This window comes from Dysidea avara, chromosome 15, assembly GCF_963678975.1.
Source record: "Dysidea avara chromosome 15, odDysAvar1.4, whole genome shotgun sequence".
In the NCBI taxonomy this organism is placed as follows: Eukaryota; Metazoa; Porifera; class Demospongiae; order Dictyoceratida; family Dysideidae; genus Dysidea; species Dysidea avara.
In genome coordinates this window covers 7838685-7982863 of record NC_089286.1, presented here as the reverse complement: position 1 = coordinate 7982863, position 144179 = coordinate 7838685, and the positions used below count along the sequence as shown (strand labels likewise).

Genomic DNA, 144179 nt, shown 5'->3' with positions numbered 1-144179 from the left:
TTTCAACACAATACCTGATTCTCTCTCTCTTACACACACATGCACGCACGCACGCACGCATGCACGCACGCACGCACGCACACACACACACAAACACACATACAAACACACACACCTACTCATGGAAGCCATGCGAAACACAGCTATTGCCACCCAGCGAACTAGCACTGGGATGCCTGTGCTTTGCTCAGACACTTGAGTCTTATGTAGGCAAATCCTCCTGGGGCAGAACCAGTAACCCACAGGAGGACGGTTCAGGTCTCACGGAGAGAGGTCACAGAACCCGAAGTTCCACAATGACCCCAACCAAGACAAAGATGGTTGGGAATTTGCTTCCCCAGTAAACACCAGATACCCAATGATGTTACAGCTGGGTGGGCTGCTTCACCAGGCCACTAGGTACCCATTATACAGCTGGGTAGACTGGAGCAATGTGACAGACACATACACACAAAATTATGGTGACGTAGTTTGCCGCATCCTTAGGTTGCTAAAGGTTAATACCAGGAGTTTGTGCTTAATGAGCACTTAATTGTGAGTTCCTGCCAGTGCTCAAGCCAGTTTACCACTATATGATCTCTATCATTTGATAAATATACATATGCTATTTACAGTATTACTAAATAAACTCATGCATTATATTACCACAGGATCCCATACTGATGAACAGCAGCTATCACTCTAACTTTATATTGCGGAAAAAAACCAGTAAGTTGAATCACATTCAATTACAGTTGTCCACTTTCAGTTCTGAAAAATAATCATGTATGAGTGTTCTATTAAAGTAGTCAGAAAACTTTAATTTACTTGTAACTGACTTATATGCAACTTCAGAGTTGTGAGCTTTTTGGGTATCTGAAAACCAAGCAGTTCCATGCAGTAAATGAGGTTTCATTGTATGTACAAATACATTAAGTTTGATTAATGATTACAGCAAAGGAGGTCATCTATACCTGCAGATATACTAGTGGACATTTAATCCCTACTTCAGTATATACGCTATAGGGATTAAATGTTCATTAGTATATCTGCAGGTGTAAGCAACCATCCTTGTTTTACCACTTTTTAAATTTTAATTATCCCTAATCGAACTTGCATGTATTTGTTTACTTTGACTGGTGAACTCACGCATACTGCATTAAACAAAAAATGGCACTAGATGCCTTACTATTAATTTTGCATATGGACCAATTGTCAATTTCTGAGAAGTGAAGTGACCATTTTGGTTTGTTTTCAGCTATGTTCAGACTGTTACACAGAGTTTCAAGTGAAGATCAGCATGAGAAACATGTCTGCAATCAATCTAGTCACTATGGAAGAAATAGATGATATTTGTGATAGCTAGCCTACACAGCCACAAAGAAGCCATAATTCCTTATTATGAATCAACACCTTGGGCTGTCAGCATTGATATATGCATTGTATATGTACTACAGTATTCCAAAAGCACCTGTTAGGTTGAAACAATGTCTAGTGTTGAAAAAATCAACTCCTTCTCTATAGCTAGAGTCATTATCGAGTTATGCTTGTCTGAAGATATTAGTAAGTTAATCACTCAGTCATCCACAAAATAGTTTTAGGAACTTATTGGATGCATTTCAGAAAATATTGGCCATTAAAAATTATGGGCAGATTTTATGTGCCCACAAAACCATTTTAGCATATATTATCCTACTGCACATTTCCCTGTGTACTTATAGTGACCTAAATGCTTTCACATAGCACTAGAAGGACATCTGCACTAAACCCAGTCACAGGAACTGGATAGTTAGGCATAGTTCAAATATCACTGACAACATGATATCATGATAGCAAACAAGCTGATGTTGCGCTACATACTTCTGAAAACCAGGAACTCAGCTAATCCTTTTTTACACCATCCAAATGCTTATATAGTACAGTTTTGTTTCTGTTATGTAACAAAGCAATTAATGATTGTAAATGTACATATTTCGTTAATTTTTTCATATTTTATCAATTGCTTTGTTGCTACTCAAACAAACCATAAAAATACATAACGGTATCAGAGTTGGAGGTAACTTAGTTACTGTAGCTAAAGTTATGTAATATTATTTCTTTTCAAAGTAACTAGTAATATAGCAAGTGTAAGAAAAATTAGATATTGTCAGTATGAGTAGGGACTACAACAAGAAAAAAATACTGAAACAAGCTGCTGAGATAAAACACAACTCTCGACAACTGAGTGTATGCATTTTAATCCCTACTTTAGCGGCCATATGTGACCAAATTTTGGAAAACCGTCGATATATGCACAATAGTACTTTTGTAATAAAACACATTTAAAAACTTTGGGTAAAAAATGCAAGCTCCAGAAAAATAATTACACAAGTTTTTATTGCCTCACTGGTGGGCAAATTAATCCTCCAATCGATAAATCCTGGGCATCATCGTGTTTGCCTGTTCATACGGAGTACAAAAGGCTTTGTTTCATCCCTATACACGAAAGAATTTCAAAGTTACAGACGTTTTTTTATGTTGCGGTGACGAAAGAATTTAGTGACAATCGTTTTTCAGTTAACTTGCCTTCCTTCTTGAACACAGAAGCATGCCTGGGGAAAAAACCATACCTTGGTGGATGCACAAATTCATGGCGAACACAATGAGCCAAGATCCAATTTTGTGCACCATTGTATCAGTAAGTTATGATGATTTATGTAAGTGCCTGTAGATTCTTTTCTCGATAACTGCTGTAACTTGTCCGGCTGTCTAGTGCTGTATTTCCAACACTGCTTAACTTATGAAGCTGAAACTTAGCTAGTCCATTCCCGTCCCTGTAGAAAACAAAGAACAAATAAAATGCAATTTGAAAATTGTACGGATATGGACGGTTTTCTAAAATTAGGTCACATATGGTTCATGCATGGCTTAAGTAGGGATTAAAATGCATACACTCAGTTGTTGAGTTACATTTCATCTCAGCGGCTTGTTTCAATGCTTTTTATTGTTGTATCTGGTCCTTATATTTCTTGATAATGTAGAACAGTTCCTGTATCTATCCTGTATAAATTGAACATAAAAATCATGAGTGTATTATGGTGCGATAACATGTGTATTCTAATATGTTGGGGTGCAATGATAGTTGGAAACCCTACTGATAAACAATGGCTATGATAAAGAAAGATCAAACAAAAATCAGTAAGACAATAGCACATACATTGTAGGATATTTAAAATACCAAAGGTTCTTCTCCATGAAAATTGAAGTGTTTTCGTAAAAGAAGTAAGGCTGTAGTTGTAGCCAGTTTTCCGCTACACTTGACTGAATGCATCAGGCCAGTCAGGCAGGAGAAATTTGCTAAAATAAACGTTTCTTAAAAATTTTGTAGCAACTTGTCAAAAACACTTCGGGTCGTTCTGAAGACATATTTGGGCTTGACTTTACCCAACCAATACTGTTAAGTGGCCATGAAGGATTTTTGAAGATGATTTTTGGTTGATCTTTTGTGGACCACACCAAAACCTTGATTGTATCTACTGTACAGTGCTATCGTACTGTATGACAAAGTTAATTTTTCTTATGAGGCTTAGTTACTTTAATATAACAAATGAGAAAAAGGTAGTTATTTTACTTTCTGTGTTTTTCTGTATAACTCCTGTTCAGATATATTTGCATAATTAGAAATGTCAGAAAATAATTTTTGTGACATACAGCATATTTTATTAGGTAAAGAATAGCTACATATTTCTGAATTGAATTAGAGGATTGTTAGCATTGTCACCACTATAAGCAGACCATTAATTTTTATAAACAAAGTTTTTGATTATAGTGAAGTATTATGTATTATGTGACCTGGTCTGACAAAACCGGGCTTATCGCCTATTTACAAGTATCAAGATACACTGGTTTAAAGTATTCAGAGTGTTGTAGCTTGCCAATGGTAGCAGCTATGTGTACAAAAGTTTCACACATTTTGCACCAATTCCTTATCTTTAATACCATCTACTGAACAAGTGGCCAAGAACAAAGTTTCCAGCCATTTCAAGGTTGACCCTGGCTCGACTGTATCAGGCAAGCTCTATGAAGGGTGGTGGTGGGGGCGGTGGGAGGGCAAGGGGTTAATGAAACATAATGAATGGGGAAGGTGTAGGGATGAATTAGACCAAGTTATGGGCCACTCACAGCACTAAAATGAACTAGCACAAGTCTTTATCCAATACCACAAATCTGTACAGCCACACACAGCCATCCACTTGCTGGCTACAGCTCCATTAAGGCCCCAGACCATTCGTATGGCTTGCCACTGGGCCTGGGAAAAGCAGGCAGCAGAAGCAGACTAGCTAGTTCTGACAGTGTCATTTGATAGTGTATTCATGTTACTTTGTGTTTGTGACAAAAATCAAACTTGCTGTCATGGGTGATAAGATCGGTTTTGTCAGACCAGTTCACATATATTACTAGTTGCTTTTTGAGGTTGTATTAAGTACAGTAACTGTAACTAATTATATTGCATAAAAGTATGAGTAATAAGTTAATAGTTACTTAAAAGTAACCACCCCAACACTGAGAGGTATCTTCTCAACTGTTATATAGTTTATCTATTATGTTTTTCACAAAATTCACTGAACAAAGCTACTAGCTGGCTCTTCATTTTTGTACATGTACGAGATGGATTTAACTCATAGGAATACACCTTTTCTGGTAACACAAGGTCTGTTACATTGTTTAGTAGTTATAGAGCTCATAGAGTCCATTAACAAAGGTGTTCAACTCATGCTCAGAAACCACATATAATTCTAACTCACACAATTAAAACTGTTTCAAAGTATATAAAGCTTACCTGCCTAAAAGTCTAGTACAATGCTAATAAAGCTATCATTTCTCAGACATTGGCTGTTTATAGCATAAAACCTTTTGCTCACGTGAGTGCAATGACACAAACACACACATGCACACGTGATTTTTTCCAGTAATCATGTGCAAGCCCACAGCCTCTGGTAGTAAAAATGTCAGAAATGATATCTAAACATCCAAATTGTCCAGCAGGCTAGTTATATGAAAAGATGTGACATTAAAGAGTGGATAGCCTAACATAATTTTTTTGGTCTAGAGAACCATGGTCTATACTCTACAGTGGCTTGCACTGCAGCCAATAAGCTTATTTTGCCTTATCATATTAGGGACGGTAACCATCATATGCATGCATCACTGCTGACCAAATAAATGTATAGCATGGGAGCTGCATATACTATTAGTAAATATTATCCCACTAGGATCTGTAAAGCCTGTGAATGCATACAGGGGGTTTCAAGATAGATTCTCTTGGGATTTGCAGTAGTGATCTTAAGTAGCCTGTATTTAACACAACAACATCAATTAATCTCTGTACATAGTAACTGTACACAGCTGCTAATTCGCAACTGCTGTTTTGTTTGTTACATACATTATTTTCAATTATGATACTTTTAGGTACTACAACTGTTAACAACCAACTCTTCCTTAATCCATATGAAGGTGACAGCTCTTCCACAGGTAATTGTAAAATTAAAAACAATACAAAGAACTTTAAGTTCAATTATCGATCATGGAAATAAAAGTAAAGGAATATCATATACATCTGCAGATATACTAGTAAACATTTAATCCTTAATTCAGTCTAAAGCCATAATTATACCAAATAAGGAATTTAATGTCCACTTAGAAAACCTCTTTACTGTGATCCCTACCCAAGTTCTTAATTTTTCTTTGTTCTTGTTTGTACTTTGTTTACTATTATGTAACATACTGTAATTATGACTGGTGATACCACATCAAAAGGTATAATAGAATTGCATCAAAAATAAAGTGTATCTGAACATGTCCCATCTATCAAATAAATACTGAAAAGTGAAGTGCCATTACACTTTGCTTTCAGCTACGTATATATGTTCAGCCTGTTACACAGCATTACAAAAATGATGAATAGTACGTGAACCACCTCTGCAATTGATCCAGTGATTACAGATGATTTTTCATTATAAACATGATAACTAGTAATAGTAGGAAGCCATAATGCACTACCACCAATCAATACCTTGCACTGTCATCAAAAGAAACAAGGCACAAAGGAGGACAAAGGTAAGTCTATGATGCATGCATTGTACATTGTGATATGTCAAAAGTCACCTATGTACCTGTTGGGCTGAAGTGAGGCCTATCATGGAATAATCAAACTTGCATATAGCTTTGTTGTTACATTTGTCTGAACTCATCAGGCAGGCCACAGGCAGTTTATTATATCAGTCAGTCAGTCAGTAGAAAATTATGTTTGTAGCAATGGTTAAGTTTCAACCATTAAACTCCCCAATTGAGATCTTCTGCTACTGTGGCTCAGTGATGTGTGGACCCTACCAAGCTCCCTACTAGAAGTATTTATATGCAAGATTGAGATATCCTAATAGAACAGTCAAATACTCTAGTACAGCAGTCATAGTATTAAGCCTAAGGTATATACTAGTTACAAGAAATCATACCATGTACTTTATCAGTACTTTATCAGTAATACTTAGTGTGAATGACCCCCTTAGGCAAACATTTATTAATTTCTTAGTTTCTGGTACCCATCTGTGTACCACTCTGCCCTACTGCATTAGTTGTAAATAAGGTTTGAAATTATCAAACACTTTTTAAAAGTTTGAGATACTCTAATAAAGCATCATCCACACTTTAATATAACACTCACTTATTGTGTCATTCAGTGGTGGATCTAGGGTATCTTATTGTGTTTCCCTTATAGTCCAGCGCCTAAGCCATAAAACCATTCACATTTTGATAAAAGCACCAGTTTTTTTATGGGGGTTGTAGCATGTGCACTAGAAGGGGAAGCATGTAAAAAGTCCTTTGGAACCCTATTTTTTTAACGTTGTCAATAAAATTATTTGTTTACAAAGAAAACAATTGATATCCTATTACTTTAGTAGCTGGATCTAGTATTAAAGCGGTACAAAGCCTGTAGCTGGAAAATGATGACCCATTAAAAATCCATATGAAACAAATTGTTTTCTCAACCTGATAGCAAGCGAAATCACTAAAAATACCATTTTCAAGTAGTTATATAGCAGATTTGCATTTCCAATGCACACGGTTCTGTAATATCTTTACAAGGATCATCCTGATGTGTATCGTTTCTTTATTGAAGGTGTATAACAAAATCATGGAGGTCGCAGGTGGACATATAATCAGTGGAATATTAGTGTGTATGTACTAAACTACAAGTTATCTTTGCAATACTGATTAAATTTGATCAACACTGCAAAGATAATTGTCTAATTTGTATGTATACAGCAGTTTTTCAGTGATTTAATGTCCACCTGCAACCAATTAAAACTTCACCATTTAATAACTTTGTTATAATAAAGAAACGATACACATCAGGATGATCCTTGTACAAGATAATACAGAACTGTGTGGAATGGAGATGTAAAATATTCATATAAATGGAATTTTTAGTGATTTTGCTTACTGCAAGGTTGGGAAAACAATTTGTTTCATAATGGGCCATCATGTTCCAGCTGCAGGCTTTGTACTGCTTTAATACTAGACACAGCTATTAAACTAATAGGATACTGAATTACTGATTATTTTCTTTGTAAACAAATACATAGTTTTTTGACGAGGTCCAAAAAATAGGGTTCCAAAGGACTTTTTGCATGCCTACCCTTCTAGTACACCTGCTACTAACCCCACATAATTTTTGGCATTTTCATCAAAAAGTGAACTGTCATCCCAATTATAGGGGCTTAGGCACTGCATTATTAGCCATTGTCAGCAGGCATGTGCAGTTATCTTATGTATGTCTTACTAGTCAAGATGATGCACCACTGCTTAGTAGTGGTGTCACAGTGATATGTGTCTCCCAGGGTAACGTGTTTCCCACACACATATCCCTAGGGATTTGTGTTTCCCTGCACACATATCACTAGGGATCCATGTTCCCCTGGGATTATGTTTCCTCCTGTTCCTTTCTATTATGTATTATCAAGACACACAGTAGTCTGTAATGAGGCGCAAGAAGCCAGTGCACCACACTGAGTATACAGGAAGAACAATGTAGCAATTTTCGTGCAATAAACTTGCTATAAAATCACAGGGTTAACTAATAGAACAGTCAACAGGTAGCAAAAAAGGTACACATAAATGCATGGTTTTATAAAGTGATCAGAGTTCAAACCAGGGACCTCAATACCTAATTGCCAATGCCTCAAACACTGAACCACCGTTGCTTGGTGATCAGCTTCTACTTTATAAATGAAAATTCTAGCATCAATAGTAAAAGTTTATGATTTCTTGCATTAACCAACAGAAATTCTACATTGTTCTAGAACATTCTATGTATAGTGTTCTGTTAGACCACCGCAAGGTGAAATACGCAAATTTCATTGGCTACTTACAGGTATCTAAATCCTGTAGATCCCTTGTTCATGTCTCAGTAGATCCCTGTCTCTGTGGTAATACAAAATACAGCAATTACGTGCCTGTAACATTGGCAACGCATGGGTGTTCTGTTAACGGGTAGCAAGGTGCTGTAACATGCATTACAAGTTACAGGGAGTTGTCAATGCTACATTTCTTGTGTCACAAGAAGCTGTAAAGGTACAACAAGTAGTAGTGATGGTACAACAAGAAGCTGTGGTCTAAATTAGTTAGACATCAAAACACAGGGTTCTACGGAATTTAGAAACCCTCAGGTCCTGTAGTAGTGCCCTCACTTCACTCGCGCACCACAACACAGGGCCTTTCGTGTTTCTAAATTCCATAGAACCCTGTGTTTTGATGTCTAACTATTATTTAGAAGTCCTCAAAAATGTGCATTCTATTAGAGTGGTGCAAAAATTATTAACAAGCGGTCAAATAAACACTGCAACATAGTACTGTTGTAACTTCTGTCTTTCATAAAGGGATTATCAATCATCATTGCTCCTGTAGATAAGAAGAAACTGGACAAAAACAAACCTTCATGGCTGGCTTGGTGTATGAAAAATACAAAAGAAGTGAAATCTAAGACAAAACAGTTAAGCTGTAAAAAAAGAGTGCAGTCTTGAATAACCTGGATGAAAAATTTGCAAAGTCAAAGGTGGCGGCCAAGAAATGGCTGCAATGATGTTAATACCAGTCAAGTTTCATAATAGCTCTGTGCATTATTAAAAGTTACTGGTATTATCATCATTGCAGCTTTATATTTCCTGGCCACCACCTTTGATTTCACACAATTGTTTCACCCAGGCTATTCAAAGCTGCGCCCTTATTTACAGCTTAGCTGTTTTGGCTTAGATAGCTGTATCTCCTTCCTATACTGTACATGCTACTCTGTCTCGGTTGTGGCACTTATCTTACTCTTCATCCGCTTTAACTTGCTTCTGAGCTACTGCAGGGATTACTTACCAACTTTTGGAGCAAAATTCAATTACGTTAATATGATCGAGATGCTCTGTCAGAAATTCTATTAGAACAGTCAAAGGTATAATAAAGCAGTCACAAAGAATGAATACAAACTAAAATACTTTAATATAGCAGCCAGCTAAAAAAAATTATTTAAAGCTGAAACCTACATCCACAACTGAGAGATTCTCTGCATTCCATCTTGCCAACACAAGTTATCAGGATACAGCTCAAACACAAATATTATCATAGCTAGACTTTTATATAGCTGTAAGATTTTGGCAGTAGCCAATTCTGTATTTTTGAGCATGTGCTGATGACATAACAATAAATTATAGGCATAAAATAGGCAATAAATAATTGTTATTATAGTGTTGAAGCAAGAGTCCATAATACCATGAGTGCATCGAATCCTATGGACAAGGGAGCGTGTAACTCCGTACACTATCAGTACTACAGGCGAAATTCAAACATGGCGTCAGGTGTTACTATGTATATAATTGGTTACGTCATTCTTATGCACAACAGAATTGCACTGAATAGGCTGCTACTCCATCGTCTAGTGTGAAGGTAGGAAAGCTGCTATAATAGGAAGGTGAAGCTTAGAATAGTCAAGCAGAGCAATTTTGCATAATTATGGACTGTATAAAGACTGTCCCGCTAAGCCTGTGCTACTATTCCCATTGAACTTTGTTTCCATAGTTTTGCTTCTTCACAGCAGAAATGTGATGTATTCGAGCATGCGCCTCTGCATAATACCCTAATTAGGAAATTTTAAAAGTTACTTATTATAGTACATGGCAGCCATGTTTGAATTTCGCTCTTTATGAAGTTACATGCTCCCTTGTCCATAGGATTCGATGTGCTCCTGACAATACTGAGGAAATAGATTAGAGATGAACAATATGATTTCATGAATTGTTGGTTACTTGGATAGCAGACTTTCTCTATCCGTGCAACTTTATTAGAGTATCTCAATCTTTCGCTAAAATTAGTCCGGCCTATAAGCTCCTCCCCTGCAGTTTCTCCACTCAAGCTACGCTGTGGGACAAGGATTACTTGGATTACAAAAACTATGGTTACTTTAGAACTTGCTTCAGAATGATGGCAACAGATCAACTAAGTAATGGGGATAATACTTAGAATCTTTGTCTGTGTTGCTATCTTTCAAGGTAAGGGAAGTTTCTAAAATTAAAGAATAGATGTTAAATAAACAAAAGTAGATTCTAGAGCTCTGAGGCTGTATTATAGTCTAACTACCTTTAGCCAGCATTTAATATTTGTAGACTGTGAAACAAACTAGCTGTAGGGCAAGAAGTTATAACCTGACTGCTTTATTAGAGTATCTCAATCATTTTCATAGAAATAAAATAAGGGTGATTGCCTACATGTGCAGATATATCAGAGGATTAAATGTTCACTAGCATATATATATATGCAAGTATAGGCAACCGCCCTTGCTTCTTTACTTTATTTCTATGATCCCTAATTGAATGTAAATTACTTTGTGTTAGTTTGTTTACTTCTTTATATCATAATTATGACTGATGAACTTGCACATACTGCCAGGCTAAATACTTTCATCTGAACACACACCCCAAAAATAATTAGTGAAAAGATAATGGACAATTCTGTTTCATTTCAGCTATGTTCAGTACACAGCATTACAAACAAAGAATAGCATGAGAAACACCTTTGCAATTAATCCAATCACTGTAGAAAATATGCACAATTTACTTGTCTGAATGTGCATCCCATCCAACAATTAAAAAGTGAATGGCCATTATACGCTTTGTTTTCAGCTATATTCAGCATGTTACATAGCATTGCAATAGTGTGAAAAGGTCCTCTGCAATCAATTCAGTCAGTACAGAAAATACGAACAATTCACTAGGAAGCTGTGGCTATAACCACCATGAATCAACATCTTACACTGTCAGCAAAAATAAATGGGACAAGGAGGACAATTGTGGGTCTATGATGTGTGCATTGTATGTACTGCAGTATGCGAAAAATCACCAGTTGGGCTAAAGTGATGACTAACAATCAAAGCATCAAGCCCGTAACCTTTCAAGTTACGTTTGTCTGAAGGCATTACTAAGTCAGTCGTTCAGTCAGTTAGTAGAAAAGTCCACTAAACAGAAACTCAAGTTTGTAGCAACTTATTTGAAGCAGTTTGAGTCACACTGTACTACATGTTGTACCTATACTAAATGTAAAAGAGGATTCCTGTTGAAACCACAGAGTCCAATCTGGGTCTGCCATTGCTACTATTAGCAACTAATTTATTAAACCACTAAATATTGAAACCTTATGATCTCAATTTACAAAGACATTAATATAGGTTGTCAAATATCTATTTATATCAAAATGATTCCTGAGCATTGATTAAGTGAATATATGCAGCATTTTGTTCATCAGCAGTTACACACTACAATGTACTTTTACATGTTTAATACTACTCCTAACAGTTTTCACCTTTTATGTGTTATGTTTCAGTGGCTGAAGATTCATTCATGGCAGATAATGATGATAGGATTGCTTTTGTCAATAAGGAACACCTCCCAGATAGTCAATTGTACTAATTTTTATTCTTACTTGCACAGATAGTATAACTTTTAGCTACACACTTTGTGAATTGTACCTATACACAAGCTACTTTAAGCAACTGTTCTTTTCTGCACCTTAAAGCACAATGGACATTTTATAATGCATGTGCTATTAATTTTGTTCCCTCACCTTACTGTATAGAACTAGTCTATGTTGAGGACTTCCGAAGAATGATGATCACCCAAATCACGTGATAATGGTAAGCGCACAAAGTCCCACCACACAATATTAGGCCTTATACTTCACAGATCACCAATCTTTTAGCCTTTAAGGGGAGAAATTAAGGAATAAACTTGGGTGAATGGCTTACTAGGGGAGGTGGCATCCTACGAACCCTGTCCTATCACATTCTCAACTAGTAAGAATGGAGATGAACACTGTGAATGTATATTTCACATCTTCCACAATAATCAATTATAAGCATGTTTTGCACATATGCAATTTATAAGCAAATGATATACATTATCAATCCTTGATGCTGCATAATCATTGATAATCTTCCAAAAAAGATTTTTTTACTCTTCTTGTACTCCTGTAATATGGCTACGTGCTGAACAGTCTTCAGAATAATGTATGAATTGATTACTCTTAAACTCTAACAAACCAGTACAATTTGACAACACTCAGTACACCAGTCCACAAGAGATACAGTAAACTCCAAACTGCATGTTTAACTTGAAAAGAGCCCGCTGAGAACATAGATAGTATATTCTCCATACCTGGGTACAGAGAATATATAAAGTGTATTATGTAGCAGAGTTCCAGAGGTTCTAGCAGTTCCGGTGGTTCCAGGATTCCTGAGATTCCAGGGTTCCAGAGATTCTCGAGTTCTAGAGGTTCCAGCATTCCAGAGGTTCTAGGGTTCCAGAGGTTCTCGGGTTCCAGAGGGTCCAGGACTCCGGAGGTTCTAGTGGTTCCAGGGTTCTAGTGGTTTCAGGGTTCCAGTGGTTCCAGGATTCCTGAGGTTCTAGTGGTTCCAGGGTTCCTGAGGTTTCAGGGTTCCAGAGGTTCTAGTGGTTCCAGGGTTCTAGCGGTTCCAGGGTTGCAGTGGTTCAAGGGTTCCTGAGGTTTCAGGGTTCTAGAGCTAGAGGTTCCAGGATTCCAGAAGTTCCAGAGGTTTTAGGGTTCCTGAGTCCAGAGGTTCCAGGCTTCCTGAGATTCTAGGGTTCCAGAAGTTCCAGGGTTCCAGAGGTTCCACAGTTACAGAGGTTCCAGGGTTCCAGAGGTTCGAAGGTTTTAGTAGTTCCAAAGGTTCCAGGGTACTAGTGGTTCCAGGGTTCCTGAGGTTCTAGGGTTCCAGAAGTTCCAGGGTTCCAGAGGTTCCAGGGTTTTAGTGGTTCCAGAGGTTCTAGCTGTTCCAGGGTTCCTGAGGTTACAGGGTTACTGAGGTTCCAGGGTTCAAGGGTTTTAGTGGTTCCAGGGTTACTGAGGTTCTAGGGTTCAAGGGTTTTAGTGGTTCCAGAGGTTCCAGGGTTTTAGCAGTTGCAGAGGTTCAGGGTTCTAGTGGTTCCAGGGTTCCTGAGGTTCTAGGGTTGCAGAGGTTCCAGGGCTCCAATGGTTGCAGAGGTTCCAGTGGTTCCAGGGTTCTAGAGCTTCCAGGATTCCAGAGTTTCCAGGGTTCCAGATGTTCTAGAGGTTCCAGGATTCTAGAGGTTTCAGGGTTCCCAAGTTCTTTACAGATGTTCCAGATAAAACTGCTGAGATTGCTCTATAGAATTCAACCTCAACTTAAAATAATTTTACCCATAAAGCATACCCCATACACTCTAGATTTACATATACATGGATCTATGTGTTCACATACATGATTTTCAACAGGTATGAACAGCACTGCATTAAGATTTCCATTACATTAGTTCATTTTTAATTTTTTGCATATATGATAAGTTTGCTAGGTATCAATACTAGCATAAATAATTTCAATAAAGTAGATCTAATCTTGTATACAATAATAACAATTTTATGTAAGAGATTTTTAGCATCTATAAAGGTATATAGTTATTATAGAGAACACCTACATAGGGAAGTCAGCATAGTTGGGTCCTTGTTCATGGGCTCCAACAGCATTTACCTGAAACATTCAAACTTTACGCTGACCTTCCTGGTTATCTAGCTAGTTCCAGCCCCCCTAGTACCATCCCAACCAATCTTTCCTCCACCCTCAGCAGGCCTGACTTGGTATTGGTTTCTAATGATTCCATTTGTTTGTTCGAATTGACAGTACCAACTAATACCCAGCAACATCTTCTTGCTGCTAGAGCTAGAAAGGAAGATCGATATAGCTCCTTGCAATATGACCTCCAACTTTCTGGGTTAACTGTCAATCTTGTTCCAATTGAAATTGGTTGTTTAGGCCACTTTTTGCCAGAAACAATTGCTCAAATGGCTACTGCTTGTGAAGTGCCAAAGAAAACCATAAGATCCTTGTTTGAGCAGGCAGCTCGCATTGCTGTGTCCTGTTCTTACAGAATTTTTAATTCTAGAGCCTCCCCGGGCTGGGATCTTTTAGACCACCTTAGGTAAACTTTAAGTATTACATATATGTAGATATAGTTTTTTTTTTTTTTTGTGTATTGTAATTTAATTTACCTTTAGTTAATGTAAGTCTTGCCAGGGCTCCTGTACTGATCCATCAGCACATGGTACCCCTGTGTCTAGGCCCCTGTATGCTTGTAATGTATATTTTGTCTTAATCATTAAGACGTTTATTCTCTCTGGTTATAAGTAGGGACCCGCCGATTATGCTCATAATTTTACCTATTATGCTATGCTGCACTGCTCAAAAATTCACCTATTATGCTTAAATTAATGCTCAATATTTACCTATTATGCTCGATTATGCTCAATGTCCATGCCTTAGTTCATATCAACGTTGAAACCGGGTCACTACTGCTGACCCGGATGACCCACTGACCCGGATGACCCACTGACCCGGATGTGACCCGGATTAATTAAAGCCGAGACGTGTTTCAGCTAGTCTCGAGCGAGCGAACGAGTCTACATTTTGAGCGTTCCATTCGTGTTGAGTAAATATTGCAACTTCAGCCTAGCTGTAGGTTGAAGACCAAAATAAAAAAAAAAGTCTTCACCTACTGACAATAGCTACCCCTCACCATAGATACCCTCAGTTTCGTGCTACATACTACACTTACTAACAAATGGGCGTGGCTGAGCGTATGTTGGTAATGCGATAAGTGGGCGTGGCTCACGAAAGAGCTACGCGATAGCGTTTATAAGTTCCCACGTCGTCAAACGAACAATTTCGTTTCTCACTTTGATCCAATCCGGGTCAGACCCGGATAAATTGTAAACCGGGTCAGACCCGGATGACCCGGAGAAAATGTGACCCGGATGACCCGGATGACCCGACCCGGTTTCAATGCTGTATGCAACCAGTGGCCCTGTGTCTGTGTGGGATGGTAGAGGTTGTCCTGGATTAAACAGTTGCTGTTCATTCATCACTAGCCAGTGATGAGAATCTTGAAGCTATAGGATTCAACTTTAGCCCTGTAGCCCCCCTGTTGCAATACCTATATGTTTATCTGTACACTGTATCTTGTTTATAGAGTCCACTTCTATTGACCTATATAGCTATGTAGCAACCTGCATGCACGTGCAGTGAATATTTACAAATTGCAAAACTTTTTTCGTCACTGCCAGATCACAGTAGTATCACGACTTTGCATATCAGTTCAGCAAAATATAGCCAAATTTATAGCAGGAAGTCACATGTGCCTTATAGTATAAGTAATCTAATCCAAAACAGCCAAGCTGTAAAAAAAGTGTGCGGCCCTCAGAAAGGCTATGGTGAAAAAAGATGTGAAATCCAAGGTGGCGGCCAAGAAATGGCTGTGATGGTAGGTTAGGGGTAAAAATTTTAATAATGACAATTCAGGTGAATTTTTGTGCCGCTTCACAAAAATTCACCTGAATTGTCGTTATTAAAATTTTTACCACTAACCTACCATCACAGCCATTTCTTGGCCGCCACCTTGGATTTCACATCTTTTTTCACCATAGCCTTTCTGAGGGCCGCACACTTTTTTTACAGCTTGGCTGTTTTGGATTAGATTTCATTTCTTTTTGTATTTGTATACCCCAAAGCCGGCCTATGGCCAGCTTTGGGACTTTTTTAACCTATGTTTTTTTCTTTACTACAGGAAGAAGAAAAGATGAAGTAGATGTACTTTAAATATTTTATCAGTAAATGTACAAATTATATATACTGTATAATACATATGTGACCGGATTTGCGAAAAGGGGTCCAATTTGCCAACTTTGACAATTGATAACTTCAGATTGGAAAGAGCTATTGCCTTGATATTTGGGCAGTGGTGAGCACCACTATAGCTGAATACATGGTGAAATGTTCAGGTTAATAATTATGTTACTTGAACACTGAGTTATGGTCTCCAACATTTACGGAATTGGATGTGTGTGGAAGACCCCTTTTCGCAAATCCGGTCACATATATTGATTACAGAAATCTCCATGGTGGTTTCTTTGTAACTGAACACTCTACAAGGTGACTTCTTCTAATTGCTCTCTCTACAGGGTGAATTGTTTGTAGCTGAACGATCTACAAGGTAACTTCTTCTAGCTGATCTCTCTACAGGTGATGTGTTTGTAGCTGAATTTTGTATAGGTGATTTGTTTGCAGCTGAGCTCTTTACAGAATGGTTTCTTTGTAGCTGAACTCTCTAAAAGGTAACTTCTTCTAACTGATCTTTCTACAGGGCAATTTGTTTCTGGCAGAATTTTCTACAGGGTGATTTCTTTGCAGCTGAACTCTCTACATGGTGGTTTCTTTGTAGCTGAACTCTCTACAAGGTAATTTCTTCTAGCTGATCTCTCTACAGGGAGATTTGTTTGTAGCTGAACTATCTACAAGGTAACTTCTTATAGCTGATCTCTACAGGGTGATTTGTTCGTAGTTGAATTCTGTACAGGTGATTTGTTTGCAGCTGAGCTCTTTACAAAATGGTTTCTTTGTAGCTGAACTTTCTCCAAGGTAAGTTCTTCTAACTGATCTTTCTACAGGGTGATTTGTTTGTAGCTGAACTATCTACAAGGTAATTTCTTCTAGCTGATCTCTCTACAGGGCGATTTGTTTGTAGCTGAATTCTGTACAAGTGATTTGTTTGCAGCTGAGCTCTTTACAGAATAGTTTCTTTGTAGCTGAACTCTCTACAGGGTGATTTGTTTGTAGCTGAAATCCCTACAAGGTAACTTCTTCTAGCTGATCTCTCTACAGGGTGATTTGTTTGTAGCTGAACTCTCTACAGGTGATTTGTTTGTAGCTGAACTCTACAAGGTGATACTTCTAGGTGATTTCTCTACAGGATTCCTTGTTTCTAACTGAACTCTCAACAGGGTGATCTGTTCATAGCTGAACTTTCTACTGGGTGATTTGTTTGCAGCTGAACTCTCTAAATGGTGGTTTCTTTGTAGCTGAACTCTCTACAATGTGACTTCTTCTAGCTGAACTCTCTACAAGGTGACTTGTTTCTAGCTGATCTCTCTACAGGGTGACTTGTTTCTAGCTGAACTCTCTACAGGTGATTTGTTTGTAGCTGAACTCTCTACATGGTGGTTTCGTTGTAGCTGAACTCTCTACAAGGTAACTTCTTCTAGCTGATCTTTTTCACTGCATATTTGTTTGTAGCTGAGTTCTCTACAGGGTGATTTGTTTGCAGCTGAACTCTCTACATGGGAGTTTCATTGTAGCTGAACTCTCTACAATGTGACTTCTTCTAGCTGAACTCTCTACAGGGTGACTTGTTTCTAGCTGAACTCTCTACAGGTGATTTGTTTGCAGCTGAACTCTCTACATGGTGGTTTCTTTGTAGCTGAACTCTCTACAAGGTAACTTCTTCTAGCCGATCTTTCTACAAGGTGATTGAGTTTTTTGCAGCTGAACTCTTTACATGGTGGTTGCTTTGTAGCTGAACTCTCTAAAAGGTGACTTCTTCTAGCTGAACTCTCTACAGGATGATTTGTTTGCAGCTGGATTCTCTACGTGGTAGTTTCTTTGTAGCTGAACTCTCTACAATGTGACTTCTTCTAGCTGAACTCTCTACAGGGTGACTTGTTTCTAGCTGATCTCTCTACAGGGTGACTTGTTTCTAGCTGAATTCTCTACAGGTGATTTGTTTGCAGCTGAACTCTCTACATGGTGGTTTCTTTGTAGCTGAACTCTCTACAAGGTAACTTCTTCTAGCTGATCTTTCTACAGGGTGATTTGTTTGTAGCTGAATTCTCTACAGGGTGATTTATTTGCAGCTTAACTCTCTACAAGGTGACTTCTTCTAGCTGAACTCTCTACAGAGTGATTGATTTTTTTTGCAGCTGAACTCTCTACATGGTGGTTTCTTTGTAACTTAACTCTCTACAGGGTGATTTGTTTGTAGCTGAACTCTCTACAGGGTGATCTGTTCATAGCTGAACTCCCTATAAAGTAACTTCTTCTAGCTAATCTTTCTACAGGGCGATTTGTTTGTAGCTGAGTTCTCTACAGGGTGATTTGTTTGCAGCTGAACTCTAGATGGTAGCTTCTTTGTAGCTCTACAATGTTACTTCTTCTAGCTGAACTCTCTACAAGGTGACTTGTTTCTAGCTGATCTCTCTACAGGGTGACTTGTTTCTAGCTGAACTCTCTACAGGTGATTTGTTTGCAGCTGAACTCTCTACATGATTGTTTCTTTGTAGCTGAACTCTCTACAAGGTAATTTCTTCTAGCTGATCTCTCTACAGGCCGATTTGTTTGTAGCTGAACTCTCTACATGATGGTTTCTTTGTAGCTGAACTCTCTACAAGGTGATTTCTTCTATAGCTGATCTTTCTACAGGGTGATTTGTTTGTAGTTAAACTCTCTACACGATAGATTCTTTGTAGCTGAACTCTCTACAAGGTGATTTCTTCTATAGCTGATCTTTCTACAGGGTGATTTGTTTGTACCTGAACTATCTACATGATGGTTTCTTTGTAGCTGAACTCTCTACAAGGTAACTTCTTCTAGCTGATCTCTCTACAGGACAATTTGTTTGTACCTGAACTCTCACATGATTGTTTCTTTGAAGCTGAACTCTCTACGAGGTGATTTCTTCTAGCTGATCTTTCTACAGGGTGATTTGTTTGTAGCAGAACTCTCTACAAGGAAACTTCTTCTAGCTGATCTCTCTACAGGGAGATTTGTTTGTAGCTGAACTCTCTATACATGATTTGTTTGCGGCTGAATTCTCTACATGATGGTTTCTTTGTAGCTGAACTCTCTACAAGGTAACTTCTTCTAGCTGATCTCTTTACAGGGTGAATTGTTTGTAGCAGAACGATCTACAAGGTAACTTCTTCTTACTTATCTCTCTACAGGGTGATTTGTTTGTAGCTGAACTTTTTACAAGGAAACCTCTTTTAACTGAGCTCTGTACAGGGTGAATTGTTTGTAGCTGAACTATCTACAAGGTAACTTCTTCTAGCTGATCTCTCTACAGGATGATTTGTTTGTAGCTGAACTATCTACAAGGTAACTTCTTCTAGCTGATCTCTCTACAGGATGATTTGTTTGTAGCTGAACTATCTACAAGGTAACTTCTTCTAGCTGATCTCTCTACAGGGTGATTTGTTTGTAGCTGAATTCTGTATAGGTGATTTGTTTGCAGCTGAGCTCTTTACAGAATGGTTTCTTTGTAGCTGAACTCTCTACAAGGTAACTTCTTCTAGCTGATGTATCTACAGGGTCACTAGTTTGTAGCTGAATTCTCTACATGGTGGTTTCTTTGTAACTGAACTATCTACAAGGTGACATCTTCTAGCTGATCTTTCAACAGGGTGATTTGTTTGTATTTGAAATCTCTACAAGAAATCTTCTTCTAACTGATGTTTTAACAGGGTGAATTGTTTGTAGCTGAACTCTCTACAGGGTGATTTGTTTGTAGCTGATCTCTATACAGGTTACTTATTTCTAACTGATCTCTTTAATTCTGTTCAGGGTGACTGCTCTATTAGGATGACTGCTCTATTAGAGTATCTCGATCTCGCACTTGCTACACCAAGTTGGATTTCGTGTTATAACTCCGTGGATTTAAGTCTGATTCTTCTACACCATTGAAGAGCCTTTCTAAGATGATAACTCCATCTGTACAGCGATTTTGAAAGCATTACCCCAAGCGGTTTACCTGGTAGGCGTGGCAAGCATAATAATAATAATAATAATAAAATAAAAATATTAAAAATTAGCTAATCTCGATTGCGTAATTGTTACACACTGTTGATTTTTTCGCTGTATCTTCCTGGTTTTTAGCTCGATTTCTTTCAAACCACAAAAGGTTTGAGGTTCAATAGTTAACCTATTCACCCACCGATTTTCAGCTTCTTCCCATACGCGGTTTACCCTGTAGGCGTGACAACATATTGGTGTTATTTTTCGTGCATAATCGCTCATAACTCTTTGTCTGTTTATGGTATTCCAGCCAAAGTTGGTACCGAGATGCGCCTTTATACCCCCCTTCTGTGTGCCGAATTTCAAGGCAATCGGATAACGCGTTCGAGTTTTATAGCAGTTTTTGTAAGTGTGCGACAAGAAAAAGAAAAATAAGAAGAAGAAGAAGAAAAAAAAAACGAAGAAACTCAGCCAATTTTTGAAGTCGCATATCTCGGGAACGCGCGAAGCGATTTAGCTCAAATTTGGAATGTAGAGTGCTGCAGTTGGGGGGCATGTCCACAGCAAAAATCGTCTTGTTTCATCAAGGAAGCACAGAGCTACGGAGGTGCGAAAATTTCGTTTTCTTTCTTCCTGTCAATATACTCACGGGTGTTACGCGCCGGCTTCTTGGGCCGCACGACACACTACCGTGTGTCTTGATCTAATCCAAAACAGCCAAGCTGTAAAAAAAGTGTGCGGCCCTCAGAAAGGCTATGGTGAAAAAGATGTGAAATCCAAGGTGGCGGCCAAGAAATGGCTGTGATGGTAGGTTAATGGTAAAAATTTTAATAAAGACAATTCAGGTGAATTTTTGTGCCGCTTCACAAAATTTACCTAAATTGTCATTATTAAAATTTTTACCATTAACCTACCATCACAGCCATTTCTTGGCCGCCACCTTGGATTTCACATCTTTTTCACCATAGCCTTTCTGAGGGCCGCACACTTTTTTTACAGCTTGGCTGTTTTGGATTAGATTTCATTTCTTTTTGTATTTGTATACCAGCTTTGGGACTTTTTTAACCTACGTTTTTTTCTTTACTACAGGAAGAAGAAGAAAAGATGAAGTAGATGTACTTTAAATATTTTATCAGTAAATGTACAAATTATATATACTGTATAATACATATTTGACCGCATTTGCGAAAAGTGGTCTTCCACACACATCCAATTTGCCAACTTTGACAATTGATAACTTCAGATTGGAAAGAGCTATTGCCTTGATATTTGGACAGTGGTGAGCACCACTATAGCTGAATATATGGTGAAATTTTTAGGTTAATATGTTACTTGAACACTGAGTTGTGGTCTCCAACGTTTACGGAATTGGATGTGTGTGGAAGATCCCTTTTCGCAAATCCGGTCACATATATTGATTACAGAAATCTCCATGGTGGTTTCTTTGTAACTGAACACTCTACAAGGTGACTTCTTCTAATTGCTCTCTCTACAGGGTGAATTGTTTGTAGCTGAACGATCTACAAGGTAACTTCTTCTAGCTGATCTCTCTACAGGGTGATATGTTTGTAGCTGAATTTTGTATAGGTGATTTGTTTGCAGCTGAGCTCTTTACAGAATGGTTTCTTTGTAGCTGAACTCTCTAAAAGGTAACTTCTTCTAACTGATCTTTCTACAGGGCAATTTGTTTCTGGCAGAATTTTCTACAGGGTGATTTCTTTGCAGCTGAACTCTCTACATGGTGGTTTCTTTGTAGCTGAACTCTCTACAAGGTAATTTCTTCTAGCTGATCTCTCTACAGGGAGATTTGTTCGTAGTTGAATTCTGTACAGGTGATTTGTTTGCAGCTGAGCTCTTTGCAGAATGGTTTCTTTGTAGCTGAACTCTCTACATTGTGATTTGTTTGTAGCTGAAATCCCTACAAGGTAACTTCTTCTAGCTGATCTCTCTACAGGGTGATTTGTTTGTAGCTGAACTCTCTACAGGTGATTTGTTTGTAGCTGAACTCTCTACAAGGCGATACTTCTAGGTGATCTCTCTACAGGATTCCTTGTTTCTAACTGAACTCTCAACAGGGTGATCTGTTCATAGCTGAACTTTCTACTGGGTGATTTGTTTGCAGCTGAACTCTCTAAATGGTGGTTTCTTTGTAGCTGAACTCTCTACAATGTGACTTCCTCTAGCTGAACTCTCTACAAGGTGACTTGTTTCTAGCTGATCTCTCTACAGGGTGACTTGTTTCTAGCTGAACTCTCTACAGGTGATTTGTTTGTAGCTGAACTCTCTACATGGTGGTTTCGTTGTAGCTGAACTCTCTACAAGGTAAGTTCTTCTAGCTGATCTTTTTACACTGCATATTTGTTTGTAGCTGAGTTCTCTACAGGGTGATTTGTTTGCAGCTGAACTCTCTACATGGGAGTTTCATTGTAGCTGAACTCTCTACAGTGTGACTTCTTCTAGCTGAACTCTCTACAGGGTGACTTGTTTCTAGCTGAACTCTCTACAGGTGATTTGTTTGCAGCTGAACTCTCTACATGGTGGTTTCTTTGTAGCTGAACTCTCTACAAGGTAACTTCTTCTAGCCGATCTTTCTACAAGGTGATTGAGTTTTTTGCAGCTGAACTCTTTACATGGTGGTTGCTTTGTAGCTGAACTCTCTAAAAGGTGACTTCTTCTAGCTGAACTCTCTACAGGATGATTTGTTTGCAGCTGAACTCTCTACATGGTAGTTTCTTTGTAGCTGAACTCTCTACAATGTGACTTCTTCTAGCTGAACTCTCTACAGGGTGACTTGTTTTTAGCTGATCTCTCTACAGGGTGACTTGTTTCTAGCTGAACTCTCTACAGGTGATTTGTTTGCAGCTGAACTCTCTACATGGTGGTTTCTTTGTAGCTGAACTCTCTACAAGGTAACTTCTTCTAGCTGATCTTTCTACAGGGTGATTTGTTTGTAGCTGAATTCTCTACAGGGTGATTTATTTGCAGCTTAACTCTCTACAAGGTGACTTCTTCTAGCTGAACTCTCTACAGAGTGATTGATTTTTTTTGCAGCTGAACTCTCTACATGGTGGTTTCTTTGTAACTTAACTCTCTACAGGGTGATTTGTTTGCAGCTGAACTCTCTACAGGGTGATCTGTTCATAGCTGAACTCCCTATAAGGTAACTTCTTCTAGCTAATCTTTCTACAGGGCGATTTGTTTGTAGCTGAGTTCTCTACAGGGTGATTTGTTTGCAGCTGAACTCTACATGGTAGTTTCTTTGTAGCTCTACAATGTGACTTCTTCTAGCTGAACTCTCTACAAGGTGACTTGTTTCTAGCTGATCTCTCTACAGGGTGACTTGTTTCTAGCTGAACTCTCTACAGGTGATTTGTTTGCAGCTGAACTCTCTACATGGTTTATTTCTTTGTAACTGAACTCCCTGCAAGGTGACTTCTTCTAGCTGATCTCTCTACAGGAAGATTTGTTTGTAGCTTAACTCTCTACAGGTGATTTGTTTGCAGCTGAACTCTCTACATGATGGTTTCTTTGTAGCTGAACTCTCTACAAGGTAAATTCTTCTAGCTGATCTCTCTACAGGCCGATTTGTTTGTAGCTGAACTCTCTACATGATGGTTTCTTTGTAACTGAACTCTCTACAAAGTGATTTCTTCTATAGCTGATCTTTCTACAGGGTGATTTGTTTGTAGTTGAACTCTCTACATGATAGATTCTTTGTAGCTGAACTCTCTACAAGGTGATTTCTTCTATAGCTGATCTTTCTACAGGGTGATTTGTTTGTAGTTGAACTCTCTACATGATAGATTCTTTGTAGCTGAACTCTCTACAAGGTGATTTCTTCTATAGCTGATCTTTCTACAGGGTGATTTGTTTGTAGCTAAACTATCTACATGATGGTTTCTTTGTAGCTTAACTCTCTACAAGGTAACTTCTTCTAGCTGATCTCTCTACAGGACAATTTGTTTGTACCTGAACTCTCACATGATTGTTTCTTTGAAGTTGAACTCTCTACCAGGTGATTTCTTCTAGCTGATCTTTCTACAGGGTGATTTGTTTGTAGCAGAACTCTCTACAAGGAAACTTCTTCTAGCTGATCTCTCTACAGGGAGATTTGTTTGTAGCTGAACTCTCTATACATGATTTGTTTGCAGCTGAATTCTCTACATGATGGTTTCTTTGTAGCTGAACTCTCTACAAGGTAACTTCTTCTAGCTGATCTCTTTACAGGGTGAATTGTTTGTAGCTGAACGATCTACAAGGTAACTTCTTCTTACTTATCTCTCTACAGGGTGATTTGTTTGTAGCTGAACTTTCTACAAGGAAACCTCTTTTAACTGAGCTCTGTACAGGGTGAATTGTTTGTAGCTGAACTATCTACAAGGTAACTTCTTCTAGCTGATCTCTCTACAGGATGATTTGTTTGTAGCTGAACTATCTACAAGGTAACTTCTTCTAGCTGATCTCTCTACAGGGTGATTTGTTTGTAGCTGAATTCTGTATAGGTGATTTGTTTGCAGCTGAGTTCTTTACAGAATGGTTTCTTTGTAGCTGAACTCTCTACAAGGTAACTTCTTCTAGCTGATGTATCTACAGGGTCACTAGTTTGTAGCTGAATTCTCTACATGGTGGTTTCTTTGTAACTGAACTATCTACAAGGCAGCGTTGAAACCGGGTCGCTACTGCTGACCCGGATGACCCACTGACCCGGATAGCAATCCGGGTCAGACCCGGATTTGACCCGGATGTGACCCGGATTGACCCGGATTAAATTAAGCCGAGGCGCGCGATAAGAGCTATGTTTCGGGTATTCTCGAGCGAGCGAGACTACGTTTTGAGCGTTCGATTCGTGTTGAGTAAACAAGTAGTTATGTGATAACTAAGCCGGTAAGTTCATAATTTAAAATCAGTCAGTGGGTTTGGTTCCACGTAGCTACTGTGAGTTTACAGACAGCAATTGGGTGTGGCTTCATACATACTTAGTATTGCAATTTCCCAATATATTAAAATGGGTGTGGCACACAAAAGTACTTAATATCCTGCTGCAAGACTAGACCTAGACTATATACAACTCATACATTAATCGATTAGTGGGCGTGGCTCCACGTAAGCTTGCAGACTGAAACGGACACAGTTTCATGCTACAGACTGCACTTACTAATAAATGAGCGTGGCTGAGCGTATGTTTGTAACGCGATAAATGGGCGTGGCTCATGAAAGAGCTACGCGACTAGCGTTTATAGGTTCCACGTCGCCAAACGATCAATTTCGTTTCTCACGTGATCCAATCCGGGTCAGACCCGGATAATTTGTAAACCGGGTCAGACCCGGATGACCCGGAGAAAATGTGACCCGGTTGACCCGGATGACCCGGATGACCCGACCCGGTTTCAACGCTGCTACAAGGTGACATCTTCTAGCTGATCTTTCAACAGGGTGATTTGTTTGTAACTGAACTCTCTACAAGAAAACTTCTTCTAACTGATGTCTGAACAGGGTGAATTGTTTGTAGCTGAACTCTCTACAGGGTGATTTGTTTGTAGCTGATCTCTATACAGGTTACTTATTTCTAACTGATCTCTTGAATTCTGTTCAGGGTGACTGCTCTATTAGGATGACTGCTCTATTAGAGTATCTCGATCTCGCACTTGCTACACCAAGTTGGATTTCGTGTTATAACTCCGTGGCTTTACGTCTGATTTTTCTACACCATTGAAGAGCCTTTCTAAGATGATAACTCCATCTGTACAGCGATTTTCAAAGCAATACCCCAAGTGGTTTATCTGGTAGGCGTGGCAAGCATAATAATAATAATAATAAAATTAATAATTAAAAATTAGCTAATCTCGATTGCGTAATTGTTACACACTGTTGATTTTTTCGCTGTATCTTCCTGGTTTTTAGCTCGATTTCTTTCAAACCACAAAAGGTTTGAGGTTCAATAGTTAACCTATTCACCCACCGATTTTCAGCTTCTTCCCATACGCGGTTTACCCTGTAGGCGTGACAACATATTGGTGTTATTTTTCGTGCATAATCGCTCATAACTCTTTGCCTGTTTATGGTATTCCAGCCAAAGTTGGTACCGAGATGCGCCTTTATACCCCCCTTCTGTGTGCCAAATTTCAAGGCAATCGGATAACGCGTTCGCGCTTTATAGCAAAAGAGGAAGAAAAATAAGAAGAAGAAAAAAAAACGAAGAAAACACGAAGAAACTAAGCCAATTTTTGAAGTCGCATATCTCAGGAATGGCTGAAGCGATTTCGCTCAAATTTGGAATATAGAGTGCTGCAGGTGGAGGGAATCTACACAGCAAAATTTGTCTTGTTTCATCAAGGCAGCACAGAGCTACGGAGGTGCAAAAATTGCGTTTTCTTTCTTCCTGTCAATATACTCACGGGGTTGCGCGCCGGCTTCTTGGGCCGCACGACACACTACCGTGTGTCTTGATTTTATCCCATGCCACTGAACTATGTATGTAAACTATGTATGAATATCACCAAAAGGTTATGGATTGAACAGAGGAGTACCGAGTGTACAACTACATGTATAATGCTGCCAAGCATTACATCTGTAATGATTATTTCTGTGCCTTGGCACTCCTCAGTCCTCAGTATAAGTTAAAAACTAAACCTACACTATGGTCCCGTAGTTCTAGTGTGCTACAAGAGGGTTGACGTACTAAACCACAAGAGTTTATATATCTGGCTTCTTAGTGATGTCATGTGAGACTACTTCACATTTTGTATAAAGCACAGTATAGTATTGATATCTTGTGCTTATCAGCTCTGATAAGTGTCCTACTTATTATGGCTATTAATAATTGCTTAGTAGCAGTATTAGTTACCGTTGTTGTTACTATTAACCCAGTTGTGGGTGTTGATGTTGACTACAATGAGTATGGCCTGTGTTCTAAGCTTCCTGGAAAGTCCTGTGGAGATATTTATCTGTTAAATCCAACCAGTCATGGCAAATCTGGCTATTACATAGTACAGGTTGGTGATAGGCCAATGTTTGTACACTGTGATATGGAGCTAGAATGTGGTGGAGAGAAAGGTTGGATGAGGGTGGCTAATATTGATTTATCATTTATCTAAAGGAGATGATTGTCCCCATGGATGGAGTAAGATTGTAGAGCTCCTAGTAATAATGCTGGATGTTATTCTGTTCAATACTCAACTCACCAAGTTCCTTACAGTAGAGTATGTGGAATGTTGATAGGTTACCAGAAAAGTACCCCCAATGCATTTGCTGATTTTTTCCATATGTCAAGATCCATTGATGGCCCATACATGGATGGAGTCTCTATAACATATGGTACTCCAAGAAAACACATTTGGACATACGCTATAGGTCAAAGTGAATTATTTTATGATGCAAATAAGCCCTACAATTGTCCATGTACCAAATATCCAGGTCGTTTGCCACCAGCGTTTGTCCATGAGAACTACTACTGTGAGTCTGCATCACTTCATTATCCAGGTGGGTATCAGTATTTCACAAGTGATCCTTTGTGGGACGGTGAAGGTTGTTCTAATGAAAACAGTTGCTGTTCAGAACCCAACCTGCCATGGTTTTATCGTCAAATACCACTAACCAGTGACAAGAATATTGAAGCTAGGATTTGTTGTGACGAACACTATTCAAATGAAGGTGTATTAGTGAAAGAAATCAAACTATATGTACAGTAGTTGATGCAATTATTTACTCTACACAAGCTGCACATACATAGATTTAGTCTAACTGCAATAGTTGATTCTCTCATTGTAATCTCAATTGTTCGTATGTATTGTCAATAGAAGATGCATAGTGCACACTGTAGATCCTAAAAAAAAAATTAACAACAGTAATTCTGTAGCCACATGTTCTAGTCCTCTTCAGTAGAGCAGCTAATTACCAATATCATACATGAAAAGATTTTGTAAATCCTCATGTGGCTTCTTGCAAGATCAATAAAGTATTTTTAATACAACTTGAACTACAGCATGTATGCACAATTACAAATGTTTGTGCCATAGAAACAACTCTACATATACAAGTGTGAAATAAAGAATTTATATTATCGAGGCAGGCAATAAAAGTAGGTGGTTAACCGTTAACTTTGCTTTAGCTATTGTGTAGAATGCACTTATGATAGCATTCGGTGTAAATTTCACATTGATCACTGAAAAAGATCTAGAACTCTGATGACAAAAGTAGGATTTAAACACTCACAAATTACTGTACTTTGTTACAGTCACCACCAGATCACTGTCACTTCGCAAGTTTTGGTTGATTTTTTCCATATAAATATACTTTTAAACTACAAGGCAGGAGTCCTTGTATGCCATAATCCATATAATACTATTGTGTGTACATGAGAAATAGAAATGACTGGTTTGTGGTTTTAGTCAGATGTTTTAAACACAGTTGTTGCCTAATTTGTAGTATGGTTTAAAGTATGTAATCTGTTGAATGTGGTGATGAAATAGTATGTTGTTCCGTATTTTATTTCATTGTTGAGATAAAAAGCTTGCAAGCTTTGTTATAGTACATTTTGTATTTTAAAATGTGAAAGTTTTACATGGTAACCAAGGGATTACCGGTGGCTCTGTACTGTGGAAGATCAACACACTCCTTGTATATGCACAATAGAGCCTGACTGTACTGCCATGGAAAGGCCATTGCAAGTTGCAAATTTATGTACTACATAATTTAATAGTAGATGGTAAATGTCCCATAAAGCATTTCTCCATATAAAGTACTGCTTTTTGTAACACAAGTCATGAAAGATAGCCAGAAGAACAAGTAGTTAGTAAGAAACCAATGCCATGAAAGTGAGAAGAGTTGTTGTTGTAAGGACACTCTTGATGAGATTTGTATAATGATATTTTTGATCAATTAGCTGATTACATTACTGATAAATTTGAAAGTATTATTAGTCATGGTTGGACGTAGACAGACCCGAAGTCTACTTTACTTGTTCATGAAGATTTATTGTCTTAGCACATACACATTATTTGTCTTTACAGAAGTGCTTATATACGTATGCAGGGAATTGCTATAAAATATGTGAGTGTGTAATGTCAGTGATGTAAGTTTGAATATAATACGTACTTGCCAATTTGAAATACAAATGAAACTGGTTTCTGAATATGGTGTGAACAGCTTTCCTGATAGGTAGTATGATTGTTTAATGATGGTACAATGTCGCAGGCCTTGTACATAGGCTTGGAGAAATTGCATATTTATTCAAGTCAAAATGCATGTACGAAAATTGAGTGGCTTTGTTGCATTAGAAAACAGCATGGACAAAGTATAAAATAGTTACTATGATAGTTCTGAGCATTAATTTTGTGACAATACCTTAGCAATGAGAAAACAATAATGAATTATGAAATGATTAACAAGTTGTGAAATGCACTGAGCTATGGTTAAATGTTGTGTGCATTAGATAGTGCAAAACTGCAAACCAAACAAATTGACTAAATTGAACACTGTATATAATTTTAAACTAAATATTCAATACTTAAAGCAAAGCACAGCCCCAGTGTTTAAGAGTAGCACAATATCAACTTGTTTACGGTACACATGATCATGAATTCTCTAGCAATTGCACACCACATTCATGTGGCTAACGTGTTCCTGCTAAATCAGTAGCTGTTTGTTTTTGTTAACTATTAAGACTAAAAAGATATTGGCAAAATTTTTGTCAACAGATTGTGTTTAGTGAAAGCATATTATGTAAGTATACAGGACACCTGGTCCTATAGCCATTACATATAGTGTGTTTGAAAAGGTGGAGAAATGAGAAAAAAAATCCATGACTGGATCTGGGCAGCCTCGAACCTGCAATCATCCAATTAACACTCAAATGCTTACAGGAGTGGTCAGAATATTTCTCCTTGTCAATTTCATGTATATGTATCCATAGGAACTCTGGAGAGTGACTTATTATCTCAAAGTACCCCATGTGGAACCAAATGGACATTAGTTTATTTATTAAGGACAAGCACTGAAGGTCTGTAGGACACCTGGTATGTATGCTTACGTAGAGAAACAAGTAAATGTGTCTAGTATATACAAGTGTACATATGTTCTAGCCAATAGTATAACTCCACAACATTTTTAAAGCAATTTTATAACTTGTTTGTGGACTACACACTTAGTTAAATAATTGGCTTCTGACTTGCACCCATAATTGTATTACATTTTTTGGCAACTGTTAGCTTCTATAAAAGACTGTTACTGTCAGCATTTGTTATTCTGTTAGTAGTTCTGATATTATTTATGGCTATTAGTCACTGTTTAGTAGCAGTGTTTACTGCTATCATTGCAGTTGGGGCTGTTAATGTTGACTACAATGAGTATGGCTTGTGTGCTAAACTTCCTGGGAAATCTTGTGGAGATATTTACCAGCTAAATCCAACCAGCCATGGAAAATCTGGTTATTATGTTGTACAAGCTGGTGATAGGCCATTGTTTGTATACTGCAATATGGAACTGGAATGTGGTGGAGAGAAAGGTTGGATGAGGATAACTGATATTGATTTATCTAATGGAGATGACTGTCCCAACGGATGGAGAAAGATTACTAGTCCTGTTCCAGCTTGTAGAGGTCCAAGTGATAATGCTGGGTGTTATTCTGCCTAATTCTCAACTCACCGAGTCCTTTACAGTAGAGTATGTGGAATGGTGATAGGTTACCAGAAGGGTAGTACTGATGGGTTTAGGGCTACCTCACATTCTATTAATGGTCCATATGTTGATGGAGTTTCCATAACTTATGGTGTTCCTAGAAAGCACATTTGGTCTTATGGGATAGGTGTTAATGAGGTTGGCCCTTCTAATACTTGTCCATGTGCTCGGAATGGTGGTCCTTTACCACAATCATTTGTTCATGAGAACTACTACTGTGAGTCTGGATCATATAATACTCCTTCAAGTTGGAGCGTTTTATTGACTGATGACCCTGTGTGGGATGGTGAGGGTTGTCGTGACGAAAACAGTTGCTGTTCAGAACCCAACCTGCCATGGTTTTATCGTCAAATACCACTAACCAGTGACAAAAATCTTGAAGCTAGGATTTGTTGTGATCAGGTTTACTCAGATGAAGGTGTCCTAGTTAAAGAAATTAAGCTGTATGTGCAGTAGTTGTTGTGATGACTACATTAACTGACATGAAACTTCAGTTTTGATCATTATTAATGTAAGCATGTAGGATATTTGTCATGTTTGACAGGCTTTTCAGTTCATTATAACACATATGTGCACATATGTACTACAAATTATTTTGTACTCTTTATTGTACAGGATGGAGGGTTTGGGAGTGGAGGGTGGGTGAGTGTGAACATTTGATACCACCAATAATCCTACATGTGCATGGCTGTATGTACATACACTTAGGAGGAGTGTTTATAATTGCAATGAAGTACATATATGCAAAATTGTATTAAGAAGAATACATCTTAATGTACATGAACCGTGAATCTGGGAATGCTGTTAAGGATGACAGTTATTTGCCATGTACATATATCACGAGACTCATAACACAATGTTAATTTATAGAAAACTACATATAGAAGCATCTTGTGTTCAGGTGTGAAGCACAGCACTGGTAATATTTTTATTCTAACTATTTGTTGAGTAAACATGTTACTAGTACTCTAATTCACCATTAGCTGGAGGTATACTACATACTATGTTTACTACCATATCTGTTAGTGTACCATTAATATGACATGATCATCAAAAGAACATTCATCCCCCATTTCTATGGCTACTAATTGAAATACTATTCAGGTTTTAGGCTATGTTGAGCCACAACATATCTCCATAGTGATCTGGTGCACCACCTGTGTGATATCACTAGGAACCTAAACTTTGCTGTACACAGAAGTTAGTGGGTATATGGGTTATTTTATTTTCTGTACAAAAGGAGCATCTTTTATCATTCTCTGGTGTTACTAGCTGTTAGAATGTTGCTGACTGAGAGTAGGTAATGTTGTTTTACTCATTTCACAGAGCCAGCAACACATTAATATTAAGCATTTGTTGCTATAGTTGCATTTTTTCTCACTAGGTCATCACTTTCTGGTGTCATGATATGTTATTATGCTAAAAATGAGAGAGTAGGGAGTACATATGCACAAAAGTTTGCAGTATTGAGTATCTCTATAATTATACACAAGTAGCTACTAGTATCTTACATTGGATGCTAAGAATTTTTATTTTTATGCATACTTGAAAAAATGTACACAATAATAATGCGACCTGAGACTGATGTATGCATCACCTTGCCAGTATAACAATTGCTACCTTTAACTATGACCAGCTCTCCCTACACTTCATCTTTTAGGACACAGTCTAAGAGTTAAGAATAATCCGATACTAGAATTCTAGACCTGTATTTAAGCTGCAGCATGCGGTCATACTACAGTAGGTTGTCCTTTGATCTGCCTTATTATACATTTGTAGCACACAAGATTCTGTTCTGATTGCTACTGTTAACTCATTCATCTTCACTACTATTAGTTGGTCATAAATTATGTTGCAAAAATGTAACTGACAAGTGTAAAGAGAAATTTTATATTTGAGTAAGGATCGCAGAAATAAAAGGCAATGCAACAAGGGAAGTCATCTACACCTGCAGCTATATCATACTAGTGGACATTTATTTAATCACGGCTATATACTCTGTCCACTAGTACAACTGCAGGTGTAGATGACCTCTCTTAATTCACTGCTTTTGATTTCTGTGATCCCTAATATTAAATTTTCTATATTTTCCTTACACAAGACAGGTCGAATATACCAGATTCTTTGCCTCACATTATAGTATTTAGTTCATATATGTCATAACATAATAGACAGACACTCATCCTTGTGGTGTCACCATGTGTACTAATATTAATTTTGTATGTACCATACTGTAAGTGGCTGAATGGATGATGATCAACATCCTTTCCCTGAAGCCTGGAAAAAACATTTGAACTGTGGTCCTTGGGTTGGTGTTGTGTTGGTGTTTACCTAGACTAGGTAGCTGCTAGAGTAGAGTTTACACCAAATTCACCTTTATTGTCGTTATTAAAATTTTGCCATTAACCTACTATCATAGCCGTTTCTTGGCTGCCACCTTGGATTTCACATCTTCTTTCACCATAGCCTTTTTGAGGGTCACACTCTTTTTTACAGCTTGGCTGTTTTGAATTAGATATAATTGTAGTCTTGAATTTGCTATAATATAAATTCAAATTGGAGTATAGTGCATGGGCAGGTCAAAGGCTGCCGCCAGTGTTACAAATCAGTTGTAAACTGGTTTACAAATAATTGTAGCATGGCTAAGTACCTCCTTTTAGTCACACTGTCTGGCCACTATTTAGTTCAATCAAATGAAACTAAAGACCAAACCGACACAGGAAGTCACAATACAAGGCTAATACATCAAGGACTGACAAGGAGGTAAATTGCTCTGGAATGAATGAACATACAACACTGCACTCAATGGGAAGTACTACAACCGCTGGGCTGAGTTAAGTTGTATCTATACGTACCATACCATATGTACCACACTTTGGTTTGCCAAGTAATTAAGCTAACCAAGGCTATTATAGCGCTGCACCTCTCAACAATGAATATCAGACACATGGGTGCCTTTGATCTGAGCACGCCCCATACCATAAATCAGTTAGAATACACCCATTTGGTTTGCATCTGATTTGTAAACAACCCCACCCTCGGGCTTGCAGCCCTCAGGTGTCGTGTTTACAGATCACATACAAACCTCATGGGTGTGTTACATTGTCAAGTATTACATACACTTTACAGTTCCAAAAATACACTCATCAGTTATGGTGGTAAAAGTGAAGTGATTGTTGAAGTGGCATCATAGTTATAGTTAGACTTGAATGTTAGTGCTATGAAGTATGATTGGTGTATAGGTATGCAACTTCACAACTCCAACCTTGTTTCAAATGCGGCATTATTTGGGTCCAGTGATGTTTCTAGTTTCTACATGTTACCACTGGTAGGTATAACATGCCTTGATGTGCTATGGAGGTGTTTTGTAAATAGTTTATGATATTATTGTTTATTGTAAATATGCCAAAGTGTATTGCATATTTGTTTACCAGATAGGCACAGTAGTAATATAATAATTATTCTATGGCTGCTAATTGACCCATTGACAGACTGTATATGTAGCTACTAACTGGCCTATTGATGTCTGTTGTACTTGAAAGCACATCATATCACTAGAGTGTGTTAGGCACAAATGTAAAACATTTATTGTACAATGTGGAGCAGGAGCTATGGAGTGTGTGGACCATTGCAGATTCTTCATATACTGCTGTGGTAAAAATTGTCACATCTAGCTCTGAAGTATCTACTGTATGAGAAATCTTAGGTGTTGCTGATTCAGTGACTCCCAGCTAGTGATATGAATTGTTATTTATTAGTGATAATACATGGCTAACATATATCCTATTATGGGATGGTAGTATTTACAAAATACCAACTGCTGACTCTGGAAATTGTATTTGTGCATTGCTTATATAAAGTTTAAGTTATTAAACACAGTTAATGTTGTGAAGCGCAGGCTGCACAAGTACCCAAAATATTAGCATGCAACAGTGGGCTCCAATAAGAACAACGCATGCGCAACAAAGTGAGCAGAACACGTTGGCAGTAATTCATACCTGTTGTAACAAATCTTCCCACCCTGTCCCTACCCACTGAACAGTTCACAAACTTCACTACACACAGGTACTCTATGTTAATTGGCATAGTATGTTGGCAGTTAAAAATTCTAGTCAATATCCCATTGTCAATAGTGGTACTTACATACATATGTAGTGTAAGCAGTAGGGCTGACCGATACTGCCATTTTGGTATCACGATCGATTCTAAAGCCACTATTCACGATACTGAATAGTTCACGCTACTTACCAATAAGTCAATCATAGCTGGTGCTACATAGCTTATTGCTCAGCATTCCTGCAGGAAGTCCTTATAGGTGATAACAAACTAGCCACCATCATCCTTGTTTACAGTAACAGTTATTGTAACACATGCTTTGAGGTTGGTATGGTGTTCACACCTCTCTGCAGGGGAAACCAGATGGGTGGACTTTATCATTTACAAGAATTCTTAGCCTACTACTGCATAACAAATGGATTTTTAATGACAGTAATGTACAGGCATGGTATCACAATAGTTAATAACAAAATATCGCGATATCGATACTTTCAAAACATCGCGATATATTGCTAAAACGGTAGTATCGCTCAGCCCTGGTAAGCAGTGGAGCAAGCTAAGTAGACACATAATGTTGTTGTTGTTGTTGTTGTACTCTAAACATTTACATGAAAGACTGTACTATCATATGCATTTTGTTGCGAGTTCTTCAGCTGTAGGTCTGACTGGATTCCTTCACTGTGCCAGCCTGGATTCCTTCACCCTGCCAGCTGCTACCACAAGTAGAGATTGCTATTGAGGGACGCTCGCAGTTCAAATCTTTGTCAGGAGAGATGCTCTTTTATCCTGCCTGCAGTCACAGACAAGCCCCTCCAGTTCAGAGTGCCATCAGGAAATTGGGTTGCTAACAGCTGCTTGCCTCTCCCATCCAGATCAGTATCAGGAGACGCTCTCCCAACCAGATTACTAGCTGAAGATGCTCTCCCATCCAGATCATTATTAGGAGACGCTCTCCCATTCAAACTGCCAACTAGAGATGCTCTCCCAACCAGATTGCTAGCCGGAGACGCTCTCCCATCCAGATCACTACCAGGAGACGCTCTCCCAACCAGATCACTAGTTGAAGATGCTCTCCCATCCAGATCATTATTAGGAGACGCTCTCCCATTCAAACTGCCAACTAGAGATGCTCTCCCAACCAGATTGCTAGCCGGAGACGCTCTCCCATCCAGATCACTACCAGGAGACGCTCTCCCAACCAGATCACTAGCACAATCTGGCACCTGCGCACAGGTGTTGATGCTGTCACAATCTGGCTTAAGCCACGTGACACAAATTAGTGGTGACCCGCAGGTCAACACATCACCTACTACTGCTATAAGCAGTTCGTCCATTCTCCTTAGAGGAGTCTGAGACAGCCAGGGGGCCTCACTTAGGATATCTGCCTTATCCACTAGGTTCTCCCGTTTGGCCTCTATTGTAAAGAGTTTAGGACAGAGACGCTTCTCTGCTCTAAACTCTTTCATTACCCAAGCATCAATAAACCAAAAGTACTTCCTACTTTGGCCCCGCTGGAATTACATAACCTTGCCTAGGCCATATACCATGGCAGATGAGTCCCCCTGGCACTTACCAAACCCCCTCCTCAATCAATGGATTGCTGGAGGTGAAGAATGAAGATCCGAGGAACAGAGCACGTAAATAGGTGAGTGGTAGCGTAACTAAACATTAAATTAAGTTATGCTCGTTTTGAATTAAATTTAAATGCAGTCTCAGATTGTTGTGGTAGGGAAGCAGAGTTGAACTCTTTGTGAGCATAGACCAGCAGCTGTGATATGTGGGACCATCAGGCTGCTTACATGGTATGCATGAGGGGTTGAGCTTACCATCTTTTGACAAGTTATACATAGACTGGCTTCTTGGTGTCTTAAAGAAGTTGTATTTTTTTAGTATGAAATTGCAATATGGGTTTGTGTACTTAGTATTTGAGATCAGTTGATGTTTATCAACAAACTACATAGCAATTTTGATTGCAGGTTATTGAGGTGTACAGAGATGTCTGCATGGTTTGAGACATATGGATCTATTATTTAATTCATCCAAGTGAACATGTTGTTAAGGATAAGTTTTATTTAGTAGTTATATTCAGCTATTCACAAAATAATTTCCTGTGGCATAGATGTTTGTCTACTAGGTATAGTAGATTAAATGATTTTAACAGTTGCTGCTGAGCAAATCATATTAAGTAGCCAAAGATATATTCTTGTGGTCTTATGATTTTCTTCTTGTGGCCTAATGATTTTCTTCTTGTGGCCTTGTGACAACATTCCATCTTGCACCAAGATATCTATCCAGATATTAATCCAGATATCCATCCATCAATTTATCCATATCCTTAAGCCACATACTGCAATTACTTTACCAGTCACAATGTACGGTAAATGTTACTGAGAGTCTATAGTACATCATTATACACATTGCAATGACAAATAGTGTGTATCATTGCCTTCTAAGATCAGCATAGGGTTTTATTAGTAGAAGAGTAGTGGAAAGATGCCTTCTTTGTAATAGCTACCTGTAAAATTCAAGCTTCATGGTAACCGCTCCTTTCATAAAACACCTTTAATAAATCACAATTGGTTGTATCATGGATCCAACTGAGCCACTTGGGTCTCTTCATTAAGACTATATAGCACTCTATTTTGTTATCGCTGTCTACCGTTGTAAAGGAGTGCCATGTGAAACAGCAATGCAAGCCATTGATGTACAGCACAAATTCTGTTGCATTTAATTTATATACACTGGTGTAAATTCAATAACCTATCAAGGAGGTAGCAACAAACAAGATATTGTTATATTTCAAGTCTTTATCATGTGGTACAAATGAGAGCCATGTATGTGATAACATTTCATGGCTCTCATTTGAGAGCCATGAAAGTTTTAGCTTGTTAGTCACTGAGCTAAAACTTCTATAATTCAATGTGGAGCAAGAAGCCATGGAGTGTGTGGTCAACTGTGCACTCACAGAGTGCCAGTGGATTCTTTATCCTAGGAGGCGAAGTTCTGTCTACTTGTGAGCATGGACCAGTATGTAGCTGATTGTGTGGGGATGATTGGGAATGCCATTGCTCAGTATCTTCTTTATAGGTATGTTAGGGGAAAAAGTGGCAGTATGAGCTCATGAACTTGGTATTTGAGCATCACTGCATAAATAATACTTTTGTTTGAAACTAGCTTTGAGGTTTAGAATTATTGAGTTTGGATACATCTACTGTATGCAAGGAAATTTTGACGTAAGAATTATTGAGTTTGGATACATCTACTGTACGCAAGGAAATTTTGACGTAAGAAAAATTTGACGAATTCAGACTTCAGCAGATTTGACGAATAAAATGTTGACGAAAATCAAGAAATTGTATGCAAAACCTGTACTTTTAAGGGCTCTTATAAACATTTGACGAATTTAAATTTGACGAATTAAACTGATTTGTCATGTCAAAATTTCCTTGTGTATGGTAAGTCATCAATCACATTAAGGCAGTCATATAAATTTTAAATTTTTGGCTTTTATGTGATTTGTGTGACCATTCCTTGTGAAAGTGTAGCAATTGACTTCAGTAAATATAGTGATAATCTGTAAGAGTGTATTTAGTCTTGTTTATCAGTCATTTAGCTATTCTACAGTGGTGTAGATGTTTGTCTACAGTCCATGCATTAAATATAGTGCTAGCAAATAATCTTGCAGTTATATATGAACTTGATTTTTTTTTTCTTTTTATGGATCATATCAGACCATGAACAATCTAAATGGTTAAACTGCATCTGTTGGTCATCACTTGCAAATCCATGCCGTCCAACATTCTGTGGGCTGATAAAAGCAAACTCTTCCTAAATCTGCAATGATGAAATTGTCACTATCTTGGATGCAGCATTCCTGTGTTGAACATCAATAGTAGTAATTTTCTAAATTAGAAATCTATTGTGAGTATTGTCTCAATGACTGGAGAACCTACTACAAAAATGCACAAGATCCCCAAATACCCAGAGTCTCAATGCAGACAGGAGAGAAATACATAAAAGGAATGAGTTGATGAAGAATACTTCCTAGCTGACCTTTGCAGACTCTGCCAGTCTGCTGGCACCACTATAGAGGAAGTAGACACATTCAGGGGCATCAGAGTAAAAGTGAAAGTGGTAAGGCTCAGTCTGTGGGCATGCCCCCAGGTAATTTTTAAAATTGCACATTTAGAGATGCCATTTGCTCTTTGGTTGTAGTACCGTGCGCAGGCTTTCAATGGAGACTGACCAAAAAGCACCTCTTTATCTCTTAACTGTAGTATCGTGATTAAAGATTCTTAATCATGAACACTGTAATATCATACAGATTACAATAATCACAGCAACAGCAACTACTACAATCATTAAGCAAGTAATTTTATATCCCACGTGAGCCAAGCGCATGCGTATCCACCACACTAACCTTATCATTTGAGTGTATTAATAAGCAGTAAGAAGTGTTTCCAAAGCAGCTACAAAGAGAAACAAAGCCCAAAGCTAGTATAACAGTAATTATTTTTCAGTAGAGGCGCTTAATACGGATGAAGTCAACATGAAGCTGTTCTAAGTGAAAGATAGGTTAGATTAGTGTTGCTTTCGTCCATTATTGCTATTAAAGTGATGCCAAGTATTACACGTTAACCACTTTTAGTTTGGCTTCATCAAGTTAAACTTTTTAAAATTTCACTGAGCCAAAAATGGTGAGGCTCTGGCCTCACTGGTCCCACCTACTCTGACGCCCTTGGACACATTAGATGGGGGCAAGGGTGTCTGAACAAGGAGTAGGGGTTAGCCCTGCCACCAAGGAATCAAGGACATGATATCTGACCTCTTAGCATCATCACGGCAAATACCGACAGGCTCCAAAACAGCAGTTAACCTCCAGACACCAAAACACAATAATGGTTTCATTTACTGCAGCATGCCATGGAATACAACTGCCACTACACCTGCAAGACAAACTGTGAGTACCAAAAAACATCGAGTTTGCTACCACAAACACACATGTTCTACAACTATGGGAAAACACTGAAATTTAGACCAAAAGCAATCCTCAAAAACTAATTATCTAGCTTAGCACTCAAGGAAAGTAGAAAGAAAAGCTGCACACCAGACTTTGAAGAGGCAACTAACAATAAGTGAGTGTTTACTTTAGTATCTAAAGAATAGTTAGTTCTGATATTTTTTTATTGGAAACTATGTCATAAATGTATTGCATTTGTTTACTAGGCAGCCAATTATATCTGTAGTGCAATAATATAATTGATTGAAAAATTATTTTAATTCTATGGTTGCTAATTGCAGTGCCATTCAGTGTTAGGATACACATCAACAGGCTATCTGTTGTATTCGACAGTTCATCATATTGCTGGAGTCAAAGGTAAAGTTTTACTGTACAACATGAAGAAGGAACATGTGTGGACCATTGTGTGCTCACAGTGAATTCCTTATTAATACTGTGGCGATAATTCTTATCCAGCACTGAAGTATATATATTTGTGTTGATTGGATGTCAATGATACAGTGATGTGAATTGTTATTAGCAATAATTATTGTAATTATTGTATGGTATGTATTTACAAGGCGGCAGCTATTACTGTATATTAATGTATATTGTGCAGTGCTTATACTGAGTTATGTTATCTCAGTACATCATCTTGAATTAAACTTTTTGAGGTGTACAGAGATGTCTGGCTTGAGACTTGCTATAAACATGTTGTTAAGGATAACAGTTTTATATAGTGTTATTCAGCTATTCACAAAATATTTCCCTGTGGTGTAGGTGTTTGTCTACTAAGCATAATCTATTAAAATAATCCAGACTAGACTACTGGATTAGTGTTTATGCTCAGTCAATATAAATCATTCTTGTAACCTGTCTATATAAAGTGCACAATATTAATCTGTGCTATAATATTGTCAGTTTGTTCATCTGAGTTGTTGTTATATTCACTTATTTTCAATGGCTGTTAGTTGGTGCTTGGTAGCACTGTTAGCTACTGTTGTTACTGCTGTAGCTGGTGAAGTTGACAAACAATATGGTCTTATTCATACACTACCTGGAGAATCCTGTAGAGATATTTACCAGAAGAATCCAACTAGTCATGGCAAATCTGGTTACTATGCTATCAAAGTTAATAATAGGCCAAGTTTTGTCTACTGTGATATGGAGCTGGAATGTGGTGGAGAGAAAGGTTGGATGAAAGTGACTGGTATTGATGCTGCTAAAACTGACTGTCCCCAGGGTTGGAGTAAGATTACTAGTCCTGTTGCAGCTTGTAGAGCTCCTAGTGATAATGCTGGATGTTATTCTGCTCAATTCTCAACTCAAAGAGTTCCTTACAGTAGAGTATGCGGAATGGTGATAGGTTACCAAAAAGGTGGCACTGATGGGTTTGCTAATTTTCTCTACAGTGCTAGATCTATTAATGGTCCATATGTTGATGGGGTTTCCATAACTTATGGTACACCAAGGATACACATCTGGACGTATGGAATGGGCCATACAAAAAAGACTAGTTATCTGCCAGAATATCCTTCAAATTGTCCATGTTCTCGTTATCCCGGTCGCTTGCCACCTTCTTTTGTCCGTGATGACTACTACTGTGAGGCTGGAGCCTTGAACGGTCCTACTAAAGGACACCAGTATGTTACTAGTGAGCTTGTGTGGGATGGTAAAGGTTGTCCTGATGAAAACAGCTGCTGTTCATTTGCTAACCTCCCTTGGTTCTTCAAACAGATACCACTAATCAGTGACAAAAATCTTGAGGCTAGGATTTGTCGTGATGAGTCATTTTCTAATGAAGGTGTTTTGGTGAAGGAAATCAAATTATATGTGCAGTAGTTGACTGACTTGGAAGAAGACTTGTGTAGTGTAACTGTATTTCCATAGTAGTTTTTACCTTTATGGATACAATACATACGTACATGAATATGTCCAAGCATTGAAAATTTTTGTGTTTTGTAAGCACTACAGTATAGATTATATTGTTTCACCATTGATTCTGTACAGCAGGGGCTAAAAAGGGGGCAAGTTGTGACCATAAATAACTTTTGGCTAGTTGTAAATGATTGGTCTAGTTGTCAGGCAGATGAAAATAGCAAGCTACACCAAAGAAATGTATAGTCAAATCTACGTATGAAGTACATGCATCTTAGCATAGACTATCTAGATGATCTTAGCTCTCTTACAGTCTACTACAGGGATTTGAAAGTACCTCAAGGTTCAGTCATTTTAAAATTGTGGTCCACTATTTGATTAAAATTGCCTCAACCGAACTGTATAGTTATGGTTTTATTTTTCGTTTTTACAGCCCACTGTTGAAATCTACTACAATAATAGCTTATTCTGAAATTTGGCTTGTGCATAATTAACATTAAGTTGTTCCTTCACATTGCCATTTCCATCCAGATTTTGATCATTTCTCAAATTTTTCATGCTTCAAAAAATTTCTGGGAGAGTATGCCCCCAGACCCCCGCCCTCCCTTCTAAAACCATACCCATGAGCCTTTGAAACTTCATTAGTGGATTGCAAAGTCCAAAGGGCATGACATTAAATTGGTACAGACCCTATGTGTGTAAAAGGCAGTCTTTCCCTATCAGCTTTCATCTGCCAATAATCATGCATCATTGCTGGGGATAGGATATGCATCCTTTTGGGTGACTTCATTTACCTTATACAGTCAACACACAGACAAATGGAGTTACCCTTCTTATTTACAACTGGGGAAGCCCATGGACTGTTTGATGGAGAGATAACTTTCTTATCCAAAAATTTTCTGGCAGTTTGTCACTACAAAGGCAGTGGCCACCTAATGCTCTAACAAATGGGGCACTGTGGTCTCAATGCAACGTGTTATAACATTTGCACAGCCCAGGTCACTAGTATTGGTAGCAAAAAGTTGTGCATAATTCACCAACAAGTTAAGGCATTCATTTGTTCCTGTTGGGAGTTACTCAGATCATCTGGGAGAGTTTCCATCAGCTTCTCAACCAAGCTCCGATGTTCCTGTTCAGCATTATGGTCCTCATTTACTATAGACACAGCCTCAATATCATTCTCCAACAGCTCAACTTAGTACCCTTATAGATTGTTAATGGCTCTGCCTTTAAGTTTAATATAATTGGAATTCTCCCTTGCTGTGAAGTTACTACTGTTCTCACTATCAGTACTTAAGCAAGTGGTCTTCCACTAACCAGGTTCCATTACAGATATTATCACATTCCTTATGATCTCCATCTCACTTTTAGCTCCAATTATGAATTTTCCTCTACACAGTTACACCAATTTGGATGGCTGCTTACATACCAGTAGTTTGATCCACCTCCCACACCTTGCTATCGATAAGTGAAACAGCTGCTCCAGTATCAACCAGAAACAATACCTATGTTCCACCAGTCCTTTCACTTGTTGAATAATCGAATACACTTCCCACTGTAATAGTGCGGCTGTCCTCTTGTACTTGATTTTTATTCATTCAATATCCTTGGGCTGACCTGGTTCTCAATACATCCTCTAGGGCTTTGCCTTTGACATTTGCAATGGATTTCTGTACTCTCCACCAGTTTGCAAGACATCAATTAGGCTAACCAGCTAATTAGTTTGTCAATCATATGTTATCCAATCATTTATGGCGGTGGAACTTAGTTTAGCTCAGTCACGGATCACACTGCACCTGGTACACCACCAGGATCACCTACTGGCTACCAAACTTGATACTGTAGCTGGCACGGCATCTGTAACTGAATTGATGTCCAATATTGCCTCACTGCCAATACAATTTGCAGATCTTTCAACTCAACAAGAAACTTGTTAATGTCCTTTACCTCTTCTTTGTCAATCAAGGTCCACATTCAGTAGAGAAGAAAACTTCAGTGAGTGGACTGTATATTTCAATAGTGTATGGTTAACAAATAATTGAATGTGCACATGACCGGAAAAGCTCACATGACACTTGCTGATTACAGATCTAATGCAGCCAACTTACAATTTATGGAGACATTTTGATTAAGGTAGAAAGTTATTGTTTGAGGTTGGCTTGCAGTACAGGCTAGTTGAAGCAAGCAGATAAAGACTGTGAAGATGCCATATCATTGCTAGTCAATAAGGCTTACCCCTCAGGAAAGATAGTGACCCCTGTTACATTTGTATGTACAGACTTAACAGTAGTACAATGACATAGTGTGAAAATGCGTCAATTGTAAAACTTTCCATTCAAATTGCACTTCTTTTGACGATTAGTTTTTCATATACTGAGGTGCAATCTCAGATTTGATCCCTTTGTTGATCTTTACAGCCATTTTTGCTTTGAAAATTTATCATCTTTTTTGTTTTTATCTCCTTAAGGAATCATTTACATGGTTTCAAATTAAGATCCTGCTGAAAGAAACAACTTGGTATTTATTTGAAGTCAATACGTAATTTCACTCCAAAGTTATGATCATTTGTATTAACTATAAAGTTATCTGCCCATGCATGGATGATGTACAAATCAAGGAGTGGATAAATGCAAAGAATTTTGGGCTAATATAATAGAAATGACTTTGGAGTGGAATGTGAATTAATAAAAAGTTGTCTCTTAGATCTATAGGCCTTTAATTTGGCACCATGTTTTAACGATGTAAATAATGCCGGAGGGAGATAAAGGCAAAATTGATGAACTGTCATGACTGTAAAGGTCATCAAAGGTCAATGGTACTATATCAATATGTCACAAGGATTGTGGCCGAATGTGTGAAAAGTTCATAATTGTATAATGAAGTGCACAAAATACTTTATTTTTGCACTATGCTGCTCTACTACAAGAAGATTTTTGAATCAGAAAAATGTGGCCAAAATTTGGACATTTCTAAGGAGCTAAAGAACCACTAAGAGGGAACCTTTTGACAATAGTAGACAGTGCCACAGTTCAAAAAATTGAACATCGTGTATGCTTTATTTTGTGATGCAATTGTAAAACTTTCCACACATATTGCCAGTACTCTATGAAATTTATAAAATTTGCCACCGAGACTTGACATCTGGTCAGTGTGACCTTTACAGCCATTTTTGCTTTCAAAATTGATTATTTCATCCTGAGGGATTATTATTATTACACTAGTAAAACATTAAAAGTGTCGATCTATAGAAGCAACTTGACTTTTGCTTAAAATGAATACCTTATTTTACTCAGTTATGACCAATTTTATAAGCACTTTTGGAATGAAATCGCCTAATAAAAAACCAAGTTATTCTTTTAGTAAGTCCTTTAATTTGAAATCATGCTTTAGCCATGTTAAAAATTAATCCCTTAAGTAAAAAGTGATAAATTTTCAATACAAAAATGGCATTACAGGTCACTAAAGGTCAAACTTGCAATGAAATTACTATGTGGATGTTGCATAATGGCAGTGTTGGGCAAGTTACTTTGTAAAAGTAACTAGTTACATATTACATATTACTTGCAACTGAACTATTTAGTTACAGTTACATATTACCCATAAAATAAAGTAACTGTAATAATATTACATATTATATTACTTTGTGTCCACAGCCTTAAGCTGTCACATGTGAAACTACCACTTTATCACGTGACATGATTGCGTTGTTGGACAATATACAAATTTTGGCTATAAGAAGCTGGTGAATAAGCTTCATTCAGTAGGCCTCGTTACTTCGTTGTGGCTAGGCGTTACTCAGAGGATAACTAGTAACTTCGTTACTTGTAGTAATAATATTACGTAATATTAGACTCGTTACAGTAACTATATTACTTAGGTAACGCGTTACATTTGTAAGTAAAGTAGCTAGCGTTATATTACCTGTTTTTATAGCATATTTCGTTATATTACTTTGTTACCACAAAAGTAATAATATTACTTAACGCGTTACATAAGTAACGCGTTACTCCCAACACTGCATAATGGTACCACAAATGACATATTGTTTGCACTACTACGTACTCTGTACAAGAAAGATCTTCACTATATTTGTTCTTCATGTTGATTATTATTATGTTGTACAGACTTGATAATCAACTGTGTTTCCTGACATAGTTGATCAGTACTTAGCTCTCCACCAGGGAGACAGTAAGGGGGTCCCTTCCCCCTGAGGTCTTTAAACAGTGATTAACAAACAAACAACCAAACAAAAACAAATATATATATATTGCTAGTGCTGCTGAATTATGACAGATTAATACATAAACAGAATTTGTTGTATATTGTTTGGATCCAGATGTTTCCTTAATATATTATGAAACTGAATGTTGAAAATAGAACGTTGTGTGAAGTTGAAAGTAAAATTAACCAAACAGTTATTGTGGTAACTTCATTGTGCTACTCTAGTGGGTGTGTTATTGGCATCTATGATGTAATTGTATACATACCTGTTCTTAATATAGCATTTTTATGTACATATAAGAATAATCATTGCCTTTTATGGTAGTGTATATGTGGCTGTTATATACTTATAAATGATTGTTATTCATGCTATTCAGTAACATTTGTATGACTTACTAGTGGTGACCTACAGTACATATTTTTTCAATGGCTCTTAGTTGGTTCTTGGTAGCACTGTTAGCTACTGTTGTTGCTGTAGTAGCTGGTGAAGTTGACAAACAATATGGCTTTATTCCTACACTACCTGGAGAATCCTGTAGAGATATTTACCAGAAGAATCCATACTGTCATGGCAAGTCTGGCTACTATGTGATAGTTATTGGTACTACTCCTAACTTTGTATACTGTGATATGGAGGTGGAATGTGGTGGAGAGAAGGGTTGGATGAGGATAGCTGATGTGAATGCCACTAAAAGAGATGACTGTCCCCATGGATGGAGTAAGATTACTAGTCCTGTTGCAGCTTGTAGATCTTCCCGTGATGATGCTGGATGTTATTCTGCTCAATTCTCAACTCACAAAGTTCCTTACAGTAGAGTACGTATGTGGAATGGTGATAGGTTACCAGAAGGGTACCACTGATGCATTTAACAGCTATTCTGGGCTCTCAGAATCTGTTGATTATCCATACGTTGATGGGGTTTCAATAACTTATGGTACACCAAGGAAACATATTTGGACTTATGCATTAGGTTATAGTGAAGTTGGTAGTTCAAATAGTTGTCCATGTGCCATCTCTGCTGGACCTTGGCCACCCTCATTTGTTCATGAGAACTACTACTGTGAGTCTGGATCATATGGCAGTTCAGGTGGCAGTCCATATTATATTAGGGACCCTGTGTGGGACGGTGAAGGTTGTCCTAGTAAGAAAAGTTGCTGTTCAGAACCCAACCTGCCATGGTTTTATCGTCAAATACCGCTAACCAGTGACAAGAATCTTGAAGCTAGGATTTGTCAAAATGAGCACTATTCAAATGAAGGTGTATTAGTAAGAGAGATCAAACTTTATATACAGTAGTTGACTTTGTTGACTGACTTCTTTCTGGTTATTTGTTTCATGCATGATATGCATATATGTTTTAAGAAATCAGCATAATGTGATTGTTCTTATCTTAAACATATGTATGTCCGTACGTATGTTGTCACGGTATATGTATATCAAAATCCACAATACTATACCATGTTGCTATGTAAAACCAGTGTGGACACAGGGTAGTGAATTGTGAATTATTATGAATGTGGTTTTCATGCATTCATAACTTAATTATGCCTGATGAAACTCTCTTTATTGTGAAATTTCCTTGTGGCGGAGGACTTCCTATTCCAGATTGAGCTCATCTCACAAGCTGCACACCTTTAAGGCTTGCTTTATTTTCTTGTTATTTTTCTGAATCTTTGCACACTTTGGAAGAATCATAACAACTTGCACATGTTTGAATCAATTTATTGTAAATTTGGATGGCTATGAGAACATAGCACAGCTTATCTATACTTTCTGTGTGGAATAGAAAAGACAAGCTCCAGGGCTGGATTATGGGCTTGTATATAATGCAAATACAAAATAATGAATGTCATGACAACAGAGTTGTTAAAATGGATGCGTGGCCATCAATGAACCAGTTGGAATAAGATGTCACAATGAAGAGGTGCTACCAAGAAATGGATGCAGCGACAATTAATTAGTAGCCTTCTGGCAATCATAGTCCAGCTACGCTATTTTTGGATTGATTGCATGTTACTAAATACAGTGTACATACATAACATTTATAATATTCATATTTCTCATACTCGGTTAGCATAGTCCCTGTGCCACTGTAAGTCAGTGCTGTAGTTCTTACTCAATAGATTATATGTTCTTTTTAAATACTTAAGTCCTACCAATAGCATTGTGTAACTGATGAGTGCATTACATATATCCTTATAAACATTTGATATAGATTGTATAATATGTAACATTAGATGTCAATACACGATAAAACTGAATTCATGAAAGAATAAGGTATTTGGAAAGAATGTATTTTATTGATATTTTGCTTATTGCAGTATTTAGCTCAATCTTTAACTAATAAAAATTAATCAACCTAAAAAAAAGTGGTTGGTTAGGCCTGTGAAACAACTAATTAAGTTAACACAGTCTAATTCGAGGAATAGTATGAACTGCATAGATGCCTGGTTTTTAGAATTGCCACAGCAATAGATTGTTCTCCATAGCAACTATAGTTTTTATTGATTTGATCACTTATTGCTGTCATTATAATATATGTACGCTCTTAAAAACTTTTGTATTTTGAACACAATGTGGATTGTTATATGAAGTTACTATAAACCATATTATTGGTTTTGCTAAAAGTTCAAAAGATTTGTGAACTTTAGCTAATGAACATTTGAACCACCAAAGTGCTGTAAATCAGGATACATGGTTTCTAATTGATATTGTGTGACAAGAAAACTCAAATCCATTATTTTTTGTGCAAACGAATTCACGATAAAATATTTTTGTTAAAAATATTTTCATATGATTTACAATACTGCTATATCTTTTACAACATTGGTAGCTACAGTGATAAAAAGATTTTGCCATGAACTCAAATTATGATGTGTCTTAGTTGAAAGTTAGCCAATAGATGGTCCTAGCAAAAGGCAGTTAATTGTGCAAAATAATTTATGCAAAACGTTTGCAGCTATAATTTTTGCATATGAAGATTATTTTACAATGAAAAAAGCAAATCATGTATGATCCCTTCTTCTTGTCTGACAGTACTCATTGTTAGAGATAAACATAAAAGCAAAAGGCACTTATATATTAACACTTATACTTCACTATTCTAGTTCATTAGTGAGAGATGAAGTGTGGGGAATGTTTAAAAAGACTCAAAAAGCAGAATAGAATAATTGCTTTTGATGTAGTTGGAACTGATGTGTACTGCTATTTTAAAATTATATGTACTGCATGTTCATTATATTTAGTTTTGATTTCATGAAATTTGAAATTTTTGTTTTCTTTTCAGACCTTTCTAGATCTAAAAATTTTAATTATAATTTAAAATACACATGCATGCACATATATTGACAACGCCACACACATTGTACCTACGTACACATTTGTAGCTACAATGGCCCTACAATATTATTGAAACCAATTTAATGTTCATATAAGGTGGCCCTATCACTGTGCTTTTGTAGGCATATATACACATAGCACTGTGGAGATTTTTTGCTTTAGGTATCATTTAGCACTGAATATAAGCACCTTGCATACTGTTTTTAAGCCTAAATGTGCTTTCAGATAGCACCTATTTTTTTACCTCCAAGATAGACTAGCTACTTTGGTAGCAGTCAGTGTATCCTACCCACTGAGGCTAACTAAGCCTTACCACTTTAACTTTTACTCTGCCACATTTGGTTCTATACAGTCATGTGTTATGCACTGCCACTGAGTAGCAAGTGTAATCATAGAAAGTTCCAATTGATGCATCTGAAGATAAAGGGATTGCAGAAATTGTTGTGTATCCAGGATGTGCCCATATCACATTGCAAAACTGAAAATTGAAGTTAAAAGTTGAAAGTAAAATAAAACTACAAGGGTGTTGTGCTCATTGTACTACTCAAATGGTTGCATTATTGGTGACGATGTTGTCATTGTTCATATGTGACTGGATTTGTGAAAAGGTACTACCTTCCACATGTTTTACATGTGAGCAAAGAAAATGACATGACACTTGACTCCTTATGCTGATTAAGCTGTTTTTTGTACCAAAATATATAGCCAGATACTGTAGCTTCATGCATGGAAAATTTAAGACAGATATGAAGTTATGAAGTCTCAAAGTTTAAAAATGGGTTATATTTAGTGGGTGAAATGGTACCTTTTTTGCAAATCCAGTCACATAGTGCAAATGTCTGTAATAACAGTTGTACTACTTTCTGCTAGTGACCCACATATTTTTAATTGCTCTTATATAGTATTTAGTAGCAGTGTTATTTACTGTTGGTAGGTACCAGACATTATAGCAGTATTCCTGCACTACCTGGAGAAAAATATATAATCCATACTACTGTTATGGAAAGTCAGACCATTATAATAGAGTTGCTGCTAATAAGGTATACTAGCAACATGGTGAGAGGAATGTTGGATGATGGTAGCTGATAATGAATGATGTTGCTAAAAATGCCTCTCCCAAAGGATGGAAGATTACTAGTCTTGTTGTAGCTTGTAGAGCTCCTAGTAATTATTATTCTCAGCTCACCAAGTTCCTTAAGCAGAATAATTATGTAGGATGATATTATAGTAGGTTATCAGAAGGGAACTACAATGGGTTTTTTAATTATTGAAACTCATCTGGTCTTACGCTATAGAGTAAGACTATAACAAGTGTGGTTGTAATAGCTGCATGCATTTGCTCAGTCTGGTGGCCATCATGTGTTCATGAAACTAGCTATATACTACTGTGAATTTGGAATCCTATATCATGCTGTTTCACTACATATGCAACCAGTGGCCCTGTGTCTGTGTGGGATGGTAGAGGTTGTCCCAGATTAAACAGTTGCTGTTCATTCATCACTAGCCAGTGATGAGAATCTTGAAGCTAGGATTCAACTTTAGCCCTGTAGGCCCCCCTGTTGCTATACCTATATGTTTATCTGTACACTGTATCTTGTTTATAGAGTCCACTTCTATTGACCTATGTAGCTATGTAGCAACTTGCATGCACGTGCAGTGAATATTTACAAATTGCAAAACTTTTTTTAGTCCCTGCCAGATCACAGTAGTATCACAACTTTGCATATCAGTTCAGCAAAATATAGTCAAATTTATAGCAGGAAGTCACATGTGACTTATAGTATAAGTAATTTTAGCCCATGCCACTAAACTATGTATGTATGAATATCACCAAAAGGTTATGGATTGAACAGAGGAGTACCGAGTGTACAACTACATGTATAATGCTGCCAAGCATTACATCTGTAATGATTTTTTCTGTGCCTTGGCACTCCTTAGTCCTCAGTATAAGTTAAAAACTAAACCTACACTATGGTTCTGTAGTTATAGTGTGCTACAAGAGGGTCAATATACTAAACCACAAGAGTTCATGTATCTGGCTTCTTAGTGATGTCATGTGAGACTACTTCACATTTTGTATAAAGCACAGTATAGTATTGATATCTTGTGCTTATCAGCTCTGAGAAGTGTCCTACTTATTATGGCTATTAGTTATTTCTTAGTAGCAGTATTAGTTACCATTGTTGTTACTATTAACCCAGTTGTGGGTGTTGATGTTGACTACAATGAGTATGGCTTGTGTACTAAGCTTCCTGGAAAGTCCTGTGGAGATATTTACCAGTTAAATCCAACCAGTCGTGGCAAATCTGGCTATTACATAGTACAGGTTGGTGATAGGCCAATGTTTGTACACTGTGATATGGAGCTAGAATATGGTGGAGAGAAAGGTTGGATGAGGGTGGCTAATATTGATTTATCTAAAGGAGATGATTGTCCCCATGGATGGAGTAAGATTACTAGTCCTGTTGCAGCTTGTAGAGCTCCTAGTGATAATGCTGGATGTTATTCTGCTCAATTCTCAACTCACCAAGTTCCTTACAGTAGAGTATGTGGAATGGTAATAGGTTACCAGAAAAGTACCCCTGATGCATTTGCTGATTTTCTCCATATGTCAAGATCCATTGATGGCCCATACGTGGATGGAGTCTCTATAACATATGGTACTCCGAGAAAACACATTTGGACATACGCTATAGGTCAAAGTGAATTATTTTATGATGCAAATAAGCCCTACAATTGTCCATGTACCAAATATCCAGGTCGTTTGCCACCAGCGTTTGTCCATGAGAACTACTACTGTGAGTCTGCATCACTTCATTATCCAGGTGGGTATCAGTATTTTACAAGTGACCCTGTGTGGGACGGTGAAGGCTGTTCTAATGAAAACAGTTGCTGTTCAGAACCCAACCTGCCATGGTTTTATCGTCAAATACCACTAACCAGTGACAAGAATATTGAAGCTAGGATTTGTTGTGACGAACACTATTCAAATGAAGGTGTATTAGTGAAAGAAATCAAACTATATGTACAGTAGTTGATGCAATTATTTACTCTACACAAGCTGCACATACATAGATTTAGTCTAACTGCAATAGTTGATTCTCTCATTGTAATCTCATCATTATGAATTGCTCTTATGTATTGTCAATAGAAGATGCATAGTGCACACTGTAGGTCCTAAAAACATTTAACAACAATAATTCTGTAGCCACATGTTCTAGTCCTCTTCAGTAGAGCAACTAATTACCAATAACATACATGAAATGATTTTGTAAATTCTCATGTGGCTTCTTGCAAGATCAATAAAGTATTTTTAATACAACTTGAACTACAGCATGTATGCACAATTACAAATGTTTGTGCCATAGAAACAACTCTACATATACAAGTGTGAAATAAAGAATTTATATTATCGAGGCAGGCAATAAAAGTAGGTGGTTAACCGTTAACTTTGCTTTAGCTATTGTGTAGAATGCAGTTATGATAGCATTCGGTGTAAATTTCACATTGATCACTGAAAAAGATCTAGAACTCTGATGACAAAAGTAGGATTTAAACACTCACAAATTACTGTACTTTGTTACGGTCACCACCAGATCACTGTCACTTCGCAAGTTTTGGTTGATTTTTTCCATATAAATATACTTTTAAACTACAAGGCAGGAGTCCTTGTATGCCATAATCCATATAATACTATTGTGTGTACATGAGAAATAGAAATGACTGGTTTGTGGTTTTAGTCAGATGTTTTAAACACAGTTGTTGCCTAATTTGTAGTATGGTTTAAAGTATGTAATCTGTTGAATGTGGTGATGAAATAGTATGTTGTTCCGTATTTTATTTCATTGTTGAGATAAAAAGCTTGAAAGCTTTGTTATAGTACATTTTGTATTTTAAAATGTGAAAGTTTTACATGGTAACCAAGGGATTACCGGTGGTTCTGTACTGTGGAAGATCAACACACTCCTTGTATATGCACAATAGAGCCTGACTGTACTGCCATGGAAAGGCCATTGCAAGTTGCAAATTTATGTACTACATAATTTAATAGTAGATGGTAAATGTCCCATAAAACATTTCTCCATATAAAGTACTGCTTTTTGTAACACAAGTCATGAAAGATAGCCAGAAGAACAAGTAGTTAGTAAGAAACCAATGTCATGAAAGTGAGAAGAGTTGTTGTTGTAAGGACACTCTTGATGAGATTTGTATACTGATATTTTTGATCAATTAGCTGATTACATTACTGATAAATTTGAAAGTATTATTAGACATGGTTGGACGTAGACAGACCCGAAGTCTACTTTACTTGGTTCATGAAGATTTATTGTCTTAGCACATACACATTATTTGTCTTTACAAAAGTGCTTATATACGTATGCAGGGAATTGCTATAGAATATGTGAGTGTGTAATGTCAGTGATGTAAGTTTGAATATAATACGTACTTGCCAATTTGAAATACAAATGAAACTGGTTTCTGAATATGGTGTGAACAGCTTTCCTGATAGGTAGTATGATTGTTTAATGATGGTGTCGCAAGCCTTGTACATGGGCTTGGAGAAATTGCATATTTATTCAAGTCAAAATGCATGTACGAAAATTGAGTGGCTTTGTTGCATTAGAAAACAGCATGGACAAAATATAAACTAGTTACTATGATAGTTCTGAGCATTAATTTTGTGACAATACCTTAGCAATGAACAATGGTAACAATAATGAATTATGAAATGATTAACAAGTTGTGAAATGCACTGAGCTATGGTTAAATGTTGTGTGCATTAGATAGTGCAAAACTGCAAACCAAACAAATTGACTAAATTGAACACTGTATATAGTTTTAAACTAAATATTCAATACTTAAAGCAAAGCACAGCCCCAGTGCTTTGCTTTAAGTATAGCACAATAAGAGTAGCACAGCCCCAGTGCTTTGCTTTAAGAGTAGCACAATATCAACTTGTTTACGGTATACATGATCATGAATTCTCTAGCAATTGCACACCACATTCATGTGGCTAACGTGTTCCTGCTAAATCAGTAGCTGTTTGTTTTTGTTAACTATTAAGACTAAAAAGATATTAGCAAAATTTTTGTCAACAGATTGTGTTTAGTGAAAGCATATTATGTACGTATACAGGACACCTGGTCCTACAGCCATTGAAAAGGTGGAGAAATGAGAAAAAAAATCCATGACTGGATCTGGGCAGCCTCGAACCTGCAATCATCCAATTAACACTCAAATGCTTACAGGAGTGGTCAGGATATTTCTCCTTGTCAATTTCATGTATATGTATCCATAGGAACTCTGGAGAGTGACTTATTATCTCAAAGTACCCCATGTGGAACCAAATGGACATTAGTTTATTTATTAAGGACAAGCAGGTATGTATGCTTATGTAGAGAAACAAGTAAATATGTCTACATACAAGTGTACATATGTTCTAGCCAATAGTATAACTCCACAACATTTTTAAAGCAATTTTATAACTTGTTTGTGGACTACACACTTAGTTAAATTATTGGCTTCTGACTTGCACCCATAATTGTATTACATTTTTTGGCAACTGTTAGCTTCTATAAAAGACTGTTACTGTCAGCATTTGTTATTCTGTTAGTAGTTCTGACATTATTTATGGCTATTAGTCACTGTTTAGTAGCAGTGTTTACTGCTATCATTGCAGTTGGGGCTGTTAATGTTGACTACAATGAGTATGGCTTGTGTGCTAAACTTCCTGGGAAATCTTGTGGAGATATTTACCAGCTAAATCCAACCAGCCACGGAAAATCTGGTTATTATGTTGTACAAGCTGGTGATAGGCCATTGTTTGTATACTGTGATATGGAACTGGAATGTGGTGGAGAGAAAGGTTGGATGAGGATAACTGATATTGATTTATCTAATGGAGATGACTGTCCCAACGGATGGAGAAAGATTACTAGTCCTGTTCCAGCTTGTAGAGGTCCAAGTGATAATGCTGGGTGTTATTCTGCTCAATTCTCAACTCACCGAGTCCTTTACAGTAGAGTATGTGGAATGGTGATAGGTTACCAGAAGGGTAGTACTGATGGGTTTAGGGCTACCTCACATTCTATTAATGGTCCATATGTTGATGGAGTTTCCATAACTTATGGTGTTCCTAGAAAGCACATTTGGTCTTATGGGATAGGTGTTAATGAGGTTGGCCCTTCTAATACTTGTCCATGTGCTCGGAATGGTGGTCCTTTACCACAATCATTTGTTCATGAGAACTACTACTGTGAGTCTGGATCATATAATACTCCTTCAAGTTGGAACGTTTTATTGACTGATGACCCTGTGTGGGATGGTGAGGGTTGTCGTGACGAAAACAGTTGCTGTTCAGAACCCAACCTGCCATGGTTTTATCGTCAAATACCACTAACCAGTGACAAAAATCTTGAAGCTAGGATTTGTCGTGATCAGGTTTACTCAGATGAAGGTGTCCTAGTTAAAGAAATTAAGCTGTATGTGCAGTAGTTGTTGTGATGACTACATTAACTGACATGAAACTTCAGTTTAGATCATTATTAATGTAAGCATGTAGGATATTTGTCATGTTTGACAGGCTTTTCAGTTCATTATAACACATATGTGCACATATGTACTACAAATTATTTTATACTCTATATTGTACAGGATGGAGGGTTTGGGAGTGGAGGGTGGGTGAGTGTGAACATTTGATACCACCAATAATCTTACATGTGCATGGCTGCATGTACATACACTTAGGAGGAGTGTTTATAATTGCAATGAAGTACATATATACAAAATTGTATTAAGAAGAATACATCTTAATGTACATGAACTATGAATCTGGGAATGCTGTTAAGGATGACAGTTATTTGCCATGTACGTATATCACGAGACTCATAACACAATGTTAATTTATAGAGAAAACTACATATAGAAGCATCTTGTGTTCAGGTGTGAAGCACAGCACTGGTAATATTTTTATTCTAACTATTTGTTGAGTAAACATGTTACTAATACTCTCATTCACCAGTAGCTGGGGATGTACTACATACTTTGTTTACTACCAATCTGTTTGTGTACAGTTAATATGACCTGATCATCAAAAGAACATTCATCCCTCATTTCTATGGCTACTAATTGAAATATTATTCAAGTTTTAGGCTATGTTGAGCCACAACATATCTCCATAGTGATCTGGTGCACCACCTGTGTGATATCACTAGGAACCTAAACTTTGCTGTACACAGAAGTTAGTGGGTATATGGGTTATTTTATTTTCTGTACAAAAGGAGCATCTTTTATCATTCTCTGGTGTTATTAGCTGTTAGAATGTTGCTGACTGAGAGTAGGTAATGTTGTTTTACTCATTTCACAGAGCCAGCAACACATTAATATTAAGCATTTGTTGCTATAGTTGCATTTTTTCTCACTAGGTCATCACTTTCTGGTGTCATGATATGTTATTATGCTAAAAATGAGAGAGTAGGGAGTACATATGCACAAAAGTTTGCAGTATTGAGTATCTCTATAATTATACACAAGTAGCTACTAGTATCTTACATTGGATGCTAAGAATTTTTATTTTTATGCATACTTGAAAAAATGTACACAATAATAATGCGACCTGAGACTGATGTATGCATCACCTTGCCAGTATAACAATTGCTACCTTTAACTATGACCAGCTCTCCCTACACTTCATCTTTTAGGACACAGTCTAAGAGTTAAGAATAATCCGATACTAGAATTCTAGACCTGTATTTAAGCTGCAGCATGCGGTCATACTACAGTAGGTTGTCCTTTGATCTGCCTTATTATACATATGTAGCACACAAGATTCTGTTCTGATTGTTACTGTTAACTCATTCATCTTCACTACTATTGGTTGGTGTATGTGTTGGTTAACCAGTCATAAATTATGTTGCAAAAATGTAACTGACAAGTGTAAAGAGAAATTTTATATTTGAGTAAGGATCACAGAAATAAAAGGCAATGCAACAAGGGAAGTCATCTACACCTGCAGCTATATCATACTAGTGGACATTTATTCAATCACGGCTATATACTCTGTCCACTAGTACAACTGCAGGTGTAGATGACCTCTCTTAATTCACTGCTTTTGATTTCTGTGATCCCTAATATTAAATTTTCTATATTTTCCTTACGCTAGACAGGTCGAATATACCAGATTCTTTGCCTCACATTATAGTATTTAGTTCATATATGTCATAACATAATAGACAGACAATCATCCTTGTGGTGTCACCATGTGTAATAATATTAATTTTGTATGTACCATACTGTAAGTGGCTGAATGGATGATGATCAACATCCTTTCCCTGAAGCCTGGAAAAACATTTGAACTGTGGTCCTTGGGTTGGTGTTGTGTTGGTGTTTACCTAGACTAGGTAGCTGCTAGAGTAGAGTTTACACCAAATTCACTTTAATTGTCGTTATTAAAATTTTGCCATTAACCTACTATCATAGCCGTTTCTTGGCTGCCACCTTGGATTTCACATCTTCTTTCACCATAGCCTTTTTGAGGGTCACACTCTTTTTTACAGCTTGGCTGTTTTGAATTAGATATAATTGTAGTCTTGAATTTGCTATAATATAAATTCAAATTGGAGTATAGTGCATGGGCAGATCAAAGGCTGCCGCCAGTGTTACAAATCAGTTGTAAACTGGTTTACAAATAATTGTAGCATGGCTAAGTACCTCCTTTTAGTCACACTGTCTGGCCACTATTTAGTTCAAAGAGTTCAAATGAAACCAAAGACCAAACCGACACAGGAAGTCACAATACAAGGCTAATACATCAAGGACTGACAAGGAGGTAAATTGCTCTGGAACGAATGAACATACAACACTGCACTCAATGGGAAGTACTACAACCGCTGGGCTGAGTTGAGTTGTATCTATAAGTACCATACCATATGTACTACACGTTGGTTTGCCAATTAATTAAGCTAACCAAGGCTATTATAGTGCTGCACCCCTCAACAATGAATATCAGACACATGGGTGCCTTTGATCTGCGCACGCCCCATACCATAAATCAGTTAGAATACACCCATTCAGCTTGCATCTGATTTGTAAACAACCCCACCCTCGGGCCTGCAGCCCTCAGGTGTCGTGTGTTACATTGTCAAGTATTACATACACTTTACAGTTCCAAAAATACACTCATCGGTTATGGTGGTAAAAGTGAAGCAATTGTTGAAGTAGCATCATCACAGTTATAGTTAGACTTGAATGTTAGTGCTATGAAGTATGATTGGTGTATAGGTATGCAACTTCACAACTCCAACCTTGTTTCAAATGCGGCATTATTTGGGTCCAGTGATGTTTCTAGTTTCTACATGTTACCACTGGTAGGTATAACATGCCTTGATGTGCTATGGAGGTGTTTTGTAAATAGTTTATGATATTATTGTTTATTGTAAATATGCCAAAGTGTATTGCATATTTGTTTACCAGATAGGCACAGTAGTAATATAATAATTATTCTATGGCTGCTAATTGACTCATTGACAGACTGTATATGTAGCTACTAACTGGCCTATTGATGTCTGTTGTACTCGAAAGCACATCATATCACTAGAGTGTGTTAGGCACAAATGTAAAACATTTATTGTACAATGTGGAGCAGGAGCTATGGAGTGTGTGGACCATTGCAGATTCTTCATATACTGCTGTGGTAAAAATTGTCACATCTAGCTCTGAAGTACCTACTGTATGAGAAATCTTAGGTGTTGCCGATTCAGTGACTTCCAGCTAGTGATATGAATTGTTATTTATTAGTGATAATACATGGCTACCATATATCCTATTATGGGATGGTAGCCGGTATTTACAAAACACTAACTGTTGACTCTGGAAATTGTATTTGTGCATTGCTTATATTAAGTTATGCTCGTTTTGAATTAAATTTAAATGCAGTCTCAGATTGTTGTTGTAGGGAAGCAGAGTTGAACTCTTTGTGAGCATAGACCAGCAGCTGTGATATGTGGGACCATCAGGCTGCTTACATGGTATGCATGAAGGGTTGAGCTTACCATCTTTTGACAAGTTATACATAGACTGGCTTCTTGGTGTCTTAAAGAAGTTGTTTTTTTAAAGTATAAAATTGCAATATGGGTTTGTGTACTTGGTATTTGAGATCAGTTGATGTTTATCAACAAACTACATAGCAATTTTGATTGTAGGTTATTGAGGTGTACAGAGATGTCTGCATGGTTTGAGACATATGGATCTATTATTTAATTCATCCAAGTGAACATGTTGTTAAGGATAAGTTTTATTTAGTAGTTATATTCAGCTATCCACAAAATAATTTCCTGTGGCATAGATGTTTGTCTACTAGGTATGGTAGATTAAATAATTTTAACATTTGCTGCTGAGCAAATCATATTAAGTAGCCAAAGATATGTTCTTGTGGCCTTGTGACAACATTCCATCATTACAGGACTTACACCAAGATATCTATCCAGATATTAATCCAGATATCCATCCATCAATTTATCCATATCCTTAAGCCACATACTGCAATTACTTTAAAAGTCACAATGTATGGTACATGTTACTGAGAGTCTATAGTACATCATTATACACATTGCAATGACAAATAGTGTGTATCATTGCCTTCCAAGATCAGCATAGGGTGTTATTTGTAGAAGAGTAGTGGAAAGATGCCTTCTTTGTAATAGCTACCTGTAAAATTCAAGCTTCATGGTAACCGCTCCTTTCATAAAACACCTTTAATAAATCACAATTGGTTGTATCATGGATCCAACTGAGTCACTTGGGTCTCTTCATTAAGACTATATAGCACTCTATTTTGTTATCGCTGTCTACCATTATAAAGGGGTGCCATGTGAAACAGCAATGCAAGCCATTGATGTACAGCACAAATTCTGTTGCATTTAATTTATATACACTGGTGTAAATTCAATAACCTATCAAGGAGATAGCAGCAAACAAGATATTGTTATATTTCCAGTCTTTGATACAAATGAGAGCCATGTATGTGATAACATTTCTGTGCATATATCACTTTTATGGAAAATGTGCTTTTCTGTTACATTTGTTTACAAAATCAGTGATGACTTCATCACAAACTTTCAGTTTAATGAATACCTATGTATGTTGTAAACTTTAAGTATCATAATTACACTTGTGGTCACTGTTTACTGTCATATAAAGTGTAATATTTTATACAGTGATAATTAGTGTGACTTGCAGCTGTTGGTGATGTTGTCTTCAATGGGTATTAGATGGGTTTTTGGAGCAGTGTTAACTGTTGTTGTGGCTGCTAAAGTTGACTATAATCTCTATGGCCTTATTCCCACACTACCTGGAGGATCCTGTATAGATATTTACCAACTCAATCCCACTAGTCATGATAAATCTGGCTATTATGTTATCAAGACTGGGGATAGGCCAAGTTTTGTATACTGTGATATGGAGCTGGAATGTGGTGGAGAGAAAGGTTGGATGAGGATAACCGATATAAATGTTACTAAAGGAGATGATTGCCCTCATGGATGGAGTAAGATTGCTAGTCCTATTGCTGCTTGTAGAGCTCCTAGTGATGATGCTGGATGTTATTCTGCTCAATTCTCAACTCACCGAGTTCATTACAGTAGAGTATGTGGAATGGTTATAGGTTACCAGAAGGGTAAAACCAATGCCTTCCAGGTATCTTCAAAATCTATTGATGACCCATATGTTGATGGAATTTCTATAACTTTCGGTACTCCTAGAAAACATATCTGGACCTATGCAATAGGCAATAATGAAGTTGGTAGCACTTCCTGTTGTCCATGTACCATCTCTGGTGGTCCCTTGCCACCATCTTTCGTTCATGAAAACTACTACTGTGAGTCTGGATCATATAATTCTCCAAGTACTAGAAACTATTATACTGGTGACCCTGTGTGGGATGGTGAAGGTTGCCCTAGTAAAAACAGCTGCTGTTCAGAACCAAATCTACCATGGTTTTATCGTCAGATTCCATTGAATAGCAGCAAGAATCTTGAAGCTAGGATTTGCCGTAATGAAGCATTTTCAAATGAAGGCATTTTGGTGAAAGAGATCAAACTGTACATTTGGTAGATGATCCTCTTTAAACTGTGGCTGCATTTAAAGTTTGCTATATAGTCAACTTTATATTATGTGCATTGTTACAGCATGTATATATTGTGCATTCTTATCAAATAAGCCAACCTCTTTAAGCACTAGAGTTGGGGAAAGTATGTATGGTCTTAATATAGGTTTTAGATTGCTATGGCTGCATGACTGAAGTGCTGTTGAGATCTGGAAGTGAACTAAAAATTTACACACTCCTAGAAGAATTTTCATAAATGGGTCATTCCATACCAAATCAACAAAAAAAATCCAGACCCCTTTCAATTTTCATGAAATTTGGCACAAACACTGACCCTATCAAGAAACTTTCTCACACCAAAATTTGGCTCATTTCATTGGTCTCCCTTTAAGTTATGACCACTCAAAGTTTCTGCTCAAAATTTTATTTTGCTTACACATCTTCAATAAAATGGCCATAACTTTGCTTGCAATTCATGTAGAAACTTTTGGATTAGAGTTTTGAAATCCATATTAAATTCTCTTTCAGGTGATATATAATGTTTTATAATTGCTCAAAAGAAAAGGTCAAATCACAAAAATGTAGCTTTTTCCTTTGATCTTAATTTTCAAAAATATTTATTCTTTAATTAAATTTATTTTTTGGTTTACATGTTGCTCTAATACCTATCATTCATCACTGTGATTTCAAAGTTGGAATCAATAGTAGATCATGAGGTATAAGTGTTAATGTGTAGCCTTGTAATTACTGCTGTTTGTATGGTGTAATTTCCAATACCAATTGCAAGTAACCTTATTATTAGTATGTCACAAATCATTTTATGCATTAGAATGTATTGACAAGGGCTCAATACAGTGAAACCATACTAACAGAGCCACTTTTAAAGCTAAGAAAGTTGGAGCAATAATAAGGCTGCCTAATAAAGAAATCACTGCTTATGTTTATGCTGTAAGTTCAGTGTCCTATAAAATAGAGGTGGCCACTATAACAAGGTGGTCTTATTATAGAGGTAGCTATATTTATAAGGGATTTACTGTACAACTAATGATATTACAATCTATTCTTTCAATTTTACTTACTGTATAATAATAATATTAGGTCACAGATTATGATGATAGTTTCCAATCTTATATATGTGTATAATGGATGCAAACAACACAGTTATTCATACACATGTACATGTAAAGTGGAATCAAAATGCCATGTCTTAGTGATATCCAAAGCTTCTTGGTCTTAATACCTAGATAGCTGCTTCATATAGTTGCATTAGAGTAGAAATATCCTATTTTAAGTTGGCCCTTATAAAAAGGTGGCGTTTTAAGGTAGCCGCTAAGATATGTTACACTACATATCATGTTTGAATCATACTTTGAAAGGGCAAGCCTACTACTGACCACTTAAAGGCCACCTTTATATGTTTGTACCTATAAACAATGCCTTTGCTGGAAAAGTGTACACTTCTAAAACCACTATGCACTGTCTTATGCGTCAAAAATTTAATGGAATAGAGTGGAAAGTGGCCACCTGTATAGAAAGGCCACCACTCCATAATATAAGGGCCAATTTTAAATTGTTGCTATACACTTATGAAAATGTATTAAGCAGCTATCTGCACATTAAGGCCCAGAAATTGTGGCCCTAAGGTAACTGGCTTAAACTCCATACATCAACTGTATCATGATAAAACTACTTAGATAGCAATGTAGCTCATAATTTGATTCTATAATGAGAATCGTAGAATCATAGAAATATATGTTCCATAGAAATTACATTGTACAAAGGTTCACTACAGTAATTTGCACACTGATGCATATTTATAGATTTAAGTCAAATCAAGAGTTCATAATATATATATTATAAACTCTTGGTGAAATACATCAATAATCAGTTAAAGAAAGGGTCAAGGCGATTAACTTTAAAGTTAAATTAGAGTGCTATAGTAAAAGTTGAGACTGAAAGTGGTGCATATTGCATTTCAGTCTCTACAATCATTCACATGTAACTTTGATATGCAATGAAATCTGATGTATTGATATCAGTACACAATTGAATTTTTGAAGGTGTAAGTTGAAAAGACTGTTAATACTGCATCAGTCATTCATTACTACTTGTTAGAAAAGCTCTAGTAGATTACAATATTGAAACATTCATGCCTGTGTTAAGAACAAAGAATGCAGCTACATAACATTATGTTTTATTTGTAAGTGTTTCAAATTACAGTGGAACTTGTCTTAGTGGCCATCTGTTGCAAAAGGCCACCTTTCTATTAAGGGCCAACTTTAAATTGTTCTAGTAAGACATGTATGCACATAAAACTATATAAATAGCTACCTGCATATTAAGGCAAAAAAATTGGCCCTGATTGGCTTAGACAGTTTCCACTATAGCTACATTAATTTTGTGTATCAAAATACGTACTTGCATATCAACAATCAGCATTAAATGGTAACAGTAGCAGTAGTAGTTGCTGTAGCTAGTCAAAATGTCATCAAGTTCAATATTTCACTACTGTATAATAGACTTGGCGTCATAATCAGAAACAATATACAACTGAGCTTGATAAGGGGTAAATTACTTGAGTATATATAAGCTTTTACTGGGTTTTCTTACAAAACATGAACAAATTAACTTTACTAACAAACCAACAATGTATAAAATTATTGTGACATCAAGACAAACGATAGTCTCGCGTGGCCAGACCGCTATTTCAGCGCAGGGGCTTATCGATTAGAGATTATAAGCGCCCGTACTGAAAAGGGCAAGGAAAAGGGTCTGGTCCAGTTCGTATAGGCAAGTCGTCCTCAGCACCTTCGTCAACACTTGGAGTGCTGATCAAAGGTACGTCATCTGACATTCACAATTATCCATATGCGGCATTCAAACGGGTAGGTCAATGACGTAGTGACCATTGGGATGACATGGCCCCAATCAACACCCAACACCACGTTGTTGATTCTGTGAACGACTTGCCTATAACATTATAGTCATTTATAGATTTGAAGTTTGTTTTGTCTCATTATAAGGAGTTTTTTAAAAATAGTTGTTTCAATACTGAATAAAGACGGGGTTAGAATAGGTAGTATTGGAACACTATTTTTGCTGTGCACCACGTAGAGAGTTCAGCTACAAACAAGTGACCCTGTAGAGACATCAGCTAGAAGAGGTTACCTTGTAGAGAGTTCAGCAACAAAGAAACCATCATGTAGAGAGTTCAACTACAAACAAATCACCTGTAGAGAGTTCAGCTACAAACAAATCACCCTGTAGAGAGATCATTTAGAAGAAGTTACCTTGTAGAAAGTTCAGCTACAAACAATTCACCCTGTACAGAGATCAGCTAGAAGAAATTACCTTGTGGATAGTTCAACTACAAACAAATGACCCTGTAGAGACATCAGCTAGAAGAAGTTACCTTGTAGAGAGTTCAGCTACAAAGAAACCATCATGAAGAGAGTTCAGCTACAGTATAAACAATCCTGTAGAAATATCAGCTAGAAGAAGCCACCTTGTAGAGAGTTCAGTTACAAAGAAACCACCATGTAGAGAGTTTAGCTACAAACTAGTGACCCTGTAGAGACATCAACTAGAAGAAGTTACTTTGTAGAGAGTTCAGCTTAGGCACCAGCCTATTATGCTGGCATAATTTTGAGCATAATAGGTTCCTGAAAGCATCAAGCATAATGCTAGCATAATAGGCAGAATAATTGTCATACTGTAAGCAAAAATGCATGCCACAGAAAAAGGTTGACTTACAATAATAGAACAGTTCATGCCACTCATATGGCATTAAGTAGTTATTTGACATGACTGTTATTATAGTTTACAATGTAGCCAAATTCTTAATGCACAACGAGTACATTTCAGTTGTTCATAAGCCAAAGTTTATCATTATCCATTAGAAAGTAACAACACATGGGAACTGTAGCAAAAAGTTTGAGCATAATTATGAGCATAATAGGCAAACTTTTTGAGCACTGCAGCATAGCATAATAGGCAAAATTAAAAGCATAATAGGCTGGTGCCTAGTTCAGCTACAAAGAAACCATCATGTAGAGAGTTCAACCGCAAACAAGTGACCCTGTAGAGACATCAGCTAGAAGAAGTTACCTTGCAGAGAGTTCAGCTGCGAAGAAACCATCATGTAGAGAGTTCAGCTACAAACAAATCACCCTGTAGAAATATCAGCTAGAAGAAGTCACCTTGTAGAGTGTTCAGTTATAAAGAAACCACCGTGTAGAGTGTTCTGTAATAAATAATATTTATATGTATTATATATATATAATTTGTTCATTTACTGATAAAATCAGAAATATTAACATCTGCTTCATCTTTTTTTCTTCCTGTGGTAAAGAAAAAAAGATAGGTTAAAAAATCCCCATTTGTGGTATACAAATACAAAAAGAAGTGAAATCTAATCAAAAACAGCTAAGCTATAAAAAAGGTGTGGCCCCCAAAAAAGGCCATGGTGAAAAAAGATGTGAAACCCAAGGTGGCGGCCAAGAAATGGCTGTGATGGTAGGTTAATGGTAAAAATTTTAATAACGACAATTCAGGTGAATTTTGTGCCAAGACCAAGCAGCACCAAATTTACCTGAATTGTCGTTATTAAAATTTTTACCATTAACCTACCATCACAGCCATTTCTTGGCTGCCACCTTGGATTTCACATCTTTTTTCACCATGGTCTTTTTGGAGGCCGCACCTTTTTTTACAGCTTAGCTGTTTTTGATTAGATAGTATTATATAAAGTTACTTGCAATTGGTATTGCATCTTTGCATACTTGAACCATACAAACAACAGTAATTACAAGACTACACATTAACATTTATAACTCATGATCTACTATTGGTTCCAACTTTGAACTCACAGTGATGAATGACAGGTATTAGAACAACATGAAAACCAAAATAAATTTAATTAAAGAATATTTAATTTTGAAAATTAAGATCAAAGGAAAAAGCTACATTTTTGTGGTTTGACCTTTTCCTTTGAGCAATTATAAAATGTTATATATCACCTGAAAGAGAATATAATATGGATTTCAAAAATCTAACCTAAAAGTTTCTATGTGAATTGCAAGCAAAGTTATGGCCATTTTATTGAAGATGTGTAAGCGAAATAAAATTTTGAGCAGAAACTTTGAATGGTCATAACTTAAAGGGAGCCAATGAAATGAGCCAAACTATGGTGTGAGAAAGTTTCTTGAAAGGGTCCATGTTTTTGCCAAATTTCATGAAAATCGAAAGGGGTCCGGATTTTTTTGTTGATTTGGTATGGAATGACCCAAATGGCAAGTCATGCTGTAGAGAGTTCAGCTATGTTACAAGTTACCCTGCAGAGAGTTCAGCTACATTATAATTACTGGTAGCTAGAGAGTTCAGCTACATTACAAGTTACCCTGCAGAGAGTTCAGCCATGCTTCACCTTTGGCTACATTGCCAAGTCTTTCTGTAGGAAGTTCAGCTATATAGAAACAAGTCATCTTGTAGAGAATTCAACTGCAAACAAGTCACCATGTAGTGAGATTAGCTATGAGTAAGTCACCCTGTAGGTTGTTCAGCTATAACAAGTCACCCTATAGATAGTTCAGTTACATAGCAAGTCACACTGTAGAGCATTCAGCTACAAACAAGTTTCCCTGTGGATATATTGTTCAGCTACATTACAAGTCATTCTGTGGGAAGTTCAACTGTATTACAAATCTCCCAATAGCTATGTGTTATATACAGATTATCCATTATAGAGTTCATAATGTGGAAAGTTCTGCAGAAGCTATGTTACAAGTTACCCTTTTGGCGTGTAATATTTCATCACAACTATAATTTTAACAATAAGAAATATTTCAAATTAAATTTTTTTTCTTCTCTTAATTCTTCCTACAGTAAAGACAAAAAAAAAGTAAGTAAAAATTCAGTTTTAAAGCTTGCAATTAGGTGTATCAGGGAAAGTTTAGTCAGTAGTGGTATGTAAAAAGTTAATATATGTATGTAATCTCAATACTAGCAATGCATAACAGAATGCAAAATTGCTGGTACTTGCAATACACAAATGCTTGACTCGACAAAGCTCTAGAGCATCAAGCAGTATCACTTGGTAGTAACTTTACTATACTGTAGATTATTGTATTAGAATGTATCTCAGGTAAAATTTTGCACTACAAGCAATCAAAAGGAAAAAATTATGTCCACTTAATGGTTGCAATAACTTTGTTATAGTATTGCAAATGAAATTGCTATTTCAACTTCTATGTGGAATACATAGCTTGTTAATTTTATGCAGATACATAGCTTTGTCTCTGATATCTCAAAGAAATAGAGAAAACATGATCCCAGTGACATGCTATTTAACTCCACATGCACTTTGAGAAGTCATAAAACTATTAGAAATATATGGAAACCCTGTGCTGTGGAATGATCATCGATTTACTATGTAAATAGGATTGAAGAGTAGCAGACTTAAACAAAACTCCCTGCATATGTGTTCATACATGTGTATTCAATTTCACAGTAGATATTTGTTAAGTTCTATCATAAGACTCAAGTCTAAAACACCAAGAAGATTGTTGTTAATTTGACATCAAAACTATGTAGATATGTGGTTATTATACCTCCATGGCCATCCTTTTAAAATGCTAACTTTGTGAAATACATGTACAGCTACCTCAAACGATATTTGTAATTCTCACTGCATGCAGTTATTCTTTACACATTTTTCCACATGTGCACATGTTTTATGTATTTGGTTAAGATTTTCTTCATGATTAAGTTCCTTTTATTGCTGTTCCTGAGTTTTCTTATGTTTGTCTGTATACGTAGTAATGGGGACTAGATATTAATTTAAATTGTGTATTGGAGTCAGAGCAATTGTTGTAGGCTTAAACAATGTTGTGCATTATGGGTAATCCTAATCATTAGTCACAAGTTCCTGTCTTGTGTATACTGCATTATGTAATGTAAATCACCTGGTTTTGGTGACTTTGCAAAAGATCAGGCAGTGAAAGTGGATAGTGTAATAGTTAGTTGAGTGCCTATCTGGTATCTGCTGCTGCTGGCTGCTGCTGACTGCTGGCTGCCGAATGCTGCTGCTGCTTACTGCTGCTGGCTGCTGCTGCTGACTGCTGCTGGCTGCTGCTGGCTGTTGCTGCTGCTACTGCTTCTGAGGCTGAATTACAGCAGATATATATTAAAGGATAAGTTGTAGTTGGATCTAAAACCAGGATGTGGTCTTGGTATAATGAAACTGATAGTTGAAACAAAAAGTTGAGAAGCTGAAAGTAGAATTAACCACAAGGTTATTGTAGCTCCATCATGCAATACAAAGGCGTGTGTTATTGGTGTCTATTATGTCATTGTATGTAATACTTGTTCCTTAATATAACATTTGTATGGGCATATAAAGCAATCAATACCTTTTATGGTGTTAGTGTGGTGGCTGTTGATTGCTTTAAATAATGTCATTCACACAATTCAGTAACAGTTGTATAATTTTCTGTCAGTGGCTTACACTTTTTCAATGACTTTTAGTGGCTGTTTGGTAGCAGTGTTAGCTGCTATTGTGGCTGTAGTAGCTGGTGAAGTGGACAAACAATATGGCTTTATTCCTACACTACCTGGAGAATCTTGTAGAGATATTTACCAGAAGAATCCATACTGTCATGGCAAGTCTGGCTACTATGTGATAGTTATTGGTACTACTCCTAACTTTGTATACTGTGATATGGAGCTGGAATGTGGTGGAGAGAAAGGTTGGATGAGGGTAACTGATATTGATTCTGCTAAAGATTCTTGCCCTCATGGATGGAAAAAGATTACTAGTCCTGTTGCAGCTTGTAGAGCTCCTAGTGATAATGCTGGATGTTATTCTGCTCAATTCTCAACTCACCAAGTTCCTTACAGTAGAGTATGTGGAATGGTGATAGGTTACCAGAAGGGTACCCCTGATGGTTTTCGAGCTATTTACTATGGTACCAGATCTATTGATGGCCCATATGTTGATGGAGTTTCCATAACTTACGGTACACCAAGGAAGCACATCTGGTCTTATGGGGTAGGTTTTAATGAGTATGGACATAGCAGTAGTTGTCCATGTGCCAGGCATGGTGGTACTTTGCCAGCATCATTTGTTCATGAGAACTACTACTGTGAGTCTGGATCATATGGCAATACTCCTGGTAGCACATATTTTAGTGGTGATCCTCTGTGGGATGGTAAAGATTGTCCTAGTGAAAACAGTTGCTGTTCAGAACCCAACCTGCCATGGTTTTATCGTCAACTACCACTAGCCAGTGACATGAATATTGAAGCTAGGATTTGTCGGGACCAGAACTTCCCAGACGAAGGTGTCCTGGTGAAGGAAATCAAACTGTACATTCAGTAGGGAGATAATTTAGTGACTTGTTAGCTGACTAAGTAGTTCATATGCTAGTAATTCACTTTTGGTAGGTTTAGGCCAATGTGCAGTATCACAAGATTAGTTGTTTTTACATTCATTATAGCACCATAGTACTTGGTCAGTTTCTAGTGACTAAAATTGTTGTAAAGAAAATTTTTAAAAATGCAAGCATAATTTTGCACCAACTATGCTGACATAATTGCTAAGCACAATAAGCTGGCTACAAAGCATCAAATGCAAAAAAAAAAGTGATCTGGCTGCATCAGTGGGGAGTTTAGTTCAAGAGGCAATCACTTCAGGCCTTGGTCACTTTTCTGAAGTTTAATGGTAGTACTTAATCCCAAATCAAAATTTGATCAAGTGATCAAAAAGCTACATCAAGTACCGGGTGATCAAAAAAATAATACAAAGCTGAACATTTTCAAGATTGTAAGTAAAATGTGAAACACTCATGCAGAATGACAGTAAAAGATTTATGCATTAGCATAATGTTATAATTAACTTCTTGGTTGATTATTCCCACACCTTGCAGAAAAAAAGATCAATGTACTCTTATAAAGCAGTCACAAACTTTAATATAGTAGTCAGTTAACACTGATATACTGTAATAAAATAATTAGCTCTTGATCATAATCTAAAGCATAAATTTGAACATAATCGGCTTGATTTTAGAGCATTGCTCAAAAGCATAATAGACCTTTAAAAAAGCATAATTGGCTGAAGCCTTCTCAAATTGTGAGGAACATACAATCAACTAGTAAACTTACATACACGATAAGCACATGGGAACTCTGCTTACTACAAGGCAAAGGCTACATTAAGTATGTACATATGTATGTAGTTAGTGTGGCTAACTATTCATGCGTATGCTTCCATGCAATTATTGTACAATAGAGCAGCAAAGTAGTCATGCTTAAACAAGAAGAGGAATGATGATAACTGAAAACGATGCTGAGCCTAATGACCAAGTACGTTTGACCTGTCACTGTAAGTATATATATATATCATTCCTGTTACAGGTCAACTGGGGTTGACTCAAAATTGGCTTGCATGTGATCCTTATACTTGGTAGAACAACTGTGTAAATTACTTAAATCGCTACCCATGCCACATATACCATTAAGCGGTTGTACTGTTCATAACACACTGGCTCAATTACTATGCAATGTCCTAAAGTTGACAAAATATTTCCGAATCTCAACTGGTGTAATTATGTAGGGATATTTGCAGAAGTTGTGTTCATTTTCTCTGACCAGTCTCGTCAATCACAATAATTATGCTCGTGTGTTAAATGTACGTACATGAATGCATGCCAATCTGTTTACTTCTTCATTCATGCAAAATTGTTCCTATACTGAAATGTGTATATATTCATATATACCACACTGATGCTTTCAACATATTCAAGTACCCTACTAAATCCATTGATTGTGCATATGTTGATGGAGTTTCCATAACTTATGGTACGTCATCAAATACCATTAACCAATGACAACAATTTTGAAGCTAGGATTTGTCATGATCAGTGTTTTGGTGAAGAGTATTAAATTGTATGTTCAGTAATTTATAAAACCATAATTGAATAACTGCACTGTCTGCATTAGCGAGTAGTTGACTCTATAGTCTATATAAACTGTAGTTACGCAGTTTCTAAGCATGTAGTGACTACTTTTAAGTTTACAGACATAAAAATGCATTTGTTATATTCTAAACAAGTGGCTTATGACTATGGCATACGCATGTAAGTACAAGCTACCACGTGTACATGCTGCAATCAATAATAAGGCTAAGAGGTATAATGTTGTTCAAGACAATACAATATTCAAGTGTATACAGTAGTAAGTTCATATCACATAATTATCTCCTATTGTTACATAACATTTCAATTCTGTAATGTTGTATAGAAGTATCAACACTACTCAATTACCTAAATCAGCTAGCACTGTCAAAATCATCAGAAGTAGTTGGTGACTAAAGAATTCACACAACCAATATTATCAGAGCAGTGGTAGATCTAGAAGGGGGTTTGTGAAATTAAGTATAGGGCTATGAAGCATCTGAGGACAATTCTACGATCATAAATCTGCACACCTGCCTGGCACATAAGGGAGTCTTGTCATACTGCTGAAGGTGACTGGTTGGTACAAGGCTGCAAGCTGTTACTAACTCTTTCTGGAGCAAGGTCAGGGGATGGTGGAATGTTCAGCTCATTAATGCTCACATTCACTGTAAATTTGTGGTTAGAGTTATATACAATTGGTAAATGTTCTTCAAGTAGCCATGCATTGTCATTTCCACTGACCTTATGCCATTCCTCTCTAGAAGGCCAAATCCTCAATTTGGCTTTGGAGGAATTCCCCTTATATAAACTACTGGGTGTGTCTGTTTTGATTGTGGTATTGTTGTGTACTCAAAAGTTAATGATGCAATAAATTAACTTTGTTTGTATGACATACTTGTGGATTGCCTTTAATTAATGGTATATACTGTATACAATGGTGTACAAGTTAGTCTTAATACTTACAATGGCTATTAGACAGTTGGTACTTAGTAGTGGTGTTAATTGTTGTTGTTGCTGTTGTGACTGGTAAGGTTCACAAAGACTATGGATTTGTTGACACACAACCTTGTAGAGCTATTCACCCAGAAAAAGCCATACAATCATGGCAAGTCACTAGTTCTGGATTACGCAAACAGAAATAGTCCAAGAATGCTTCCTAGTGGAACACCTGACACCATACTTGAAAACTACTGTTGATGTGCACACACATACGGTTTTCTGGAGCTAAGGTATGCTCTAAACCAGTTCCATAGATTGCCCTTGATGCCAAGTGAACAAAACTTAGTTAATAACTTGCTATGTGAGGCTAGGTCAAACACAACTTCTGCTAGTGGCTAGCACAGTTCAGGAAGCTTTAAATGCAAACAAATGATATATCTAAATTTCAAAAAGGTCTTAAAGCAGACATGTTTGGTAGGAAGCCAAACTGGACATTTGATAATGTGTGTGTGCGTGTGTGTGTGTATTAAAATGGCATTGTTTCATTATATTAGAACTTTAGACACTATATGCATAGTAATGAAATAGGACAATAATTGTTCACTGCTGCACAGTCTCCAGATTTGAATATGGGTGTGATGGAATGTATTAACCATTCCTTGGGAGAGAAACTCACTGTTAGTTAAACATTGAGTGAAAAGATGATGGAGTGGATAGCATAGAACAGGTGCACATGCTTTCCACACCTTTGGACTGATCTGGTCAACTCTTTGGGCCTTCTTAGGATCAAGGGAAATAAGAGCATTGTAAACATCCTATGGAGAAATGAAAATGCTTTCCAGGATACTGTTTATATAGTTGGTGATATAAGATGTAGAGGATTCCATAGTGAAAACCGAGAAGTATTGGGAATCACAATGGATAACTTTATTAATAGAGGATGAGCAGCCGGTGGCCTCAACTCCATCATTACTGGGAGCTATTTCCAATCTCCTTAGTAGATTTTGGGCAAAAGTGTTGGGAGTTTCAATGATGTTTGGGACAAGTGTAACATCTTGATCATCAAGTAGGTTGTTATCCTCCATTTCTATGTCAAGAGGAAAATGGAATGTGAGAAGTACGCACAAATTATATTAATGTGTGTGCATGTGTGTGTTATTTACGCATTGGTAAAGAAAAGCACCACTCTGCCTAATGGCTGTTGTATGTATAATATAACTAGCCATAGGTGAGGAACGCTTTTCTGAGCCACCATGTACATTTCATACTTCATGTAATTCATCACATAACAATGCTACTCAAAAAGAGGATGGAGAAGAAGATAGAAGTGGAGTGACACTTGTATGCTGTGGTTGTGTGCAGGTATGTTGCTTGGTGTTTATATAACTGTACTCACTTTTAGCTTAGGTGGACAAAGGCAAGTTGATAAATTAAAGATAACTGGAACAGATTTTTTAATGGTGAATATATCATGGCATTGTAAACATTTACAGTGCAGGGGCGTAGGAAGGATGGGGAGGGGGGGGGGGGGGGGGGTGTTAGGAACCCCTCTGTAAAATTTAGACTTTTGAGTTTACAGCAGGACTCTAACACACCATTTGGTGTGGCAGGACAAATGAGTGAGTAATAGTGTATGGCACAGCACAACCATTGATAAAGCTTGCATTCATCTCTCAGGGAAGGATTTACAGAGAAAGCACGAGTCCTCTTGAAAAGATCGATATACTCTAATAGAGCAGTCACGTATACAGTGGAACCTGTCATGCTACAACCGGTCCCCCCAAAATCGGTCCCCCCCGGACCAGTTGCAGCAACCATACTTGGTCCCCCCGGACTTCTTGCGGCACTGCAACTTGTCCCCCCCAGACAACTTACACCGCCACAGTTGGTCCCCCTCTGCTATAAGTGGTCCCCCTCTGCCATAAGTGGTCCCCCACTGGTTTTATCATAGACTCGATCATAGATCTTTGAGAAGGCGTAGGGCTAGGCACAAAATGCCCCACTGTGCCGACCTAGCTTCCCGTTCCACTGTGGCCTTCGAGGTGGCCTTATAATTACTAGTATGCGTACGTGTTATACAACTTCGGATCGAGATACTCTAATAGAGCAGTCAGTCAATACTCTAATAGAACAGTCACCTAACATCTACAGTTGCATTGTTACATTTAGCCTGCTAAGGATATCTTGCAAATGAAATGTATGCGATCTTGTGTATGCCATTCTTTAGGGTCTATAATAATAATCTGCTGGCATGATTGTCACTTTGATGCCCCTATACAACTCTTGAGTCCACATAAAAAGCAGTATGATCCAAACCATTCAAGATATTTTGTTCTGCAAAAAGCTTTATAGCGTCTACATGCATGGGGCACAGATCCCTACATATACTGGTGATAAACCCTGGATCAGCTCAGTGCTGTAAACATTAGGGTTAAAAACACTATATAGCTAGCTATATACGGTGGAACCTCTCTTAACAAACTCCCCGAATTAAGGACACAATGGAAATAACCTCCATAATCATGACAAAAATTTTGGTCCCAAACGGTCTGGTCAATACATTTTTACCTCTGAAAAGAAAACCTCTATATTACAGCAAAAAGTGGCCAAAAATTCTGGGTCCCACAATGTCCATAATAGAGAGGTTCACTGTACAATTAAACTTGCAGCTTAATGCCGACAAGATAAATTACATATATATGACATAATAACAAAATTTTACTAACTATTAGTGTTCACAGTATTGAAGATGACTGGCACAATCCACTGGCAGAGCATATAATGTACCCACATCCACACATTACAGCTACATTGTTATCTAAATGATTATGAAAAGTATAATGGCTAAATACACATCATGTAAATGCAATTATAAGAGGTTCTTGGAAAGGTAACCTTATGACATTGACATGAAGCATGATTGAATTAGGAGCCAGATTTTCATACAAGTACAGTAACACCTTCACTGATCCCATGCACAACACTATAATGCAGTCCACGATGAGCTGATATTGTAGTCATTAAGTCACCAGGAAGATCAGTGCCATCTGAATCAACAGCTATGTAGCAGTTGTAAACTGGAACTGCAATTTCACCATCTATAATTAAAGTACAGTTTGAGCTCTTTACAGCTATTGACCATTATCCTGCATAGTCAAGGAGTATAATGCACAAGTAAAGAATGTCATAATATCAAGCAAAAGAGATACCAGATATCATTTTCAAGGATAATTGTTTGTAATGATCATGTGATCAATAACTAACTTATTCACACTTAATTAATAATATTATTTTATATTGCATGTATACTCTATTAGAGTCTTGCAACTTTGAGTGGCCAGTACAATCTTCACAATGAATTGTGTGTCAGTGCTTTTGTGAAGTATTGTTGTGAACATGGTAAAACCTTTCCTGTATAACCATGTGACACCCACGATCCTGTGTAAAATGGTGAAAGTAACTTAAACAGTTGCATGGACATCAAGTGCATGAAGCTTTCAGATTTGGTAATTAGCTATTTAACTTGATTGGTAATCATCCTAACCTATACCTACCATAGCACTGGTCAACATTGAGGGTGGTCTGGTCATAACACTGATGCTTTCACACATTTATGGGTGAAACAATGGATATCACTAAATGAAAATTTTGCCAATGCTGGTATGAATCTTAACTACATGCAGGATTCAAGAAATGGAAAGCGTTGAAAGTACATAGCACTGACTCATTATCACAATAGAAATAAAATTAAAATACAATTCCTCCTTTTCATCCCAAAAAATTCTTGTACAACTCATTCAACTTGTCTTTATCAGTGACCTCTACTGATTCCACACACACACAAGTCTGCTGACAACTGTTAAGTAACATCACTGAGTATACAGTATCTGCTGTAAATGTATACCTGATTTTCTACATACGTATAAGTCCTAAAATGTTAATCCTTGCTGGTTGTCACAATCAGTTGCTCCAAGTGACTGAAAAGCACATCAAGTTAAATTAAAGTGAATAACAGATTTTAAAATGGAGAATCTACATAACTGAACAAATGATTTCTTATTTTCAACTAGCCAAGTTGTGTTTTTACATGCATGCTGCTTAGGCTCATTGCCCTTTTTGCAGTAGCTTTGGTTATTCTCTGCTATGTAGGCTTGAGCTATCATGCTTTGAAAGTAGCCTATTATGCTTTTGAGCAGTGCTCAAAAATCCAGCCTATTATATGCTCATTTAAACATTAATTGTTTTTGAACATTGAGAGGTGGTCAAGTTTGAATAGCCACCATATCGATTTTTGAAACTGAGGTAATAAATGCTACAGTGTTTAACCAAGTAAATAAGGTATAAGATATGACCAGTATAGAACAATAAAACCATTGTGTGCGGTGATTCAATTAAACTATTACATGTCACACTTTAAGTTTACTAACTTATTGGCTTGTAAGAACCACTTAAGGTCACCATACTGCATTAGTTCTATATAGTATCATTAATCATTATGGAGAGTTTGAAGTTTACACACTAGACTAGTCTTAGACTAAGAATAGAACTCTTCAGCTATAGCCTGCCTGTATATACCATTTTCGATGAAACTGACATTTTAGTGTATGCTGGAATGTTCAAAAAATTATTGTTTATAGCTATTGAAGCCCGCATATGAGGCGTGAAACATGCAGCTAGTAGTTCCCGATCGCTGTCCAAGTCTATATCCAAGTGAATTAATGGTTTTCACCATTAGTATAGAACAGCTGTCTAACCCTTACGCAAGCCTAAATCAGAGTATAGAGATTAAATCATGTTTTATTATAGAACTGAGAGAACTATAGCCAACTGTTCAGTTGGTGTGTCATGCATGGCCTCTGGAAAGTGGAGATGGTAAATTGAGCATTACAAGTTACACCAAAGTGATGGAAGTTACCTAAGCCATGTCATAGTGGTGACTGTTCTATTTGACTGACAGCTCTATTAGAGTATGTTTTGTTAGTATATTTGAAGGGGGGGGATCGAAAGGGACACCGGTGCCCACAACGCGCCACACGAATTAAGAACCACGCGTGCAAATGGAGTTTCTATAACTTATGGTTATTGTTGTTATTATCTACTTTACCAGTTAGGCACTGGAGGGTGTACACAGAAGGCAGGTGTAAGAATATAGATCATGTATGCATTACTCAAATTCCGCTTCACTACTTCAAGACTCATATTTTGTGGAGGGCAGTGCGTTTTGATCAAGACGTTGAACTAGTAGTGACTGGGAGGTTGATAGTGGAGATTTCATTGGGGGAACCATCTGTAGCAGGGCGGACCATCTGCAGCAACTTTACGTAGTCCGGCCGGACTACTTGAGGCACGGTAGAGCAGCTCAGGTATTTCCGACCACCATGTACTTTCGGACGCAATATTTCCTAGAGGAACAACAAGACTCGATCAATTATTACAATATTATGAAGACCTATGACTATAACCTCCATATATAAAATATAAAAGGATTCGGTAGTATCGTCTGGCTGCAGTGACCTCGGAAAGCCACTGTCCAAAAACGTCGATGCTCGGACAACGACATGCGCGCTCGGACCCCACCCTCTACACCCTTCCCATGCAACTTCAATAGCTATTGTGTGGTAGTGATTGATAGAGCTAACCTTGAGCTACCCCATGATATAAGCAGATTAGATTTTTATTAACTGGTATTGTAGATAGCCGGTTTTTCCCAAAGGTGGTAACTTGATCAATCGTCGGACGCAAAAAATCATTATATTTTCGGACTTTTCATTTATTTGTGATAATTTTGGTATTTTATGACTTTCAGTAAAGCACTAACTTACAATGTTTTAAATGCAGTAATTTAAACACAGGTATAGGGTGTTTTTGTCAATTTTAGGTGGAAGAAGCCAAGCTACATATAGCTGTATTATAGTACGTCTATACAAATTAGCTAAATAAGGCCACTTCTCTACTCATTTGACATTTTTGATATTGTTTAAGTCAATTTCTGGTAGTGGAGGTCAGCAGTAAACTACAACAGTGTGTGAAGCCTCGCTACCGCATATATGACTGTTCTATTAGAGTAGTTTATATTTTGAGCAAATTTTGCTGTTTAAATTTTACAGGTTTTCGTGTTTGCATGACCCAACGTCTATGACTTGCTCCAGAACAAATTCTAGGAAAATACAGGAGCTTACAACACGAAAGTTAACAAGTGAAATTCGCTCAACCAATAAACTACTCTAATAGAACAGTCATATATGCGGTAGCAAGGTTTTGCACACTGTTACAGCTTATTGCTGACCTCCACTATCTGAAATTGATTTTAATAATATGAAAAATGTGAAATGAGTAAGAGGAGTGGCCTTATTTAGCTAATTTGTATAGACGTACTATACTACAGCTATATGTAGCTTGGCTTCTTCCACCTAGAATTGACGAAAAACGCCCTATACCTGTGTTTAAATTGCTGCAATTAAAGCCTTTTAAGCTAGTGCTTTACTGAAAGGCATAAAATACCAAAATTATCACAAATAAATGAAAAGTCCGAAAATATAATGATTTTTTGCGTCCGACGTTTGATCAAGTTACCACCTTTGGGAAAAACCGGCTATCTACAATACCAGTTAATAAAAATCTAATCTGCTTATATCATGGGGTAGATCAAGGTTAGCTCTATCAACCACTACCACACAATAGCTATTGAAGTTGCATGGGAAGGGTGTAGAGGGTGGGGTCCGAGCACACATGTCGTTGTCCGAGCATCGACGTTTTTGGACAGTGGCTTTCCGAGGTCACTGCAGCCAGACGATGCAACCGAATCCTTTTATATTTTATATATGGAGGTTATAGTCATAGGTCTTCATAATAGTGTAATAATTGATCGAGTCTTGTTGCTCCTCTAGGAAATATTGCGTCCGAAAGTACATGGTGGTCGGAAATACCTGAGCTGCTCTAGTTGGTCCGGCCGGACCACTTGCGGCGGGGGACCACCTGCAGCGTGACAAACCTCTCTATTACGGACATTTTGGGACCCAGAAGTTTTGACCACTTTTGTTGTTATACAGTGGAACCTCTCTTAACAAACTCCCCGAACTAGTTAAGGACACAATTGAAATGATTCAGCATAGAGCAGCTCACTTTGTATTGAACCAACCTTGGAGAAGGAATGTTAGAGATAGTATTAGTTCATTGTTGTCATCACTTAAGTGGCCAACCTTACAACTTCGAAGAGAGAGCACTCGTCTAATTTTACTTTATAAAATAATCAATAATATCTTACAAATTCCAACAAATTATCTACCCCCCTAAATCACAGTGGCGGATTTAGGGGGGTTTCAAGGTTTCCACGGAAACCCCCTTTAAAAATGATTGCGTAACAATTACTGAATGTTTTAATTATCGCGGCGTGCATCTCGATCGAGATACTCTAATAGAGCAGTCACAGTAGCTACTAAAGTAGTGTGTAGGAAGTCATTTAATATATTTTATGTACTATTACTAGGCTGTGACCTTTTTTTTTTTTTTTGGTCTCACCTTACCAAACCAGACGATGTAGTGCAAACTTTTGCGTATCTCATGTCAATATATATCTCCACCTTCTAAACTGGAAACCCCCTTTATAAATTCCTAGATCCGCCACTGATCACCAATTACTACCACCAGATCAAGAAATGACATGAAGTTTCTCCATTACCAGCCTATACCATAGACTGTTTTAAGTGTTCCTTTTTTCCACGCACCATTCCCGAATGGAACCGATTGCCTTCAGATATTGTTCATGCCGATCAATTAGATAGTTTCAGAACTTTGCTGAACAGGTACTATAATTCATATTTGTAATTGTACTTGTAAATTAGCTTCATGCTCCAGGTGGGCTCTGCTAATCAAATATATATATATTTTTAAATAGAAAAACCTCCATAATAAGGACAAAAATTTTGGTCCCAACAGGTCTGGTTAATACATTTTTACCTTTGAAAGAGGAAACATATAACAGCAAAAAGTGGCCAAAACGTCTGGGTCCCAATTAAAATGTCCATAATAGGGGGGTTCCATTGTATAGAGGTTTTCCTCTTTCAAAGATAAAAAATGTATTAACCAGACCTGTTGGGACCAAAATTTTTGTCCTTATTATGGAGGTTTTTCTATTGTGTCCTTAATTCGGGGAGTTTGTTAAGAGAGGTTCCACTGTACTCTAAATAGAACATGCCTGTAAATATCCATATGTTAAGGAACTTCATTAGTGGAGTTTTTCAGACATTCTAACATTAAAAGCAAAACCGGCTGAGCATGACCTTATACTGCTATAGCTTTGGTGTGCATGTGTATAAAGATATATAGTCTAGAACTCCAGTAATTTATCACCGTTGGGCATGCAGAATGAATCCATGCTATGCATATTTGTAGTTATAGTGTTTTAATTGTAAGACATTCCATTTGTATCAGTGGTTTCATGGTTCCTATACCAGTTACAGATTACTACAGCGGCGGAGGAAGTAGTTGATATGAGGGGGGGGCTCCGTTGAGCTGACCCAGACTTATTTCTATAGTTTGGTAAGGTGAGACCAAAAAAAAAAAAAAAGGTCACAACCAACTGACAAGAGTTTTCCACCTCACCAGCTACCATTTCTAGCTGATAAACTACATAAAAATCCTTACATAGCTCGCTACACACTGACTACTTTATTAGAGTGACTGCTCTATTAGAGTATCTCGATCTTTATTATTATTATTATTATTATTAGCGCTTTACAGTGTTTATCACGGTCTTCAAGAAACTGAGATAATTTCGGTGTGATATCATTCTGAGGGGGGGGCTAAGCCCCCCCTCAGTAGACCGAAGGCCCCCCCCCTTTCCGCCGCCTATGGATTACTATATGTGTCTCTATAGCTATGTTATGCTGTTTGTTTCCATGCACCAGGTAGCTTCATCTAGTACTACCAGGGTGGGGACTATTCTACGGAACGGAACGGAACGGAATGGAACGGAATGATGGACTAAACCACGGAACGGAACGCTTTCTCAAATTGAAGCTTGCAACTTACCATTGCTGAAACTTCCCTTATAAGTTAGCAGTGGCATCTCCAGTGGGTGATTAAACATAAGATAAAAAGAATTAACGGATCGATTGTGGATTTTTGTTGGTTGTCATTAGTAACGAAGTATTATTGTGGGATGAGCTGTATCAGTGATGTTCATCCATACGGAAGGGAACTTTATGTGAGCTGTTTTTCTTATTTAGACTTTAGAAAACAGTCTGGGCCGATCTTTCAAGTCATAAGTCAGTGTATAAATAAAGCAAGTAGGAAGATACTGGTAACAGGAAAGAGCCAGCTGAATTAAAACTTGAAGAATTTTGTGCAGTGTGTGAGGGGCAAATATTTTGGCAGACCGCAAGGAGGGTATATTCTGCAACATCACTGAAGTGTATGCATGGAGTTATTTATATATTAACAGCTGGTGCAATGGACTAATGCCATATTCAATAGTGAGCTGATTTTATCTGTTGCACAATTCAAGGATGTGTCTGACTGCTAGCCTTGAATCAGGCTAAATGCCAAAAGTCCAAGATCAGCCAAATCTCTATTAGGCCACTCCAAATAAATTCTCTGTTTCCCGTCCTGGACTCAAGCATATTTGCATGCGGGCGGGCGGTTCATTTCCATTATTCATTATAAGATTGACAGCTTTTCAAGCCATTATTTGCCTTGCCCAATCATAAAAAGCTGCATAAAAGTATGCTTACACTTGTTCCTTCCTTTTGAGGTTGCAAAAATAGCACAAACGTGAAGTTTGTGCAGACTTGATAGCACTGCTGACACGTGAGCTGACATGGTTTCAAATGAGCCTGTCAGTATGCAACAATAACCGGAAAATAATGGAAGAATACGGAATAATGGAATATAATAGAGCTGACAGTAAGTAGATGCAGGCGGTGGACAGGAAACAGAGATTTTATTTGGAGTGGCCTTATAAGCCGCATGTGAAACCATGCCTGTAGCCACCAGGCAAACGTGATTTGGATCAGGATGTGTGTGTAATTTCAATGTATCTAGTCAGACCTGAAATGGAACACTCACATTAATTACATACCACCTAAAGAATCCTAGAATTTCTTAAGTGTAACATTTCACATGCTTCACTTCAAACAAAACAGGTTAAATTTGTTCGTCTATTTTCAAGTGATTCCCAGTCCAGCTGGTCCGTGAAATTACAATGGGATCACATGTATTTGTTACAGTGCGGGCTGTCCTGTGTTGGATCTACTCTAGAGTTGAGATTTCAAGGTAGACTCACTGCCAATCTACTGACACTAGTACTGTTGTAGCATGTTTAAGTGGAGGACAAATGAAATAGTAATGCTAGATTATTTACGTATACAAATTTTTCATAATGAAATAGATATCCCATTTTGATTTGTACTTCCACTTTGCAACATATTCAAGAACAAGAAGCTACCACACTTAATCTCCAACCAGTCATTAATTAACCAAGATCTCACTAGTCTGTAATTCACCTTACTGTAGTGATTTTATTGATTCATCTGTATGTTTTCTTCATTTTCCTTTGAAGTTGTACCAAGAGTTCATAATAAGGTGGAGAGTGTCTAACTTGAATGCATTCACCAAACACCCTGCTTAAAGTAACACCTCGGCCTTATTTCAGAACAAAGGCTTTACCTTCTTCAGCAACACTAATCAACAGTTTTCTATCCCCCAGTAAAGGTGTTGATTTGATGAAAGGTGAACTTTACGCAGGGTGTTTGTATAGGCCATACTGAGAGTTAGACACTCTCCCCCATACAAATCAGTACTACAAACTCTTGGTTGTACAGTATAGGTAAACAAAGATAAGTTTCTCTCCCATCTTATTCTAGGATTTCTATTGACAAGGAAAATTCAATTATTTGTATACAGGCTCAAAATTGAGAAAATATAAAGAAAGTGAATTAATATTATATAGTCAGTTTGCTTTTGGATATTTAATGCCTCCAACCACAACAAAAATTCGATGAATCCATGCATCTCATCACTGGTCGTCTGAACATTCTGAAAGTGATACCTCACTCAATCAACCATATATTGTTTATTAGACTGAATAAAGTCATGATTACCTAAACAATCACTTAATTAATGTTTTATAATTATCCTATTCCATTTTCCTGGAGGTTCCACTGATAAAATGCAATTTCAGCAATGATAGCAGCTAGCCAAGCTGCAAGTTGATTCAGAAAGCATTCCATTCTGTAAAATAGACCCCATCCAGGATTCAACTCAGTACTCAGGCTGAGATATCTGACAATAGTCCACTACTCTGTTAATGAATCATTGATGTTCACACAATATAGCCTCCTTGAGGTATCTGAATGTTTGCTCCTCACACACTGCACAAAATTCCTTTAGATTCTGCTTATACTGAGTTGATTCAGCTTGTCACCATACTTGTTTCCTTTGTAGTGTAGCTATACACATACTGATTTATGCCGATTAGAAAGGCTGGGCCTCAGACTGTACATTCTAGAGTCAAGTAAATAAAAATAACTCACATACTAGTAAAAACAAGTCATGCATTAAGTTCCCTACTTGATATATCCGAAGATGAACACACTGAGTCAGGTATTCCCACAATTAGTACTTCGTTACTAATGACAACCAACAAGAACCCACAATCGATCCTTAAATTCGTTTTATCTTTCTTGGGGTACGTTTGATTACCTGCTGGAAGTGCCACTGATAACTTGTACAGCAATGGTAAGCTGCAAGCTTCAATCTGAGAAAGCATTCCGTTCCGTTCCGTTCCGTTCCGTAGAATAGACCCCACCTACTACCAGGGGTATTTATATGCATTATAATTAATGCACTGTTTTGCATAAAGTTGAGTTTTGATTCATTAAAATATTGAAAGTCTCTCAGCAGCTCGGTGCTGCGCCCCCAGACCCCTGCTTCTGGTAACTCAATACTGCTGTTGGAACCCCCTTCAAAAAATCCTGGCTACACCCTTGCAGTGGTAGTAGTAAAGTGACTTAATGTGGTTGGCACAAGCTGACAAATTCTTGGCATTGTGGTAAACGGCTAAAGGACATAACAAATTAACAACTGTTTGTCAATAGAGTTAATTAATTACCTGTTGTGGGGCAGGGAAATTGCTTAGCCAGACGGTTCTGTTGTATATACGGTAGCTGGTTTGGAAGAGTGGCTTTCTTGTTAGGTGTTGTTGGAAAGCTATTGAAATGGCTAAGAATTAAATACCAATGACAGTTTAATAACGTACTTACATTGACTTTGTCATTTATTATAAATCTATTTATAGCATTACAGCTTGAAAGAGATTCCATCCTATTACACCACTACTGCAAGACCTACTAGGAGATTCCATGACATACACTACATTTACCCTCCTCATCGACAGATTCATACAAATTCAGTTATTTTCCCTGTACAATCCATGATTGGAACAGTCTCCCTATCAGAATCATGGAATCTAAATTCCTGGAATCATTTCTATTAAACCTGAACCAATAAAATTAGATTATGTAAATTTGTGTATGTAACTTTTAGCTGGACAAATCAGCATAAGCTGCCTGTCCAATAACTAAATTCAAATCAACACATTATGGACCAATAATAGTGATAGTTGATGTCCAGACAAACCACTGGTCACTATATGGGCCAAGTCAGTAGTGGCATGTCGATAGTTAATATGTATGTTATTGTAACTTCAATACTAGCTTATGTATAACAGAATGCAAATTGCTGGTACTTGCAATGCACAAATGTTTGACTCGACAAAGCTCTAGAGCACTGAACAGTGTCACTTTATAGTGGTTTTGCTACTGTAAATTATTGTATTAGAATGTATCTCAGGTAAAATTTTGCACTACTAGCAATCAAAAAGAGAAAATTATGTCCGCTTAATGATTGCAAGAACTTTGTTATAGTATTACAGCAAGAAATTGCTATTTCAACTTCTATGTGGAATACATAGCATATATATGCAGATACATAGCTTCGTTTCTGATATCTCAAAGAAACTGAGAAAACATGGCTCTTGTATGGAATCCCAATGACATGTTATTTAACTCCACATGCACTTTGAGAAATCATAAACCTATTAGAGATTCATGGAAACCCTGTGCTGTGAAATAACCATGGTATAGCTAGATTTGCTGTGTAAAACAAATTAAATAGTGAACTTGTGATATTGAAGAGTAGCAGACTTAAACAAAACACCCTGCATGTGTGTTCATACATGTGTGTGTTCATACATGTGTATGAGCTTTATCCGCAATTACGTCACAACGCGAAAATAACGCAAAAATGGCGAAAAGTGTGGGGGCCAAGTGGGATACTTTGTATGGAAGGGATAACGTTTCAAGATGTTCCACGTGAAGAAAGCATGAGAAAAATCTGGTGAGGCTTATTAACTATCTTACTATGTAGGGGCACGCATTTTCGTACTTCTCGAGTAGTCCTACGGTCTGCTTTTGGTTTCTTCCCAATGGCTTTCTGTACAAAAGGCCCCCACACTTTTCGCCATTTTCGCGTTGTGACGTAATTGCGGATAAGGCTCATTCAATTTCACATTAGATATCTGTAATAAGTACACTTCTAAAAGTTTGATTCACAAGAATCAAGTAAAAAAGACCAAGTTCTTTACTTGACATCAAAACTATGTAGATGTGTGGTTATTATACCTCCATGGCCATCCTTTTAAAATGCTTACTTTGTGAAATACATGTAAAGCTATCCCAAATTAATGATATTTTGTCTGCACGCAGCTATTTTTTGCACATTTTCTTTCACATGTGTACATGTTTTATGCATTTGGTTAAGATTTACCTCGTGATTAGGTGCCTTTTATTGCAGTGTGAAAAATTTCTGAGTTTTCTTATGCTTGTCTGTATTCATAATAACGGGGACTAGATATTAATTTGAATTGTGCATTGAAGTCTCAAAGCAATCAGCTATTGTATGGCTTAAACAATGTTGTCATTGATACCGGGTCTGGTTGTTGGGGAATCCTCCAAGGGTAGTCCTCCAAAAGTTCCAGTACCAGTGGGAATCGTAGTTGGGTTTTCCACAGAGGTGTTATTAGTACTATCCTCACTGCTTGGTTTCTCACCTTGGTATGGCAGCAATATGTCAGGCACCATGGAAGGTTGGCAAACCCTAAAAATGGTTTCCCAGTTCTGCATGAAGGCATCCATCGCCTTCGCTTCTGAGTATGCATGGGGGTGGTAACTAATTATTAGTCACAAGCTCCTGTCTTGTGTAACTACATATTGTAAATCACCTGGTTTTGGTGACTTTACAAAAGATTAGGCAGTGAAAGTGGATAGTGTAATAGTTAGTTGAGTGCCTATCTGGTATGTGTGTTTTGCATAATTATGAAACTGGAAGTTGAAATTAAAAGTTGTGAAACTGAAAGTACACATGGCTATTGTAGCAGCTCCATCATGCTACTCAAGGGGATGTGTTATTAGTGTCTATGATGTCATTGTATGTAATACTTGTTCCTTAATATAAAATTTGTTTGTACATATAAAGTAATCATTGCCTTTTATGGTGGTAGTATGGTGGTTAGTCAATAGCTTTTAAATAATTTCATTCACACTATTCAGTAACAGTTGTATGATTTTCTGTCAGTGACTTATACTTTTTCAATGACTTTTAGTTGCTGTTTGGTAGCAGTGTTAGCTGCTATTGTAGCTGTAGTAGCTGGTGAAGTTGACAAACAATATGGCTTTATTCCTACACTACCTGGAGAATCCTGTAGAGATATTTACCAGAAGAATCCAGGGGCGGATCCAGAGTTTGGAAAGAGGGGGGTGAAAAACAGTTGAAGACCAAAAAAAAAAAAAAAAAAAAAAAAAGGTCACAACAATAATAGCTAGTGATCCTTTACCAAATATATCATGTCTGTTATGTAAAATAAAATCCTATTTATAGCTTCATAGGTAAGCTACACTGCCTCATGAACATTGTGACTGCTTTATTAGAGTAACTGACTGCTCTATTAGAGTATCTCGATCTTGTATGCAATTTCTTGAAGGGGGGGGGGGGCATTTGCCCCAAATGCCCCATCCTGGATCCGCCATTGGAATCCATACTGTCATGGCAAGTCTGGCTACTATGTGATAGTTATTGGTACTACTCCTAACTTTGTATATTGTGATATGGAGCTGGAATGTGGTGGAGAGAAAGGTTGGACGAGGGTAACTGACATTGATGCTGCTAAAGACTCTTGCCCTCATGGATGGAAAAAGATTACTAGTCCTGTTGCAGCTTGTAGAGCTCCTAGTGATAATGCTGGATGTTATTCTGCTCAATTCTCAACTCACCAAGTTCCTTACAGTAGAGTATGTGGAATGGTAATAGGTTACCAGAAGGGTACCACTGATGGGTTTCGAGCTATTTACTATGGTACCAGATCTATTGATGGCCCATAGGTTGATGGAGTTTCCATAACTTACGGTACACCAAGGAAGCACATCTGGTCTTATGGGGTAGGTTTTAATGAGTACAGTCGATTGCAGAATTGTTGAAATTTCTCTTCCCGTGCCGTAAACATTCCGTGGGCTAGAAAACTATTTGTAGTGACGCCGGATCAGCCGGATTGAGGAAAAAGATTAGTGTGGTTCAATTGCTGTTAAATCCGTGGCAAGGACAATAAAATTTACTCACAAGGAGGCTTACGGAAACACTCACGGTACGGCATACTTTTTTCAAGAATTCTGCAATCGACTGTATGGACATAGCAGTAGTTGTCCATGTGCCAGGCATGGTGGTACTTTGCCAACATCATTTGTCCATGAGAACTACTACTGTGAGTCTGGATCATATGGCAATCCTCCCAGTGGCACATATTTTACTCGTGACCCTCTGTGGGATGGTAAAGATTGTCCTAGTGAAAACAGTTGCTGTTCAGAACCCAACCTGCCATGGTTTTATCGTCAAATACCACTAACCAGTGACAACAATATTGAAGCTAGGATTTGTTATGATCAGAGCTTTCGAGATGAAGGTGTCCTGGTGAAAGAAACCAAACTATACATTCAGTAGGGACATAATTTTAGTGACTTGTAAGCTGACTTAGTAGTTTATGTGCAAACAGTTTACTTTTGGTAGGTTTAGGCCAATGTACAGTAACACAAAGATTAGTTGTTCTTGCATTCATAGCACCATAGTACTTGGTCAGTTTCTAGTGGCTAAAACTGTTGCAAATAAAAAATTTTAAAACTCCAAGCATAGTTTTGCACCAACTATGCTGACATAATTGCTATAAATAAGCTGACTAAACATCATATGCAAGCAAAATAAGACACTTTCAAATTTTAAATAAAATGTGCAATGCTCATGCCAGAATGACAGTAAAAGATGAATACCTTATGCATTAGCATGAAATGTTATAATTAACTTCTTGGCTGATTATTCCCACACCTTGCAGGAATAAGATTGATGTACTCTCTTATAAAGCAGTCACAAACTCTAATACAGTAGTCAGCAAACACTGATATACTGTAATAAAATAATCAACTCTTGATCGTGATTGTGATCTAATTTGAGTATAATCAGCTTGATTTTAGATCATATTGGTCAAAAGCTTAATAGACTTTTTAAAAGCATAATTGGCTCAAGCCTTCTCAAATTGTGAGGAATATACAATCAACCAGTAAACTTACATGCACGATAAGCATATGGTTGGGTTTTAGATTTGATTATGATGTGTGTAGAATTAAGACAAGTGCATAAGTTGGTTGGAATCATGAGAGTTAGTATCTATTTGTTAGTTGATTTAGCATTAGGGCTAGACAAGGATTATACAGTGTGAGGGAGTTCTGCTTACTACAATGCAAAGGCTACATGCAATATGTACATACATCCGTATGTAGTTAGTGTGGCTAACTACTCATACATATGCTCTCATGCAGTTATTACACAATAGAGCAGCTAAGTAGTCATGCTTAAACAAGAAGAGGAATGATAACTGAAAATGATGCTGAGCCTAATGACCGGCAAGTACGTTTGACCTGTCACTGCAAGTATATATCATTCCTGCATGTTACAGATCAACTGGAGTTGACTCAAAATGGGCTTGCATGTGATGCTTATACTTGGGAGAACAAATCACTACCCATGCATACCACATGTACCATTAAGCTGTTGTACTGTTCATAACACACTGGCTCAATTACTAAGCAATATCCTAAAGCTGGCAACATATTTCTGAATCTCAACTGGCATAATTATGTAGGGATATTTACAGAAGTTGTGTTCACTTTTTGTGACCAGTCTTGTCAATCATGATCATAAATTATGCTTGTGTGCTATTAAATGTATGTACATGAGTGCATGCCAATCTGTTTACTTCTTCATTCATGCAAAATTGTTGCTATACTGAAATGTGTATATATTCATATATACCACACTGATGCTTTCAACATATTCAAGTACCCTACTAAATCCATTGATTGTGCATAATGCATATATTGATGGAGTTTCCATAACTGATGATACATCGTCAAATACCAATGAAAATAATAGCTATAGGATTTGTCATGATCAGTGTTTTTTGGTGAAGAGTGTTAAACTCGACTGTATGTTCAGCAGAACATAATTGGCCAATTGTATTGTCTGCAGTAGTGAGTAGTACTCTGTAGTCTATATAAACTGCATTGTGTAGTTACGTAGTTTCTAAGCATGCCGTATAGTGGCTACTTTAAGTTTACAGACATAAAAATATATTTCTTGTTATGTTCTAAACAAGTGGCTTATGTCTATGGCATACTCAACTTTTTTTAATTCTATGCATGTAAGTACAAGCTACCATGTGTACATGCTACAGTCAATATAAGGTTAAGAGGTATAACATTGTTCAAGACAATACAATATTCAAGTGTATACAGTAGTAAGTTCATATCACAATTATTTACTATTGTTACAGAATATTTCAATTCTGTAATGTTGTATAGAAGTGTCAAGTGTCAACACTATTTCATTACCTAGATCAGCTGTTGAAATCATCAGACATAGTTGGTGACTAAAGAATTCACACAACCGAGCAGTAGTAGATCTAGAAGGGGTTTATGAAATCAAGTATAGGGTATAAATATATAGTGAAGCATCTGAGGACAATTTTACAATCATTAATCTGTACATCTGCCTGGCATTCTCCTTTACCAATAAGGAAGTCTGGTCATATTGCTGATGGCGACTGCATGTGGCTGGTATAAGACTGCAAACTGTTACTAACTGGTACTGGAACAAGGTCCAGGGGATGGTGGAATGTTCAACTCACTAATGCTCACATTCACCGTAAATTTGTGGTTACAATTGGTAAATGTTCTTCAAGTAGTCATTGTCATTTCCACTGACCTTTATGCCATTCCTCTCTAGAAGGCCAAATCCAATTTATTTAGAAAACATGTTCAATTTGGTTTTGGAGGAATTCCCTTTATATAAACTACAGGGTGTGTCAGTTTTGATTGTGGTATTGGGTGTGTACTCAAAAGTTAATGATACAAGAAATTAACTTTGTACGGCATTCTTGTGGATTGCCTTCAAATAATATAGTATATACTGTATTCTAGTACAATGGTGCACAAGTTAGTCTTAAAATACTTACAATTGTTATTGGACAGTTGGCGCTTAGTAGCAGTGTTAACTGTTGTGACTGGTAAGGTTGACAAAGGCTATGGATTTGTTGACATGTACATGTAATAATAAAACGTGTACACTGTATTGTCTCAATGCAGAAACCTATAGAGAGTTACATTTGTATTTAAGCTATGCAACACTTTATGGCATGGGTAGATGAAGAGGTTTTTAGTTTTAAACTATGTACAGTTTACAACTACATGCTGTATATAATGCATGCAGTATGGCAGCCCACACAGTTTGACTACTAGACAGATGCAAAAAGCATTGTGATGCAAGCCTGATCTAGCAAGTCACACATGCACATAATTATGGTAGCTATACCATATAAGAATGAAACTGGTATAACCTGGAATTTCCCATTACTGGCATTCACAGCTAGCTTGTATGTCTGAAATCTAGGGCTACAAAGATAGGGTGACAATATAAGATAACTTTAATTCATTTCAAAGAAGAAGGTGACCTTCACAATTATGTAGTCATCACTTGATATGGTGCTAGACTATTGTATCTACATGTAAGTAAGTACTAAAGTGCCTTGTTTATATAGAGAACAGGAGACTACACATTATTCAAGACATTGATCAAAAGAGCACTGAGTCACTACTGAAAAACTTCCTGCAGAACTTTCTATAATATCCTGCTATGCTTAATGACTCTTGAATTCTATCTCTTAGTGGAAATCTCGAATTATTTCTGCTTTAAATTATTGGCCTGACTGCACCTTGCTCAACAATGTAACCTAAGTGTGTGACATCAGCGTGGCCAACTTCATTCTTCTTAAGAATTGAGTTGGCTGCTGCTAACATGGTAAAGAGTTCATGAAGGCATCAGAGGTGTTCCTTTATATCAAATAGCATGACCTTGTACTGGCATAATCCTCAAGAGGTAAAGACGGGATAACCTACACCATTATCATCACTTATACAACTAAGCTTATCATCACTAAATGTACTGGTAGTAGCCCAACAGTAATGAAATGGTATGCACAGTACATGAGCATCACGCCACCTTCATCATTGAAAACAGCTACCATATACAACAGGAAATTTGAAAATTTGATCAAACCAGACTTCATCGGCTTTGGCACTTAAATGTTGATGAAAATCAAGAAGTCATAGATCTAAAAACGTACTTCTAAAGGTGCTTATGGACATAAAATGTTAAGAATTTAACCAATTCATCAAATTTGACAAGTTTTTCTTTCATCAAATTTCTTGTTGTATAATTTATATTTCAAAAATATCATTGTTCTATTAGGCTTTGGCTTTGTAGTTATTTGTAATAATTCTTCACTTTATTTATGAACTGAAATTGTAAGGCATTAATTAAATGCCTTTTGCTTTCATCTCTAATGTTGAACACTGTTGGATGGTATTACAACCTAAAATTTCCTTCAGATAGCATTTTGAAATGTGAAATATGTGAATTATCATTCCCTCTGAGCCTTACCATTTTCACTTGTTTTACTCTGATACCTTTGTTCTATACTGTCATGTGTTAAGCACTGCCTAAATAGCTATAGTGTGATCATGGCAGGTTAAAAACCCATGCATTATAAAATAAATATAAAAGATTGCATAAATTGTTGTGTATTCTTTGGATCCAGGATGTGGTCATACCAGATTGCAAAACTGAAAGTTGAAAGTGATAGTTGAAAGTAATATCAACGACAAGGGTATTGTGCTACTACTCAAGTGGGTGTGTTAATGGTGATTATGATGTCATTGTGTATAATACCTGTTGTTTACTTGCGTGCATATGTGACTATATCTATATCTCTATGCACAACATTCTAATTCCTTGTATTTAACTAGTGGTGACATGTTCAATTTTCAGGCCTCTGATAGTGTTGTGGTTTTGTTGATATATCAGTGACTAAATGTACATAGGTATAGTGAAAAAAGCTGAAATGCTGAATTCTTATTTTAGCAGTGTATTCACATCTGAAAATTTGCAGACACTGCCAGAAATAGGTGATTTGGTAGGTTTTAAATTGCTCAGTTTGTTGTATATACACAATGTCCTGTGTAACATCTATACTACTCAAAGTTGGTCATAATAGTTATCATCTTACCTGGACCAGATGGTTTCCATCCTAGGGTTCTTAAAGAAGCTGCAGGTCAATTATGTTCCCCATTCACTGTTTAATTTTAACGGTTATTAGATGCGGGCGTTTTACCTGAAAGTTTGAAAGCAGCTATAGTGATCCTATTTTTAAAAAAAGGAGAGAATCTGATCCAGGAAATTACTATCCGATAAGTTTAACATTTGTAGTATGTAAGGCTTTCAAGTCAATTGTAAGAGAAGAAATCATTAAACAAAAGTCAGCCAACAACCTTCTCTCAAATACACAGCATGGCTTTCTACCAATGAGATTGTGTATGATTCAACTACCTGTAGTAATTTTAACAGCAATGGAATCCTGGACAGAGGAAATTTAAAAAGGCAATCCAGTTTATGTTGACTTTAAAAAATCTTTTGACAAAGCACCCCATGAGAGACTTCTTATTAAGTTAAAAGCATATGGGATTACAGGAAAGCTATTAAAATGAATATGATCATTTCTTAAATACTGGAAACAGCAAATTTCAGTAAATGGTATTGAATCTTTAACTAGTCTGATGTAATGTTTGGAGTCCCACAGGGATCAGCTGCAGTTTGTTTTAGGTCTGATTCTTTATCATGTATAATAACAATTTACCCAGTGTTCTATCACACCCTTGTTTAGCTACTTTACACTGATGACACCAAAGTGTACAGTCATGTTAAGAATGATGATGATATTAGAAGACTAACAAGATGTTGATAATCTAGTAAAATGGTCAGAAGTATGGCAGATGCCATTTAACACCTCAAAATGTAAGTTACTGCATTTGGGATATTCTAACCCAAATCATATTTATTCTATGGGTGGCAAATGTATTGAACAAACTATATAGTGAAGAAAAGGATTTGGGTGTTGTAACTGACAATCAACTCAAGTTTCATGGCCACATATCTGCCAAACAAGTAAAGCTAGGGGACTCCTTGGACTCCGGCATAGGAAAGTCATTCATTATTAAACACTCCCCTATATTTGTGTAAGACTTTGTAAGACTAACCCTAGAGCACAGAAATATTATTTGGAGACCATTTTATGGTGATGAGAATCTAATTCAAAGAAAGCAACCAGGCAGGATACGTCTATTGGTCATCTCTCATACGAGGAAGGCTCAGGCGTCTCAACCTAGCTACCATCACTAAAGTATATAGGTGATATGATTACAACATACACTATCATACACATATACGTACATGGCAACTTATGTCTTGATTAATCCTTGTTCTTTACAAGAAGTTGAACAAACACAAGAGGACATCCTTAAAAATCATTTAGGCCTTTTTCCACCAATAGATAACATTTTTATTCCCAACAAATTATAAATGACTGGAATGCACTTCCTTTCAGTGTAGTGGGGGCAGCATCAACCCTTGACAAGCACAACTTAAAGCAAGCTAATTTGACCCTAGTTTGAAGCAATCCTTGACAATTTAAGCACAACAAAGATAACTTATTTTTATACTGAATTGTATATTTAGAAGTACTGTAAAATTTTAGGATCAAGACTTACAGGCTTTTGCCTTTCATATTAATTATTATTAACGTGCATGACTTGTTTTAATGCTACTTGCATACATATGCACTTATGTTAACTATTAAATTTTGTTTAATTTTATCTGTACAGTCCTGTAAAGTAATAATAAATACAACTCAAGTAATTTTGTGTCAATAATCACTTTGGTTTTTGGAACATTTCTTAGACTTGTGGGTATTTGGTTTTGATTGTAGCATTGTCTATGATCACTGCTATGAGGAAAAGGCATTGTCAATGGTTATGTTACAGGTAAAGGCTTTGTCCTTACTGCATTTCTGTGGTGGCTGTTCACTGACTTAAAAAGAACAAAATTATATTCTAATACAGTTAAATTACTATTTTGGTTGTTTGTGGATGATCTGTTCAATGGCTTCTAGTTGGTACTTAGTAGCAGTGTTAGCTGTTGTTGTTGTTGTTACTGCTGTAGCTGGTGAAGTTGACAAACAATATGGCCTTATTCCTACACTACCTGGAGAGTCCTGTAGAGATATTTACCAGAAGAATCCATACTGTCATGGCAAGTCTGGCTACTATGTGATTGTACTTCTAACTTTGTATACTGTGATATGGAGCTGGAGTGTGGTGGAAAGAAAGGATGGATGAGGGTAACTGATATTGATGCTGCTAAAGACTCTTGCCCTCATGGATGGAGAAAGATTACTAGACCTGTTACAGCTTGTAGTGTTCCTAGTGATAACGCTGGATGTTATCCTGCTCAATTCTCAACTGAACAAGTCCCTTACAGTAAGAGTATGTGGAATGATGATAGGTTACCAGAAGGGTAGTACTGTTGCTTTCTACAGTTTTAAGCACCCTACTAAATCCATTGATGGTCCATATGTCGATGGGGTTTCTATAACTTATGGTACACCAAGGAAACACATTTGGTCTTATGCAATAGGCATCAATGAGGTGGGTGGTACTGTCAGTTGTCCATGTGCATGATCCATTGGTACATTGCCACTGCCATTGTTCATGAGAAATACTACTGTGAATCAGGCTCATACAACACTCCCTCAAGTTGGAGCCTGTACTTGACCAGTGACCCTGTGTGGGATGGTAAAGGTTGTCCCAGTGATAACAGTTGCTGTTCAGAACCCAACCTGCCATGGTTTTATCATCAAATACCACTAACCAGTGGCAAGAATCTTGAAGCTAGGATTTGTCGTGATCAGGATTTTGGAGATGAAGGTGTTTTGGTGAAGAGTATTAAACTGTATGTTCAGTAGTTTATATAAAACCAAAGTTGGCTGACTGACACTGTCTGCATTGGTGAGTAGTTGACTCTGTAGTCTATATAAACTGTACTGTGTTAGTTTCTAAGCATGTAGTGGTTACATTTAAGTTTACAGACATAAACTGTATTTCTTTTACCATTCAATACATATAACATAATGTTGTGTCCTAAACAAGTGGCTTATGACTATGGCATACTCAATTTTTTTAATTCTATGCATGTAAGTACAAGCTACCATGTGTACATGCTGCAATCAATAATAAGGCTAAGAGGTATAACATTGTTCAAGATGATGTAATATTCAAGTGTATTCAGTAGTAAGTTCATATCACATAACTATCTACTATTGTTACAAAACATTCAATTCTGTTGCACAGAAGTATCAACGATACTCCATTACCTAGATCAGCTGTTGACGTAGTTGGTGACTAAAGAATTCACACAACCAAACAATATCAGAGCAGTGGTAGATCTAGAAGGGGTTTCTGAAATAAAGCATAGGTGTAAATAATGAAGCATATGACTCTGAGGACATTGAATTTTACAATCATTAATCTGCAAGCACTCTCCTGTAACCACTTCAGGAGTCTGGTCATACTGCTGAAGGTGACTGCATGTGGTTGGTACAAGGCTGCAAGCTGTTACTAACTGGTTCTAGAACAAGGTCCAGGGGATGGTGGAACGTTCAGTTCCTGAATCAACTTCCATATCAATTGCAACAATATTAACAATCAGTGTTGGGAGTAATGCGTTACGTAATATTATTACTTTTGTGGTAGGTCTACCTAAGTTAGGGTCCGCAATCCGAAAAATCATCTTTTACAAATCGATCCCCCTACCATTGTGGGATGTTCATTGTGGTATCCCATTGCTAGATCCACCATGAAACCGGAGGCACGATTGTTGTCTTCACAGAAATATCGATTTTAGTATTTCGTGAGATGCAAAAATTGTTTTTAAAATTTCGTGTTCCACACAAAGAACGGGATAGAACTTGCTGCTTAGCTAGATATTATCTAGAGTTAATGTAGTTAAAAAGTACGCACAGTAATAAGCAAATGATTCACTGGGTTCCCAGCACAGGGTTGCTTTCTCTCAAAAAGCAGAAACCGAAACACAAATTTTCGAATTCAAACTGCCCTACCAGCCAAGACAAGGAAAGCCAACTCTTCCTCATAGTGATGTGATAAGGTTGGATGCATAGTCTGTCTATGCTGTTAGTCTGGAAAGGATCTGAGACTTCTCACCATCTGGGTGAAGAACGTCAAAATTTTCGTGCGTAATTTCAAGGGATTCTCTCAATGGTACCAAAGCGCTTTCCAGTACTTCTGATGCCACACTGGTCACTTAATTTTGTTTAGAATAAATGATGGATCAAAACGTTTGGTAGTAGTAGTAGTAGTTGGTGTTTCTGTGATTTCATATGATGCAATATACCAGCAGCTCACCAGGAGCTCCACCCAGCTCGAATCAAAAATGAAAGATTTTGTACTTTTTTCGGTTTGTTTTTGGATGTTTTGCAGCATAATAGTGATGTAGGGTGATCTAGTGAAGATTTGAAGCTGCTGTGGAGCGTGAGAGGTGAAGTCAAATTTGGACGATTTTGCTGCCTCCCTTGATGCATAGCTTAGAACGAGGCGTGGAAGCCGTGGATGAAATAATAATTGACAACCGCTGCTACCAAACGTTCAGGGACATCTTTTGCCATAGTTTTAGTTTATAATTGATGATTGTTGTGGTTGCAGGAGCGCTGGAAATGGCAAGAAAGCGTGACACAATCCTTTAATGCTGCAGAAAAGTTTGACACTCGTCACCCAGATGGTGAGAAGTCTCAGATCTTTTCCAAACTAACAGCATAGACAGACTATGCACCCAACCGTATCGAAACACTATGAGGAAGAGTTGGCTTCTCTTGCCCTGGGTGGTAGGGTAGTTTGAATTCGAAACTTCGTATCTCTTTGTCTGTTTTTTTCAAAGAAAGCAACCCTGTGCCGGGCACCCAGCAAATCATTTACTTATTTCTGTGTGTAGTTTTCAACTACAACAACTCTGGATACGATTTGGCTGAGTAGCAAGTTTCATACGGTCCTTTGTGTGGAACACGAAATTTTAAAAATAAAGTTTGCATCTTGCGAGATACTGAAAACAATATTTCTGTGAAGACAACAATCGTGCCTAAGGTTTCATGGTGGATCAAGCAATGGGATACTACAATGAACATCCCACAATGGTAGGGGGATTGATTTGTAGAAGTTGATTTTTTGGATTGCGGACCCTACCTAAGTAATATAACGAAATACGCTATAAAAACAGGTAATATAACTCAAATTACTTTACTTACAAATGTAACGCGTTACCTAAGTAATATAGTTACTGTAACGAGTCTAATATTACGTAATATTATTACTACAAGTAACGAAGTTACTAATCTCGTTAGTTACCCACTGTGTAACGCCTAGCCACAACGAAGTATTGAAGCCTACTGAATGAAGCTTATTAACCAGCTTCTTACTTATAACCAAGATTTGCACATTGCCCAACAACGAAATCATGCCACGTGATAAGGTGGTAGTTTCACACGTGACAACTTAAGGCTGTGGACACAAAGTAATATAATATGTAATATTATTATAGTTACTTTATTTTATGGGTAAATAGTTCAGTTGCAAGTAATATGTAATATATAGTTACTTTAAAAAGTAACTTGCCCAACACTGTTAATAATGCTCACTCACATTTACTGTAAATTTGTGGTTAGGGTTAGACAGTTGGCAAATGTTCTTCAAGTAGCCATTGTCACTTCTTGTCATTCCTCTCTAGAAGGCCAAATCCATAGAAAAATGTTCAATTTAGCTTTGGAGGAATTCCCCTTGTATAAACTACTGGGTGTCAGTTTTGATTGTGGTATTGGGTGTGTACTCAAAAGTTAATGATGCAAGAAATTTAATTTGTTTGTACGGCATTCTTGTGGATTGTCTTTAAGTAATTATACTGTATTCTAGTACAATGGTGCACAACTTAAATATTTACAATGGCTATTAGATAGCTGGTACTTAGTAGGGGCGTTAATTGTTGTTGCTGTTGTGACTGGTAAGGTTCACAAAGGCTATGGATTTGTTGACACACAACCTTGTAGAGCTATTCACCCAGACAATACAGTCACTAGTTCTGGATTAAGTTCTATATACTGTGACATGGAACTGGAATTCAATGGTTGGATTAGGCTAACTGACAATAATGTAGATAAATGTCCCTATGTATAGGATTATGGTGCTCGGTCAAAATTAATGTGAAAGCACTTGGGAATGAGTGTGTATGTAACTATGTACATATGTATATCACACTATATAATTTGGGTTGGAATTCAGTAATTCAATTGAATATTTTACGTGCAATAATAAAATGTGCACTGTATTGTCTCGATGCAAAAACCGTTACATATGTATTACAATTTAAGATGAATACACAGTGAGGTGTCAAGTATCTGTACTGTATTCACTGCATGACCACCTAAAACATCTATTGATGAATAAGCTATGCAACACTCTACAGAATCATAAGCCCTTACTACTTGTATAGCAAGCGCTTTTTGAAAATTCTACATGATTTCTGATAGCTGTGCCCATCGGAATTCATTGTGATTTTGGGTTTATGTACTGATTGTGAGAGGTGTTATATGATTGAAAACTAGGAAGACCAATGGGTTTTTTACAGATCAGTTTTACAACTACATGCGGTAATCATAAGTACAATGCATGCAGTATGGCAGGCCACGCAGTTTGACAACTAGATAGATGCTAAAGACATTGTGATGCAAGCCTGATCTAGCAAGTTACAGGTATCACCTCATTACTGGCATTTGCAGTTAGCTTGTCTGAACTCTGGGGCTACAAAGATAGCTAGGGTGACAATATTTAACTCATTTTAAAGAACAGGGGACTACACATTATGGCTCATACTTCCTCAAGACATTGGTCAAAACAGCAGTCATCACTACTGAAAAACTCCTACAGAACTTTCTATGTATAATATCCTACTATGGTTAATGACACTTCAGTTCTTTCTGTTTAGCTAGAATGTGGAAATTTTGATTTACTTCTACTTTACATAACTGGCCTGACTGTCCCTTGCCCAACAATGTAACGTAAGTGTGTGACATCAACATGGCCAACTTCAGTATTCTCAAGGTTCACTGTTAATTGAACTGGCTGCTGCTAACATGGAAAAGAGTTCATGATGGCATATATAAGAGGTGTTCCACCCATGTGCCACTATGTACAACAACATCATAATTATAGCCGTCACAGTCTTGTAGAAACTGGTTGACAATCTCTGAATTATGGAGCTTTATATCAAATAGCATGACCTTGTACTGGCACAACCCTCAAGAGGTAACAACAGATTTTGGAGGATAACCTACACCATTATCATCACTTATACAACTAGGCTATATCATCACTAATGTACTGGTAGTAGCTCAACAGTCATGAAATGGCATGTGCAGTTCATGAGAGCCAAAACACCTTCATCAATGAAAACAGCTACCATACAACAGGAAATATTGATGGAAGGAAAATTTAACCATTACAGACTTCATCGGCTTTGACACTTACACGTTGATGAAATCAAGAAGTTATAGATCTAAACACACACTCATAAAGGCGCTTATGGACACTAGACAAATTAAAAGTTACAGATGATTTAATTAATTCATCAAATTTGGCAACCATTTTTTTGCCAAATTTCCTGTCATACAATATATAAAACGCTTCACAAATATCATTGTTCTGTTAGGCTTTGGCTGTGTAGCTACTTTGTAATAATTCCTCACTTAATTTATGAACTGAAATGGTAAGGTATTAAATACTTTTTTGCTTTGATCTCTAATGTTGAACACGGTTAGATATAATTATGCATACAGTATTACAACCTAAAATTTCCTTCAGATAGCATCTCAAAATGTGAAATTTTCAATTTTTTGTGGGGTGCATGCTAACATTCCCTCTAGACTAGCTGTTTTGACACCACCAAGCCTTACCACTTTCACTCGTTTACTCTGATACCTGTTCTATACTGTCATTATGTTAGGCACTATGTAGATAGCTAGTGTGATCATGGCAGGTTCCAAACCAGTGTATTTTGAAATAAATAGGAATGATTGCAGAAATTGTTGTGTATTCTTTGGATCCAGGATGTGCCCATCCCACATTGAAAAACTGAAAGTTGAAAGTGATAGATGAAAGTAACATTAACCACAAGGGTATTGTGCTACTTAAGTGGGTGTGTTAATGGTGATTGATGTCATTGCATGTAATACTGTTGCTTACTTGCAAGCGTATGTTAGGAAGACCGGTCTTATTGCCTATTTACAAGTATCAAAAATGCTGGTTAAAGTATTTAGACTGTTCAAAAAACACTATTATAGTCATAAAAAAAGAGAATTATACAGTCCAGTAAGTGTTAACATAAAAGTTTCACTCAGTTATTCTAACTGTGCACAACATTCTAATTCCTTAGTTGTGTCTAACTAGTGGATTTTCAGACCACTGATAGTATTGTGGCTTTGTTAATATCTCAGTGACTAAATGTACATACTGTAGGTACATTACAAACTTTGTTGCTGTCAAATACTAATAAAATACATGACATTGTGACTGTTTTGATGCTGCTTGCATACATATGTACTCAAGTAAAATTTAAAATGAATGTGTCAATAATCACTTCGGTTTTGGAGGAATTCCCTTTTATATACTTTTGGTTGTTTTGTTTTGATTGTGGCATTGTTATTGGTCACTGCTATGCAGAAAAAAGGTTGTATTGTTGTGATATTGTCATGTGACAAGGAAAGGCTTTGTTCTTACTGCATTTCTGTGGTGGCTGTTTACTGACTTAAAAGAACAAAATTATATTGTAATACAGCTATACTACTTTTTGGTTGTTTGTGGATGACCTATTTGATGGCTTCTAGTTGGTATTTAGTAGCAGTGATAGCTGTTGTTGTTACTGTAGTAGCTGGTGAAGTTGACAAACAATATGGTCTAATTCCTACACTACCTGGAGAATCCTGTAGAGATATTTACCAGAAGAATCCATACTGTCATGGCAAGTCTGGCTACTATGTGATAGTTATTGGTACTACTCCTAACTTTGTATACTGTGATATGGAGCTGGAATGTGGTGGAGAGAAAGGTTGGATGAGGGTAACTGACATTGATGCTGCTAAAGACTCTTGCCCTCATGGATGGAGAAAGATTACTAGACCTGTTGCAGCTTGTAGAGCTCCTAGTGATAATGCTGGATGTTATCCTGCTCAATTCTCAACTCAAGGAGTCCCTTACAGTAGAGTATGTGGAATGATGATAGGTTACCAGAAGGGTAGCACTGATGCTTTCTACAGTTTTAAGCACCCTACTAAGTCCATTGATGGTCCATATGTCGATGGAGTTTCTATAACTTATGGTACACCAAGAAAACACATTTGGTCTTATGCAATAGGCATCAATGAGGTGGGCGGTACTGTCAGTTGTCCATGTGCACGATCCATTGGTACATTGCCACCACCATTTGTTCATGAGAACTACTATTGTGAATCGGGCTCATACAACACTCCCTCAAGTTGGAGCCTGTACTTGACCAGTGACCCTGTGTGGGATGGTAAAGGTTGTCCCAATGATAACAGTTGCTGTTCAGAACCCAACCTGCCATGGTTTTATCGTCAAATCCCACTAACCAGTGACAAGAATCTTGAAGCTAGGATTTGTCGTGATCAGGATTTTGGAGATGAAGGTGTTTTGGTGAAGAGTATTAAACTGTATGTTCAGTAGTTTATATAAAACTAAAGTTGGCTGACTGACACTGTCTGCATTAGTGAGTACATAGTTGACTCTGTACTGTATAAACTGCACTGTGTTAGTTTCTAAGCATGTAGTGGTTACGTTTAAGTTTACAAACATAAACTGTTTTATTTTTACCATTCCATACATATAACATAATGTTTTGTTCTAAACAAGTGGCTTATGACTATGGCATAGGTACTCAACCTTTTCAATTCTATGCATGTAAGTACAAGCTACCATGTGCACATGCTGCAATCAATAATCAGGCTAAGAGGTATAACATTGTTCAAGTTAATGCAATATTCAAGTGTATAGTAAGTTCATATCACATACTATTATTACAAAACATTTCAATTCTGTAATGTTGCATAGAAGTATCAACACTACTCCATTACCTAGATCAGCTTTTGAAATCATCAGAAGTAGTTGGTGACTAAAGAATTCACGCAACCAAATATTATCAGAGCAGTGGTAGATCTAGAAGGGGTTTCTGAAATAAAGCATAGGGTATAAATAATGAAGCATATGACTCTGAAGACATTGAATTTTACGATCATTAATCTGCAGGCACTCTCCTGTAACCTCTGCAGGCACTCTCCTGTAACCACTACAGGAGTCTGGTCATGTTGCTGAAGGTGACTGCGGTTGGTACAAGGCTGCAAGCTGTTACTAACTGGCTCTGGAACAAGGTCCAGGGAATGATGGATTGTTCAGTTCCTGAATCAACTTCCACATCAATTGCAACAATATTAATAATACTCACATTCACTGTAAATTCGTGGTTAGGGTTAGATAGTTGATAACTGTTCTTCAAGTAGCCATTGTCACTTCTTCATGCCATTCCTCTCTAGAAGGCCATGCCATTCCTCTCTAGAAGGCCAAATCCATAGAAAACATGTTCAATTTGGCTTTGGAGGAATTCCCCTTGTATAAACTACTGGGTGTGTCAGTTTTGATTGTGGTATTGGGTGTGTACTCAAAAGTTAATGATGCAAGAAATTAACTTTGTTTGTACGACATTCTTATGGATTACCTTTAAATAATGGTATATACTGTATTAGTACAATAGTGCACAAGTTATAGTCTTGAATACTTACAATGGCTATTAGATAGCTGGTACTTAGTAGTGGTGTTAATTGTTGTTGTTGCTGTTGTCACTGGTAAGGTTCACAAAGACTATGGATTTGTTGACACACAACCTTATAGAGCTATTCACTCAGAAAAAGCCATACAGTCATGGCAAGTCACTAGTTCTGGATTAAGTTCTATATACCATGTCATGGAACTGGAATTCAATGGTTGGATTAGGCTAACTGACAATAATGTAGATAAATGTTCCTATGTATAGAATTATGGTGCTCGGTCAAAATTAATGTGAAAGCACTTGGGAATGAGTGTGTATATCCCACTATATAGTTTGGGTTGGAATTCAGTAATTCGGTTGAATACTTTACGTGTAATAATAAAAGGTGCACTGTATTGTCTTAATGCAGAAACCTATAGAGAGTTACATATGTATTACAATTTAAGATGAATACACAGTGAGGTGTCATATATCTGTACTGTACGTATTCACTGCATGACCACTTAAAACATCTATATTGATGAATAAGCTATGCAACACTCTACAGAATCAAAAGTCCTTACTACTTGTCTAGTAAGTGCTTTTTTTTCAAATTTCTGCTAAGCATATTCTGTCCAATTTAACATGCACATGCAATAGTCAATGTTTTTTATAGTTGTATCCATCAGAATTCATTGTGATATTGGGTTTATATACTGAATCTACTGATTATGAGAGGTGTTATACGATTGAAAACTGGGTAGATCAAGGGGTTTATTACAGATCAGTTTTAAACTAGTTTACAACTACATGCGGTAATTAGTACAAAGCATGCAGTATGGCAGGCCACACAGTTTGACAACTAGATAGGTGCTATATATAAATGCATTGTGATGCAAGCCTGATCTAGCAAGCTACAGGTATCACCTCATTATATTACTGGCATTTGCAGTTAGCTTATCTGAACTCTGGGGCTACAAAGATAGCTAGGGTGACAATATTTAACTCATTTTAAAGAACAGGTGACTACACATTATGGCTCATACTTTCTCAAGACATTGGTCAAAACAGCAGTCATCACTACTGAAAAACTCCTACAGAACTTTCTATGTATAATAAAAACTCCTACAGAACTTTCTATGTATAATATCCTACTATGGTTAATGACACTTCAGTTCTTTCTGTTTAGCTAGAATGTGGAAATTTTGATTTACTTCTACTTTACATAACTGGCCTGACTGCACCTTGCCCAACAATGTAACGTAAGTGTGTGACATCAACATGGCCAACTTCAGTCTTCTCAAGGTTCACTGTTAATTGAACTGGCTGCTGCTAACATGGAAAAGAGTTCATGATGGCATATATAAGAGGTGTTCCACCCATGTGCCACTATGTACAACAACATCATAATTATAGCCGTCACAGTCTTGTAGAAACTGGTTGACAATCTCTGAATTATGGAGCTTTATATCAAATAGCATGACCTTGTACTGGCACAATCTTCAAGAGGTAACGACAGATTTTGGAGGATAACCTACACCATTATCATCACTTATACAACTAGGCTATCATCACTAATGTACTGGTAGTAGCCCAACAGTCATGAAATGGCATGCGTAGTTCATGAGAGCCAAAATACTTTCATCAATGAAAACAGCTACCATACAACAGGAAATATTGATGGAAGGAAAATTTGACGATTACAGATTTGATTGGCTTTGACACTTAAATGTTGATGAAAATCAAGAAGTTATAGATCTAAACACACACTCATAAAGGCGCTTATGGACACTACACAAATTAAAAGTTACAGATGATTTAATTAACTCATCAAATTTGTCAACCTTTTTTTGTCATAAAGCCCTTCACAAATATCATTGTCCTGTTAGGCTTTGGCTTTGTAGCTACTTTGTAATAATTCCTCACTTTATTTATGAACTGAAATGGTAAGGTATTAATTAAACACCTTTTTGCTTTGATCTCTAATGTTGAACACTGTCGGATATAATTATGCATACAGTATTACAACCTAAAATTTCCTTCAGATAGCATCTGAAAAATTAATATGAAATTTTAAAATTTTTGTGGGGTGCATGCTAACATTCCCTCTAGACTAGCTGTTTTGACACCACTGACACTTTCACTTTTACTCTGATACCTTTGTTCTATACTGTCATGTGTTAGGCACTACGTAGATAGCTAGTGTGATCATGGCAGGTTCCAAACCAGTGTATTTTGGAATAAATAGGAATGATTGCAGAAATTGTTGTGTATTCTTTGGATCCAGGATGTGCCCATCCCACATTGCAAAACTGACAATTGAAAGTAATATTAACCACAAGGGTATTGTGCTGCTACTCAAGTGGGTGTGTTAACTGTGATATATGATGTCATTGTGTAATACTGTTGCTTACTTGCATGCATATGTGACTATTTCTAATGCTTGTTTGAGTATTTAGTAGCACTAGCTATATAGTCACAAATAAAAGAGAATAGAGTGTGACAATTTCACTCAGTTACTCTGACTGTGCACAACATTCTAATTCCTTGTGGTGACATGGAATTCACTAGCAGTGACATGTTCAATTGTCAGGCCTCTGATGGTGTTGTGGTTTTGTTGATATCTCCGTGAAATATACATAGCAACATTGTAAATCTTATTGCCGTAAGATTGTGATCAATAACATGCATGACCTTGTGACTTGTTTCGATGCTACTTGTATACATACACACTTGTGTACTTTTGGTTTTTTGAGGAATTATAAACATTGGTCACTGTTATGAGGAAAAGGTTGCATCATTTTGGCATTGTCAATGGTCACTGCCATGAGGAAATGGTTGTATTGTCAATGGTCACTACTATGAGGTAAAGTTATATTATTGTGGCATTGTCAATGGTCACTGCTATGAGGAAAAGGTTGTATTGTTGTGGTATTGTCAATGGTTACAGGAAAAAGCTTTGTTCTTACTGCATTTCTGTGGCAGCTGTTCACTGACTTAAAGAATAACTAATACAGTTATATATACTACTCTTTTGGTTGATGACCTGTTTGATGGCTTCTAGTTGGTACTTAGTAGCAGTGTTAGCTGTTGTTGTTACACTGACTTTGAAGTGGTTTATACTTTTGAGCTAATGACACAGCCATCAGAAAATTGCTGTGAGCTGAAAATTGCTAACCTGAATGAAGTAACTACACCTTTTAAAGTGAACACCAGTGACTACCTTCCACCCAACAGCACATTTTTAAAGTTTATAGCATTCTACATACATTACAAGGCTTGAAAAGATTACAAAACAACACAAAACTTATTTATATGTAACACGCACAATAAAACTAAGATTTTCATGATGATCAGCGTGTGGACAAACTCCATAGCAATGTTCATCCTCATTGGAGCTCAGATGACAGAGCAATCCTAAAGTTGTTGTTTGTGCCAGGGTTCTATTGGGGAATATACGGAGAATTTTTAATTTAAAAAAACTCGAATGCCTACTACAAGCAATCAAAAGGAGAAAATTATGTCCATTTAACAGTTGCACTAAGTTTGCAGCAAGAAACTGCTATTTCAACTTCTATGTGGAATACCTAGCTTATTTATGCAGATGTACATAGCTTCTGCTAGTTTGTCTCTATTATCTCAAAGAAATACGCAGAGAAAATATGACTCAATGCATGACTTTTGTATGGGATCCTGGTGACATGATATTTAATTTCACATGCTTTTTGAGGAGTCATAAACCTATTAGAGATTCATCAAAACCTTGTGCTGTGGGATGATTGTGGTATAGCTAGATTTGCTATGTAAAACAAATTGAACAGTGAAGTTGTAATATTGAGGAGTAGCATACTTAAATAAACCTTCCTGCATGTGTGCAGGTGCATGCATGTGTGTATTCACAGTAGATATTTGTGCACTTCTAAAATTTTGATCCACAAGTCTAAAACACCAAGAAGATTGTTGTTAATTTGACATCAAAACTATGTAGATATGTGGTTATCATGAACCACGGTAGTGGTTCATAATAGAGATCGCCTATGTTTTTCCAAAATCCAAAATCCTAATGAAACACTCAACTAAAGACTACCTTAGAAATCGTTTCCAACCGCAAAAGAATTACTTTGGAAGAAGTTTAGGTCCACTAGCAAAGATGAAGTCAAAAGGACTTGATAAAAGTACTTTTTTAAAGAACTGAAATCTGCCATTTTGCCAGTACATCATTGGCGTGGTAATGGCACAGTGATGTGTATATGTAATTATGTATACAAAACATACAGGAGAGAACTATACATTATTGCAGTATTGTATGCAGCAATACATTATAGGCAACATCAACAGATAAAATAAAGTATTAGCCAATATACAGTAAAGTATCAACATCAACTGGAGCTAAATAAGGTTCATCAGTGGTGTAGTGGCAATGGCACAGTGATGGGTGACACACTATAATTATGCATACACAACTTGCAGTAGATAGCTACACAATACTGTAGGAATATGCAAGCCAGATGAACCAGATAAAGGAAGACAGCCAAGCCAGCCAGAACCTAGTAGCTAAGCCTAATATACCAGCAATGAATGAGTTCCTTACTGACATCGACTGGGCAAATGTTCTATCTAGTGACAATGTTAACGATAATTGGCTTACTTTCAAGAACATCATATTGGATACCCAAAGTAAATTTGTTCCCCTTCAACCTACTAAGTCAAACAATAAACCACCATGGCTCAAGAAGAGTATTCATAAAGAAATTAAGAAAAAACAAGCAGCCTTTAAACAACACCTTAGCACCAAGTCACATAGTGACCTTCGCAGTTATCAGTTACAGAGAAACAAGACTAAACAAGTTGTTCGCAAAGCCAAGATTGATCATGAATCATCTATTATATCTGAACTTAAATCTAATCCAAAATGGCTGCATAAATATATTAGGCAAAAAGCAAAAGGTAAAACATTCTATTGGCACGATTAAAAATCCTGATGGGTCAACAACTACAACAAATGAAAAATCTGCAGAAGCTCTAGCCTCCTTTTTTAAGTCAGTTTTTATTCATGAAGATCTCCAGGAACTCCCCAATTTTTCTAGGAGAGTCGATGAAGACATCCCTAATTTTGTCACTACTGAAGAACTGGTATATCATAAACTTTCAAAACTCAACACCACCAAAGCCCAAGGCCCTTATGAGATACATCCATACATACTTGCTTCTTTTTGTGAACACTTATGTAAGCCCCTTTGTTCAATTTACAACCAGTCATTGCAGTCAGGACAACTTCCTGAGGATTGGAAACTGGCAAATGTAACTCCCATTTTCAAAAATGGGAAAAGAAATTTACCTAACAACTATTGCCCAATCAGTCTAACTTCTCAAGCCTGTAAAGCATTAGAGTCAATCATTCGAGACCAAATGATTGATTTTTTATCTAGCAAAAACATTTTTTCCATCCAACAACATGGATTCACTTACCGGAAATCCTGTTTCACCAACCTACTTGAAACATTTGAAGATTGGACAACATCTATTGACCTAGGTTATAATGTTGATGTAGTATTTCTTGACTTTAAAAAAGCCTTTGACAGTGTTGCTTATCAAAGGTTGTTAATCAAATTAAGGGGTTATGGTATAGCAAATGATTGTTTAAATTGGATCAGTAGTTTTCTGTGCAGCCGACACTAAAGAGTTATTGTGAATGGCAAGACATCTAAGTGGTACCCTGTTGACAGCGGTGTTCCTCAGGGCTCAGTGCTAGGACCTCTACTGTTTATCTTATATGTTAATGATATCCCTGACTTAGTGGAATCTAAGATCAAAATGTTTGCTGACGATATAAAGATCTATAAGCAGATAACAAGGTTTGGTGATGCATTATCTCTTCAGAATGATCTGGACAAACTCTGTGATTGGGCAAAAGAATGGCTATTGCATTTCAATGTTGTTAAGTGTAAGCACTTAAAGTATGGAAATAATGCCTCTCCTTATGAATACTATATGAATGATGAAGGGACAATTGAATATTGTGTCTCAATTTGGAACCCATTTTTAGCACAAAACATCGACAAACTAGAACGGATACAGCAGAGAGCCACTAAGTTAGTTCCAGAATTAGCACAACTACCATATGAAACAAGATTACAACACCTTGACTTACTTTCTTTGTTTTGTAGAAGACAAAGAGGCGATTTAATAGATGTATATAAAATAGTTAACCATTTGTATAGAGTTTCACCAGAACCATTCTTCACCATTGTTGACAGTATTACTAGAGGACATCATCAGAAAATATTTAAGCACCACTCCAGGATCAACCCAAGATTAAATTTCTTTACTAACCGAATTGTAAATCAGTGGAATTCCCTCCCCCTATATGTGATCGCGTCAGAAAGTTTAAATAAGTTTAAGAACAATTTAGACAATTACTGGCATCAAATTGGATATGGACAGACTAAAACGCCCTCAGCCTATTATTAAGTTACCTGTAATGATTGTACATTGTCCATAATTTAATACTAATACTAAGCCAGGTGAAGGCAAAAAAGATTAAGCATGTATTGAATTGCCTGACACCAACACAAAGAAGTTCGCCATGCCAGCTGCACAAGACAAGATTGTTTACTTGTATTTCATATTGTAAAGAGCATGGCACATGTTTTAATGTTTTCTTGTATTGTTAATTCATTACATATTTTATGTGACTGGTAGCTGGCATGGAGACTTGAGATGTTACAAACATAAAAACTTACTTGTAATCTTCTTGTTTACGTGTAAGGTGGCCTCTCGCTCTCCTGCAGTCACTTCACGACATTCGCTAATCTTCTTCGCACAATCTGTAATTAAGCAAGGGTGTGGTACTGGGCGTTATATAGAATTACACATATGGTCAGGTCATCAGCATGAATGGGCGCAACGATTATACGTTTGTGCCTTGATTCACAGGCGAATCGATCCCCGGTTAGTTTATGTCTCTAGGCCTCGTAGTTTTCTCAAACATTAATTATTTATTATTTATTTATGACGTAATTTTAACCGTGTTTCGTATTATTCTTAGTACTTGGTTGTATAACTAGGACCGTGTCACATACAACCAAGTACATACACCAACGTGACAGCCCCCCTGTAAGGCTATTAGGTGGTGAAGGTATGATCCCCAAAGCATCTCAATATGTCACAGTAGTGACAGATATAACACAATAGTGGCATCATAACTAAAGGCCACCAGTAGCTAAGTGCCAGTACATCATTGGTGTGGTAAAGGCACAGTGATGTGTACAAAGTATATGTATAGAAAACATACAGGAGAGAACTATACATTATTGCAGTATTGTATGCAGCAATATATTATAGGCAACATCACCAGATAAAAATTAAGAGCCAATATACAGCACAGTATATCAACATCAACTAGAGCTACATAGGGTTCATCAGTGGTGTAGCAATGGCACAGTGATGGGTGACACTATAATTATGCATACACAACTTTCAGGAGATAGCTACACAATACTGTAGGAGTATGCAAGCCAGATAAACCAGATAAAGGAAGACAGCCAAGCCAGCCAGAGCCTAGTAGCTACGCCATGTGAAGGCAAAAAAGATCAAGCACGTATTGAATTTCCTGACACCAACACAAAGGAAGTTCGCCATGCCAGCTGCACAAGACAAAATTATTTACTTGTATTTTATATGTAACTGTATTGTAAAGAGCTGTAGCAAAATATTTGGTCCAGGTGCATAAACGGTCCGGCCAGACCGCATATGTTCAACATAAATGGTCCTACCCGAGCAAAACTGGTCCAGGTTATATTAAAGCTAAGCCACTCGATACTACTTGTTGTGATTAGCTATACTGAGTGAAAACTGATAATTACCTAACTGAGGCTACTACCAACTTAACCAAAGTCAAAGGCTGGAGACAGTTCGTCCTCAGCGGCACCGAGTTAGCGAATACTGGCGGAGTACCATCTTCGCATTGTAGCTACCTCCACAAAGTTACAGATAGTTGCTGAAGAAGTTGGTGCCTAGCAAACTATAATATTTCTAACTTATAGCTAGCTATTACTGCACACGGTTTCATTCGCGTCTCTTTGACAGAGGTGTAACTAGCCAGAACCTGGGCCACATGGGTCCCAGGCCAGGCGGCATCAACTATTGTACACTATAATAAATCAAGATCGAGATACTCTAATAGAACAGTCACCTTACAGCAGTCTCGTAAATATTCAGTAATATAGCAGCTACTCAAATAAACTGCCGAATAACCTCACGTATTAAGTCACCCAAAATATGTAGTTGATTCAGCTCGAGTTGATTGCAATCAACAATGAGTAAATACAGATATGGTTTATTATGTCTTGCAGATAGATGTATAAGTTATGGTCTGACACTAATTTTGCATAAACATACATGAAACCTAGAAGATACTTTTAGAACCTTCATCAAATCACTGATTTTGAATAATAATAGCATGCACATACAGTTATGGCTGTTACTATAACATGGAAAAGCTAGTGTGTCGTAAATTTATAACTATTAGGCTGGTGTTTGAACAATGACAAAGAGCTGCATTAGTGTATGCATGTTTAGCTATAGTGGTACACTGCATGATTTGCATGCAAAAACTCAAATTTCATCATGATAGCTACCTTGAAAGAAATACAGGGCTATCGATTGCATAGCTTATTTATACAAGAATTCTAATTATGCATTTCTGGAGTCCATAGGTCCTAGGAATGGTAATACACAAGTACTTAACATGTTTGGAACATTTGGAGGGATTTTTTTCCTTACTTTGGCCCCTTTTCTGTTGCACCTTATTCAGTCAGTAAGTCAAGTCACGAAGTCAAGTCACTAGGTCTAAGTCCTTGTAGGTTAGGTAATCCTAAGGCTGCAGCACATGTTGCTGTCAGACCTTCAGTGCTGGTCACTGTAAAGCACTAATAATAATTTATTTACTATTGTTCAATGGCAAGTTGCCAAAAGTCCCAGTAAATGAACAGTAATTATATAAAGCATTTTAATTAACTTACACTTTTAATGTCTGAAAGTCAATAGGTGGTGGCAGTTCGTGACATCAAGCTGCTACATGGACATAAATAAAGGTAGGTGTAGTAGTTTTTAGTGTGTACGAGATGATTTAGTTTGCTGCATGTAGATTGTAGAAGATCTGGTGTGTCCTTGAGAGAATGTAACAATATTATAGCTGTTGATGTCAAAATTTTGTGTAGGTGACTTGAGTGACTTGATTGCAAATAAAATATCTTGGATCTCAAAGAGGTCTGAGGAGTCTGAGTTCAAGTACCCTGGATTTATAAATAGTATCACAGTTGTTCAAAATGTATTTTGTTGCTTGATGCTGAATACGCTCAAAGTACATAATATCCTTAATTAGGTATGGTCGCCATAACTGCGAGCATGCAGTAAGTGAGGACTGTGAGGTGCATGGGGACAAACTATAAATTAGTATACAAGTTTGCTTTAGCTGATCATGATGGAAAGTGATTGGATCAAAATGTGTATGCCGTATCAGTCCCAATGATTTGTATGCTTTGAATATTATAAAATTATAATGATTGGTCCACTTCAAGTCACTGGTGATCATCACTCCTAAGTATTTTTCGTGGGTCTCATGACAATAGTAGAAATAAGATATCTAGTGTTGGAAGTAGATTTCAAGGGAACGTATACACATTGAGTGAGGTTGAGTATCACATTAGAAAGGGAAGACTAATAATAAATGGAGTTATTCATCAATTGATTATCTGATCTATAGAGTGTCTGTCAATTTTTATATGCTGGCAGGGGCGGATCCAGACTTATGGAAGGGGGGTCAAAATGAACAGAAGCACTACATTGTCTGGTAAGGTGAGACCAAAAAATGTCACAGCCAGCTGACAATAGCTGCCCACCTCACCAACTATACATTTATCGCTGATGAAGTACATAAAAATCCTTACATAGCCCACTACACACTGCTCTAATACTGTGACTGCTTTATTAGAGTGATTGCTTTATTAGAGCATCTTGATCTTAGTACAATAAATTTTTGGAGGGGGTCAAGAGCCGTAGACCGGCATGCATTTTCAGGAACTACGTCGTGAGCAAGGGTTTAATATTTACTTTGTAGCATCAACCAGATATGTTAACTTAGCTGCAAAATTCACGCCAGCATAATTATCGGGTGCATGCATGACAACCTGGAGGCGGACCATTTATGTATTGGGATGGGTGGTCCGGGGGGACCAAGCAGGGGCGGATCCAGACTATTAAAAAGGGGGGTTCCATTTTTGGAATTGCAATTTCAGCCTAGCTGTAAGTTGAAGACCAAAAAAAAAAAAAAGGTCATCACCTGCTGACAACAGCTACCCCTCACCATAGATACCCTTACCAACTATATTTCCTTATTTATATCTAGATACATAACTTGCTACACTGCTCCCCAAAAGACTACTGTGACTGCTCTATTAGAGTATATCGATTTGACTGCTCTATTAGAGTATCTCGAGTAAGAGAGGCTCTTTCAAAAGGGGGATTCCATCATAGATAATATACGTTCCATGGAACCCTTGGAACCCCCCCTGGATCCGCCCTTGCCAAATATGTAAGCACAAGCGGTCCGGCCGGACCTTTTATGACAGCATAAATGGTCCGCCCGGACCATTGGTGCGTTGACAGAGCGTGGCATCATAGATATTATATCTATGGTGGCATACTGTGTTTTAATGTTTTCTTGTATTGTTTATTTACGTGAATGAATCCACTGGCAGCTGGAATGGAGACTTGAGATGTTACAAACATAAAAACTTACTTGTAATCTTCTTCTTTACACGTAAAGTGGCGTCTGGCTCTCCTGCACGGACCGCATCGCCTAATCTTCTCCTACGCGCAATCTGTAAATAATTAAACAAGGGTGTGATACTGGGCGTTATATAGAATTGCACGTATGGTCAAGTCATCAGCACGAACAGGAGCGACGATTATACGTTTGTGTCTTCATTCACAGGTGAATCTATCCCCGGTTAGTTCATGTCTCTAGACCTCGTAGTTTTCGAGAACATTATTTGTTAATTATTATTTATTTCAGTATTTATTTATGACGTAATTTTAACCGCGTTTCGCCTATCTTTACTACTTGGTTGTATAACTAGGCCTAGGGAAAATACAACCAAGTACAATCACCAGCAGGACAATCTACTAATGGGGCATGTACAAACAGTGCATGGCCAACACAGTGTGTGCAGGTAGAAAAGATGCACAGTAATACAGGAATTGACTGGCACATAAACATAAGGGATGTAGCTATTAGTATGTAATTACAATCAGCAACCATGGAGATGTGAGATTGCACTTTAAATTGTGAGAATCATGGTATTGAATCTGATGCCTACAAGCAGTAAAGCTTAAACATCCAATGAATACTTAGCTATTACATTAATTGTGTGCAATTATACACAATTTGTGTTACATGATAAATGAGGATGGATTAGAGCGCTGGATTAAAACATGGCTGGAGTTGCCAAGAGTAGACCACAGTTTGGGATAAAAGCAGAGCATTTGAACTGTCTGTCACCTACAACTGATATCTGAGTCAATCACAACAATATCTGGGCATCTAGCAGTTATTAAATGGTCAGTATAAAAACGTTGCAAGTCCCACAAAATTTTCATGTCATTGTTTCCCACAACAGAAGCATTAGTATTATTATTATTTGATTTTCACACAGTGTACAACTGGAATAAAAGTCCTATACACAACCAAGTATAGTGACTATAAAGTTACATTTAAATAATGTCTAATTAGGTAAATTGATGACAACAAAACAGTCTTTTGTATTGTCTTCACTAAAGTAGCTTGTAAACCAATGGTATTCAGACACTTGGTCAAATTAGCTGGGATAGAACCCAATGCCCCTACAACAATTGCTACTATCACACATTTGACTTTCCATAATTTCTCAATCTCAATCTTTAAGTCAGTATAATGAGTCTGTTTCTCTAACACTTTTGAAGACAATCTGGAATCCCCTGGAATAGCTATGTCCACCAGAAAAGCCTTCTTATTATTTGGGAACACAATAGTAATATCTGGACGATTATGTGCTAGATGACGATCAGTCATAATCGTATGATCCCACAATATCTTACATGACTGTGAGCACAACATGGAACACCCTGTCTGGACTATGTTCCCACCAATTATTGCACACCTGAAAGCCAGCATCCCTTGCGAGATTCCAGTGAATAAATGCTGCAATCGTATCATGGCGTTGTTTGTATTGAATATGAACAAGAAACGTGCAACAACTGAGAAGATGGTCAACAGGTTATTATTTATTTATGATGTAATTTTAACCGCATTTCGTATTATTTTTAGTACTTGGTTGCATAATTATTATTATTATTATTATTATTATTGTAAAACACACATCATGTACAACATGAGAAATTAATTATTCTGAAACTATACCATAGTTCAGGGGTGTTCTGTTATAAATCTTCTTAGGATGTGGCAGGAACCCATAGGGTACTTTTCTGTAGTTTGGAAATCAAAGTTCCATAGAAGATGTTCAAAGATTGGAGATGCTTGACCAAACACGTGGGGATCAATCCAAGGGAACCAATCACAAGTGGCACAACCACAGCACGCATATTCCACATTCTCTGGATTTCAATTTTCAAATTTGCCATATAACAGTGACTCTCAATGGACAGGTTATAGGGCTCTAAGAGCAGCTTTCTTGAAAGCTATAGAGGTAGTCATCAGTAAACTTATACAGTACAAGTTCATACTATTTATAGGCTGGTATTCCCATACACAAACCATCCTTCTATGCTTCAGTCACTGAAGAAGTTCTTAGTGGCATTTTAAGGTCAACCACTTCTGTCGGTGTTCCCATGTTAAAAAAAGAGTTGATTGTTTACAAGAGGCTGGAAAAGTATTGATTGAGGTATGGACTACGTAACTTGACCAAATGAGCAGTGAAGTATTTAGTGGAAACTGTGTATGCAGAAATTTGGAGGATCTGTACAAGAACTTGTTAAAGAGAGTGGGCAAAGTGCCATTAAACTAGTTGAGCTATTATTCAACAACTTCAGTAGTTTCAGAGATGTTGTAGTGTCAAGGGACAGAAAGGTTTGTCTACCTAGCTGTGTTAAAACCATGCACATCAAATTTAAAGGCAATTTTCTAGCCAAAAGTAACATAAACATAATAATTGGTTAAACTAACTGCAGTTAGATCTTAAATACAACGTATTGTAACAAACACTTTAGTGTTACTATGTCTCAGTATCAAGTACCACTTTAGCGTGTTGTGCAGACAAGAAAGCTAGAACACCACACCACTGTGTTTTAAGAGGAAGAACACATTTTAATGCAAGCCTGAGGTCCCTTCTTTATTTTTCATTTTTAAAGACCTTGGTGATAGGGACCTGCCGATTATGCTCATTATTTTACCTATTATGCTATGCTGCACTGCTCAAAAATTTACCTATTATGCTTAAATTAATGCTCAATATTTACCTATTATGCTCAAATTATGCTCAATATTTTTACCTCAGTTCCCATGTTTTTCTAATAACTTTGCACTTTATGGAAAAGCAGTAAGTGGTTGAAGCACAGACTGTAAATCCTTGCTTGTCAAAATGCATGTCACAGAAAAGATCGATATACTCTAATAGAACAGTCAGCTACCTGATAATTTTATTAGAGTTACTGACTGTTCTATTAGAGTATATCGATCTTTTTGTTGGTTATGTATTTTGATAAGCAAGAATTTATAGCATTGCACAAGTTTTCTTCCTATTATGCTAGCATTATGCTCAATGCTTTCAGGCACCTATTATGCTCATTATTATGCCAGCATAATCGGCGGGTCCCTACTTGGTGAGTTGGCTGCCAAATTTAAGTGAAGTCACCTGGGCCATTCCTTAGATATTCAAATACAAGGAAAAATTTGGAATTTCAACACTATAGAGATGCACAGTAGGCATATAACACTTCTTATTGTTTTACTGTGATTTAATATCGTGCACTACTCCAACTTGTTTCAGTACTTTTTATTGATGTGCTATGGTCCCTACTCTAGTGGAAAATTCCAAATTTTTCTTTGTACTTTTTTGTTAATTTTTTTTGTAAATGGAGAACCATCAATGATGATGAAAATAATGCATAGTCTAACACATGACCACAACATGGAAGACCATAAGGTGGACATGGCAAGGAGTGAAATTGCAACAAAACACAAGAAAACAACAAAAAACAAACAACAGCGAATAAACAACAGTGAATAAACAAATAGTTTTATGTTTCTACTGACCACTTGGCACAGTTCCTTGCTAGAAATATTCTTCTAGATGCAGTAATAAATAATACAGCAGCTTCATCAAGTTACTTTCTACATTGAGACTGCAAGATTACCGTAGTTTGTTGAATATAGCCTAGAGCATCACACAGTGAGGACAGTGATGATTGTAAATAGTGGCCAAGAACACAAATTTCGATAGTATTATAGTAGCAAGGAGTTCCTAATCTATCCAGTTCCAATAAAATCTGTAAGTAATCTTGCTTTTGATCTCTTGCAGATTCCAAATGTTGGATAGAGTCCAAAGGACATGAATTATTATGAACTGGTGAACCACATCTGAAATGGTGCCACACGCCCCAGCTATATTAATTATTGTCTGAAAAGTGAAGTATCCATTATGCTTTGTTGTCAACTATGTTCAACCCGTTACACAGCATTTCGGATCAAGAACTGTTCGAAAAGCACCTCTGCAATCCATGAATACGGAAAGAAATGGTGCTGTGCGCCTCAGTTATATCAATTATCATCTAAAAAGTGCAGTATCCATTACGCTTTGTTGTCAGCTGTGTTCAACCTGTTGCACAGCAGTATGAATTGAGAACTGTTCGAAAAGCACCTCTGCAATCAAAACAGTCACTATGAAAAATACAGACAATTTCCATTATGAAGGGAAGCCATCACATGCTATCACCAAATCAACACTTTTCGCTGTCAGCAAAGATGAATGTGACACAAAGGAGGACACTGGTAAGTCCATAAAGAATGCATTGTATGTACCGTGGTATGCCAAAAGGCACCTCTCGGGCCAAAACAATGTCAAATAGCAAAAAAAATCAATCCCGTAGCCTTAGCTGTTATCGAGTTATGCTTGTCTGAAGGTATCAGTCAGTCAGTCAGTCAGTCAGTCAGGCAATTGGTAGAAAATTTCATTAAATAAATCATTTATAAAATTCCGTAGCAACTTGTTGAAAGTGTTTCAGGTCAATCTGAAAGCTTGTTTTGGCTTAGTTTTACCTAACCAATACTGCATCATTGTTGTCAGGGAAAATTGAGGCTGGTTTTTGGGTGATGTTATTTCATGGACCTCGCCTACTCCTTTGTGGTCCCTACTATACAGTACTATCATACTGTATGATGCTATATGGGTCATTCCATGTCACATCACCGAGAAATAGGGTCACCTCTCAGATTTTGATGAAACTTGGTGTGTTTGTAGTACCTATGGTGTTCATCATCCATACCAATTTTTAGCCTCATATACCACATAGTTTCTGATTTATGACCACAAATATTTTGAATATTTCATGAAAAATTGGTTTGTCTTGAGTTACAAAATCAGCTGTAGCTCACCACTGTTTTAAAATAATAGTTTCAGCGATTAAAGACTGTTAATTGACCTTTCAAGTAATCCATAAACTATGGGATATCAATTTAATTAAGGTTCAAAAAGGCTCCATTAAAAACTTCAATCCTTAATATTTCAAAAGTGCTGCTTCAAATTCTTTGAATTTTTTAGTAAATAATAATTAGTTTATGGTCTATTGTTGGTAAAATTTTTGTGGTGGGGCCACAATGGGCTCAAGAGATATAATTAAATATGTTGTGGTGTGTAGTGGAATTTTGTAGTCTATTATTGCTATATGGGAGTGTACATCTCTAATAACCACTGCTAATAAGGCCATGCCAACTTTGTCTCTCACAATGAAGGTGTTTAAGTACAGTGCAACCTGTGTTAGTGACCACCTGTATTGAAAGACCACCTTTGTGCTGCAATTTATATAGTTGTATAGTTTTCAAATGCAGCCAGCTTATATAGCTTGCAAAGGCAGTACAATGATCAGCTAATGACACCACGTCAGTTGTTCAACTGAGCATGTAGCAACATACCTGCTGTTTACTTTGGGTATTGTAACAATGAAGATTGTACAAGACAACAGGGGCATTGCTTTCAACTCTCACGTACAATCTATGGTACAAGAAAACTGCACTCTTCTGTGCCAATCTCAGATAGTAAAGTGGAAATAAAATTTTACTCATAATTTGATGTTTTCAGGAAAGAGAGAGTTGCTCTAGCAAAGAATGAAGCCTCACCAGAATTGATTGCTGGATTTGTCACTTGTTTACAAGAAGAGAGTTGGTGGTTAGCTTGTGTGCTTGAAGTTTGCAGTGACACTAAGGAAGTGAAGCTGACATTTCTGTATCCACACTCATTCAAGTACCCAGAGCCCCAGAATATCCACACTATACCAATGGATGACATTCTAACTCTCGTAGACCTAAGGACAAGGAGTAGTTGTGTGTACTCTGGCAAAAAAGAAATGACTTTTGCTACCAAACAGCATCATACTGTATAACCACAGTAACAAACTTGCATTACATGCCTTTGTCACAATCTGTTTATATATGCATACATTTATAACTTGTAGTTGAATCAAAGAGTCTTGTATGTCTGCAAACCTAAATCAGCAGAATGGGCTTCAAGGGGCGCAATACTGCATGGGATATCTACTAAAATACCACAAATACGACTAGCTATCTATCTCAGAATCCCGTAGAGACCCCAAGCTGAAACTTTTGCAACTTATAGGTAAATGTTTGACAAATATTCACACAAATTCTAATCAGCACTTTTTGGTAGAGCAAAGGTCAAAGATTAGGAGACATGATTAATTATCGACATCATTAAATTAAGCTGTTAAATACACTAAACGAAACCTTTTTCTTTGAGCTTGAAAGTGGTGCAATTCATTTTAAAAACACCAAGGTTATGATGCTTTGAATGGTCACAAGTACAGCAAAAATAGAATACAAAATAAGCCATTTCTAGGAAGCCATACAAGCAATGGGTGAAGGGACACGTGACCGCTTTGGATACCCACACACCAAATTTCATCCAATTCTGAGGGGGTCATATGCAAAACTTTGGTGAACTGATATGGAATTACCCATACAGTAAATCGGACTAAATAAATTGCAGTACAAAGGTGGTCTTTCAATACAGGTGGTCACCAATACAGGTTGCACTGTACTTGGACACCTTCATTGTGAGAGGAATGGCCTTATCAGCAGTGGTTATTAGAGGTGTACACTCCCATATAGCAATAATAGACTACAAAATTCCACTACATACCATAACATATTTAATTATATCTCTTGAACCCATTGTGGCCCCACCATAACAATTTTACCAACAATAAACCATAAACTAATTATTATTTACTAAAAAATTCAAAGTATTTGAAGTAGCACATTTTGAAATATTAAGGATTAAAGTTTTTAATGGAGCTTTTTTGAACCTTAATTAAATTGATATCCCATAGTTTATGGATTACTTGAAAAATTAATTAACAGTTTTTAATTGCTGAAAATTTTATTTCAAAATATTAATACAGTGGTGAACTACAGTTGATTTTGTAACTCAAGACAAACCAATTTTTCATGAAATATTCAAAATATTTGTGGTCATAAATCAGAAACTATGTGGTGTATGAGGCTAAAAATTGGTATGGGTGATGAGCACCATAGGTACTACAAACACACCAAGTTTCGTCAAAATCCGAGAGGTGACCCTACAATTTCTCGGTGATTTGACATGGAATGACCCATATACTAAAGTTTTGTGTTTTCTTTTCCTTCTTGATCTTTTTACATGTTTTATTATAAAATGCAAGCATGTAATCACACATAATTATTAAAGGACAAATCTAGGTACCAGCTAAAAATACCATTATCATGAAGAAGTGAGTAATGGTGCAATCTCCAACTATACATGAGTTCTACAACAAAACCTCTATGATGTTACTATACTATAGGAAAGTTATCTTATGGCCACAAGTAGTTCTGTAGTTAAGTATATTTACCAGTTTTAGTATACCTACTGCAATATCTGTTTGTGTCTGTAAGGAGGAATTACATTAGAATGTAATCTATGTTGTGTCAGAGCTTATGAACCACTGAAGGCAGCTAAGGTGCATGCTCGTGACTATCTAAATTATTTATGCATTTTAAATTTGTTTACACAATGCAGTAATCTATTGAGTACATTAAACTGCATTGAGGAAGAGTCACCATGAGGGAATGAAAATAACTCCAAGTAGCTATACTTGATATAGAAGAGATAACAATGGACTGGTGTTGAGATGAGAACCTTTCCCGGTGTTCATTCCCACATTACACCATTATATTATCAATGTTCACACACTACTTCTGATAGATGCTCAAAAGCCATGTATGTTATCATGCATGCGCAACTCTATATATCATATTGCAAGGCCAGCACTTTCATGTATGTATGGAAACTATTCCATTACTCCCTGTAGGCAACATACATACATGTAGGTTGCATGCCCTTCGAAGGCTCATAAGCTACTGTCAGCATTTATATTCAAGTTTAATTTACTATGTTTTACAGTATTCTACCTAAAAAGAGCTCAAATATTTGTGTCCAATGTGTGGAGTGCTTTTGGTGGAAGTGGCTATGGTACTTTTCATGACATCAATACTTTAAGTATGTTTGCTGATTATTGGTAAGTCTACATAGATTTTGCTTCCTGCAATTATATACATATTTTCTTTTAAACTAAAACTTAGGGTGCCACAAACACTGCAGTTTTTAGATGTGCTAAATTATTCAGATCCACTACTAAAGAAATTACAAGAAGGCATGTATAATTTTGCACAAGAATATCGTTATCTACTTTGCTGTGTTTAGGGATCCATATAGAACAAGGTTCAGGTATTGAGTGTGAAATCAGAAGATGTTCGATCTATGGTGTTGAGGTGATGGTCATTATGTTTGTTCAACTCTTAACCTGCTGATCTTGTAGTTGATCAGAAAGAAGCTGTGTTTACTTGTGTCCGCAGATCCTGAGTTGGACTCTGATATGGATCTACATACAGTCCTCATTGACTGTTATCTATGGAACTATGCTAAAGACCATAGAGAAGTTATGAAATCTTACCCTATACACAAGACATACACAATATTTTACTAATGTTATAGTTAGTAAAATGTTTTGGTAAATGCTGTAGCTGTAGTGGTTTGTGCAAAAAGTTTTACACCTTTAAATATCTTTCCTCTGCTCCCTTTCCAATTGTGCATGCTCCTCCCTCTTTCTGTGTATAGCTGTATTTTTTTGTTGTTGCACAAACCAGTACTGGTACTCAATATTGAATGAAGTGATATGTACCTCTCGTCTGAAATGTTGCATGATCTCTGCTACCATTTCCCGTAATTCAGCAAGTTGAGTTGAAGTTTCATCTTCACCTCCTTTCAAGCTCCGTGCTTGAAATAATGGAAACAAGTTGATTTTCTTATTTGCTATCTAGAAAATATCATTATATTAGATATTGCTACATGAAAACTTACCTGGTGGTAAGCATAACGTTCAATGGCATTGTGATCACTGACATCAATCCTCTCCAGGTACAGATAAAAGTGCCGGGATATAATTCCACATAGAATGCTCATGTTTCACGTGATGATCAAAACCCTATAATTATTCACTGTTTCTATCGGGTAGTTTCAGAATTTTGTATGTACCTCTGATCTTCTCTCAAATTCAGAGCTATCTATGATGCAGATAAAGCAGTTTCCTTTCCTATCTTTCTCTATACGCCACAATAGATTGAATGCTGATACCATATCATGGTATAGTGTTAAAGTACATTACCCCTTCATCTCTCAGTTCAGAGAATGTATCCACAACGATACCAAACACAATGTTCAGACCAATGGTGGTCACTATGATGAAGAAGGTTAGATCAAAGAAAACAACTCTGAAAGCAGTCTCATTAAACTTTGTTGGCAAATCAACAGTCTAAAATAGACATGCACTCTTAATCGTTAACTTTCATTGTTATTTTGTGATACTTACCAGTCCTAAGGTGTCCAGTAAACCATACTCCAACACACTGATAAAACATTGAATGAGTGAATGACAGAATCTGACATTATCACCAGGTTCTTCAGGATCTGGTTTATGAAATTCATTAACCAAATATGCAAAGGTACCCACATTGTAAATATACATCACTATCAGACCAAGAGCAGCAACCCACAGCAGTGATGTGCCTGTATATTTATAACTGGTAAAATTACTGTAAATATGATATAATCTTCACCATTCTTAGTAACAGATTTCAACACTTGTTGTAGAATGTCATCAATCATAATGTGTAGTAGACAAATACAATAGAAGTATCCATAAATGGTAATGACAATGCTGAGCATGCCACAAATACCTATAAAAATAAATGGTACCCCTTTCATTGGTGTAATTGCCCACATACACTGGAAGACAACATTATTATACAATTCTTACTATGTGATAAAGTGATTAGAGTCCGAAGAATGGCTCATCAGAGTATGTAGGAGTTCTTTCATTTTGTAATCTGAATTTCATGTACACAAGTAGCTATGCATTGCACAGGTTTTATTACTACTTACATATACTTGTAGAAAGCACTTGGCAGTACAAAGTTTGATCCATTAATAAGAAAATAAGACATGACCATTGCTATACTCATCAGTAAGTGGATGCCACCACCAATATAGAGGGCATAGTCAAAGAACCAATGGTTGTTTCGTTCAAGAGGAACAGTTGGGTCAACTGTCATGCACAAAGCACTGTCACAATCACCAGGTGAAAAGGAACTGTTTTGAATATCAACTCCATATCAAGAAACACTGCGGCAATATCTGTTGAGTGTGTCGTTATTCTGGTCTTTGTCACTGTAAGTTCTAAAAAAGTGTTGTTGATTAGTTACCACATTAACGGTTGACTGACAATTTTATGTCAACATCACTCCAAGCAATTATCAACAGTATATTCATTATCAGTGTCCAGAGTATGAGTAAGCAATTCCTCCATCTCCTGTAATGGCATGTACTATATTATTAATAATGGCTTTTTTACTTACAGTTTGTATACAAACATGTTGGTGTACCAGTGGCTACGGAGATGGGTCTAATACACAGTATTGTTACTGGTTATGGGTAAAATAAGTCAGTATGTTACCAGATGAATGATTTCTTTCCGTACTGATATCATCCATTCTAGAAAATCTCGGAGCTTGTTTTCAGGAGAATCACGGCTAACCTGATACTTAACCTTTTCAATGATTTCTTCTGGCAACTCATCCTGTGTAAAATAAGTTACACTATTGGCTCTACTGTGGCTAAGACAGTATGTTTAGCTCACTTTTGAATTAAATCTAAAGTGAACTTTTGCTAGAGTTTTCTGATTGTCGTCATTCTCATATAGTAATTCAATGCTCTTTGTGTACTTCTGACAGTAATCCCAAGCATCTTTAAGATCTGTATCACATTGAGCCTCAATTGAATCTTTTGAGCCACTTGACTAAGGTTCTGTTATTACAGCATGTAACAATAAACACATGATAGTGAGCACTCACCAATGTCACTCATTGAGATTCCTTCAAAGTCAGCAAAATGTATTAACACGTGGTAAACCATGAAAGCTGCTCTTTCAGCATCATCGTCTTTATCTTATTTTTTCTGCAAATAAAAAAATGCTACATATCATCAATCGCATACGCTAAGTAGTTATACCATTGTTTGATCTTGAATGAGCTTTAGAAGTAAACCAGAGTCACTGTAGGGTTCAGTGACTCATGTCATGTGATAAGGTAGTAGTTTCACACGTGACAGCTTAAGGCTGTGGACACAAAGTAATATAATATGTAATATTATTATAGTTACTTTATTTTATGGGTAATATGTAACTGTAACTAAATATTTCAGTTGCAAGTAACATGTATGTAATATGTAACTAGTTACATTTAAAAAGTAACTTGCCCAACATTGCAAATAGATGTATAGTTAAACTCACCAATTGTCTTTCAGTGGCACTAAATCCCTTCAACACGAAAACACAACCTTCAGGCGATGAGACAACAGCCTTAAGAGTCTCGCCGGCAAAGATTACAGTCTATTCTGGTGCGTTTATTTATTAGTAATATAAATTTAAAGGCGTTTATTTACAACACTCAACAGGGCATAATTACGTTCCCCTCTATTGTCTCTGTATGTACTTGCCATATCTCTACTATTCTCATTTAATTTCACAAGAGCTCGTACTATTATTATTATATTATTGTTGTTGTTTACTGAGCAGTCAGCCCTACTGGTGTGCTCAGGAATCACATAAACAAATACATTAGGTACAATAATATGATTGGAGTCTAGCTGTAAATAGATCAGTATCTGCAATTTCAATTATATCAGTTGGTAGTATGTTCCAGTCGTTTATTGTTCTTGAGAAATAGCTGTTTTGGTATGCCGTGGTGGATGAAGTAGGTAAAATCATAGATAATATATACCTTACCCGGGATTGGAAACCGGACACACTTCAATACAAAAATCGCGAGCCGTCAGCATTGTAATAATTAACACTTTCGCTTTGATATGTAAGGTTTCACCTCGCCGACAGAAGAAAGGAAAGAACGGGTAGATAAGCTACTAGTTGTGAACATGAAGAGGATTTACCGTGGTGGTAAGAACAATACTGTTGTATTACTTGCATACAATCGTCAAAATTTTGAACAAATAGCGTTTGACGGGTGGGGACTATTCTACGGAACGGAACGGAACGGAATGATGGACTAAACCACGGAACGGAACGCTTTCTAAAATTGAAGCTTGCAACTTACCATTGCTGAAACTTCCCTTATAAGTTAGCAGTGGCATCTCCAGTGGGTGATTAAACATAAGATAAAAAGAATTAACGGATCGATTGTGGGTTTTTGTTGGTTGTCATTAGTAACGAAGTATTATTGTGGGATGAGCTGTATCAGTGATGTTCATCCATACGGAAGGGAACTTTATGTGAGCTGTTTTTCTTATTTAGACTTTAGAAAACAGTCTGGGCCGGTCTTTCAAGTCATAAGTCAGTGTATAAATAAAGCAAGCAGGAAGATACTGGTAACAGGAAAGAGCCAGCTGAATTAAAACTTGAAGAATTTTGTGCAGTGTGTGAGGAGCAAATATTTTGGCAGACCGCAAGGAGGGTATATTCTGCAAACATCACTGAAGTGTATGCATGGAGTTATTTATATATTAACAGCTGGTGCAGTGGACTAATGCCGTATTCAATAGTGAGCTGATTTTATCTGTTGCACAATTCAAGGATGTGTCTGACTGCTAGCCTTGAATCAGGCTAAATACCAAAACTCCAAGATCAGCCAAATCTCTATTATAAGCCGCATGTGAAACCATGCCTGTAGCCACCAGGCAAACGTGATTTGGACCAGGATGTGTGTGTAATTTCAATGTATCTAGTCAGACCTGAAATGAAATACTCACATTAATTACATACCACCTAAGAATCCTAGGATTTCTTAAGTGTAACATTTCACATGCTTCACTTCAAACAAAACAGGTTAAATTTGTTCGTCTATTTTCAAGTGATTCCCAGTCCAGCTGGTCCATGAAATTACAATGGGATCACATGTATTTGTTACAGTGCGGGCTGTCCTGTGTTGGATCTACTCTAGAGTTGAGATTTCAAGGTAGACTCACTGCCAATGTACTGACACTAGTACTGTTGTAGCATGTTTAAGTGGAGGACAAATGAAATAGTAATGCTAGATTATTTATGTATTTTTCATAATGAAATTGATATCCCATTTTGATTTGTACTTCCACTTTGCAACATATTCAAGAACAAGAAGCTACCACACTTAATCTCCAACCACTGTCATTAATTAACCAAGATCTCACTAGTCTGTAATTCACCCTACTGTAGTGATTTTATTGATTCATCTGTATGTTTTCTTCAATTTCCTTTGAAGTTGTACCAAGAGTTCATAATAAGGTGGAGTGTCTAACTTGAACGCATTCACCAAACACCCTGCTTAAAGTAACACCTCAGCCTTATTTCATAACAAAGGCTTTACCTTCTTCAGCAACACTAATCAACAGTTTTCTATCCCCCAGTAAAGGTGTTGATTTGATGAAAGGTGAACTTTACGCAGGGTGTTTGTACAGGCCATACTGAGAGTTAGACACTCTCTCCCATACAAATCAGTATTACGAACTCTTGGTAAACAAAGATAAGTTTCTCTCCCATCTTATTCTAGGATTTCTATTGACAAGGAAAATTCAATTATTTGTATACAGGCTCAAAATTGAGAAAATATAAAGAAACTGAATTAATATTATACAGTCAGTTTGCTTTTGGATATTTAATGTCTCCAACCACAACAAAAATTCGATGAATCCATGCATCTCATCACTGGTCGTCTGAACATTCTGAAAGTGATACCTCACTCAATCAACCATATAATCTGTTTATTAGACTGAATAAAGTCATGATTACCTAAACAATCAATTAATGTTTTATAATTATCCTATTCCATTTTGAATTCCTGGAGGTTCCACTGATAAAATGCAATTTCAGCAATGATAGCAGTAGGCATTCCAGACTGATCTTAAAATTTTGTAAAACAGGCTTTTTATATGCTCAATAGATAGAGTATTGATTGCTGATCTCAGAAATATATAGTTTGTTGGGTTGGAATTAGCTACTTTGGCATGCACAGTGCTTAAAAACTGAAAAAAGGTACATTTTTTCTCCAGGGCTCCCCATACATTTTACAGGGGGAAATGGCACAATTGAATCAGGAAGCCATCTAGCAATCTGGACCATCTTGAAACTGCAGTTGCTTCTAGCTGCAAGTTTGTACATGTAATGAGAGTAACTTCAGGTCTTATTGGATCTCAGCGATCTTTGTATGCTTTGTGGTGAGCAAATATGTTTCACCTACTGCACACTTCTCAATACAATGGTGTATGCCCATAGGCAAGTGGCTATCTCAAGTTGGTAAAAACATCAAGTTAACAACTTATAAAGGTAAACAACTAAAGTGGAGGTGCCACAATGATGCAACAATACCTAAGGTGGAGTTGTGGTTTCAATTATGGCATTGTTATGCCGACTTTGAAGTGGTTTATACTTTTGAGTTGATGACACAACCATCAAAAAATTGCTCTGGAGCTGAAAATCGCTAACCCGAGCGAAGTAACTACGCACTTTAAAGTAAGCACCAGTGACTACCTTCCACCCGACCGTACGTTTTTTAAAGTTTTAAAGTATTCTACATACATTACAAGGCTTGAAAAGATTACAAAACAACACAAAACTTACTTATATGTAACGCGCACGATAAAACTAAGATTTTCATGATGATCAGCGTGTGGACAAACCCCACAGCGATTTTCACCCTCATTGGAGCTCGGACGACGGAGCAATCCCAAGTTAAACACGAGTTGTCATTTTGTGCCAGGGTTCTATTGGGGAATATACGGAGAATTGTTTTATTAAAAAATCTCGGATACTGGAATGCCTAATAGCAGCTAGCCAAGCTGCAAGTTGATTCAGAAAGCATTCCATTCTGTAAAATAGACCCCATCCAGAATTCAACTCAGTACTCAGGCTGAGATATCTGACAATAGTCCACTACTCTGTTAATGAATCATTGATGTTCACACAATATAGCCTCCTTGAGGTATCTGAATGTTTGCTCCTCACACACTGCACAAAATTCCTTTAGATTCTGCTTAGACTGAGTTGATTCAGCTTGTCACCATACTTGTTTCCTTTGTAGTGTAGCTATACACATACTGATTTATGCCGATTAGAAAGGCTGGGCCTCAGACTGTACATTCTAAAGTCAAGTAAGTAAAAATAACTCACATACTAGTAAAAACAAGTCATGCATTAGTTCCCTACTTGATATATCCGAAGATGAACACACTGAGTCAGCTATTCCCACAATTAGTACTTCGTTACTAATGACAACCAACAAGAACCCACAATCGATCCTTAAATTCGTTTTATCTTTCTTGGGGTAACGTTTGATTACCTGCTGGAAGTGCCACTGATAACTTGTACAGCAATGGTAAGCTGCAAGCTTCAATCTGAGAAAGCATTCCGTTCCGCAGTTTAGTCCATCATTCCGTTCCGTTCCGTTCCGTTCCGTTCCGTTCCGTAGAATAGTCCCCACCCGTTTGACGCGGTTTATGCAAAAAATGGCTTTTTAGTCGTACCCTCGACTTTTGGGGTTCGTAGAGCAGTGTGGGAGCGATATATTTCGATGTAAACTACACTGTTTGAAAGCTGAGACATTAGCGGACAAAATCATGCAACTTAAAACCCTTAGTTTTACCGTTTATGCCATCAAATTGCAGCGCAACTGCGAAACAAGCGATTTTGAGGTATTAAGTTTCGAAGTGTATATTTAGCCGGTACCGGTTTGCAAACACTAACGGCTATTGTGCCGGCACTAGTAGGTTGCCCCGAGCATTCAACTTTAGGGCACGCGTCTAGTAGGTTGCCCCGAGCATTCAACTTTAGGGCACGCGTCTAGTAGGTTGCCCCGAGCATTCAACTTTAGGGGATGCGAAAAGTAGTTCCTTAGCGTTAGGGGTAGGCTAGGGTTCAGCTTAGGCTAGGGTTCAGCTTTGGTTTCTTCTTCACTCTTGTTATATATAGAAGTCACTTCAGTCGGATGTTTATAACGTAGAAACTAAATAACATGACTAGCTGCAGCACCAGTGGTATAATCGTTACAAACGTTGCTTATGAGTATGGATGCCCGGGTTCGAACCCTCGCTTAGACAACTTTTTTTTTTCGCTTTCTTAGGTTTTTTGTACAAGTTTTTTTTTAATGCACGTAACATTCTAAGTATTATACCCTCCACTGCCGGCAAAATAGCCGGCAAAACAGTGTAACCGGTACCGGCTCTATATAACCTGCCATTAAGTTTTGAGGCCTACAGGTCATTTTCTAAAGGCTACTAACTTTCTTTCTTAAGTATTTCCTGTAATTCATATCTAATCCAAAACAGCCAAGCTGTAAAAAAAGAGTGCGGCCCTGAGAAAGGCTATGGTGAAAAAAGATGTGAAATCCAAGGTGGCGGCCAAGAAATGGCTGTGATGGTAGGTTAATGGTAAAAATTGTAATAACGACAATTCAAGTGAATTTTGTGCCAAGACCAAACGGCACCAAATTCACTGAATTGCTGTTATTAAAATTTTTACCATTAACCTACCATCACAGCCATTTCTTGGCCGCCACCTTGGATTTCACATCTTTTTTCACCATAGCCTTTCTCAGGGCCGCACTCTTTTTTTACAGCTTGGCTGTTTTGGATTAGATTTCACTTCTTTTTGCATTTGTATACCCCAAAGCCGACCTATGGCTGGCTTTAGGGCTTTTTAACCTGTCATTTTTTTCTTTACTACAGGAAGAAGAAAAGATGAAGCAGGGTGATTTCTTTGTAGCTGACCTCTCTGCAAGGTGATCCTTCTAGCTGATCCCTCTACCAGATAACTTGTTTGTAGCTGAACTCTCTACAGGGTGATTTGTTTGTAGCTGAACTCTCTACAAGGTAACTTCTTCTAGCTGATCTTTCTACAGGGTGATTTGTTTGTAGCTGAATTCTCTACAGGGCGATTTGTTTGCAGCTAAACTGCTGAACTCTCTACAATGTAACTTCTTCTAGCTAAACTCTCTACGGGTGGCTTGTTTCTAGCTGATCTCTCTACAGGGTGACTTGTTTGTAGCTTAACTCTCTACAAGGTAACTTCTTCTAGCTGATCTTTCTACAGGGTGATTTGTTTGTAGCTGAATTCTCTACAGGGTGATTTGTTTGCAGCTAAACTGCTGAACTCTCTACAATGTAACTTCTTCTAGCTAAACTCTCTACGGGTGGCTTGTTTCTAGCTGATCTCTCTACAGGGTGACTTGTTTGTAGCTGAACTCTCTACAAGGTAACTTCTTCTAGCTGACCTTTCTACAGGGTGATTTGTTTGTAGCTGAATTCTCTACAAGGTGATTTGTTTGCAGCTAAACTGCTGAACTCTCTACAATGTAACTTCTTCTAGCTAAACTCTCTACGGGTGGCTTGTTTCTAGCTGATCTCTCTACAGGGTGACTTGTTTGTAGCTGAACTCTCTACAAGGTAACTTCTTCTAGCTGATCTTTCTACAGGGTGATTTGTTTGTAGCTGAATTCTCTACAGGGTGATTTGTTTGCAGCTAAACTGCTGAACTCTCTATAATGTAACTTCTTCTAGCTAAACTCTCTACGGGTGGCTTGTTTCTAGCTAATCTCTCTACAGGGTGACTTGTTTGTAGCTGAACTCTCTACAAGGTGATTTGTTTGTAGCTGAACTCTCTACAAGGTAACTTCTTCTAGCTAATCTTTCTACAGGGTGATTTGTTTGTAGCTGAATTCTCTACAGGGCGATTTGTTTGCAGCTAAACTCTCTACATGGTAGTTTCTTTGTAGCTGAACTCTCTACAATGTAACTTCTTCTAGCTGAACTCTCTAAAGGATGACTTGTTTCTAACTGATCTCTCTACAGGGTGACTTGTTTGTAGCTGAACTCTCTACAGGGTGATTTGTTTGTAGCTGAACTCTCTACAAGGTAACTTCTTCTAGCTGATCTTTCTACAGGGTGATTTGTTTGTAGCTGAATTCTATACAGGGCAATTTGTTTGCAGCTGAACTCTCTACATGGTAGTTTCTTTGTAGCCGAACTCTCTACAGTGTAACTTATTCTAGCTGAACTATCTACGGGTGGCTTGTTTCTAGTTGATCTCTCTACAGGGTGACTTGTTTCTAGCTGAACTCTCTACAGGGTGATTTGTTTGTAGCTGAACTCTCTACAAGGTAACTTCTTCTAGCTGATCTTTTTACAGGGTGATTTGTTTGTAGCTGAATTCTCTACAGGGCGATTTGTTTGCAGCTGAACTCTTTACATGGTAGTTTCTTTGTAGCTGAACTCTCTACAATGTAACTTCTTCTAGCTGAACTCTCTACATGGTGACTTGTTTGAAGCTGAACTCTCTACAGAGTGATTTGTTTGTAGCTGAACTCTCTACAAGGTAACTTCTTCTAGCTGATCTTTCTACAGGGTGATTTGTTTGTAGCTGAATTCTCTACAGGGCGATTTGTTTGCAGCTGAACTCTCTACAAGGTAGCTTCTTTGTAGCTGAACTCTCTACAATGTAACTTCTTCTAGCTGAACTCTCTACGGGTGGCTTGTTTCTAGCTGAACTCTCTACAGGGTGACTTGTTTCTATCTGAACTCTCTACAAGGTGATTTGTTTGTAGCTGAACCCTCTACAAGGTAACTTCTTCTAGCTGACCTTTCTACAGGGTGATTTGTTTGTAGCTGAATTCTCTACATGGTAGTTTCTTTGTAGCTGAACTCTCTACAATGTAACTTCTTCTAGCTGAACTCTCTACAGGATGACTTGTTTCTAGCTGATCTCTCTACAGGGTGACTTGTTTGTAGCTGAACTGTCTACAGGGTGATTTGTTTGTAGCTGAACTCTCTACAAGGTAACTTCTTCTAGCTGAACTCTCTACAGGATGACTTGTTTCTAGCTGATCTCTCTACAGGGTGACTTGTTTGTAGCTGAACTCTCTACAGGGTGATTTGTTTGTAGCTGAACTCTCTACAAGGTAACTTCTTCTAGCTGAACTCTCTACAGGGTGACTTGTTTCTAGCTGAACTCTCTACAGGGTGATTTGTTTGTAGCTGAACTCTCTACAAGGTAACTTCTTCTAGCTGACCTTTCTACAGGGTGATTTGTTTGTAGCTGAACTCTCTACAAGGTAACTTCTTCTAGCGGATCTTTCTACAGGGTGATTTGTTTGTAGCTGAACTCTCTACAGGGCGATTTATTTGCAGCTGAACTCTCTACAAGGTAGCTTCTTTGTAGCTGAACTCTCTACAATGTAACTTCTTCTAGCTGAACTCTCTACATGGTGACTTGTTTGAAGCTGAACTCTCTACAGGGTGATTTGTTTGTAGCTGAACTCTCTACAAGGTAACTTCTTCTAGCTGACCTTTCTACAGGGTGATTTGTTTGTAGCTGAATTCTCTACAGGGCGATTTGTTTGCAGCTGAACTCTCTACAAGGTAGCTTCTTTGTAGCTGAACTCTCTACAATGTAACTTCTTCTAGCTGAACTCTCTACGGGTGGCTTGTTTCTAGCTGATCTCTCTACAGGGTGACTTGTTTCTAGCTGAACTCTCTACAGGGTGATTTGTTTGTAGCTGAACTCTCTACAAGGTAACTTCTTCTAGCTGACCTTTCTACAGGGTGATTTGTTTGTAGCTGAACTCTCTACAAGGTAACTTCTTCTAGCGGATCTTTCTACAGGGTGATTTGTTTGTAGCTGAACTCTCTACAGGGCGATTTATTTGCAGCTGAACTCTCTACATGGTAGTTTCTTTGTAGCTGAACTCTGTACAACGTAACTTCTTCTAGCTGAACTCTCTACAGGATGACTTGTTTCTAGCTGATCTCTCTACAGGGTGACTTGTTTGTAACTGAACTTTCTACAGGGTGATTTGTTTGTAGCTGAACTCTCTACAAGGTAACTTCTTCTAGCTGATCTTTCTACAGGGTGACTTGTTTGTAGCTGAACTCTCTACAGGGTGATTTGTTTGCAGCTGAACTCTCTACAAGGTAACTTCTTCTAGCTGAACTCTCTACATGGTGACTTGTTTGTAGCTGAACTCTCTACAATGTAACTTCTTCTAGCTGAACTCTCTATGGGTGGCTTGTTTCTAGCTGATCTCTCTACAGGGTGACTTGTTTCTAGCTGAACTCTCTACAGGGTGATTTGTTTGTAGCTGAACTCTCTACAAGGTAACTTCTTCTAGCTGACCTTTCTACAGGGTGATTTGTTTGTAGCTGAACTCTCTACAGGGCGATTTATTTGCAGCTGAACTCTCTACATGGTAGTTTCTTTGTAGCTGAACTCTGTACAACGTAACTTCTTCTAGCTGAACTCTCTACAGGATGACTTGTTTCTAGCTGATCTCTCTACAGGGTGACTTGTTTGTAACTGAACTTTCTACAGGGTGATTTGTTTGTAGCTGAACTCTCTACAAGGTAACTTCTTCTAGCTGATCTTTCTACAGGGTGATTTGTTTGTAGTTGAATTCTCTACAGGTGATTTGTTTGCAGCTGAACTCTTTTACATGGTGGTTTCTTTGTAGCTGAACTCTCTACAAAGTGACTTCTTCTAGCTGATCTATCTACAGGATGACTTGTTTCTAACTGAACTCTCTACAGTGTGATCTGTTAATAGCGGAACTTTCTACTGGGTGATTTGTTTGCAGCTAAACTCTTTGCATGATTGTTTCTTTGTAACTGAACTCTCTACAAGGTGACTTCTTCTAGCTGATCTCTCTACAGGATGACTTGTTTCTAACTGAACTCTCTACAGTGTGATCTGTTCATAGCGGAACTTTTTACTGGGTGATTTGTTTGTAGCTAAACTCTTTGCATGATTGTTTCTTTGTAACTGAACTCTCTACAAGGTAACTTCTTCTAGCTGATCTCTCTACAGGGCAATTTGTTTGTAGCTGAATTCTCTACAGGGTGATTTATTTGAGCTGAACTCTCTACATGATGGCTTATTTGTAGCTGAACTCTCTATTAGGTACCTTCTTCTAGCTGATTTGACTACAGGGTGACTTGTTTGTAGCTGAATTCCCCACAGAATAACTTACAATGTAATATAACTGAGTAAATTATAAATGCAGCTGAATGCTTTATTAGGGTGACTGTTCTATTAGAGTATCTCGATCTCGCATTTGCTGCACCTAGTTGCCTTTCGAATCATAACTCAGTGATTTGTAATCCGATTCTTCTGTACTACTGCAAGGACTTTCTATGGTGATTATTCCAGCTACATACTGATTTTCAGCTCGTTGCTCTAAGCGGTTTGCCTGGTAGATACGAAAACTAATAGTTTTTTATTCATAAAAATCGATCGCGTAATTTTGACACAGGTTGGGTTTCGTGTCATATCTCCATGGTCTTTATCCCGATTCCTTTCAAACCACAAAAAGGCACTCCTACGATGGTTGCTCCATCTACATATCAATTTTCAACTGATTCCTCCAAGGCGTTTACCCTGTAGGCGTGACAGACCTTCGACCTTATTTTACGCAAATAATCGGTCATAACTCCGTGAATGTTCATCGGATTCCTACCAAAGTTGGTACGGAGATCCGCCTTAATGAGCCCTTTAAGTGTGCCAAATTTCAGCCAAATCCGAGCACGCATTCGTGTTTTATGGCGAATTTTGCGAAGTGTGCGAAATGAAGAAGATGAAGAAGAAGAAGAAGAAGAAGAAAACGAAGAAATTAAAACGAAATTTTGTTCGCTCGTATCTCGGAAATGGCTGGAGCGATTTTCTTCAAATTTGGTATGTAGACTACCCTAGCTGGGCGGCACGTCTCCAGCAAATTTGGTTCCAATCGGATAAGGGATCACAGAGCTACATAGGTGTGAAAATTGCGTTTTCTTTCTTCCTGTTAATATACTCACGGTGTGGCGCGCCGGCTTCTTGGGCCGCACGACACACTATCGTGTGTCTTGATGTGTACAAACAAAATAGGATAGTTTTAAGGCTGCTGACTTGTACTGATGTAGGCGAAATCCTTGAATCTTCAAGTGAATGCAAGTATTTCCTTTTCAGAACTGTTGCTTTATTATTATGCATATAGCTATAGTTTGCACTGGATTTTTTTACAGATGAATGATAGGAGAGGTCACAGAAAGCTTAGACTTCATAGTAACAAACACTGGCAGCCTAAACCTAAGAGGCTACCAGTTTCAATTCCTTTGAGAGATGTGTCAGTGCTGAAGGTGTCTCTGCCACTGTCATTTCAAGTGTCTCTGCCTTTGTGCTCATTTGTTGATGCACCAGTCAGGTCTTTGGATATTTTGCACAGTGGACTGAAACAGTGTAATGGCATTCCTTCAGGTATAGTGACACAGTGTGTGCAGATGCTTAGCTAAATCGTTCCTTTTACAGGGTGGATTGATACAATCCAAAATGCAGAATTGAGAATATTCCAACTGGGTTATTTTGAGTCTGGCACTGAGGTTTTAAGATCGTTAGCCATTAAGGAAGACTTCTCATGGATTGTGAATTATAAAAGAGAAACTCTGAAGCCCTCATCTGCTCTTTTGAAAGACATTTCGACATCTCTTAATTCAGGTATTGGTTGGATTGCTGTACGATATTAAACATGCAATGGAAATTTTATGTTTCCTGTAGTTTCACATGTATCAAACTTTATCAACATTCTACGTACAAGCAAGGTTTGCGAAGGCAACTGTGATGATGCATTCTTGAAGCTCCCAAACATTCAGAATGGCGAACTCAAAGATAATTCAAGTAAGCTGTCCTTTCTGCATACATTTAACTGTATGTAAAGTCAATAGAGCATGACAAGTTTTATGTGTGCATACCTTTGTTGTGTTCACGATACTTTGATGTGAATAACTTTTGTAGGAACCAGCACTGTGGCAGCACTGGACACCGCAAGGACTGGTAGTTTATCCATCTATCATGTTGAGTGTTATATATTGATGAACAGTACAGAAGAGTCCAGGCTGTGCATATGTTGTAAGAAATACAAGAAAACACTATCAGCTATGCTGTCACGTCGCCGAAAAGATCAGAAGACTCATCCCAGCAGTCATACAACTTATGCGAATTTGAGTGCGTCTGAAAAAGATGAGCGTTTGAGAAATCTACACCAGGAGAGCAAAAAAGCAAAGCTTCGTGTTTGTCGATTACAAGAGAAGATTTCAACTGCAGCTACCCAAGACGGTGTAACCTTAAATGTTGATCTGCATGATGATATGAAGGCTATGATGGATGCAACCACAAAGCAAGTACATTCTATGTATCCAGAAGGATCTTTTCAACGCCTTTTTTGGGACCAACAGCATGCTCTATAAAGGACTCTCGGTCAATGAAGTGGCACCCACTAGTCATTAAGTGGAGCTTGTATCTCAGACATTTATCTGGAAAATCATATGAACTACTGCAGAAAACAGGGTGCATCAAACTGCCTTCACAAAGAACACTGCGTGATTACACCCACTATACATCAACTACCATCGGCTTCTCTGCAGAAACAGATCGAGAGCTTTACGACATTGCTTTTTTGAGTAACGAGCTTAACAGATATGTCTTCTTAGTCATGGATGAAGTTCATATCAAGACTGACCTTGTATATGATCCAGGGTTCTTTAATCGGCTTTGTCAATCTAGGCAACACTAACAATAGACTGCTTGAATTTGAGAATGCTTTAGGTGAGACACAACATGAACAACAACTCGCAAGTTCAATGTTGGTGCTAATGGTGAGAGGCATTTTTCAGAAGTTGAACTACCCATATGCGCAGTTTGCTTGTAACAACCTCAGTGGAGAGTTGATGTTTGACCCTGTGTGGGAGGCAATATCAAGGCTTGAGAGAATGGGCTTCCGTGTTTTAGGAATTACGTGTGATGGTGCATCACCAAATCGTCGATTGTGGAAACTCCACAATGCCAAAGATGAAATGGTCTACAAAGTACCCAACCCTTTTGCACGAGAGGGACCACGTGACTTGCATTTCATATCTGATCCTCCTCATTTGCTAAAAACAATTAGAAATAGCTGGAACAGTAACAAACGAAAATTATGGGTAAGTTGATAGCTATAGCTGCAATGAGAGTACATTATTTTTCCTTTTACATTTAGTGCAATGGTAAAGATATATCATGGGGGCACTTAGAACAACTTTACCTTGATGATACAGGAGGACCACAAGCAGTACCCCAACAAGGAGGAGTTATTAGACAAGTGAAAAAGCTGAGGTACGAGCATGTTTATTTAACGACGTTTTCAAAGATGAGAGTGGATTTAGCTGCACAAGTAAGTTCACAAGAATGTGATTAGCATGCTATATAATGCATTATACATGTGTAGGCTCTTAGTGAGACAGTGGCTAAGTCGCTTGAAGAGAATTATGGTGAAGAAGTACAGGAAACAGTCAAGTTTGTTAAAATGATCGATAAGTTTTTTGATTGCTTCAACGTATCCAATGCTGTTACTGGATACCACAGCAGGAAATCATTCAAAGATCCCTACACTTCTAAAAAGGATTTTCGTTTGCAAGTATGTTATTGGTATTATTATAATGTATGCATTGGGGTGTGACATTGTTTGTAGACAGTAGACCATTTTAGAGAACTACTTAGTAGATGTTGTACTTTATTGTTTGCTTATGCACTGCAGTGGCTTGAAGAAGAATTTTTGCCTTACTTGGAGAACTGGGAGAAAAGTGTCTATGAAAGGGAAGGATTTTCTCCAAAACAAAAGGAAATGATGTTAATGCCTAGGGAAACTCGTCTTGGCATCACTGTCACAGGTATTGCATGCAGTAATAATATATTATTTTAATTATCAATTAATCTTTTTTAGTTAAATCATTTGTGGAACTGGTTAAATACATATTCACCATACCAGGAGTTAAAATCTTCTTGAGTGAGAGGCTTTGTCAAGATCCTCTTGAAAATTACTTTGGCTGCCAAAGGCAACGTGGAGGGAGACATGAAAACCCAAATGTCAATGATTTTTGTAAGAATAGTCAGGCACTGAAAGTAATCAATTCTGTTTGTGGAAGAATTTCAAAAGGAAATTGCCATGGCAAGAAGCAGTCTATAGATATAGAGCAGGAGAGCAGGCCACTTAAGAAACGGTGCAAGGCTAAATGTAGGGACAAATCTTATTCTAAGCTTATAAAGCCACCAAGAGTGTTCAAAAGCAAATTGAAGTTACTGGCAGCCAAAAAGGTTTTTAAAAAGTCATTTGCTCCAAGAAAAGAATTGTTTACAGCTTCAAAATATTTGGATATTCCTGTACAGAAAGTTGTTACTGTTGATATGCCTGCCAGTTCAAGCGATAACCCTAACAGTAATGATGTGCCAGCACCAGTACTTAATGAAAAAGCAACATCAGATGTGACAGAAGCCTCCCATGAATCTTGCTCGAATGATCAGGTGAAAAGTCATAAGCATCAGCAAACTTCTGCAGAAGTAGACATTGTTGAAATGGATGAAAAGGATACACTTGCTGGCAGTCACGATAGAAATGATGTGACAGAAATGGACATATCATTTGAGCAGAAGGCCCATTCTACTGATGATGATATGATTAGTGAGGCACTAGGACCAGGACCTGCGGAGGAAGAATTATCAAGGTGTTGTACCATTACTTTAACACGTCATGACTTCTGGACTTTAAAAGATACCGGATGGTTAAATGACCAAGTAAGGCTATTCGTGATGTAGTACTTATTTTTTATGTGTTGCCATTTTCTTTTGCTAGGTGATAAACTGCTACATGAAATTAGTAGCTGAGGCCAACACAGATGTCTACGTATACAGCACATTTTTCTATCCAAAGCTTGTACGTTTTGGTTCCCAGGCAGTGTGCCGGTGGACAAAGGAAACTGATTTATTTAGCAAGAGGTTGTTGTTGGTTCCAGTGCACCTTGGAGCACACTGGTGTTTAGCAAGCATAAGCACAGCTGACCTACAGATTGTTTATTATGACTCGCTGCATGAACCAAATCCAGCATGCTTGGAAGCATTAAAATCATATATTTTAGAGAAATCATCCAACTGTGCCTCTACCACGGAATGGAATTGCTCTACTTCGCAAGGTGTTCCACAACAGACAAATAATTCAGACTGTGGTGTGTTTGTATGCAGAATTGCTCAGTGCCTGGCTAACAAAACTTCTTTCAACTTTAGTCAATGTGATATGGCTAGCATTAGGCGACAAATGGTATTAGAATTACTTCTGCAAAAGCTGTTGCCTTAAATTCCATTTTTATTATCAATTAATTAATAATTTGCTTGTATCATTTACTGTGTTGTTGTAATCACAAAATAAAGTTGTGTTATGCATAGCATTGCAAATGTTAATAATATAATATACTATAAGCTGCTATCATACAAGTCTCTACGTAAGCTTTTTGACCGCTGTGTACTCTTTTTTGCTGACTGCTTAAATTTCTCCATCCAAAAGCTCGCATATGAAAATCCACGGATAGTCACATAAAGCTGCACTATTTCCTTAAGAAGTGCACTATGTACCTCCTTCTCACCAATCTCGAAATCTGCAGTGGAAATCAGCCAATAAAATTCAACATCATCACTGGAGATAACTTTTTCAACAATCTCCTCTTTTTTTTCCAGCTGCTGGGTTGCTACCAAGTAACATTTTTAGGCATTCTCTCACTTCTTCTATTGCAATAAACAATATAAATGTTGTTTCTTTAACATACCATAGCCCACCTCTATCTAGTGCTAATGTCCATTCTTCAGAACTGCCACATTCACTATGTTCTTCGGGTGTGTCCTTTGTTAAAGCCATCAGGCACAATACCATCTCTTCCTTAAGCTCATGTTTACTGCGTTCGATTTTCTTATGTAAATGTCTACAAACCTAGCCGGCAGCATAACGAAGAGCATTGCCTTCGCGTTTTGTTACAGCTGGCGCTGGATCAACCTTGGTTTCAGCTGTACACCCTGTCACATGATCACTAATGTATCCCCTGAACAAAATATCAGTTAAATGCTGATACAGGATAGGTGTAGCAGCCACATTAGCGGAGTCCAAAAAATTTACCCAGTCCTCGAAATTTCTCTGAAGAGCGCAACAGAAAAAAGTTTCTCCAAAGTTTCTCACGATTGCATGATTTCTTCTTACAAGAGCTCATTGCCTGTTTCAGGTCTTCTGACAATTTCAAAACAAATGTTGTAAAACAGTTATTGTTGGCAGCATCAAGACACCAGTCCAACAGAATCTGTGCCACTTTTCTTGCTTCAATTGCTTCTGAGGACATTATTTTAAATGAATCATCATTCAATACGCTTCTGAGTGCTTCCACAAAAGCATCTTTTGCTTTGGGACCTGCATTGAAAGAAAAAGACAGGTATGGTATAGCATAGTAAGGTATATATTATCTATGGGTATAGCTAATGAATGGCTACATCAACATAACTTGCACACAAACAAGGCCAGGCCAGGCACATCAGTGATTGAATGTTTAAGCTGTAAAAATGCCCAAATTTTGCTACCAGCGCTGGTTGTTTATTGTTAGCTATAATGACAACGAACCAGCATCGTCATTTCCATCGGATTCTCCGCTCTTCCGCTTCGAGCTCTTCTTTCTAGCACGAGTTCTTTTACGAGTTCCAGCATTCGCCATTTTATAAAACACGGACTGAATTACGGAATTACGTTACACTAAACTCGCGATACTACAACGCTGAGTGAACTTGTTGATAGGTGTTGATTGCCTCCGTTTCCAATCCCGGGTAAGGTATATATTATCTATGGTAAAATATAGTGAAGATGGTGGTATTGTCTTGTTGGTCGTGTTTTTGGTAAGTAATAATGAGTAATTTGGAGTGATAACTGTTGGTAGTGTATCTTATGCAATATTTGTAACCTAGATAATTTCCGACGAATTTGTAATGATATGGGTAGGGGCGTGGCTTCTTCGCTTGATGATCGAAATAACTACTCTAACAGAGCAGTCAATCACTCTACTGAATAGAACAGTCGCGTTTCTACAAGTGCTGCATTTTTATATTGTAAAGTTTGTAAGTAGCTAGTAATCTAGGTAGAAGTTGTAGTACAAGAATGAAAGGCAAAGTATTACTAAGGGTTTACAGTTTTTAAAAAAAATGGCGGCGTGTGCGTGGCTCTTTGTGTTCACTCTCGTGTGTTGGAAAGTTTGTGGACTTTTGGACCAGCAACAGTTAGAGAATTATTCCTTGTCATTATCTGTGAGGATGATGAAGAATGATACTTTCTTGCTTAAACGGTTACTTTCGCTCGCCCCGTGTGGCGGGCTTTAATTGGAGAAACGCTTCGTTTTGTTTGCAGTTAATCATTTTATTATCTGGAGATGTCCATTTGAATCCTGGACCGGAGTACCCTTGTGGCAAGTGTAGATTAAATGACGATGACAAAGCAATGTGTTGTGATGGTTGTGACCAGTGGATTCATGTATCCTGTGATAGATATATTTCTGAATCTACATATGATGACCTTGTTAAGTCTCCATCATCTGATCCATGGTATTGTTGTACATGTATTGATTTAGCAGTTGACAATGTTTGCCCTAGACAGTCCTCTTCCTTGAACTGTATCTGTTTTAATTCTCGCAGTTTGTTTCCAAAACGTTTTACTTTGTTAATCTATTTATCAGCAGTTGATGCAGATGTAGTCGCTATAACTGAGACATTTTTAGATGAATCTATTCTTAACTCTCAATTTTTACTCACAAATTATGTTGTTTTTTGTAAAGATCGAAATAGACACGGTGGTGGAATTATGATACTAGTTCGCTCCTCCATTCCTGTGATGAGAATGTCTGAGTTAGAAACAAACTGTGAAATAGTGTGGGTAAAACTCCTTACCTCGCCTAGTCATCTTTTGTTTGGAGTATTCTATCGTCCACCAGGTCCATCCCTGTCAGCTCTGGATGAACTGAACTCTTCGTTATCACTAATTAATGGTGGTACACCTCTAGTATTATGTGGTGACTTTAATGTTCCCTCAATCGACTGGTCAGTGGTTTCTCCAGCTGTATCATCTCCAACCGCTACTCATCTCTGTTCAATTACACATGATCACTTTCTCAATCAGCTGGTTGTTCACCCTACTAGAGGAAATAACATTCTTGATCTAGTGTTTACTAACTGTCCTGACTCTATCTCCACTATTCGGACTGTAGATAATTTGCCAGGAACTGATCACGATTCTATTGAATTCTCAATTTGTATTTCTCCCACAAAATCATCTACCAGTGAAAAGAAATTGTATAATTACAAAAAGGCCGATTTTTGTGCATTTCAGGAGCTGTTGTCCCATGTTCCTTGGGATCAGCTGGATTTTGAATCAGACATTGAAAATGCTTGGACATGCTGGAAGGATTTATTTTTTGCAGTTGTTGACTCATATACCTAAAACTCAATGGAAACAGAAAAAACTCAAGCATTGGTTTACACCAGACAACCTCCATTTGATACGTGTCAAGCGATGTTTGTATCGTAGAATGAAACGTAACAGCTCTGAACTAAATAGATCTAAGTATAAAGTGATAAGTAATTTGGTTCGTTCCAAGGCTAGACGGGACACCGTGGACTACATTTCTGCACTTTCTGTCTCGTATTCAGCAAATGCAAAGAAGTTTTGGAATTTTGTAAATTCAGTCAAGGGATTTTATCAGTCCCCTCCTCCA

The 144179-nt window shown here is 37.3% G+C and overlaps 9 protein-coding genes and 2 long non-coding RNA genes across 19 annotated transcripts in view; 8 read left to right on the top strand and 3 right to left on the bottom strand.

The window, feature by feature from the left end:
- Nucleotides 1–12128, top strand: part of LOC136245248 (uncharacterized) — a 201949-nt gene extending 189821 nt beyond the window's left edge. Inside the window, exons 35-37 of the mRNA XM_066036736.1 lie at nt 651–708; nt 5428–5490; nt 11875–12128. Of these exons, the coding sequence (XP_065892808.1) occupies nt 651–708; nt 5428–5490; nt 11875–11960 (207 nt within the window). The 3' untranslated portion in view covers nt 11961–12128. The remainder of the gene's footprint in view (nt 1–650; nt 709–5427; nt 5491–11874) is intronic.
- A 14803-nt stretch (nt 12129–26931) lies between these two features.
- On the top strand, nt 26932–31434 carry LOC136245781 (uncharacterized). Its single transcript, XR_010696121.1, has 3 exons — nt 26932–29191; nt 29919–30156; nt 30459–31434. It is a non-coding gene; the product is annotated as an uncharacterized lncRNA (long non-coding RNA).
- Nucleotides 31435–40762: 9328 nt separating this feature from the next.
- LOC136245409 (uncharacterized) lies at nt 40763–41872 on the top strand. Its single transcript, XM_066036931.1, has one exon. The coding sequence runs from the start codon at nt 40833–40835 to the stop codon at nt 41712–41714; it is 882 nt and encodes a 293-aa protein (XP_065893003.1). The 5' UTR covers nt 40763–40832; the 3' UTR covers nt 41715–41872.
- A 9535-nt stretch (nt 41873–51407) lies between these two features.
- Nucleotides 51408–52448, top strand: LOC136245714 (uncharacterized). Its single transcript, XM_066037198.1, has one exon. It carries the CDS (start codon nt 51452–51454, stop codon nt 52343–52345), a length of 894 nt encoding a protein of 297 aa, XP_065893270.1. The 5' UTR covers nt 51408–51451; the 3' UTR covers nt 52346–52448.
- An 11685-nt stretch (nt 52449–64133) lies between these two features.
- Nucleotides 64134–88653, top strand: LOC136245570 (uncharacterized). Of its 3 annotated transcripts, none has more exons than XR_010695942.1 (2): nt 64134–64249; nt 64301–64676. XR_010695942.1 is itself a non-coding variant. In XM_066037083.1 (2 exons), the coding sequence occupies exon 2, from the start codon at nt 69129–69131 to the stop codon at nt 69786–69788; it is 660 nt and encodes a 219-aa protein (XP_065893155.1). In that variant the 5' UTR covers nt 64138–64249; nt 68936–69128; the 3' UTR covers nt 69789–70000. The 3 variants fall into 3 exon arrangements, 2 of the variants coding, with proteins under 2 accessions (XP_065893155.1, XP_065893154.1); XM_066037083.1 differs by lacking the exon at nt 64301–64676 and adding an exon at nt 68936–70000 and having other exon boundaries at nt 64138–64249; XM_066037082.1 differs by lacking the exons at nt 64134–64249; nt 64301–64676 and adding exons at nt 68595–69505; nt 88068–88653.
- A 3637-nt stretch (nt 88654–92290) lies between these two features.
- Nucleotides 92291–96081, top strand: LOC136245572 (uncharacterized). 2 transcript variants are annotated; one of them, XR_010695944.1, is made up of 4 exons: nt 92291–92646; nt 93677–93807; nt 93888–94200; nt 95011–96081. It is a non-coding gene; the product is annotated as an uncharacterized lncRNA (long non-coding RNA). The 2 variants fall into 2 exon arrangements; XR_010695943.1 differs by lacking the exon at nt 92291–92646 and adding an exon at nt 92763–93615.
- A 5448-nt stretch (nt 96082–101529) lies between these two features.
- On the top strand, nt 101530–102834 carry LOC136245542 (uncharacterized). The gene has a single exon (XM_066037064.1). It carries the CDS (start codon nt 101766–101768, stop codon nt 102642–102644), a length of 879 nt encoding a protein of 292 aa, XP_065893136.1. The 5' UTR covers nt 101530–101765; the 3' UTR covers nt 102645–102834.
- Nucleotides 102835–115480: 12646 nt separating this feature from the next.
- LOC136245247 (uncharacterized) lies at nt 115481–115831 on the bottom strand. Its single transcript, XM_066036735.1, has one exon. It carries the CDS (start codon nt 115829–115831, stop codon nt 115481–115483), a length of 351 nt encoding a protein of 116 aa, XP_065892807.1.
- Nucleotides 115832–122960: 7129 nt separating this feature from the next.
- On the bottom strand, nt 122961–130039 carry LOC136245379 (inositol 1,4,5-trisphosphate receptor type 3-like). Of its 5 annotated transcripts, none has more exons than XM_066036886.1 (15): nt 125592–130039; nt 125435–125537; nt 125221–125387; nt 125038–125160; nt 124940–124986; nt 124807–124893; nt 124467–124760; nt 124342–124411; nt 124142–124261; nt 123895–124091; nt 123691–123837; nt 123561–123628; nt 123387–123510; nt 123208–123342; nt 122961–123143 (listed from the first exon to the last, which is right to left on the bottom strand). In XM_066036886.1, the coding sequence occupies exons 9-12, from the start codon at nt 124248–124250 to the stop codon at nt 123590–123592; spliced, it is 492 nt and encodes a 163-aa protein (XP_065892958.1). In that variant the 5' UTR covers nt 124251–124261; nt 124342–124411; nt 124467–124760; nt 124807–124893; nt 124940–124986; nt 125038–125160; nt 125221–125387; nt 125435–125537; nt 125592–130039; the 3' UTR covers nt 122961–123143; nt 123208–123342; nt 123387–123510; nt 123561–123589. The 5 variants fall into 5 exon arrangements, 4 of the variants coding, with proteins under 4 accessions (XP_065892958.1, XP_065892957.1, XP_065892959.1 ...); XM_066036885.1 differs by having other exon boundaries at nt 122961–123342; nt 125592–125697; nt 125872–130039; XM_066036887.1 differs by having other exon boundaries at nt 122961–123342; nt 125592–129706; nt 129772–130039.
- Nucleotides 130040–137155: 7116 nt separating this feature from the next.
- Nucleotides 137156–140841, top strand: LOC136245377 (uncharacterized). The gene is made up of 7 exons (XM_066036882.1): nt 137156–137259; nt 137377–138560; nt 138617–138790; nt 138845–139033; nt 139154–139286; nt 139340–140187; nt 140246–140841. The coding sequence occupies exons 2-7, from the start codon at nt 138078–138080 to the stop codon at nt 140741–140743; spliced, it is 2325 nt and encodes a 774-aa protein (XP_065892954.1). The 5' UTR covers nt 137156–137259; nt 137377–138077; the 3' UTR covers nt 140744–140841.
- Nucleotides 140756–142267, bottom strand: LOC136245381 (uncharacterized). 2 transcript variants are annotated; one of them, XR_010695822.1, is made up of 3 exons: nt 142046–142267; nt 141220–141838; nt 140756–141168 (listed from the first exon to the last, which is right to left on the bottom strand). XR_010695822.1 is itself a non-coding variant. In XM_066036888.1 (2 exons), exons 1-2 carry the CDS (start codon nt 142134–142136, stop codon nt 141531–141533), a joined length of 399 nt encoding a protein of 132 aa, XP_065892960.1. In that variant the 5' UTR covers nt 142137–142267; the 3' UTR covers nt 140756–141530. The 2 variants fall into 2 exon arrangements, 1 of the variants encoding a protein (XP_065892960.1); XM_066036888.1 differs by having other exon boundaries at nt 140756–141838.
- Between the last annotated feature and the right edge of the window lie 1912 nt (nt 142268–144179).

Coding starts and splice junctions, on each gene's coding strand:
- LOC136245409 (XM_066036931.1), top strand. CDS start 40,833: ATGGCTGTTAGTTGGTGCTTGGTAGCACTGTTAGCTACTGTTGTTACT.
- LOC136245714 (XM_066037198.1), top strand. CDS start 51,452: ATGGCTATTAGTTATTTCTTAGTAGCAGTATTAGTTACCATTGTTGTT.
- LOC136245570 (XM_066037082.1), top strand. CDS start 68,925: ATGACTTTTAGTGGCTGTTTGGTAGCAGTGTTAGCTGCTATTGTGGCT. Junction 69,506..88,067: donor AGTAGTTGTCCATGTGCCAG/GCATGGTGGTAC, acceptor TCCATGTGCCAG/GCATGGTGGTACTTTGCCAA.
- LOC136245542 (XM_066037064.1), top strand. CDS start 101,766: ATGACCTATTTGATGGCTTCTAGTTGGTATTTAGTAGCAGTGATAGCT.
- LOC136245247 (XM_066036735.1), bottom strand. CDS start 115,831: ATGACTGATCGTCATCTAGCACATAATCGTCCAGATATTACTATTGTG.
- LOC136245379 (XM_066036884.1), bottom strand. CDS start 124,250: ATGCTCAGCATTGTCATTACCATTTATGGATACTTCTATTGTATTTGT. Junction 123,838..123,894: donor TACTGGACACCTTAGGACTG/GTAAGTATCACA, acceptor TGTCTATTTTAG/ACTGTTGATTTGCCAACAAA. Junction 123,629..123,690: donor CTGAACTGAGAGATGAAGGG/GTAATGTACTTT, acceptor TGTGGCGTATAG/AGAAAGATAGGAAAGGAAAC.
- LOC136245377 (XM_066036882.1), top strand. CDS start 138,078: ATGAAGTTCATATCAAGACTGACCTTGTATATGATCCAGGGTTCTTTA. Junction 138,791..138,844: donor GAGTGGATTTAGCTGCACAA/GTAAGTTCACAA, acceptor ATACATGTGTAG/GCTCTTAGTGAGACAGTGGC. Junction 140,188..140,245: donor CCGGATGGTTAAATGACCAA/GTAAGGCTATTC, acceptor TTCTTTTGCTAG/GTGATAAACTGCTACATGAA.
- LOC136245381 (XM_066036888.1), bottom strand. CDS start 142,136: ATGGCGAATGCTGGAACTCGTAAAAGAACTCGTGCTAGAAAGAAGAGC. Junction 141,839..142,045: donor CGATGGAAATGACGATGCTG/GTTCGTTGTCAT, acceptor CTTTCAATGCAG/GTCCCAAAGCAAAAGATGCT.